The sequence below is a fragment of the Phyllobates terribilis genome, unplaced genomic scaffold (assembly GCF_046119375.1).
Source record: "Phyllobates terribilis strain yellow unplaced genomic scaffold, ASM4611937v1 Scaffold_8__6_contigs__length_399053987, whole genome shotgun sequence".
NCBI classification, from domain to species: Eukaryota; Metazoa; Chordata; class Amphibia; order Anura; family Dendrobatidae; genus Phyllobates; species Phyllobates terribilis.
The window spans coordinates 340,765,892-340,874,038 of NW_027362768.1; the positions used below are offsets into that span (position 1 = coordinate 340,765,892).

Consider the following 108,147-nt stretch of genomic DNA (forward strand, 5'->3'; position numbering starts at 1 on the left):
GCTAGGGTTGGCCAGATACATCACCACCCTGGACCAAATGAAACGGTGCTGGCAAATCCTTCTCTCTTAAAGTGCCAAGGAGAAGACGGCCTTTTCTATACCTGACGATTGCTTCCAGTATACCAGAATGCCGCTCAGGCTGCAAGAAGTCCTAGCTACCTTCCAGAGGGCCATTGACTGGATACTAGCCCCTCACACAAAGTAAGCCGCAGCTTACCTCGACGATATTGTGATTTTCAGCCCAGATTGGGAAGTCATCTACAGAAGGTCCAGGCTGTGCTGGATGCACTGAGGAAGGCGGGGTTTTCTATAAACTCAAAGAAGTGTGCCATGGGGAAAGAGGAGGCAAAATACTTGGGCTACATCGCCGGGAAAGGCAAAATAAAGTCGCAAGTGAATAAGGTGCAGGCAATCTAAAATTGGTCTCCAAGAAACAGGTGCCAAAAAACAGCAGCCATGGGTTCTTCCAAGCAGCTGCCTAGCACTCTGAAAATGAAAATGGTGGAGACCCACAAAGCAGGAGAAGGCTATAAGAAGATAGCAAAGCGTTTTCAAGTTGCCCTTTCCTCAGTTTGAAATGTAATTAAGAAAAGGCAGTTAAAAGAAACAGTGGAGGCCAATATAAGGTCTGGAAGACTAAGCAGAGCTGCTCGTAGGATTGCTAGAGAGGCAAATCAGAACCCCCGTATGACTGCGAGAGACCTAAAGAAAGATTTATAGCAGACTCTAGCGTTGTGATACATTGTTCTACCGTTCAGAGACACCTCCACAAATATGGCCTTCATGGAAGAGTCATCAGAAGAAAACCTCTCCTCCGTCCTCACTATAAAATTCAGGGTCAGAAGTATGCAAAAGAACATCTAAACAAGCCTGATGCATTTTGGAAACAAGTCCTGTGGACCGATGAGGTTAAAATAGAACTATTTGGCCACAATGATCAAAGGTATGTGTGGAGAAAAAAGGGCACAAAATTTCAGGAAAACAGCATCTCGCCAACCATCAAGCATGGGGGTGGATCAGTCATGCTTTGGGGTTGTGTTGCAGCCAATGACACGGGGAACATTTCACGGGTAGAGGGAAGAATGGATCCAATGAAATTTCAACAAATTCTTGATGCAAACATAACACCATCTGTAAAAAAGCTGAAGTTCAAAAGTGGATGGATTCTACAAATAGATAATGATCCTAAACACACATCAAAATCCACAATAGACGACCTCAAAAGGCGCAAGCTGAAGCTTTTACAATGGCCCTCACAGTCCCCTGATCTGCACATCATTGAAAATCTGTGGCTAGAACTCAAAATCACAGGGCATGCAAGACGCCCAGGGATCTCACAGAACTGGAAGAATTCTCCAAGGAGGAATGGATGAAAATCCCTCAAACAAGAATTGAAAAACTCTTGTCTGGCTACAAAAAGCGTTTACAAGGTGTGGTACTTGCAAAAGGGGGTGCTACCTGGTACTAACAATGCAGGGTACGCAAACTTTTGCATTGGCCCATTTTCCTTTTTGTAATTTTTTACATATATATATATATATATATATATATATATATATATACACTGTATATGTAAATGTATATACATTATTACCTTTAGGCCTTTTAGAGATCATTTCATCTTCAACTTACTTAACTGGTCATAATACCAGTAATTTTGACCAGGGGTGCCCAAACTTTTACATGCCACTGTATAACTATATCAGATACATAGAGAGAGCAGGTTGCAATGTTACAGCCTCGCATCACCTTGCCAATGATAACTGACAATTTTACAAGAATCTTCAAAAGAAACTAGGATGAGGCTTCACAAAAATGGCGGCTGAAATTGGAGACGGAAGATCTGCTTAGCTTCACGTACTTATTAACCCTCTATAGGCGGAGTTACAGTGACAGCGCAGGGACAAACATGTACTCACTCTGGGTTACGCTCGGTTGTAGGTTACAGACAGGTGAGGCGGGACTAGTTGTAGCCCAGGGATAGTTTTTTTTCGTCCTCGATGTACAGGTCACCCTGTGTTGATTGCTGTGGGTGACATGTGAGTGCAGTGTGCGCGATGTGTCAGTGTGGAGCGCGGAGCTGACATGGAGCGGAGGGAGTACGGCGCCTCTCTGCTGGTGAGTGCGGCTGCACTGCTGCTGGGGATGGCACAGCGAGGCGTTACCTGCGGTCTACAGTGAGGAGCTGTGATCTTAGCTGTTACAGGACTACAACTCCTAGTGTGCACAGGGTAATGGGAGAGAGGGGGTTGGTGGCCAATATGTGTAACTGGTGCAGTGGGCATTACAAGGCACTGACACAGTGGGCAATATGAGACTGGTACAGTGAGCATTACAAGAGACTGACAGTGGGAAATATAATGAACTGACACAGTGAGCATTACAAGAGACTGGGACTATGGGAAATATAATAAACTGACAGTGAGCAATATAAGACTGGCACAGTGAGCATTACAAGAGACTGAGACAATGGGAAATAGAGACTGGAACAGTGAGCAATATAAGACTGGCACAGTGAGCATTACAAGAGACAGGGACAATGGGAAATAGGAGAGACTGGAACAGTGAGCAATATAAGACTGGATCAGTGAGCATTACAAGAGACTGGGACAATGGGAAATAGAAGAGACTGGAACAGTGAGCAATATAAGAGTGGATCAGTGAGCATTACAAGAGACTGGGACAATGGGAAATAGAAGAGACTGGAACAGTGAACAATATGAGACTGGCACAGTGAGCATTACAAGAGACTGGAACAGTGAACAATATGAGACTGGCACAGTGAGCATTACAAGAGACTGGAACAATGGGAAATATAAGAAACTGGCAAGGTGGGTAATATGAGACTGGCACAGTGACCATTACAACGCCCTTGGACAGTGGATAATATAAGACTGGAGCAGTGAGCGTTACAAGAGACTAGGACAATGAGAAATTTAAGACACTGACAGTGGGCAATGTAAAGCTGGGCAATATGAGACTGGCACAGTGAGCATTACAAGACACTAGGACAATGGGAAATAGAAGAAGCTGCACAGTGGATGTGATGGGCATTAGGTGAGGCTGGCACGGGTGTTGAGGGAGTTTGGTTATACTAGTTGGGGGCAGCAGTGATTGGCGCCGGCTCACCTCCTCCAGTTGTCTCTTCTCTGGGTGTGCTGGGGTTATAGGAGAGAAGGGAGGACATTACTGCTCTAGATGTAGGGACCCTGAGGTGATGTGGCCCCTACAAGCAAAGCTATCCGACATTGGTGCAGTGTGACCACTTGGTCCTGTGCCCAGAACTCACAGCCATCTGCTTTGTCCTCCAGGCCGGGGGGACGGCGGGGATGTGCGTGGACCTCATCTTATTCCCCCTTGACACTGTTAAAACTCGACTGCAGAGCCCTCAGGGCTTCTCCAAAGCTGGTGGATTCCGTGGTATCTACGCTGGCGTCCCCTCCACGGCGGTGGGATCGTTCCCTAATGGTGAGTCTCAGGGTTAGTCATAGTGATCATCAGGCATAGGTCTGTGCCAGACAGTGACGCTCCCCATCATAGAGGGCACTCATCGTAGGAGGACACTGGGGGAATTGTGATCTTTTCTTGACTGTTCCCATTATATTTATGGAAGAGGACATCATTTTTGCTCTTTTGCTTTTTTTCCTCCCCTTCTTTAGTCCTAACTTTTTTTTTCCATTGACCTATCCATACGGAGGGTTTTTTTTTTTTTTTTTTAAATCTTTTTGTATACATTTTTTAAAAAAAAGGGATCGCGAACCCCCCCCTCACCCTCTCCCCCATCATAAAATGTTAATCACATATTTCAATTTTATTTTTTTTATTCCTGGTGTTTTAACTTCTGGGTTAAATAATTTTATATTTTGATGGATCGGGCTCTTACTGACTTTTTTTTATACCAAAAAACAAACAAACAGCGCCATTCTTGCCCAGTGGCTGAGTCAAGTATTGCAGCTTTTGGTAAATGGGGCCATTTAAATTATGTTCACATGTTGCATTTTTGCTGCTCTTTTTTTCCGCAGGCAAAACCTGCTCCTTTCGCAGAAAAGAAGCAGAGTCAAAAATGCAGATTTTGGTGCTTTTTTTCAACATCCCAAAGTTCAGCTTTGCTTCCACCATAGAAGCATGAACACAGGTCACCAATGCAAGAGTGTTTAAAAAAATAAAATAAAAAAATAAATGTAACAGGGGGGAGGTGGGACCAAGACATTGGCAGAGCATTAAGTTTGTAAGACACTGTTTACTTTCACACTTAAGTCAGCCATTGAGTTGCTCAGGCATTGTTCAATTTCACACCTTGGTCAGCCATTGTTTAATGTGTACACATCACTAATTTAATTAAACTGTACTAATCCTAACTGCCATCTCATGTGAGGAGACCAAGATATAATGGTTTAAACTTCGGAAAATCAAAAAAATAAATGGGTTTTACATACTGCTTTTTTTTTTTTTCACCAAAAACCCTGCAAAACCTGATGCCTGAATTATTTTGCAGCGTTTTTGCTTTTTACTGCATTCTTACTTTTACTTTTGTGTTTAGCTGCTGCTTTTTTTGTGACGTATGAATCTGTGAAATCCGTGCTGCACTCCGGCTCATCTCCGTATCGCTCGCCTTTAGTTCACATGGCTGCCGCCTCCGTCGGAGAAATGGTAAGACGTGATTTTTGTTTTCCCTTAGATTTTTGATAGATAGACCTAAATAATAATAACATACAAATAAAAATAATTAAATTAATAAGAATTTAATTTATGGTAATGATGATAAAACTGTATAATAATGAAATATAAATATGTATAGTAATATATAAATAAAATAATAGTAATAAATAAAAAATTATATATTGATTTAATAATAATGTAATATTAGTAATAGTGCAATATTATTAAAATTGTTTTTGTATTTATATATTTGTATTTATATTTTAAGTCTTAAAATAATATCAATTTAATAATATTATATTATTTTTTTTTAATTTATCATAATAAAATGTAAATAATAATTCAATACTAAATTCAATATTAAAATATAATAACAATAATTAATCATTAATATAGCAATAGAGAATAATTACTATAGCTGAATCCCTAAAAGGGGTTTTCCACTTTTCAAAAAAAAGTGGTGCCTAATGGTCGAAGACATGTTAAATCACAAACGCGGATGGTACTCGCCCTCACTGGGGTCGGCTCCAGCTCTCCACCTCTGCTTCGATCTCTGTGTATTAGCTTCAACAGTAATGTCACGACACCGCTGCAGGCAATCACTGCCTGAAATAGCGGAGTGCTGCTCTCCATGGCTTTCTAAATGAATGGAGTGGGGGACGAGCAAGCGCACCGCTGCAGTGCGACGTTCATTACGTGAGATATTGTCTTCCAGGGTTGTTACCTATAGGTGGCACTAGGGAGACATATTATTTTTTTCTTTCAGAGAATTAATTTGCATATTTTTTTCCCATGGAGCATTGCATGTGAGACTTCATACATTAATTGGGTTGGTTAATCGTTACCACCCGAACTAAGAAAAACAAACAAACAAGACTTGGGTGGAGTAATTTCTTTAAAATGCATGCCGCCGGTGCTTGTACGTAGCAAGTAGCAGCAGGTTATTCTGCTGCAGGGCAGAACAAGGCAGGTCACAAGATACACATTGAGAAATAATCTAGACACGCAATAATTTAATAATATTATATAACAAAAAAGCAGATTTGTTTACAAAGTCATAGTGCTCTTCTGGGTTAGAGGGATGGAAGAGTTAATTCGGCTTGTCCTGGTCCCAGGTTACAGGGGATCTCTCTTTTGGGGAAATGTTATATGGGTCCCATGGTAATTAGCGGATTACAAAGTATTTCCTTGCTGAGCCCTCCTGTGATTGACTGTTCAGTTACCCCACAGCCCCCCCAGAGGCTAATTTAAGTATTGCATAGTGTCCATTCACATTAATAGGTTGTTTGTGCAATGCAGAACACAACAGGTCCTCCAGAGCATGAGGCGCTCTTTGTAGCCACTTCTCATTTGACCAAGAGTTGAGGACCCTGAGCAGAGGACTACCCTTCCTCTGTTATCCAAGGATTCCCTGATTTTTTTTTTTTTTAAACTGTTTTGCTTTTTTATTGCCACTATTCTTGGTAGGGTAGTTAGAAGGGTTAATTATTGCTTCCCTGGTAGGGCAATATCGTGGAGACAGGTTTTTTGGTTACAAATCAACAAAATGCCTAGTTGAGCTCGGGGAAACATTTTGGTACCGGGAAAGGAAGTATCTGTCATTTGTCAGCCATTGCCTCTTCTCTCTGTCACCCAGAGTGTCCTCCCTCAGACCCAGGGGCAGTCAGTCTCAGTAAGAGATGCCTAACCTGATCCCACATCCCCCTATCCTTCTCACTGGGCAAAGACCTGCTTGATTGTAGGAGAGTGGCGGGGCTTCATTTTTGTAGTAGGAGAGTGGCGGGGCTTCATTTTTGTAGTAGGAGAGTGGCGGGGCTTCATTTTTGTAGTAGGAGAGTGGCGGGGCTTCATTTTTGTAGTAGGAGAGTGGCGGGGCTTCATTTTTGTAGTAGGAGAGTGGCGGGGCTTCATTTTTGTAGTAGGAGAGTGGCGGGGCTTCATCTCTGCCAATGGAACGGTGGCCGGGTCGTTACCATTGTACAGGAGATGGTGGTGGGTGTTTATCGTGGAAGTAGGCATGGGTATTTAATCACTGTACAGGAAGTGTGGGGGGGTGGGTCTTTACCTCTACAAAAAGTTGGGGCTGAGTTTGAAAGACAGGAGAGCAGGAGTAGAGAGGCAAACTGCCATTAGAGAGGTGGGCTTTCAGTTTGGGCAAGGCAATTTGTTGGCGTGATGCATCCTGGGAAGTGAGTGAAATAACGTTCCTGCACCTACAGTGGTGGCCAAAAGTATTGGCACCCCTGCAATTCTGTCAGATAATACTCAGTTTCTTCCTGAAAATGATTGCAATCACAAATTCTTTGGTATTATTATCTTCATTTAATTTGTCTTCAATGAAAAAACACAAAAAGAATTGTCCTAAAGCCAAATTGGATACAATTCCACACCAAACCTAAAAAAGGGGGTGGACAAAAGTATTGGGACTGTTTGAAAAATCATGTGATGCTTCTCTAATTCGTGTAATTAACAGCACCTGTAACTTACCTGTGGCACCTAACAGGTGTTGGCAATAACTAAATCACACTTGCAGCCAGTTAACATGGATTAAAGTTGACTCAACCTCTGTCCTGTGTCCTTGTGTGTACCACATTGAGCATGGAGAAAAGAAAGAAGACCAAAGAACTGTCTGAGGACTTGAGAAACCAAATTGTGAGGAAGCATGAGCAATCTCAAGGCTACAAGTCCATCTCCAAAGACCTGAATGTTCCTGTGTCTTCCGTGCGCAGTGTCATCAAGAAGTTTAAAGCTCATGGCACTGTGGCTAACCTCCCTAGATGTGGACGGAAAAGAAAAATTGACAAGAGATTTCAACGCAAGATTGTGCGGATGGTGGATAAAGAACCTCGACTAACATCCAAACAAGTTCAAGCTGCCCTGCAGTCCAAGGGTACAACAGTGTCAACCCGTACTATCCGTCGGCGTCTGAATGAAAAGGGACTGTATGGTAGGATACCCAGGAAGACCCCACTTCTTACCCCGAGACATAAAAAAACCAGGCTGGAGTTTGCCAAAACTTACCTGAGAAAGCCTAAAACGTTTTGGAAGAATGTTCTCTGGTCAGATGAGACAAAAGTAGAGCTTTTTGGGAAAAAGCATCAACATAGTTTACAGGAAAAAAAAAGAGGCATTCAAAGAAAAGAACACGGTCCCTACAGTCAAACATGGCGGAGGTTCCCTGATGTTTGGGGTTGCTTTGCTGCCTCTGGCACTGGACTGCTTGACCGTGTGCATGGCATTATGAAGTCTGAAGACTACCAACAAATTTTGCAGCATAATGTAGGGCCCAGTGTGAGAAAGCTGGGTCTCCCTCAGAGGTCATGGGTCTTCCAGCAGGACAATGACCCAAAACACACTTCCAAAAGCACTATAAAATGGTTTGAGAGAAAGCACTGGAGACTTCTAAGGTGGCCAGCAATGAGTCCAGACCTGAGTCCCATAGAACACCTGTGGAGAGATCTCAAAATGGCAGTTTGGAGAAGGCACCCTTCAAATATCAGGGACCTGGAGCAGTTTGCCAAAAAAGAATGGTCTACAATTCCAGCAGAGCATTGTAAGAAACTCATTGATGGTTATCGGAAGCGATTGTTCGCAGTTATTTTGGCTAAAGGTTGTGCAACCAAGTATTAGGCTGAGGGTGCCAATACTTTTGTCTGGCCCATTTCTGGAGTTTTGTGTGAAATGATCAATGATTTGATTTTTGCTTCATTCTCTTTTGTGTTTTTTTTTCCTTGCAAGCAAATTAAATGAAGAGAATAATACCAAAGAATTTGTGATTGCAATCATTTTCAGGAAGAAACAGAGTATTATCTGACAATTGCAGGGGTGCCAATACTTTTGGCCACCACTGTATAGTGCTGGCAAAATGCTGATGAAGAGGAACTGCCCACTGAATAGAAGTATTTGACAAGTTGTAAAACATGAGAATCGAGACAGCTCATGGATATATTAGACTTGGATTTATCACCAATAACCATTTCACCTTGTTGTTGGCTTTTCCCACATGTTTTCTGTGCAAAGTCAGATACACTTTAAGCAATAACGTACCTGCGGTATCCTTGTGTTTTTTTTGTATTAATACAGACCCATTCTACCGATACCTGATTATCTTGTTACATTTCAGGTTATCCCATCATCTCTGTGTGTGATATCTGAATACATAAATGCGCTTTGTGATGTGATTTCCATGTACATTCGAGAGCTCGCGCGGGAAATCGAAATTATTCCACTAAACAGCTTGTTGAATCCAGTAAATAAAGATGTCATAGATATGACGCACGGAATTGGAGAGTGAAATTGCCGTGGAGCGGTTGTGTCTCGGAGCGCAGGCATCGCTGGCGGGAGGGATATGCCGCTTGTCTCCCTGTTATACAGGAGAGCAGTTGTCCCGTCTGGAAGGAACATCAATACATTCATATTATAGGAAAATAAGATTCTCCGTCTGTTCCTGCCGCACTCGGGAGACAGTCAGAATGTATTTACACCCTGTATTCCTGCTAATCCCGAGGATTGTAATTTTCTTGAAGAATTTACTTTATATCGTCTCTTTGTATTATTGGTTTATGAAAGGACAAGACTGAAAGTGAAGCCCCGTACTATAATTAATATCTCCGGTTCCTCCATGATGACCTTCAGCATGTTTTCAGCACCAGTATGTAATTACCACTGTGTTTTCTGATCCATAACAGTAGGACCCCATCATTAATGTCCACATGTCCTAATAGGGTTTATGAAGAGGTGCTTGTTAGACTTTAATTGTGTCCCATATATTAAATCCTAATATTGAGAAGGTTTCCTTAGTGCCACCCTACAAGACCTCTGTAGGTGTCCTGGCATCATAGCAGCAGACTGTATGTTACTCGGTGCGGCCTCCATAGATTGGACTTGTTTTTCCACCGCGTCCAACAGATGATCGACCGGATTGAGCTCTTGGGAATTTCGAGGCCAAATCATAACCTGAATCCTTTGTCATGTTCTTCAAACCATTTCTGGCCAGTTTTTGCCTCACTGCAGAATTGTTTTGAAGCCCCTATACTGGACACATCAGAACTGATCCATGGAGCAATGGAAGAAGATGGCCCAGTGCAAACAAGGGTCAGTATGAGCACTTTGACTGGTGTGCCACAATGGGTCGTAGCCTGGTGTGCCACAATGGGTCGTAGCCTGGTGTGCCACAACTGGTTTGTCATAGTCTACTGTAACTGTTTCAGCAATTTCTGCTACAGTCTTTTCATGGATTAGACCAGTCGGGTGAGACCTGACCTTTTGGCTTCCTTCGATCACTTTTGGTGGAGACAATCACTCCATACTACTATTCACCCTCAAGACCTACCTTTTTGGAGATGCTGATGCTATTGTCTACTGTCACTTGTAGAGTTGCCAAAAAAATATTTCTGCTGCCCTGGTATGGTCCTCCATGGCAGCTGGACCACTGTAGTCTTCATCCAGCATCCCAAGAGTCACTTGGACTTTCTTGGCCCTACAATTTAATGATGGCTCAAGAAGTGCCCAAAGCACCATGCCAAGGATGCTGGACACAGAAGCGAAGACTTCCCTTGTGAGGATGCCACGGAGGACCGGACTGGACTTGGGATCAAGATAGCACAAATCTTTTTGCTGAACTCTAGTCACTTTGTCAAAGTCGCTCAGTTTTTCACGACACCATGGTCACCAATGCTAAACTGGCTGTATCAACAACACTTAGGTTTAGGCTGAGTGTTCATAGACCTCTATTATAATCTACGGGAATAAATCAGAACTCTCGTATATATTTCACAGGTTAAAATAAAGTGCTGAAGTCACCTCCTCCTCCTCCTCCTCTTCCTCCCCTTTTTAAACCTGATTAAAACCCTTAATGATGAATCAATAGAAGTTTAATTACTCAGTCCTGTCTCACGCCTGCAGCTGTAGATACAGAAGAGGCAATGTGATAGGATTTTGATATGAAAGTACAAGGTAGGCAATCACTCTCTGGCGGTGGAGGATCTCAAAGTCCCAGCCTCAATTATGCTCCAGCAGCATTATTTCTTCACCGCCAGGAGAAAATAAATAACTTCAGAAATAATAAAAAAAAAGAGGAAAAAAAAAAGGCAAAATGCATTCTTGGCTAAGTGCCGCAGACCATATCTGTCCCAGCACGGGAGACGTGGAGGCATGAAATTGCTCTTTTCAAAGAAGACCCTTATGTGAGCGCAGATGTGATTGATGCATATTGCGGCGCGCGTCGTGTCTCACCATCTCTCTCGTATAGTCTGTAACATATCCCACTCAATTTGAAGTTACGCAGTCCTCTCCCAAAAAGTGACGATCGTAAATTCTATTTTTATTTACTTGGTGGTAACATTCGGAGGTTAATGTAGGTGGATGGGAAAGCAGAGAGCCATGCCTTTGCTCCTATCTTGGCCATATATGTCTATCTGTACGGTCCTCTGCACGGAGCAGTGGGCCCCGCCTGGTCCCCCTCTGCACGGAGCAGTGGGCCCCGCCTGGTCCCCCTCTGCACGGAGCAGTGGGCCCCGCCTGGTCCCCCTCTGCACGGAGCAGTGGGCCCCGCCTGGTCCCCCTCTGCACGGAGCAGTGGGCCGGGTGGTGCCGGCGTTGCGGGCCAAATATAATCACCTGGTGGGCTAGAGTTTTATATGTGTGCTATGGCGGAAAGAAGATAAGAGCGTACCTCAAGAAAAAAGAAAAAAAAAAAGAAAGTCTCTGGTAAGATGTTACACTCCCCTTTGTGATGGGCATGTAAAAATGAAAAGCAATTTCTAAGTAACAAAAAGTTGTATAACCCAGTCTATCAAAATAAAGTCTGACAGATTATTGACGAACTGCAGCTGATCAGTAACAGCTGATTGGCTGCAGCGGTCACGTGATGCAATGGTGCCTTTAGTTATTTTCTACGGGACCCTGAGTTGATTAAGCATGGCTTGTCAAGTGATGAGCAACACCCTTAACAGTGGATGTCACCTTTTAAAAATAAATAAATTGTTGAATTAAATATATTGGATATGTTTGCCAATATAGCTTTTCACTCCATATCACTGGTCTCCAGCAAGCCTCCGACTGTCAGGGCATGCTGAGAGTTGTAGTTCTGATCCCTGATTTGCATTGTTAGAAGGTACATTTACAGGAGTCACTACTGTTCTGGAGAGATAACGGGGTGATGCGGGTGTACTACATTATTTATAGCTGGTGAGATGCTTTCCTCTGCAGAAATTGATCTGTAAAGCCATAGATTAGTATCTGGTACGTAACTGCTCCGTCTTGTAATTTACACACACAGATCAATAGCATTTTGTTTTAAAAGAGCAACAGGTCGGCGGCGCAGGCTGACGCTAATGATGAGGGCCATCACTATATGTAAGGCATTGTCACACAGTTTTTTTACATGGATTTTTCCGTGCAAAAAAAAAAAACAAAAAACAAACAACTTGCACAGTGGTGCTGTTTATTTTTTTGGATGAGGTTTTTTTTGGCTATTTTCATATTGAGTGGCCACATTTTTATACATGTATTTTTTTTTTTTTTTTTGCATTTCACATCTTTTTCTATGCTGAAAAAGAACACGTGGGATAAAAAAAAAACCCCAATCAACATGTGCACTATAGGTGTCTTTATCCATTGTAATCAAAAGGAGTTTACTCAGAGTATTTGAATTCAGTTTTTCATGTATATTTTGGTGTGGGCTGAGCTCGCATCGCTGTGCCGCGCTCGCATGGCCCGGCCCGGCCGCGCTCGCATGGCCCGGCCCGGCCGCGCTCGCATGGCCCGGCCCGGCCGCGCTCGCATGGCCCGGCCCGGCCGCGCTCGCATGGCCCGGCCCGGCCGCGCTCGCATGGCCCGGCCCGGCCGCGCTCGCATGGACATCGCAATCAATGGAGGGAGTGTTTTCGCAGGTTTACTTGTCATCTAACAATAATCTCCTACTAATAAAACTGTAAGTTCAATAAAAACTAAACTAATCAGCCCAGTAAGTGGTGACACATCACTGGAATCAGGGTCTCTGCCCCAGCATTAAGCTGCTCTCAGATTAGCAAAACCAAAGACATGAGCTGGCGCACATGTTGGTATAAGTTCAGTGTGTGGGTACACAATCACACTGCCATAATCAAACAGAACCTTGGGAAAAAAAACAAGCTGAGCACATACCCTGCAGTACGTAAATAATAATAGTACATGTAAATAACATGGGGTCGTGGTAGGATGGCTTTTATGTTGTTTTTTTTATCAAAATAGCATCAGTTAAGTACCCCATGTTACTTACATGTAATATTACTATTTACTTACTGCAGGACTGTAGTGCCGGCGTCCCTGCCCTCTGCTAGGCAGGGACGCTGTTCCCCTCACCGCTCTGCTCCGTGCCCGGCGTCCCTCTCCCGCTCTGCTGGCAGCGCGCGCTCCTTCCCGGCCACTGTGCTTAGGGCGCGCGCGCCCTCCCTCCCTCTTAAAGGGGCCGCGCGCGCCGTCCTAAGGAGTCCCCGGCCAATGGCCGGAGGACTTTACCATATATAAGGCACCTCCTCCAAAATGGAGGTGCCCGAGCAATGTTGTTGCACCGTTCTACTCTGCTTCAGCCCTCAGGTCCCGTTGCCAGTTACCTGCCAGATTCCTGCCAGCTTGCTGTCCTAATCCTGCCTGATTTCCTGTTACCTGCCTGCCTGCCTGAGGTCCGACGGTCTGCCTTACAACTCCGGTCAGTCTGTCTAAGGACCAACTTGCCCGCTCACCTGGGAGCGCACATCAGCTACCTGCCTGCTTGCCTGAGGTCCGACGGTCTGCCTTACAACTCCGGTCAGTCTGTCTATGGACCAGCTTGCCCGCTCACCTGGGAGCGCTTCTCCGCTACCTGCCTGCTTGCCTGCCCGGGGGTTCCGCTGTGACGTGCTGGGACCACCAGCTATTCCAGAGACTCTTGCCCGCTCACCTGGGAGCGCTTCTCCGCTACCTGCCTGCTTGCCTACCTGGAGGCTCCGCCGTCACGTGCTGTGACCACCTGCTATTCCAGAGACTCTCGCTTGCTCACCTGGGAGCACACATCCTCCATCTGCCTTGCTAGCCTACCTGGAGGTTCAGCCATCACAGGTCGTACCTACCCTTTACCTAGAGACTGCCCCGGTCACTTGCCGTGACCTCCAGCCCGTTCTTCCAGAGACTGCCCCGGTCACTTGCCGTGACCTCCAGCCCGTTCTTCCAGAGACTGCCCTGATCACTTGCCGTGACCTCCTGCCCGTACACCCAGAGACTGTCCCGGTCACCTGCTGTGACTGCCTGCCTGGTCGCCACCCGCTCCCTTACAAGGACCGCTCCCTTGTATAGTAGCCCAGAGGTTCCGCCTCCCAGACCCGTTACAAGGACATTTGCTCATTTTGTTTTTATCCTAGTTTATGCTTTCAGATTAGGTAACAAAAGTCTAGCGGCAGATTTCCTTTAAAATGGGGCTCTATCAGGTTCCTGTAGTGTTTTGTAGCCATCTGATGCTGCCACTGCTCGTGCTTTTCTGGTGTATTCTGTCCCTTTTTTTATCGTTTGCTGGAATGGCTTAGGTCATCCTATCTGTACCCCTAATTTACATCATAGATGGCTCTGCTGGGTGCAGTTCTCTGCACAGTAGGAGCTTGTTGATGAGGACTGAAACATTCTACTGATGCTTGTATTACTTTGTGAAGTGAATGTGGTCCATCAGTCCCCTTAAAGTGGCTTGATAACCAGGCTTAACAATATGTTTACCTTGTTGTCTTTAGTTTGTAGTGGGGTCTGACTAGTGCTCACCCTGTCCCCTCCCTATCTAGGGCCAAGCTCTAGGGACATTCAGGGTTTAGGTTCCTGCTCGGCGATAGGTGCAGAACCTATATAGGGACGATGGGGTAGGCAGGGTGATATTAGATCTGCCAAGGGATCTCCACTCCCCCTTTCCCTAGTTGTTGTGCTCCCTTCCCCCTCTTCCTGTCGTTGAACACTTATTCCTTCCCTCACCTTGCGTGACATTGACAGCTTCTTACAGTTCCCTTCTCCCTGTTGCTGAGATTTCATGCTGCTCAGTACAAGCTGCAGCTGTCAGTCAGGCTGGGTGGATCAAGCTCTCTCTTGGGACTTGAACAAAAGGTGGTGGTTTTAGTTTTTGTTCCCCCTTTTTATCCAACTTTGCGCACTATTGGCCCGATCTATCAACTTCTGCTTCTGGCTATAGGGGATCAAAATGCCCCCGTTGCCACATTTTACTTATTAGGTGTCTTCTAGTGCCAGGTTCTTTAACCCCACAATACGGCAGCGGCCACTATTTATTAGTGACGGGTTTACTTTAAGACTTTTTAGTTACTTTTTTTTTTTTAATCCAGGAGGTTCAGTGAGAGATGCAGGAAAGTGGAGTTAATCCTTACGGCTTGTAAATAAAGATGAATGGAGACAGATATCCGCTCATCCTGCCAACAAATTCATCATACGATTAAAGCTTGAAATCGGCAAATTAGAAGCTGTCAGCCATCAACTTCCCACACAAGACCACGCGCCAGACGCGGACACGGAAAATGCAGCAGCTCTTTTGAGTGAAAAACATTTATGAATTTTTTTTTGGGGTTCCAGTGCAAAAGTTTTTAGTGTGAGCAAGTCATGGGCAGACTGGAGAACTGACTCCACCCAGAACATACATAGAGATCGTTAGCATTTCAGCTTAAGTTTCACGCAGTGTGTCTGCAAATTCCATAATTTAAAGGGTCTGTCAGCCCAAACTGACAGTATAAGCTATGTGGTGCACCCTGGGTGTGACCAAGAGTCTCAGCGCACTGTTCCACCCACTCGTTTTGCATGCCTCACCTTCCTTACTGGTGATTGACAGCTCTGGGTTCCTGCAGACAGTGCTCACTCCAGGCAAGTCAGTGTTGTCAGTCACCAGTGAGGGAGGCGAGGCATACAAAACGAGTGGGCGGAGCAGTGCATTAAACTTCTTGGCCACACCAAGGGTGCACAGAGCAGCCTAATTGTCATGTTTGATTTAAACTTCAGTTTTTGCAGAACAGAGGCAGCTATTGGATCACGAAAGGGGATTTTTTTTATAGGGAGTAGATCCCCCCCCCCCTCCCCTACAAGGCTTTGTGCTTAGTAAGGTGTCAGCATATACAATATATGCTAGGGGATAAAGCCTATGCATAATAATAATAAGCATCCGTTTAGGGCAAAAAGCTGGATTTGTAAAGCGGTATTAGACACTAGCACTAGATGGCAGTGTTCAATCATAAATGGTTGCTAAATATTTTTTCCAGATTAGGATCTTCTTTACGATTATGTGCTTTTAGACCTAATGTGATTCGCAGAACAATACCTTAGAGGGTTGGTCTCACGATTAACATAATATATTTAATATCTTATTATTATTATTATTATTGTAAGCTGATTCCGTAGTTTTGAAAAAACCTCAACATTTTTTTCCAGACCACTCTACCCCTTAAATTGTGATATCTCCGGGTTTAAGACCAGCCATATAATATGACCTTGCCCCTACATGACCTTCCAAATCCTGACGATTGCACAGAGCTCATAACCTTTATCCTGCTCTGATCCACTGTGCATTGCAAAAGTGGTCTCCTGCCCTTAAAGAGGTGCTCCGGGAATAGAGAGAAAAAAAATGAATAGCTTTAGAAGTAATTTCCTAAAAACATTTAATTAACAAATCACATATTTTATTTAGGGAGGTAATCACTGTAGTACTTTAAAATGGTCACTGTCTTCTTATTTGACACATAACCTGCCCTGGAATAGTAATAGGACAGGAATCTGTTAGCATGTGCATAAGGTAGCTCTACCCCCTCCCTTCATGTGCAGGAATATGTACCCCCTGGGGATAACCTTATGTAATACTGAGAAACCAGGGAGCTGAGGTAAGAAGAGGCTGCTCACACTGCTGTCCACCCTATTTCTTCTGAATGCTTAGTGGCTGCTCATATAACCTATACCACATACTGCCAAGTTATCTTCAGGTCACCACAATTAATGTTTACCTCACAGGCCCCTTCACTATTACAATTCTATGGCACAATCATTTGAATGGAACCGAGAATGCCAGACGAAAAACTTAAAGGGGCCGTGGTACTGTAGTGTCCCCTTCGTTCTGAGGATCATTGGAGGTTCCCCAGGTTGGACCTCTAGTGATCATTAAGTGATGGCATATTCTAGCAGTATGCAATCTCCTACAAAAATGGAAGTAACTCTTTAGAGCATACATGTCAAATTCTGGCCTGTGGGCCAAACTGGCCCGCAGGGTCATTTTATTTGGACCGCGACACAAGAACCATCACCCCTATGTGGGGCCCACTATACTGTATGTTGGACTATGTGGGGCCCACTATACTGTATGTTGGACTATGTGGGGCCCACTATACTGTATGTTGGACTATGTGGGGCCCACTATACTGTATGTTGGACTATGTGGGGCCCACTATACTGTATGTTGGACTATGTGGGGCCCACTATACTGTATGTTGGACTATGTGGGGCCCACTATACTGTATGTTGGACTATGTGGGGCCCACTATACTGTATGGAGGACTATGTGGGGCCCAGTATTGTGTATACTGATTGGCCCGTGACTTTGTTCAAGTTTTCTGTGTGTTTTCTGTGTGTTTTGAGTTTGATATTCCTGGTTTAGGGGATAAAGGAAAGCTTTAAAAAAGGATTTTTAGATAATAAAGTAAAAAAAAAAATAGTATGACAAGGAAGAGTTACAACTTCTGTATCGGGCTGGAGACCAGAAGAACCTTTTTTAGGACCCTCTATTTGCTTTCCTGAGTGCCTCAACAGAGTTAAGGGAGGACGGGAATATATCTGATTTGATTGAATGGTTCCAATCAATATATTCTTTTCTGGCTTGGGAAATGAGCAAAAAGCTTTGTATTACCCTGGTCCGATGTCCAATTTGGGCCTCCATGGCAGCAGTAACAAGGGCAGTTTTCACCTCTGTACCGGTAATCCTCTATATGGGTGTCTCTGCCACTTAGTAGGCCCCCACAATGTCACATCGCAACACGTGATGATGTTGCGTGGTCCTAGTAAGTTCCAGAGGGAACCCAAGGTGCCAGGCGTAGGATTGCTGGCATGGAGGATTCCGAACTGGACGGCGGAGGTTAGGTGTAGAGCGGATTTTTCTTTTTTTTGTTCATCCTTAGATATAGCCAGATAATGTGAATATATTCCGGCACACAAGATTCACTTCAGGCCACGGTGAGCCAGCCTTTCCTTTCTATACCGGCAGCCTTTGAATATGTAAGATTAGAGACAAACCCGTTCCAAGATGCTTTATTGTTCAACGTTTCATTCATTTTGATGTCTAAATGTCAGACGTCAAGACACCAACGCTTCCAGGAAAATGGATGGATGTGACAAGTGACCCCTAAGATGACGTCGGCCCCGTGTTAAGAGTTCAGACCAGGGCATCTGCTTCTCCAAAAAAAAAAAATGTCTTTCCTTGTAGTTCTGACTCCAATACGCGGAGGACAAGGGGGGTAAGAAGGATGAAAGATAATCTAAAATAAAATGGTCTAAGCTTTGGAATACTGAGAAAAGCATTACTGCGTAAGCCCCCCCATCACCGAGCAAGATTGCAACACCACAGAAGTCAGGAAGCCATGCTGGGCACCCGCAACTCCTCCTGTCGGATAGATTGTTTTTTATCTGCAAACCCTTTTAAGGTTTCCCTTCTGCCTGTATGTGTTTAAGGAAACCAAAAGCAAATGTGAAGACGTGGAGTGTTACGGAGCATGAAGTTCTATGAATATTTATGCTGAACTTCACAAGTTGACAAATTCCTATTTTCTTGACATAATGGGGTCATCTGCTGGTTGTGACCCCGGACACACAGAGCTGTGTATAAACTTCCTTTTTTTTTTGTTTTTTTGTTTTTTTTCTTAAAATATCTCTGGATTGACGGCAGTGGTCTCATGAATATGGCTTTGAAGTGCTGATTTTATACAGTTTGCTATTTCGACACACTTTCGAATAGCAGACACTTGGGACAATAAATACCATAAACCCTGTCAGAGGAAACTCAATATAATATTTCTTCTATTAGAATGAAATGTACCAATCCATTTTGCCCAATTGTCATGTCGTACTCTATTGGGGTTGCCCCATGAATTTGGGACTACCCCTGTCTACTTGTCCTATTAGGGCATATGTTGTCTTCATCTCTTGTTCCTTGTCACTCAAGGTGAGGAAAGGAACAAGTGTTCAACAACGGGAAGAGGGGAAAGGGAACCTAACAACTAGGGAAAGGGGAAGTGGAGACCCCTAGGCAGATCTAATATCACCCTGATTACTCTATTGTCCCTATATAGGTTCTGCACCTATCGCTGAGCAGGAAACCTAATCCCTGAATGTCCCTAGAGCTATGCCCTAGGTAGGGAGGGGACGGGGTGAACACTAGTCAGGCCCCACTGAAACTAAAGACAACAAGGTAAACAAAAAAAAGTGGATACACTTAGCTTGAGAAGACTCCAGAGAGATAACGCCAACTGTCGTCCAAGGGAAGTTCAAGAAGAAACTAGCAGACTACTAGTACTCCAGGCATGGACAGAGGAGCATAGAACTATCACCGGCGACTCTCTGGAGACACTGAGAGTTTTTAACTACCAAGCAAGGGTGTGTCAGTTAGCAGCAGAAGGTGAAGGTCGCTGCTGGGTCCTAAAGGAGGAAGGGTATCAGTACACTATAGAGATGAGAGGATCAAGAAGGCGTCTGCAGTGCCAAGCACAGTGACCTTCCACAGCCGATACAGAATGACTGTCTATCACACTTGATATACCCTTGACAATCCTTCACTTTATGTACCGGAATAAACTGTTCCTCCTACGTACCCATTGTGTTATTTGGACAGCCATTCAGTTGAATGGCAGACGTGTCATACTGCATTTCACCTGTAGTGGCCGCTACAGAGAAAACTTATACCCGGATGGGGTTCCTCTTGAGTAATTAGAACTGATCGCCGTGGATTGTCCAGGTTTAGGGTCTATTAACACTTTCATTACTTCTTTTCCAGAACATTGTTGTTCATCAAAGGCCAGAATAACGTAGCCCGGAGCGCTATTTTGTCGAATATAAGGAAGCATAATCCTTGTGAAAAACTGTACTCTGCAGGTTATAGAGCAGGAGATTCTGAGCAGATTAATATACATATTGGTGGGAAAACATTCGGTATACAGTTATATGAAAAAGTTTGGGCACCCCTATTAATCTTAAGCTTAATGTTTTATAAAAATTGGTGTTTTTGCAACAGCTATTTCAGTTTGATATATGTAATAACTGTTGGACAAAGTAATGTTTCTGCCTTGAAATGAGGTTTATTGTACTAACAGAAAATGTGCAATCTGCATTCAAACAAAATTTGACAGGTGCATAAGTATGGGCACCTCACCAGAAAAGTGACATTAATATTTAGTAGATCGTCCTTTTGCAAAAATAACAGCCTCTAGTCGCTTCCTATAGCTTTTAATGATTTCCTGGATCCTGGATGAAGGTATTTTTGACCATTCCTCTTTACAAAACAATTCCAGTTCAGTTAAGTTTGATGGTCGCCGAGCATGGACAGCCCTCTTCAAATGATCCCACAGATGTTCAATGATATTCAGGTCTGGGGACTGGGATGGCCATTCCAGAACATTGTAATTGTTCCTCTGCATGAATGCCTGAGTAGATTTGGAGCGGTGTTTTGGATCATTGTCTTGCTGAAAGATCCATCCCCTGCGTAACTTCAACTTTGTCACTGATTCTTGAACATTATTGTCAAGAATCTGCTGATACTGAGTGGAATCCATGAGTCCCTCAACTTTAACAAGATTCCCGGTGCCGGCATTGGCCACACAGCCCCAAAGCATGATGGAACCTCCACCAAATTTTACTGTGGGTAGCAAGTGTTTTTCTTGGAATGCTGTGTTTTCTTGCCGCCATGCATAACGCCTTTTTGTATGACCAAACAACTCAATCTTGGTTTCATCAGTCCACAGGACCTTCTTCCAAAAATTAATTGGCTTCTCCAAATGTGCTTTTGCATACCTCAGCCGACTTTGTTTGTGGCGTGCTTGCAGAAACGGCTTCTTTCGCATCACTCTCCCATACAGCTTCTCCTTGTGCAAAGTGCGTTGTATAGTTGACCGATGCACAGTGACACCATCTGCAGCAAGTTGATGCTGCAGCTCTCTGGAGGTGGTCTGAGGATTGTCCTTGACTGATCTCACCATTCTTCTTCTCTGCCTTTCTGATGTTTTTCTTGGCCTGCCACTTCTGGCCTTAACAACAACTGTCCCTGTGTTCTTCCATTTCCTTACTATGTTCCTCACAGTGGAAACTGACAGGTTAAATCTCTGAGACAGCTTTTTGTATCCTTCCCCTGAACAACTATGTTGAATAATCTTTGTTTTCAGATCATTTGATAGTTGTTTTGAGGAGCCCATGATGCCACTCTTCAGAGGAGATTCAAACAGGAGAACAACTTGCAAGTGGCCACTTTAAGTAGCTTTTCTCATGATTGCATACACCTGGCTATGAAGTTCAAAGCTCAATGAGGTTACAAAACCAAAAAAAGTGCTTTAGTAAGTCAGTAAAAAAGTAGGTAGGAGTATTTTAAAGCAAGAAAATAAGGGTGCCCATACTTATGCACCTGTCAAATTTTGTTTGAATGCAGATTGCACATTTTCTGTTAGTACAATAAACCTCATTTCAAGGCAGAAACATTACTGTGTCCAACAGTTATTACAGATATCAAACTGAAATAGCTGTTGCAAAAACACCAATTTTTATAAAACATTAAGCTTAAGATTAATAGGGGTACCAAAACTTTTTCATATAACTGTAACTTTAAAGCATTATTCTCTGCTTAGAAGTCCAGTGGGTGGTTCTACTCGGTGATTGACCGATGTAGGACCGCCCACTAGACTCCCAAATAAAATAAAATACAAATATTAGTTCTGCTAAATGTTTCTGCACAAAAATACATGGCTAATTTTTCTCCAAAATACTTTGCCAGCAAATTCTGAAAACCGTAAAAGCAGCAGGGGGGCGTGGCTTCGCGTCTCTTGGCTTCCTGCCATCATAGCTCAGGCAGGAAGCTCCCAGGAAAGCGCGCACTTTCACTTTTAGCGCGGGCTCCGTTAGTATGCACGGGGGGCGTGGCTTCGCGTCGCTTGGCTTCCTACCATCATAGCTGTCAGGAAGCTCCCAGTAAAGCATGCGCTGAGCTGTCCCCGCCCCAACTGTTTCTCTCCACTTCCGGGTCCTGCTAGCTATCGGCCATTACCTCGTGCACCTCCTGCTCTCTGCTCCCCGCTCCCCGCTCACACACAGACTCAGGAGGAGCAGTCACCGCGGCCAGCTGGTGAGTCTCTTCTGCTTTTTAAGGCAGAAGATCCCCTTTTCTCACTTTTACAGCGCAGAGCACCTTAGCTGACCTGTTAGGCAGACAAGGTGGGCTTTATCCGGCGCTAGCGCTTCTCTGCTGAGAGACACTCTGGGACGCGCTCCTCTGTCCTCTTAAGGCAGAGGGGTTTTGCGTGGTCTGCAGCATTAACCCCTTCTGAACGGGGTCTGGCCTCATCAGGGCAGTTAACCCTTGCTGGTGGTGCACGCTTCTGGTTCAGAGGGTGCATCTCCCCAGTCTGTTAGGTTAACTTTTGCTCTGCAGTGCTGGGGTAGCTTTTCTCCCTCTAAGGAAGAGCTTTAACCCTTCAGTGCTTGGAAAAAAAATTTCTGTGGGAACAGGTGATAGCGAAATCGCACATCCTCGGTTACCGTACCCATTGTAAGACGCTCGCAAATGACGTGGGGGGGAATGTCTGATCAGGGACCAGGGGGCGCGGACCTCTCTCCCGACCCGTTTCAGGATCGGTCACGCGTATCCGATACGCCCAGGTCTTCGGCGTCAGGTTCGACTCTGGTCGGTGGTCTCAGTGATGTTAAAGTGGAGGCGCTCACTCGCTCCATTGACAGTCTTTCTGACCTCTTGGGTCATTGGGTATCAGCTAAGTCCCAACCGACGTCACAAGGCAAGAAGCGCCACAGGCCTGTGGTGGCGCTGTCTCCTCCGCGCAGCACATCGGAGGCTTCGGAATCACTGACAAGCTCTGCTGGTGAGATCTCTGATTCTGATGGAGGATCGGCAGGGTCGCTCTGCTTTGCTTTCGGGCCTCGTGGATGCTCTTATTGGAGCCATGCAGGAAGCGTTACAGCTGTCTGAAGAGGTGACGAGGCCTGGCAAGTCGGCCCGGCTGTATCAGGAGTCGCGTCGGGCTCGTTCGACACTGCCGGCGCATGATGAACTTAACGAGGCGGTGGAGAAAGAACGCCTGTGTCCGGATAAACGCTTTCAGGGGTTGCGGTTCTTTGATGCCCTGTATCCCTGCTCCACGGAGACGATCGCTAATTGGGTCCCCTCTCCTGTAGCGGACGTGCCATTGTCTCAGCTGAGCAAATCCTCTTTGCTTCCTGTTAAAGGGAAGGCCAGTCTACAGGATCCACTGGACAGAAGAACGGAGTTAGCGGCGAAGTCCATCTACGAGGCCGCGGGTCATGGATTCCGAGCGGCCTTGGGGGCCATGTGGGCTGGTGAGGCTTCTCTGAGGTGGTTGGATCAGCTGCGGACGGCGTGGCAAGATGCGACTCCGCTGTCTGAGGTGGAAAGGCTTTTCCAGCTGTTGGAAGAGGCGGCCCGATATGGCAGGGATGCAGTGCTAGATACTACTTCCGTTCTGTCCAGGGCTCAATCCTCGGCCGTCACAGTCAGGAGAGCACTGTGGCTTAAACAGTGGACTGGAGACGCAGTATCCAAACAAGGTTTGCTTAGTCTTGCGTACAAGGGCGGTCAGCTTTTTGGTCAGGACCTCACGGAGCTGATTGAAAAGGCAAAGGCCAAGGATGCGGCTTTGCCGCAGCGGAAGGCAGCGGCTTCTACGTCTGGTAGGTCAAGTGCCGGTAGTGGTCGTCGGTCCTTTCGGCCCAGGGGATGATTCGGTCAGCCCTCTTGGAGATCGGGTCGTCCCTCGTCTTCCGGTAAGAAGACCACCCAGAAATCCCGTACTCCCTGGAAACGGCACTTCCGTCAGGACAAACGGGAGGTTCACAAAAAGCCCGCTAAGGCGGACTGACGCCAGGATTGCACTCGAGGGCTCTCGGGTGGGAGGTCGTCTGCTACAATTCGGGTCGGTTTGGGCGTCCCACGTATCGGACACCTGGGTGACGCGGGTTATGTCGGCAGGCTATTTCATAGAGTTCCTTTCTCGACCCCCGGACAGGTTTCGTCAGTCTCGCATCCCGTCCGAGCCCAAGCTGGCTGCCGCACTGCTGCGGGAGGTCGACTCTCTTCTGCAGCAGGGGGTGGTGTTTCCGGTTCCGCCGGAGGACCGGGGAAGGGGGTTTTACTCCAACCTTTTTGTGGTCCCCAAAAAGGAGGACAAGTTTCGCCCCATTCTGGACCTCAAAGAATTGAATTTTCATGTCCGGACCCGGAAATTCCGTATGGAGTCTCTTCGTGGCGGCCCTTTCGCAGTACGATTTTTTGGTGTCGATCGACATCCGCGATGCCTATTTACATGTCCCTATCGGCAGGGCTCACCAGCGCTTCCTGCGTTTCGCCATAGGTCAGGCCTGTTACCAGTTTGTGGCCCTACCATTCGGGTTGGCCTCGGCGCCCAGGGTTTTTACAAAGATTCTGGCGCCGCTCATGGCGCTCCTTCGAAGGCAAGGAGTTATGATTCTCCCCTACCTGGACGACCTGTTAATTGTGTCTCCCACAGCGGAGGAGGCGGTGACAGCTCGCGAACTCTCCCTTCAGCACCTGGAGGACTTCGGGTGGCTGGTCAATTGGAAGAAGTCGTCATTGGAGCCGTCGCAGTCAATCCTGTTCTTGGGGATGCATTTTGACACGGTACGGGCAGTGGTCTCCCTGCCTCCGGACAAACAAGCGAACCTTCGTCACCATGTCTAGGCTATGAGGTCGGCAATGGCGATGTCCCTTCGGAAGTGTATGCGTCTTCTGGGTCTGATGGTGGCGGCAATGGAAGCCGTACCGTTTGCACAATTTCATTCCCGGGGTCTCCAAGATCCTATTCTGACCCGTTGGGATCGATCGCCGGCTTCGCTGGATCGCTGTGTCGTTATCTCCCGCAGGGTGCGAGAGTCTCTTGGATGGTGGTTACGTCCGGAGGTTTTATCCCTGGGGAAATCCTTCCTCCTCCCACGGTGGTCGGTCATTACCACCGATGCCAGCCTGACTGGCTGGGGGGGGGGGTTTGGAACGATCTCTGGGTTTAGGGGGTCTGGTCGTCAGAGGAGTCGTCTCTGCCGATCAACATCCTGGAGTTGAGAGCGATATTTCTCTGCCTCCGACATTGGACGGTCCCCTTGAGCGGTCTGCCGGTCCGGATTCAGACGGACAATGCGACAGCGTATATCAACCATCAGGGCGGGACGAGGAGTTCCAGACTCATGATGGAGGTCTCTCGGATCCTGGTATGGGCCGAGTCCAGGGTTCCAGCCATCTCCGCGATTCACATCCCAGGAGTGCTGAATATCACGGCGGACTTCCTCAGTCGCGAGCAGGTGGATCCCGGAGAATGGAGTCTTCATCCTGAAGTTTTTGCACTGCTGTGCTCCCGTTGGGGGACTCCCCAGGTGGACTTGATGGCATCCAGGCTGAACGCCAGGATTCCGACTTTCATGTCCAGGTACAGGGACCCGGAGACTGTGGCGGTAGATGCTCTAGTGGCCCCGTGGGACCAGTTCGAGCTGATCTACGTCTTTCCGCCTGTATCCTTACTTCCTCTGGTGATCCGGCGGCTCAAACTCGAATGAATTCCGGCGATTTTGGTGGCGCTGGATTGGCCGCGGAGGGCGTGGTATTCAACGCTGCGGTCTCTTCTGGCGGCGCCTCCGTTTCCACTGCCTCTTCGTCTGGACCTGTTAACCCAAGGACCCATTCGTCATCCGGACCTGAAGTCGCTTTGTTTGACGGCGTGGCACTTGAGACCGAGATCTTGACCCATCGTGGGTTTTCGGCTGAGGTCATTGCCACCTTGCGGGCGGCAAGAGGTCCAGCTACGACTAGGATTTATCACAGAACTTGGGAGGCCTTCTATTCATGGTGTTCTGGATCGTCAAGGAACCCGAGGGTTTTTTCCATTCCCAACCTCTTGGCTTTTCTGCAATACGATTTGGCCAAGGGTCTGGCGGTTGGTACCTTGCGGGGTCAGGTATCTGCACTATCCATGCTTTTTCGGAAGGCTATTGCCTCGCGCAGGGATGTGCGTTCGTTTTTTCGCGGGGTTGCACGTCAGTTTCCGCCTCGGAGGGCGTTTGTGGCTCCTTGGCAGCTCAACCTAGTCTTGGAGGCTCTTCAGCATGGGCCGTTTGAGCCTATGGATTCAGCTACGCCTTACTTGCTTTCTTGGAAGGTGGCCTTCCTGGTGGCGGTCACCTCTTTGAGAAGGGTTTCTGAGTTGGCGGCACTGTCTTGCTCGCCCCCTTTTGTTGAGTTCCACCCGGATCGCGTGGTGCTTCGTACCCGTGGCGTTTCTGCCTAAAGTGGTGTCGCGTTTCCACGTCAATCAGGACATCGTGTTGCCCTCCCTCTGTCCGAATCCGAAAGGTCCAAAGGAGCGAGCCTTGCACTCGTTGGATTTAGTGCGGGTTTTGTTTGAAGTTCTATCTTACAATCACGCAAGAGTTTCGGAAGTCGGACTCTCTTTTTGTGATTCCTGCTGGTCGTCGGCGTGGTCAGCGGGCTTCCAAGGACACTATAGCTCGGTGGATATGTTCGGCTATCCTGGAGGCGTACCTGCTTAAGGGCGAGCCTTGTCCGGTTAAGGACAACGAGAGCTGTTGGTTCGTCGTGGGCTTTTCATCAGGGGGCCTCGGCAGCGCAGCACTTTTACTAAATTTTATAAAGTGGACGTGAGTGCTTCCGCCGATCCGGCCTTGGGACGCAGGTTCCTGCAGGCGGCGGTGGTTTAGGTTATCTCTTTATCTAGTTTTGGCGCTTGTTGCGCGCTTGCCTTAAGTTGTTGGGGTGTTGGCGATTCTGCCACTGTTTCCCACCCTTGAGTTCTGGACTGCTTTGGGACGTCCCACTAGTAATGGATCTGTGTCTCCCTTCCTTCCCTTCTGCTGCTGAAAGACGGATTTTGGTAAGATCTTACCTGTAAAATCCTTTTCAGCGAAGGAAGGAAGGGAGACACGGCACCCTCCCATGGCAGAAGTGTATTATTGTTTTCCAGATGCGGCGCGACTCCTCTCTGATGGCGGTCATCTGGGCGGGGGTTGGCGCGCTAGGGCTCTGTTCCAGCATTGCCAGCTCATGGCAGTTGTCAGGTCCAGTGAGTAGTGCCTGGGACTGTGTGTGTTTTCTGTTATATGCATAACCTGTTCTCTCGCATTTCTGAATTTTCGGAAGGGGTTGTGTTGTTCCGCTGGTGTTGTCTGCTCTTCCTTAGCTTGTGTACGGACTGGAGAATCATGGGAGTAGGAGGAGCCTAAGCTGGAGGGGCCGGTCGTCACTTTTTCTAATCTGAGGTGAACTATCCTGTGGGGCTCCGCCTACCCACTAGTAATGGATCTGTGTCTCCCTTCCTTCCTTCGCTGAAAAGGATTTTACAGGTAAGGTCTTACCAAAATCCATCTTTTTGTTGCCTAAAATACAAAGGAGATGTGTCATCTGTAACTTTAGGCCTTTTAGAGATCGTTTCATCTTCAACTTGCTTAACTGTTCACAACAACAGTAATTTTGACCAGGGTTGCCCAAACTTTTACATGCCACGGTATTTACAAGAGCTATCCAACAATATCATCTATAAAGTTGGAAAGAACCCTTTAAAGGGGAGAGGCGTCTGAAAAAATGATGGTATATCATAAGTTAGTGGAGGTCCAATTGTTGGAAACACCAGTCCTGAGATTAAAGAACTGTAAAGCCAGCAGGGAACGTGAATGATGAAGTTTATCATTCATGAAATAACGCGATCAGTGAAAGTTGATTTAGTCCACAAAATGTCTGTCCTTAGATTTTGTTGGAAGGAGCTCAAGTCCTTTTCTGTGACAAGGGTAAAGAAAATATGTTTTGACTGGGACGTGATTTTTGTTGATCCACCCTGCACGGGACATGGGATTTGTCTTCATTCCGCGCGTTTGTTGAGCAGGAAATGATTAATCAGCGGTTTTCCTACCTCGTAGCCGGTCATGCAGGCCATACCAGATAACTCAACGTAGATGTTCTGCCAGAACCGATCACTGCTGCACGTCTGAGAGTCGCGACCTGTGATTCCGGGTCTAGACGTTTGTTATTGTGATAGATCCCGAGTCCTGATGTTCTAAAACTAGTCATCACCTCTTATAAGCATCTATCGTGAGCATCTAAAGGAGTTTTCTTGCTGTAATCTGTCATTTTCTACTTTTATTATAGTTATTGAACATAATTAGATTTTTTTTAAAACTACAGAAACTTTTGACTTAAACATTTTTTTTTCTTATGTAAATGGTTTCCTTATTTAATGCAATTGGACTAAGTTTCAATCAGCAATCTTCATTCATTTTCCGACCGCCCCCCCCCCCGATATGCATTTTGTGGACTGATGTAAGTTTCAAACTTTTCTGTTTTGGGAGTGTCGCTCTCAGTAATATAGGTTGGATATGAGCTTTGTTTGTATTCGGGGTTCTGTTTCACTCTTCAGCATCAAAATGGTCGAAACAATTTAAGGAAGACTATTTATAAAGTTGTCCTATATATTTAGGAAGGAAAATAAAGGAAATGTAGATTTTTTTTTTTTTTTATAATTTAAGTAGTGGAAATTACAGTTTGAGCAAATTATGGTCATTTTTTTTGTTTCTCGTAAATCTATCCAATTTTTCAAATATGTTTCCTGGATGATTTTGTCTCTGTTTGCTTGTATCCAATAGTAATCTTCTAGTTTGCTACTTCTGAGTACAAAAATCAGACCTGATCCGGCGTTGGACACACAGGTGCATGAATCGCAGAATAAGACAGACCTTTTGACCGGAGGGTAGAGGGTGCAGCAGCCCCAAACGATAGGCATGTGCTGGTGATAATTCATAGTTAGCTGCAATCATGTGCAAAAGGGTCACCTGATGAGATGGGTTATCTAAGCCGTAGATAGGGGTGAGAACAGGGACAAAAGGCGGTAGCACAGCAGGCAGAAAATGCAGGACAGCACAAACAAAGAAAAAAACACCGAGCCAGCAGTGTGGATTTATACAGGGCTGTGGATATGTAGTCAGTTCAGCACTTGCAGCAAACAAATAGCACACAACTCTGCCTGTAGCCATCAGCAGTCAGAGACGTAGGCAATCTGCAAATAAATGGCCAACTGCAGACAGAAGTGATGAACAGACAAACAAAATGCTCGTTTTAAGACAAGACTACACCGTTTCACCTGGTGCTTTAGTGTGAACAACACCATTATAGCAGAGACCATTTTGTTATGCCTATAGCAGACAAATGATTAACTGCAGATCAGCAACGATGAACAGGTAGCTGAATACTTGCTTGCAGAGATGATTAGACTGTTGCAACAGCATTATAGTGTGAACAGCACCAGTATAGCAGAGAAGAGTTTGTGCTTACAGCAGACTAATAGTGACTACAGCTCTGAGCCAGGAAGGAAATGCAGATGGGTGATAAACAAGCAGAACTTTTCTGAAGAGATAATTAATCAACTGAAAGAAATAGAGGGGGAGGCGGACTCCAAGAGTACACATGGAACTGAATGCTCAGACATCATATAGCTGTTTGAGTTGGCCTTTAAAAGGCCTTGAGTGATGATGTCAAAGATGGCATGGTCTTGCACAAAAGGAAAATGACCTTAGTGGGAGGAACTAGGCCTTACCCTGATATCTCTATACTGTAACTAGCTGTGCACCTGTGTGTCCAGCTCATGACCAGGAATGATGTTGAGACTGTTGAGTAACTGTGTGCCTCTTATGGTGCCATTTGTCGGCCCCTTATGGTGCCATATGTTGGAGCCTTCTATTAAAGGTATATGTCGGAAAATTCCGAGCCTTATATTCATCCACGTTGATACAGAATTTAGTTGACGTTCCCACTTATCTATGCGTTCAGTATTACTGATCTCTTCCATGTTCTGTCTCCAGGTGGCTTGTCTTATCCGGGTGCCTTCAGAGGTCATTAAGCAAAGAGCACAGGTATCTCCGTCTTCGACCACATATCAGATGCTTGCCGGAACCCTCCGCCAAGAGGTAAGAGCTCGAAAGTCCCGAGCGGTGATCCCTGTGAAAGTATCACCATGTGTCGTATAACTTCATAGAAAACAGTGTCATCTCCTTATATGAACTCGTGGAAATCCAAATACTGTCAAAATATTTGAGACAACACAGAAAAAGTTCTGATCGGAGGTAAAATATTATTCGAGCGTCTCTGGATGAACTCACAAGGACCCTGCGATCACTTTGAAGTCTCCAAAAAAGACATTTATTTTGCATCGGACCTTAAAAAGGCCTCGTACCATTTATACCATATGTCAGGATGACTAATGGAGTGGCGTGCAACCTGTAGCTTACCAGTTGTGTTACTCCCAGTATGTGGCTTTCAGGGCATGCTGGGAGTTGTAGTTTCCTACCTACGGGAGAGCTAGAGTTTGCCGACCCAATATGATGTCTTTTCTGAAGTTGGAGAAGAGCAGACAAAATAACAATTTTAAAACCTCATTACGATCCAAAAAAGATCAAAAATATGACTATACAGCTGGCATTCATGAATTTTCTTAAAGGGGAACCCGAGACATTGAAGATAAGTTCCCATCTGTGGTCACCATGATATAGAGCCGGAGGAGCTGAGCAGATTAATATATAGTTTTATGGGAACATTTCCATATATCTTGCAGTTATTTCAAATTAATTCCTAGGCTGTCAATCACTAATAAGACCGCCCATTGGACTCTTAAGCCCAGAATAATCAGGAATTTTAAATAAATACTTTATCATAATACACAAAATATATTTTTTTTCATGAAACAATATATCATTCTTCTCGGCTCCTCCCGCTCTATAACATTTAGGTCGGACATCACTTTCAAGATGACGGGGTCCCTTTTAAAAAAGACGTTTTAGAAAATATTCCCGGAAGGCCGTATTGCGGTCATTTGATTATACCAGCGTTATCTGGGAATTTTTGCAAAGAAATATATTTTTTCTTGCTTTGATGCCGACTCCAACTGGTTCCATTGGTATTACAGGGAATCCGAGGCCTATACCGAGGTTATAAGAGCACAGTCCTGAGAGAGGTAAGACCCCCGACTATTTCATTATATGCTTACTCTAAAGGCAAAGTAGTAATAAAGGAGAAAATACCATAAAATTCTGACAGTAAAGTAATATTTTAAGTTGTTTTTTTTTTCATATTCAGCTGATGACTTTCTGTATGGCAACTGACACTTCCAATCAACACAATGTTCATACCGGCCAACAATCCTGGTTTTGCAGAGACAATCCCATTAATTGGGCTGAAAGGGGGTGTGACTTTGCAAAACCACTCCCATAAATGGGTGATTTTTGTGTTCGAAGATGTTTGATTTCTCGGAAAGTCATTAAACTAAATGGTCTTATACTTTTTGAATTTTGCATTGAAAATTTTGGTAAATTTGAGCGCGTTTTGAAAAGGTAAATCAAAAATGGGTTTATATTTATACCTTGGGGTTTTACGGGGCTTAGTCAGGGAGTTGTATGAATGTTGCAGCAGATTTTAGGAACATTTATTTCTTGGCATGGGGGGGGAGGGGACAAAGAGCAAACCTTTCCCCATATCTCAGCTCCTAGTGTGAACTGGGGTTAATTCTAATAAAACGTTTTAGAATAACTTTCCCTGGATTTTTTTCAAGTTCCTCCTCCAATTACCGCTGCTCCACTGATTCTGGACCAGTTTTTCTTTTTCTTCTGTGCCCCTCCTTTCCAAAGTTATACCGCTTGGTAATAATACTTCACATTTGTTCTTCCACAGCGTTTTCAGCCATGTAAAATCCTGTCTTATTAAATTGTCCTTCTGCCAAAAGACTTATAAAGTGTCCAATTGCTAAGTCTCCCAGCAATCCGCTATCATTGTGGTTAGTTAAACTAGTTTCCAAGTGCCCAGTTTCCCTGCAGCACACCCGCAGGAGGAAGAAGGTATTGCACAATTCCTATTGACAGCAACGGTTCCTTCAAGGATGCTATTTTTGTAGGCCTCGCTCTGATTTGGGTTATAGGTGGGGGTATGAAGAATGGGTTTTCTAAACTTGTGAACCTCTTTTTTTTTTTTTTTTTTAAGACACTACTTCTGTAGTTACAGTATCACTTGCATCACAAAGAGATCCATTCTTCTGAAATATAAGCTCCGTCTTGTACTTATTTTACGCTCCACTAAACACATGTAATTTCTTCAGATTTCATCAAGATGCAGATAGAATACAAAGCCCCAACAAGCCCCCGCGATTTATCCGAGGGCGCACGAATAAATGAATACATTTCCATTCTCGGCAAAACTGATTTTTGCATAAGGAACAAATGGGCGAGACCCACAACTCCAGCCCAACTCCGCCGTCCTCGTAAAATCCATTCCGACATACGTTAGCGCAGTAATTAATTTTCCCGGCAGATAGAAAGGATCGGTAGGTGACCTTTCGAATGTGTTTGCGCGGCTCAAAATGGCAGCACTTTTGTAAGGGATTTTATTGGGGTCTTTTGCGTGTATCCATAAAAGAACCTTCAAACCAGAGTCCACATGAAATATTTGTTAATTTCCAGAAAGCCATCAGTGGAGTGAGAACAATTATTACGGTGAAACGGGCCCTTTTTAAATGTTTTTATTTTTATTTATTTTTATTTTTTTCCATCTTTGAAATAAATAATGTGTAATTTGCTTGTTTAGGAGGTAGCATGCACCTTATAATGGAGTCCACTTTATTGTGGAGATTACTTCTTTTTTTTTGCCAAGCTGAAAAATTTAGATCCAAAATTCTTCGCATTATTAATTATATTATATAATATAAATCAACATTATAGTGGTTTAGAAAAAAAATAAAAACAGTGCATCTCATTAAAGGCCATGTGTTATCAGAAAATGACTTATCGGGTTGTTTTTTCGTTAAATGCATTTTTAACTGTATTTTTTTTTTCCCCATATCACAATTTTGTTTTTTATTAAATATGAAAATGAGAAAACTTGCAATTTTCACATTGGCCTCTGGGGCTTTTTTATTCTCTAATTTCCTGTTTCAGGAAACAATACATGAACATTAGTGGCAATGAACAGACTCCGATCCTATCTTTTTATTGAGGCCGCTAATGCGCATGTGCAAAGGTCTTTGTGGAGGGGAAAGGGAGAGATCTGACATCATCTATAGTGATTGGTGGATCCTGTATCATAAGTTGTGTATATACAGTACAGACCAAAAGTTTGGACACACCTTCTCATTTAAAGATTTTTCTGTATTTTCATGACTATGAAAATTGTACATTCACACTGAAGGCATAAAAACTATGAATTAACACATGTGGAATTATATACTTAACAAAAAAGTATGAAACAAATGAAAATATGTCTTATATTCTTGGTTCTTCAAAGTAGCCACCTTTTGCTTTGATGACTGCTTTGCACACTCTTGGCATTCTCTTGATGAGCTTCAAGAGGTAGTCACCGGAAATGGTTTTCACTTCACAGGTGTGCCCTGTCAGGTTTAATAAGTGGGATTTCTTGCCTTATAAATGTGGTTGGGACCATCAGTTGTGTTGTGCAGAAGTCTGGTGTATACACAGCTGATAGTCCTACTAAATAGACTGTTAGAATTTGTATAATGGCAAGAAAAAAGCAGCTAAGTAAAGAAAAACGAGTGGCCATCATTACTTTAAGAAATGAAGGTCAGTCAGTCCGAAAAATTGGGAAAACTTTAAAAGTGTCCCCAAGTGCAGTTGCAAAAACCATCAAGCGCTTTAAAGAAACTGGCTCACATGAGGACTGCCCCAGGAAAGGAAGACCAAGAATCACCTCTGCTTCTGAGGATAAGTTTATCCGAGTCACCTGCCTCAGAAATCGCAGGTTAACAGCAGCTCAGATTAGAGACCAGGTCAATGCCACACAGAGTTCTAGCAGCAGGCACATCTCTTCAACAACTGTTAAGAGGAGACTTTGTGCAGCAGGCCTTCATGGTAAAATAGCTGCTAGGAAACCACTGCTAAGGACAGGCAACAAGCAGAAGAGACTTGTTTTGGCTAAAGAACACAAGGAATGGACATTAGACCAGTGGAAATCTGTGCTTTGGTCTGATGAGTCCAAATTTGAGATCTTTGGTTCCAACCACCGTGTCTTTGTGCAACGCAGAAAAGGTGAACGGATGGACTCTACATGCCTGGTTCCCACCGTGAAGCATAGAGGAGGAGGTGTGATGGTGTGGGGGTGCTTTGCTGGTGACACTGTTGGGGATTTATTCAAAATTGAAGGCATACTGAACCAGCATGGCTACCACAGCGTCTTGCAGCGGCATGCTATTCCATCCGGCTTGCGTTTAGCTGGACCATCATTTATTTTTCAACAGGACAATGACCCCAAACACACCTCCAGGCTGTGTAAGGGCTATTTGACCAAGAAGGAGAGTGATGGGGTGCTACGCCAGATGACCTGGCCTCCACAGTCACCAGACCTGAACCCAATCGAGATGGTTTAGGGTGAGCTGGACCGCAGAGTGAAGGCAAAAGGGCCAACAAGTGCTAAGCATCTCTGGGAACTCCTTCAAGATTGTTGGAAGACCATTTACGGTGACTACCTCTTGAAGCTCATCAAGAGAATGCCAAGAGTGTGCAAAGCAGTCATCAAAGCTAAAGGTGGCTACTTTGAAGAACCTAGAATATAAGACATATTTTCAGTTGTTTCACACTTTTTTGTTAAGTATATAATTCCACATGTGTCAATTCATAGTTTTGATGCCTTCAGTGTGAATGTACAATTTTCATAGTCATGAAAATACAGAAAAATCTTTAAATGAGAAGGTGTCTCCAAACTTTTGGTCTGTACTGTAATTGTAATCCTTCCTCTGTTGATGAGGAGTCTGCTGAAAGCTCTTCTTGAAAGGACAGGAATTATGAGTTTAAAATGGCCTCTCTGGCCAGTGTGAGAATTACAAGATTACTAAGAAACAGGGTTCTCGGAAAAGACAATTAGTCATGTTCATTAAGCGCCACCTTTTCTGCAGACAGAATCAGTACTCCAATTACACAAACAACGAGTACAGATGTTTCACAATGAAAAAATGAGAGTTTAGTTACTCTTTAAGTTTCAAGAAAACCAAAACTGAACACCAGTATTAAAATTTAAAGTCCAAAGTTCTGTACTGACCTGATTTCATATTCTGTCATATGCAGCTCCCTCTAGTGGTGAGAGCAGGTAGCCAGAATTCCACCATTTTTGTGGTTCTACAATACTTTACATAGAAATTTTGATCTTTTTAGAATGAAAAAAATGGTCAAATATATTTATCCCTCAAATATGTAAATTCACTGTAAAGTGTACTTTAATTTCTAGGCTGTCCTTACCCCATAACACTATAAATATTAGAGATGAGCTGGGTGCTTTGCATAACCCCGGTCCGGTGCTATTTTTCCCTCAATTCCGAGAATGCCATTGTACAATTACGTTTTTGCCTCCAATTGAAAGCCTGCCTCTCTGTATTGGCTGTATGCAGTTTGTACAGGAAGTCAGATACTGTATACAGAGTGACAAAGCCCCAGTTCCCGTAGAGAGGGGGATCAAATACCCGCTCCCCCACTTCCCGTAGGGAGGGAGGAAAAAGACCCGCTCCCCCACTTCCCGGAGAGAGGGGGGAAAAAGACCCGTTCCCCCGCTTCCCGTAGAGAGGGGAAAAAAGACCCGCACCCCCACTTCCCGTAGAGAGGGGGAAAAAAGACCCGCTCCCCCACTTCCCGTAGAGAGGGAGCAAAAAGACCCGCTCCCCCACTTCCCGTAGAGAGGGAGCAAAAAGACCTTCTCCCCCACTTCCTATGTCCTTCTCTGTTTCTCTGCTGCTAGTTATGGATTACCCTTAACAACAGGCAGTGGACGGCAAGGTAGATAGGAGAGCGACTCATTGGCCCGCACATTGGAGGTTTGTTTTTTTTTCCAGACTAAGACAACTTCATTTTTAAATAAAGTGATTTGTAGATAGTCGATTTATCCATTATCTGTCAAATGAGATCATTGTGTGAAAGTTCAGGGAACATTTAATGATTTCCCTTTCTCGGCGCGAGTCTGAATCTACACAAGATCTATTTTATAAGCTTTCACTCTGGAGACGCATAGTTCTGCTTCAGAGCTGTATACCCAAAACATTCATATTTTTAATCAAGTCCGCTTCCATCGTCTCTTCTTTTCTTCTTACTTTATGTGATGGAAACACAATTTGGCTGCACTCTTATGCGTAGACTTTGGCTCAAATTTCCTGTAACTTTTTTTTTTTTCTTCTTTCTTTTGTAATGTACCTCTGTTATTTCTAACTTTTATTAATTGTCTCGTGTTGGAGCGATTTCTTCTGCTGCCTCTATTAAAATGCAACACAACCCACGTAAGTTTCCGAAGAGGGAAAACAATGATCTGCTCAGCGCGCGTTTGTTCGTCTCAATCGGTCGAATAATTGAATCCGATCGGAGAAACATCTGTCAGGACGGCGTCCGTTCTGGGCTTCATGGGAAATAAGCTGTTTGGAATTTTTCCATTAGGCAAATGTAAGTTTTAAGCAGATGTCTTTTAAATGGACACTATTATTAATAGGAAATTTTACACGAGAAGAAACCAAGCTCCTTGTCTAATCGGAGGCTTGATGTAACGGGTGGTTGTAATGCGCCGGGCCGGACTCTACCTTCATGTTTAGGGCAAACAGATAATCTTTCCTCCAGAACAAAGAAGGGAATTAAAATAAAAAAAAAAAAAGATTTTATTAGCTCAGACCTCAAAAAGCCACCTGTCTGTTTTCCCTCAATAAAACATTGTTTTTTTTTTTTATTTCGTAGAACGGATTAAGCCTCTAATGCCAGCTCAGGAAAGCCAAAGCAATTTTCGTACCAAATTTTTTTTTCTAACCCTTAAAGGGGTTCTCCACTTCTGACAATTCCATCAGCTTTTATTGAGCAGGGAGTGTGTAACTTCCCCACAGTGCCCCCGCAGGGGAAATATAGTATTACATCATGTTTATTAAAAGTCGCCCATGTAATGCAATTAAATGCCTGGTACCGGAGTCAAGAAATGCTCTTTGTAGAGGTTCTCTGCACGTCTTACTTGCAGGTTTTTATTTGAGACATGTAACTTTTTGCAAACTTTGCAGTGGGTCACCCTTGCTTGCTGGTTTGTGGGTACGGTGCCCTTTAAACACACGAATAGAAAGATGTCCATTGAGATCTATAGAAGATATTAAATGGGTGAAACGCTGCAATGTTTCCCTGCTGGTTAAGCTTCCTAGACCTGCATAACTTATCGGGTGATCAAGCCCTCTAAATCCCACCCATCGGGTCAGATTTGTAGCCAATCGAATGACAAACTGCCATATGATTGGCTAAAAAAAACAGACTCCTAATTTCATGGGTTCCAGAATGTCTGCCCCCGCTGTAACTGTATCACAGGCACTATACAGCTCACATGTCCATAATACAGAACTGTAGGGACTTTGTTGTCAATGCTGCAAAGATCCTAGAGGGTTGAGTTACAATATAGATGTGACCCCCTTTCTATTCCCAAATAACCTCTTAAAGGGGTTTTCCTCCATTTGGTGAAATGTATTATTTTTACTTTAAATCCATGTATTTGGGGCTAAAAATTATTTTTGCAATTAGGTTCCACTCAAAAATGTTCAGTTTTTTTTGTTTTACAGGTTTTGTTTCGCTTCACATTCAACTTTGATGTGGTCTGTATTCATAAATCAGCAGAAAGGTGCCCAAAAAAGACAGATAAGTTATAAATTCTCCCATCATTTAATCTGAACGAGCTCACTGAAAGATTCAGTTATATCATTCTGCAGCCAGTATAGCAGAGAGGCCATAGAAGGCAAACGGTGCAATATGTGTAATGAAACCCCACCCCAAAAAAATTTTTAGCCCTCAAAAAATGCAGCAAAGGAAAAAAGCAAGCAAACGAAAACTTTCAACCAATTTATTTAAGGACCTTCAGCTCGATCTCGAGCCATAGCGACATGATGCATGCACGATAGGAAGATCAATCTTGTGTAGCCTAGATAGGTCCACCAGGGTCTTCTCCGCCATTATCTTGATTGTATGAAGCCATCAGGTGGTTGGCCTTCCTCTTCGCCTTGTTTCTTGTATTCTTCCAACCATGATGTCCTTCTCCAGTGATTGCCGTCTTCGTATGATGTGTCCACAGTAGACAAGTCGTAGCTTGGTGATCCTTGCTTCTACTGACATGTCTGGCTTGATTTATTCCAAAATTGATTTGCTTGTTCTTCTCGCCATCCATGGTATTGATAACATCCTTCTCCAGCACCACATTTCAAAGGTGTCGATTCTTCTTCGGTCTTGTTTCTTTATCGTTCAAGTTTCACATCCGTATGTTACTTCAGAACAGGCCAAATTATGTATGAGCCGTGGCTTTGTCGCCAGTGAAATGTTCCTCGATTTGAAGACCTTGTCCAGTGACTTCATTGTTGATTTGCCCATAGCTATTCTCCTATTGACTTCTGGTGTCGTCCCTGTATCTTCAGTGATCTTTGATCAGAGTAGGTTGAAGTCCTTTACAACTTCCAGTTCCAATGTGTCCTGGTCATACCTGGCAGTGGTCAATAGCTTTGTGGTCTTTGTATTGAGTAGGAGACCGATGTTGGAGCTTTCCATCTTGACACTCCGCGATACGTCCTTCATTCCGTCTACGCTTGTTGCTCAGTGTTGTATCTTCTGCTTATTTAATATTGTTCAGCAATTTTGATTCTTTCGTCTTTTTCGGCAAGTTCAACCTTCCTGAAAATAGCTTGTGCATATAAATTGAAGAGAAATGGTGACAGGACGCTGCCTTGTCTGACTCCTCGCTCTACTTTGAACCATGCCGTGGCACCATGTTCCGTTCCTACTATTGCTTCTTGGTCGATGTAAAGGTTCCTAATGAGGCTGATCAGATGGTTCGGCACACCCATATCCTTCATGGTATTCCAAAGTTCTGGTGATCAACACAGTTGAAGGCTTTGACGTCATTGATGAAGGAGAAATAGATCTCCTTGTATTCTGTAGTCTCTTCCATTATCCATCTAAAGTTCGCAATCCCAGCTCTTGTTCCTCTGGCTTTTCTGAATCCTGCATGTTCCTCTGGCAGCTCCTTGTCACAGTAAGGCTGTAACCATCTTTGTAGGATCTTCAGTGGTATCTTGCTGACATAAGGTGTGAGCGCTATAGTCTGATAGTTTCCATAGTTGGCAGCATCTCCATTCTTCGGAATAGGAATAAACACCTTTCAATCAAACAGTATAAATAATAAAACAAATGGGCTCAGAAGATGCAGAGCGAAGACTTCTTCAGCCCCTTTTTACGTTTTTATTTTTTATATAAAGAACGCAGCTGATGAAGCATCATGGGAGTGGTGTGGCGCCAACAGGTGGGGGGGGGGGGTTTACATTGTGCAGGGATGACGGCTGTGCTCTGTGTTATCTCTCAGGCTCCCACATCTGCACACAGGCTATATAGTCACATATCTCCATATATGCCGCTCCATAGCGTCCTCCTCCTGTTTTCGGACCCAGGTATTTACATTCTTGCCAGCAGAGCGGGTGCGGATGAGGTTGTGGAGACCAGGAGGACATTGTGGTCTGTGAGATGTCAGATAGCCGCACAGATCAATCCCAAATCCGGCCGAATTACCATTCCCCAATAAAGTCTTATTCTAAAGTCACTGACCCATCATGAAGTTCTGCTGTTCCATAGTTGTTGTTTTTCTTGATCTGGGAAAGCTGGGTGACGACCAGTATGGGCAGACAGGAGCGTAGCAGCTTTTATTCAGGGTAGGCAGCAGAAAATCTGCAGCAGCAAAAAAAAAAGCAAAGTGTGAATTTTACGACAGATTCGTCGTAAAGGTTAAAATCCACTATGAAAATCTGTCATAAAATCTGCACCATGGATCAATTTAGGCTGCAGACTATTTTTATTGCAAAAGTTGGGTACAATTTTTGTAATCCTTATTTATTACTCTGTGGATTTCCACAAGTGCATCTCCGCTATTTCAGGCAGCGATTGCCTGCAGTGGTGTTGTGACGGTACTGTTGAAGCCAATACACAGAAATCAAAGCAGTGGTGGAGAGCTGGAGCCGGCCCCAATGGGGGCGATTACCATCTGCGTTTGTCATTTTACATGTCTTTGACCATTTGGCACCACTTTTTTTTTTTTTTTTGAAAAGTGGAAAACCCCTTTTAGGGATTCTGCTATACTACCGTATTTTTCGGACTAAAATATGCACTTTTTTCCTCCAAAATTTTGGAAAAAAGTGTGGGGGGAGGAGGGGGGGCGTCTTATAGTCCGATATACAGGTGCATCTCTCTAAATTAGAATATCATCAAAAAGTTAATTTATTTCAGTTCAATGCTAGAAGTGAAACTCCTATATTATATAGAGTCATTACAGAGGGATCTATTTCACGTGTTTATTTTATGTTAATGTTGATGATTATGGCTTCCAGTCATTGCTGCAATGAAATCTGCTGCTGTTTTGGCTGCTGCGGATTTGCACTGCAATTGTTTCCGCATACGGCACTTGAAAAATCACATAAAATAGATTTTCTGGAAAGGAAATCTGCTGAGCAATAAATAAGGAATATATATTATATTTTTTTACCAAATGATTCCCGCACCAACATACTTTATCTCTTTTTTTCCTATAATACTGAACTATTATCACTATTTAATAGTGAAAAAAACTAGCACGAGCATATTGTGATTGTGCTGTCATTTTTTTTTTTTCCTCATGTTTGGTATTGGTAAAAATATGGTGCTTTTGAGTTAAAAAAAAAATATATATATATATATATATATATATATATATATATAAAGAAATAAAAAAATGCATTTTCACCTTCTCCATAAGCAATTCAATAAATAACCACAAGAGGGCAGTAGTTGCATGTATATTTTGCACACTTTCAATAATTTTAGTAATCCACTGCAAATTGCCTCTTCAGCTAGAGAGAGGACTTGAACTCTATAGCGCCACCTATTGGAAGCAGCAATCCTACAAGCCAGTGTAAAATCCTGAAACACTCATAGACTAGATGCTTCCATATATAGTTGCATTCAAAATCCCCCCCTCCCTGAATTGCAAATTTGGATTATTAATAAAAATTACAAACTTTCTGCGACGTAAGGAGACGTGTCGGTAGAGGTGTTATTTATTTTTTGAATTAAAACAATTCTTTTATTAGCAGAAATGGGTAATAAAATGAAAATTACACATAAATAATCTAAATTATTTACAACTGATTAAATTTAAACATTTATTATTTCCGATCAATATATTCCTAAACTTTTTTTTCCACGATGATCGAATCTGTTGGTTGCTAATTGTCCAGATAACCTTCAGGAAATCGTCTTTTAAAGCAGATCTGTCGCCAGATTTTGCAAACTCTGGTTAAGTTACTTCTTGGGCCTGTTGAGGCCGGAGTACTTACTGTGAAAAATCAATGTCAGAATGACTCCATATTTAAAATTTAAGGATTTTTAGGATGACCGTTCTAGACTGGTAAACTTTCAAAAAGGATTACCGTGTATATACCATCCTGACATGGAATTTTTTTCAAAGTAAATACACCGGTCTCATCAGGTTTAATGGATCTATATATGATATTGTATGTTTGTATTGTGAAATCTTTTTTTTAAAAAAAAAAAATGTTCTTTACGGGATCTCCTTTTTTTTTTTTTTTTTTTTTATCTGTTCCCAGACCTTTAGAAGCAAAGGGATCAGGCACGCTCCTGACCATATTATATGCAGGGACTCACAATATGACCCCAGTTAAGTGAATAGGACTGTGTTAGTTTCCTGCACAGGGAGATTGACGGTAGCTATGCTGCGCAGGGAGCCAGGATCAGTGCTTGCCTGTGCTACTGCTGCTTCATTCAGAGGCTCCGTGGGGTCTTGTCCGTAAGACCCCCAGTCATCAATCAGTGATGGCATCAATTCTAATATAAAAAATTATCTAATAATATAATAAAACAAACAATAATATAATAAAAATAATTAAAAATATAATATGGTAATATAAAATTAAAGCTGCAATAAAATATAATCTAGTAAAAATATAATATAAAAGATAATGTAAATATAATATACAATAATTGCAAATGTAATAATAATAATCCATAATAAAAACTGATATAAATATAATAAAAAAATCTAGTAAAAATATAATATACAAAAAATAATGTAAAATATAATAACTTACACTAATATAATAAAAATGTAATATAAAATAATAAACTGTAATAATACAATAAAATATAATAGAAAATATACCATCATATAAATGTAAGAATAAAAAATATAATATATTTAAAAATATATAATATAAAAAATATAATAAAAAGCAAATCTTCCCTTATTGATTATTTCATCCATTTGCTTATTCCATTTCAGTGGGGGTTTCCATAACTAGGATATTAATGACCTCTCCTTTAAGATAAGTCGTCAATATCCAAATGCTGGACAACCCCTTTAAGGATTTAAGGGATCAGCTTTAATAATAGGAGTTTATGATTGCTGCAATAATATACCAGCGGAGGTTTCCCAACGAGGAGCCTGAACTTTGAGAGGCTGCAGATAACAGATGTGAACGATTCCCAAAGGAAAACAGTAGAAAGCGGTTATCTCGGGGCGGATCTCCGCACTCCTGTACTGTTAGCTTTAGGCCAAATAACTTTCAATAAAAGACGACTTTATTCATCTCCTTCCATTTTTTTTTCTTTTACTTTTCACAATCCAGCAAAATCTTCCACAATTTAATTATCTGGAGGGCAGTTTCTTAATTAAAGTGTCATCTAGATACGGTTATAGGTGTCTGATGTGTAATTAATCTTTCCTTACACGACTGGGAAATTTTTTCTAAATTCTAGTAGTAAAAAAGTAGAGAAAAAGGGTCTTTTCCATGACCCTCCGGTTCCATCCCGGTAGATCCCTTTGCACCTCTTATCTGATCCCTACGTTACCGCCTGGCGTATGCCGTAAACTTATCCAGGGGCTCCCCAATCACCAGTGAGAGGCCGAAAGAGTGACCTCTCAACTTTTTCATCGGGTGTGGTATGTCCCTATTTTATTTTATTTTTTAACTGTAGTGAAAGAATGTAATGGCTGCAGCCAATCAGCAGCCACTGATTGGCTGCAGTGGTCACGTGACAATCCCCCTCGATCTCCTCCACCCCGCTATTTGTTGGTGACTCAGTGCGGAAGATCAGCGCCAGTCTGGGAAATGAGCCGTTTAGATCTACTGACGGTCACTTTTAAAAGGTTTGTCACATGAAGACTAGTCTTTCTCTAAAAGCAGCTGCCTGATCCATCAGCTGATTGCCGCCAGTCCAGCTCCTGGAACCCCCGACGATCAGGTGATCATACCCTTTCCTTCAGTGGTATATGGTCAACCATGTGTTACACAGATGGGCCAAGTCTGCCTTAGTGTGAGCTACTGTTTGACTCTCCGGGGATACTGATCTGTATGTCCACTATGTGCCGAAATAGGGCGCAAAAGCAACCATTGCCTTTTTAGATGACCCCTTTAAGAATGATGAGCATCATGGAGGAAGTCGGAGATCTCTGAAGGTGGTCAGGTTTCTCCTCACATTAAAAGTTACAAGCTATCCAGATTGCTGGGGATCTAACCACTGAGACCTCCGCCGATTCCCAAAAAAAGGACTCTGAAATGCCCTACAGGAATAGAGAATGAAAATGGGCACCCACTGCTTGATCCTGATGATGTGTTTCAAAACCCCATTCTCCAAATTGATGGTGGTACCAATGGCCAGGCTCCTTCTTAGATGGGTAGTAACTTTTACAGTTGGGAATAACCCTTTTAAAGAGTATCTAAACTTTTGTTTTTATTATTTATCAGCCTTTATTAAAGTTTGTAATATACTCCATTACCTTATTTTGCTTTTGCCTCTCTGACATCATGTTCAAAGTGCTGTTTTAACTGCCTAGTTCGTGCTCTTTTACAAGCTGCTTTGAACTGCAGCTCTAGCAAGAACCTATGCTCCTATTCTATTTACAAACACTCTTCCCAGTCGGAGCATAGGAGAGGCCAGCAGATAGCCTCACACAGGGCGAGTGCTTGTGAAAAAGTATTTGAATATGGATTCATGCAGTTCAAAGCAGCTTGTAAAAGAGCACGAACTAGGCAGATCAAACAGCACTTTGAACATGATGTCTGAGAGCGGCAAAAGCAAAATAAGGTAATGGAGTATATTACAAACTTTAATAAAGGCTGATAAATAATAAAAACAAAGTTTAGATACTCTTTAAAAGGGTTATTCCCAACTGTAAAAGTTACTACCCATCTAAGAAGGAGCCCGACCATTGGTACCACCATCAATTTGGAGAATGGGGTTTTGAACTGCATCTCCAGCAAGAACCCATGCTCATATACTATTTACAAACACTCTCCCTGTCCAAATTTGGAGGGAGGAGCAGAGAGGCTTCAACAAGGAGTTTGTGAAAAAGTGTTTGAATATTGATTCATGCAGTTCAAAGCATTTTGTAAAAGAGCACGAACTAGGTAGATGAAACAGAGCTTTCAGCATGACGTTTAGGAGAAAAGGCAGCAAAAATGTAATATTAAAACATCACATTCTTGCTGCCTTTTCTCCTAAATGTCATGCTAAAAGTGCTGTTTCATCTGCCTAGTTTCTGCTCTTTTACCAGCTGCTTTGAACTGCACAAATCCGTATTCAAGCACCTTTTTCACAAACACTCACCTGTTGAAGCCTCTCTGCTCCTCTCTCCTAGTTTAGACAGGGAGAGTGTTTGTAAATAATGTTTAAGCATGAGTTTTTGCTAGAGCTGCAGTTCAAAGCAGCTTGTAAAAGAGCACCAACTAGGCAGATAAAACAGCACTTTAAACACGATATCTGAAGGAGAAGGCAGCAAAATAAAGTAATGGAGTATAGTACAAAGTTTTATATCTCAGTAAAGGCTGATTATTTATTAAACAAGAACGCTTTATGGAATGAATGATAATTAGATATTTGACAGTCTGTACGGGACTGTACATTACGCATATATCCATTACCATGGCCTATGGGAGTCAAGTATAAAAATGAGACCTATGGAGAAACGGTAATGTTGCCACTGTTGGGAACTGGTTCTCGTACTGTAATAGGAGTATATATTATATAACCTCTTCCAGACCGCGGCTCTGCATTATCTAGTTATCTCTGCCCTGCATTCAGCCAGCCCATTGTCTACAGCAAGGAATCATAGCCGTGAAATCTGGCAGGCACTTTGCATGATAATTAGTTCAATACACTGACCGAATCTGCAAATTAGAAGTTCAAAGAGACCCGTGGACACGTATGAAAGCAGAATCTTGGCATTTCTCACATTCGGCTTGTTTCAGGATCTTTTTTTTTTTTTTTTTCTTTAGTTTTTTTTTTTTTTTCATCTGCAAACAACAAATGGATTGCACACAGCACATCAAACCTTTTATCGTCTCCTCTCTGCATTCAAAGAGTTCATCCACTTCTTGAAGTGATTGAGATTAATCGACTTCTACATTCCGAAGAAGAAGAAATGTGTTTATCTTCTCTGTTGTCATCTACCTTAATGCAGACGTTAACTTTATTTTCAGTCCATTACTTTTTCTAGTTCTTTTTTGTTTCTTTTAAGGAATGTTCTCTCTTTAAAAAACAACTTTTTTTTTTTTTTTTTTCCCTGACATTTCTGGTTGATTGCAGCCACCACTAGAGGGAGCTGCAGAGCTTACTGCATACTTTTTTTCTATTCAATATACCCACAATTAATGGAGAATGCAGAAACAGTGTTTTATCGTTAAAGGGGTAGTCCAGCCTAAATAAGTCCTCTCCTATCCATTGAATGGATGATGACTGCCAGATCGGCGTCTGTCCTGCTGTTGGGACCCCAACCGATCACCAGATTGGCGGAATTGTGTTCTTTTTTTTGACTGCAAGTGACCAGGAGGAGTTAAATGGGGGCGCTCTGCTATCTTCGTCAGTGTCTTAGACTTCAATGGGGCTTCAAGGCTGATCGCTAGAATTGTAGACTTATGGGGGCCCTCGCTGATCTAACAGTTGGCGTCACACATATCTTGTGCAGTGGTGACTTGTTTTGGCTGGAACACCCCTTTTAATTTTAGACTGATGCCATTTTTCAAGATTTTAAAATTGAAGGTTCTCCTTTTTAAAGGGGTTGTGCCCTTTAAAAAAAAAAATTTTTTTGAAATGCCCATTTAAAGCGACCTTCTACTCTGATTTTTGAAAAGTGGCTATACATCTGTCATGTATGGTGGTCACACTTAACTGGTGCCCCCTGTTTGCCTCCTCCCCATGTCACTGCATTAGCGAAGGGAGCAAACGAGGGCATCGGGTGGGGTGACTGTACAAGAGAAATGTATAATCTCTTTAAAGGGTAACCGTTGTTTTTAATTTTTATTTCATAAATCAAAAGTACACCTGAAAATAAGCACGTTTGTAATATATCTTCTTAGAAAAATCTGTTTAGGGTATATATTAGAGTATAAGCAGACCCGAATATAAGCCGAGGCACCGGATTTTACCACAAAAAACTGGGAAAACGTATTGACTCAATTATAAGCCTAGAGTGGGAAATGCAGCAGCTACTGGTAAATTTCCCCAATCCTGGTATGCGTGGCATCCCTCATCCCTAATCCTGGTATGCCTGACACCCCTCATCCCCCAATCCTGGTGTGCGTGGCACCCCTCATCCCTAATCCTGGTATGCCTGACACCCCTCATCCCCCAATCCTGGTGTGCGTGGCACCCCTCACCCCCCAATCCTGGTGTGCGTGGCACCCCTCACCCCCCAATCCTGGTGTGCGTGGCACCCCTCACCCCCCAATCCTGGTGTGCGTGGCACCCCTCACCCCCCAATCCTGGTGTGCGTGGCACCCCTCATCCCCATCCCTATCCTGGTATACATGACCCCCCCCATCACTGCACACATGAAAAAAATATACACTTCTACTCACCTTCCTTCCCTTTGCTTCAGCGCTGCGTCCTGTTCTGCTGCTGCCAGCGGCTGATCTCAGTGTTTGAACCGCGCATGATGTCACTGCCATGCTCCCTCAGACGCTGTGAGCTACGGGGATATTCACTCCTCTCCACGCCAGGACTATGGGAATGGAGAGGAGTGAATATTTAATTTTCTTTAATGGCACATTCTGTCGCAGCCACCGGCTCCTCCTGCGGCTCAGCTCTCCTCTGTGCCCGCTACTAAAGAGAATGAAAATTCACTCTTCTCCATGCCCATGGAAGTGGAGAAGAGTGAATATTAATTCTGTCTAATAGTGGGCACACAGGATTGCTGAGCCGCAGCAGGAAGCCTGCGGCTGCAACTGACAGTGTGCATTCCCCTAGTCCTGACGTGGAGAAGAATGAATATTCATCTTCTTTAGCAGCGGGCACACGTGGTAGCTGCAGGTGCCGGCTACAGCTTGTGCCCGTTCCTCCGCCACTGAAAACCCATCACCACCACCTTCCACAGCCGGAATGTAATTATATACTCGAGTATAAGCCGAGGGGGGCTTTTTCAGCATAAAAATTGTGCTGAAAGTCTGCTTATACACAAGTATATACCGTATTTCTCCTTCTGGATTGACCTTTCATTCAGGGGTAAAATTTGTCTTAAGTGAAGACATATTTTCCCATTGCTGAGATATGAGATGAGTTTGTGCTTTTAAAATTCTATGGAGAGGGGAGGAGCTGGAGGCAGGCACCGACGTTCTGCTGCAAGTTCTCCTGATGCGACCGTTTTCCACAGAACTTTGAGCACCAACTGCCATCTCCGATCTCAATAATGGGAAATCTGTGTTCATTGAAGACCCATTGGTGAGATAGGAAATGACAGTTGGTGCTTTTAAAATTCTGTGTAGGAGGGAGGAGCTAGAGGCAAATACAGACAACTTCTCCTGATGCGACAGTTACAATTATCCATAGAACTTTGAGCACCAACTGCCATCTCCTATCTCTGTAATGGGAAAATCTGTGCTTGCTGAATACAGATTTTATCCGTGAATTGAGAATTTTGAGAACGAATGATCAGTCCAGGAGAAGAAAATCACTGATTTATCTGATTATATATTTTAAAAAGTTGCTTATTTTCATGTATACTATTGATTTATGGGGAAAAAAAATAAAAAAAACAGTTACTCTTTAAGTATGTTTTTACTTAATAGATTAGGAGGCTCCTATTTCAGAATCTTCAATAGTAAGAGCGAAGAGTAAATGCTGACAAACATCCCTTCCTCCAAAGGTCCCTGGACATCTGAGTCACATGAACAGCCATTGATTTAAGAACTGTGTAATTCTTCATTTCTCCTGCGGGGGCACTATAGGGAAATGGAATGCTTGTATTTCTCTTGACCTATTGCAGATCTCTAATTCTTTTTTTTTTTCTTTTTTTTTTTTTTTAAAACCTTTAATAAAAAAAATTCAGAACTTTTTAACACGTACAAATTATGGAAAAATGAGCAATATAAAGGTTTTAATTAAATTCCCAGTGGAAAAATAAATATATTTAAAATTGGCAAATTTTGAATTTGCAAATGGAAGATACCACCAACCAGCTCGGTACCACGTTATTGGTACTATTGGGGTCTCTAATTACAGAAATATGTCTCGGACCCCCAACCCGTAGTCTCGTGATATTTTTTTGTAAATAATCATAGAATTACAAATGATCCAATGCTTTGGGAGCCTCCGTGTATAATAGGAGAGATCACGAGGGGAAATATTTTAGATTTGCCAGAAAGAGACGTTCATGGATCGAGTCCAATCTGATTGCAGCTGCAGTTCTTTATCTGATTCATTATCTGTGTAAGTCTTCACGGCACATTGTGTCCATCCCACGGCACACACCTTTTTATTACTCACAGGGTGTGAAAAACAAGACACAGGACTGTTGTAGGTTATTTATGCAGAGAGCTACTTCCTCCAGGTGCACGAGGTGCCTTCATTCTCAAAACTTTCTCAGGTGATCTCTTTAATGGGACTATGTAATATATCACGGATTGAGCATTTATCATCATGGCGGTTATAACACTGCTCCGTAAAACCGTCCACGTAATTATACATTGTTGTGGAAGACGAACCATTCCCCACCATCAGATTTTACTGCAGAAGTCTGGAGGACTTCGCGAGAGCCTTTGTCTTCAAATGTTGGTCAAACTTTGCATAAATCAAAAGTAAGAAAGTTTTGTAATAGATTATATCAGCGAAATATGCTTCTTTCTCCACTTATCAGCCACTTCTCTGTATGTCTTAAACTCAATGTTGACTCTGAAATACAGCTAAAATCCATCTTGGTCAAATCACGATGGGCTGCCAGATCAGAAAGCAGCTGTAATCTGACTCCTCAGTGAAGTCCATGAAAAGGGGAGGTGGTGAGGAAGGAGAACCTTAGAGATGGGGTTCTACCCAGAGTTGGATATACAGTTACACTGCTCAGTACTGCTGTGTAATGTCCTCTATGCTGCTGCTGCTGCTGCTTGAGTATACGCATCATAGAGACAGGAGAATAGGAATACCTCATGTCTGTGTGTGCTGTGTATGGGAGACATCATAGCAGCTAATCTCCACTGGCTCAGAGACCACTGAAAATTAGGCAGAGAGTCTGCAGAGGTGAAAATGCAGGATACAAGTCATATAATTACCAGAAATAGATTTACTCCGCAAGTCATTCATATCGATTTTACCTCTCTAATGGCAATGCTATGAAGTGGTGGTGACGTACTCTATCCACTAAGGGGGCGTGCTTTCAGTTTTAAAATCTGCACCCAGTTTCTTTGGCATCCATCATCACAAATGATTTATTTAAAAAAAAGAAAAAAAATCATTCATCACCTGAGCCTAGGGTTAGTGTTTGCAGAGTTTGCTAATTTCCTTAAGGGAATCTGTCAGTAAATCACAAAAAAAAAATAAAAAATAAAAATACACCTAAAATGTTTTGTTTATTAGTATCATTAAATATTCAATTGTAACTGACCCTCAAAAAAACAACCAAAAAAACACAAAAAATGGTTAAAAGGCTGTGAAGTATTCTCAGCCCAAAAAGAGATTCTCATAAAGTGAGGAAGGGGCAATGCCCTAAGTTGACCCCTAATCTGTCCCTACCTCACAGCAGAGGTTGGCAAAAGGAGGAAAAAGCCAATTTTCTAAATTATTTTTTTTTTCAACAGTATTTACACAAGAAAATCGCATGACAGAAAACATGATCAGTGATGACAAAAATTCTCCATTAAATGTCACTTGCTTAACCCAGCAGGAAGTACTGCGGCATCTAAAAATCACTAAAGTTGACAAATCCCCGGGCCCAGATGGGATACACCCGCGAGTACTGCAGGAATTAAGTAACGTCATAGATGGACCATTATTTTTAATCTTTAAAGGTTCCATAATAACAGGGTCTGTACCACAGGACTGGTGTATAGCAAATGTGGTGCCAATATTCAAAAAGGGGACAAAAACCGAACTTGGAAATTATAGGCCGGTAAGCTTAACCTCTACTGTGGGTAAAATCCTGCAGGGTTTCCTAAGAGATGCTATACTAGAGTATCTGAATAAGAATAACCTCATGACCCAATATCAACATGGGTTTACGACGGACCCCTCCTGTCAGACTAATCTGATCATCTTTTATGAAGAGGTAAGTTCTGGACTGGACCAAGGAAATGCAGTGGATGTTGTGTATATGGACTTTTCAAAAGCTTTTGATACCGTTCCACACAAAAGGTTGATACGTAAAATGAGAACAATGGGGATATGGGAAAATATATGTATGTGGGTTAAGAACTGGCTCAGTGATAGGAAACAAAGGGTGGTTATTAATGGAACACACTTAGACTGGGTCTCAGTTAACAGTGGGGTACCACAGGGGTCAGTATTGGACCCTCTTCTTTTTAACATATTTATTAATGACCTTGTAGAGGGCATACAGAGTAATATTTCAATTTTTGCAGATGACACTAAACTCTACAGGGTAATCAATACAGAGGAGGACAATTTTATATTACAGGAGGATCTATGTAAACTAGAAGCTTGGGCTGATAAATGGCAAATGAGCTTTAATGGGGATAAATGTAAGGTAATGCACTTGGGAAGAGGAAATAAAATGTATAACTATACGCTTAATTGTAAAACACTGGGCAAAACTGTCACTGGAAAAGACCTGGGTGTATTGGTGGACGACAAGCTCACGTTTGGTGGCCAATGTCAGGCAGCTGCTGCAAAAGCAAATAAAATAATGGGATGCATTAAAAGAGGCATAGATGCTCATGAGGAGAACATAATTTTACCTCTATACAAGTCATTAGTGCGACCACACTTAGAATACTGTGTACAGTTCTGGTCTCTGGTGTATAAGAAAGACATAGCTGAACTAGAGCGGGTACAGAGAAGAGCGACCAAGGTTATTAGAGGACTGGGGGTCTGCAATACCAAGACTGGTTATTACACTTGGGGTTATTTACTGTGGAAAAATGAAGGCTTAGGGGTGATCTTATTACTATGTACAAGTATATGAGGGGACAGTACAAAGACCTTTCTACTGATCTTTTTACTCTGAGGCCTGAGACGGGGACAAGGGGTCATCTTCTACGTCTGGAGGAAAGAAGGTTTAATCATAATCACAGACGCGGATTCTTTACTGTAAGAGCAGTGAGACTATGGAGCTCTCTGCCACATGATGTTGTAATGACTGATTCACTACTAAAATTTAAGAAGGGCATGGATGCCTTTCTTGAAAAGTATAATATTACAGGTTATATATACTATATTCCTTGATAGGGCGTTGATCCAGGGAACTAGTCTGATTGTCTTATGGAGCCAGGAAGGAATTTTTTCCCCCAATGTGGAGCTTAGTGTTTGCCACATGGTTTTTTTTTTTGCCTTCCTCTGCACCGACATGTTAGGCTATGGGTTGAACTAGATGGACTTAGTCTTCCTTCAGCCTTAAAAAATGATGTTACTATGTTACCCTCTTGAACGCAAATGGCGCCCCCGCTCCTCGTCGGCTCACCCTAAAGGACCCTCTAAGTCCCTGATTAGGTGAGAGTGATGGAAGTCAATTATCAGTGTAAGGTGACACAAGAGGGTAATCACCATTCAGTACCCAAGACCAATGGGCCCCCACCACTGTGGTAAATCAAAATTAGGAAATTAATGGGTACTCATTTCCTAACAGTCAGTTATCTTAATGGCCCAGATACTCAAGAGGATATCAATCATTAGACAATCAATAATACTGTATATAGATCTCAATCTGGCTGTAAATACAGAACAAGTATGTGTATTGGTAACAAAAATTATTGCAGGGAATATTCCTGCATCCCTCACCAAACCAGAAAATAGATGTCACTTTATAGCAATATACACAATAGACCAATCTTCAAGTACAATAAGCATAAAAAGATTCACTAGTCAGCCGGAAAATCAAGATATATAGTGTGATGTAGCAGACATCCCTTTAATGGTTCAGTGTGTTTTTGAATGACCATGTACCTTCCCCTTTAACTGACTGGTCACATGACTGTGACATCACACAGGTCCTTATGCACACAGAGGGTGTGGACACATGACTCTGACATCAGTTAAGGTCCTATCTGTGGGTGTGCTGCAAAATATATAAACCCTGTGTGTTCCTGTGTGGGTGTGTTCCCGTGTGTAGGAGTTCCTATGTGTTGGGAGCTCCTGTGTGAGCACCGTGTGCAGAGGTGAAAGGGGTGTGACAGGCTTGTTTCCTGTTACCCGTATGTGCGGACACCGTGTGAGCGGCACGAGGCTGTTCCCTGGGTGTGTGAGTGGGAACACCGCTCGTGTGAGGCCTGGTGGACTCCGGTGGAGGTGAAGCCTGGATCCCTGTGAGAGTGTGGGGGATGCCAGTAAGCCTCGGAGTGCCACACAAGCGTCCTGGAGGGTGAAGCCTGGATCTGAGTATGTGAGAGATGCCAGTGGCCTTGGACAGGTGGAGGGCAGGAGACCACATGTGGTCAAGCCTTAGAGCCACAGTGGTGGAGGACTGAAGCAGCTAAAACCGACTAAAGCTAATACTCTTTGTGTTATGGACATTCACATGGACATTGCTTTATTATTACCTTGCGGAAGGCTGTTATTAGAACCAAGTGGGGCGGTCTGCCACTTGGGCTTGTTTGACATTATGTGTGTGAAATGCGGTTTATGATGAGATAATAAACTGTGGATTGTGAAACACTGCAAAGTAGTTGCTGGTGTGCATTGATTGACGCAGCAAAGCGAGTATCCCCCAGGATAATGACAAGCGCTGCCTTACAATAGTATGGAGGTGTCCTTGGACCCTTCTATTCATATTGACAAGATCAGAAGTGCAAATAGACCAACCCTAAAACTACACCGCTAAGCTCAAATACAGATGCAGGTATGAAATTCTCAGAGATCCATGTCCGGCCCATAGATCCTAACATCTCATTTACATATTAAGAATAACGATGATTTCTCTGGAATAAAACATCGGATCGCAGATATCAAGGTATCATTTTATTCAGCTTCCCATGACCTACATGTCCATATAGATGGCTTAGAAGGGCTGATCCTACTGACAGATTCCTAAGTATCACCATTTCCCAGATGGAAAGTCTAATACTGACCTTGGATCTAACTTTATTTTCTACTTCATCCTGGGTCCTTCTACCTCTGTCTGACAATTTTTGTGTTTTTTAACTTTGGTTTTCTTGATCTACTCATCTTTATTTATTATCGCCTAATTGACATCCTCATCAGCGGCACCGATCAGTGACCATTATGGGGACCGGTGCCCCATAGGATCGCCTCTACGGGGACGAGTAGGGGTGAAAAACAATGGATACTAATATCTTGTCGAGTTCTGTAACACCAATTAGTTGTATCCAAACTTTCAAAAAAGACCTATAACAAACTATTGAATAGCAAATTGCACCAGGGGCTACCATTTTAACATAGTTTTCCTTATAATTTAAAAATCCTTGTTGATCTGGGGTAGTGATTTTTTTTTTTTTCTTTTCTCCGGTTATGATCATTAGTAAATTCAATTTCATCTAAAAGCCCATCCAAAGATTAGGGGCTAAGAAATGGGTAGTTTGGCAGTGTCCAAACACAACTGGTGGAGAGACCAGTTGTACTGTAAAATGGGTCATAATATTTGCTCGATAAGTTGTCAAAAACTTTGACTGCCATGTTTTTTTTTTTTGTGTTTGATTGTTCCAGCCTGCCCTTTTACATTGGTGTGACTCTTTACCCGTATATTTCCCAGCCTTGGAAAAAAATGGCGAAACTTGTACTAAAAATGTAAAGTAAATATCGCTTTGTGGGACTTTTCAAGCTCCGCTGCCTCACAAAAAGTGAAGGAAACCCTTTAAACAAATATCATATGTACAGTGGAAGGGTGACATGTAGCCGGCAGCTCAATCACCGAGACAGCAAAAAAAAATTCATTGAATAGCCTGTATTATTTTATTTTTTTATAATTTCCTTCTCCTTTTAATCATTTGTCCAAAGTGACAAGAAGAACAATCGCGAATAAACGCTAACAAAACCAAACAAGCAAAGCAAAAGCATTTCGGGAGTGACGTATCGGACTGAGAATTCTTTTCAGTCTTTTGGAACAGGATTCATCTCGCACCTGCTTGGGTTTGGCTGAAATTTATGTAAGTTAAGAAAAATAAAGGAGAGAAAAAAGAAGACTATACAGGCCACTTGAGAAAACCAAACCCATTTTTATATCTTGATCAACATAAAAAAAGTTATTGAAATAAAATGATATTTTATTCTGAATAGGGGTGAAAAAAAAATCTGTGAAGTTCTAAAGATGAAATCAACCATGAGATGCGTGAAGATAAAATTCTGCAGTTTGGATTCAATAGGAAAGACCTATTTTGGAATAAATCACTTTAGAGGGGTTGTCTGGTGTAAACAAGGATAGGTGATGACTTATTTATCGGTGGAGGTCCAACTGCTGGGGCCTGCACCGATCTGCTGAACGGGAAACCTTTCCACTTGAAGTGAGCATTCTCCACCGCCTCTTCATTTGTTCCCTATGCAGATGTCGAGTGACGCCCTCGTCTTTTACAGGCAGCCACATAGAGAATGAATGGAGCGGTGATTGAGCATGCTTTCTTCTAGAATTGAGTTTGCACAGTTGGGTCTACGAGGGTACTACATCTCCTTGTAGAGGCCACAATGCTTTCTTCTAGAATTGATTATGCACAGTTGGGTCTATGAGGGTACTATATCTCCTTGTAGAGGCCATCATGCTGTAATTAAGAAAGCTAGCTCTGTTGGAGGTAGCTTACCCTGTCAGTCCCTTTAACAAGTTGTGCCATGTGATTGGATATCCTAGCAGAGTATCTTCTCCTTTTTTAGAGATTTTTCGTTGCAGGGGTTATTTGGCGCATCCAGAGTATGCTCACGTTCCGGAAGTAAGTGGGGCCATTACAACCCCACGTGCCTCCGGAGCTTCGAGCACGATCGGCTGGTTTCAAGCATGTATCCTGTTCTAATGAACAGGACACATGCACTATACTTGATTGCGCACGTGTCTCAGTTAGTGCGTGGGGCGGTCATAACATCATCGGTGTGGCTCTGAAAGGCGTCGGATAATTCCCTTCATAGATCCTACATTGACTTGTTACTTCCGTGATATCAGTGGCCTGGACGAGATGTCAACCCTGGAAGTCAGGTGTTAGCTATCGTCAGAATCGACTCTCCAATGAGTACCACTAAAGAGATTGCTCACTTCCTCTTGTGGTACATTTAGAAAATGTTCCTGGGGAAAAAAAAAATTGCTGTGGTCATTAAATTGGTATCTCATTTTAAAATATCTTGGTAATTATCTTTTTTTTTTCCATAGCCAGTACCAAAACATTTGTATTTTTTTGCCTAACGTTTTTTTGGTTTACTTTTAAGCTAAATAAACACTAATGAAATATGAATCATATTTTCCTTTTTTTTTTTTTATTAGCCAGTTGTGGTCTGTTTCACGGTGCCGATTCACTGAATTGCTGTTGTGTTTGGAAAGTTTGCTTGAGATGAAGTTAATGCGAATTGCAAATGTCAAGTGAAAAAGACCTAATGGAATGCGAGTTGTGCCTATTTCCGACCGGCTTGTTTGTCTTCTGGCCGGTCGAGGTTAAGATTGTTGTTACAGTTGTAGTAATAGTCCGCGAAGAGCTGGTACACCATTTATTTTTCTGTTGAATTTTAACTTTTTTGGAAAGATTGTTCCATCGTTTATTTGTATCAAATAGATTGACTCTTACATTGATTTTTACACTTTTTGCTAATTAGCTAAATTGCTCCATTGACAAGTTAGATCGATTCGACTAATGGGAGAAAATGGTCAGTTTTTCTCCCCCGAGTGGCAGATGCAGATGTCTTTTAAAGGAAAGAGTTGATTTGGAACTGTAAGTTTCTCACCCTGGTGCTCAGACGAAAAATCATAGTTCATAGAATTGGAGATTTTTTTAATGCGGAAATTGACCAGCGATACAGATTTTTCCATGTCAATATATTTTGCTAATTTTTTTCCTTGGATTTGTTGTAGATTTTTCCCTTTTTGAGTTCAAGGGGGAAGTCGAAATCTGCAACCAACCCAACAAATTCAGACAAAATGCAATTTTCTCAAAGTTTATGTACTTGGCTTCCTTGGCGCTTTCATGGTAGCGGCAGTCTGGTGCTCTGATGATCTCTCAACACTTGATTCCCAGGGTTGAAATCTCTTCACATGTGTTCCTTGGACGCCAAGGTACCGAAACCAGGTCACCGGTATCATGGAAGTAACAAATGAGATGAGTTTACAGATTTTATTTTTTTATTTCGGCCAAATTCTACCTGCAAATTTGCACCAAAATCCTCATAATTCAGTGCCGATTTGCTACTACCGAAAATTTCCACAGCCACTCCACTATGTGTGAATGTAGCCTTTTGGATTATTTTATCGTGTATTCTAAATCTTCAGAGTATCTGATTGTCCCGCGCAGGTTTCCACTTGTCTTTATATAAAGGTTGCTTAGAAAGGGTTGACTCATGCTCTTCGCGTAAAACGTGTGAAATTTGGCTGCCATCCGTTTGGCATCTGCTAGAAAGATAAAGGAGACTGGAAATGGTTATTATCTAACAAATGTAGAACGTGTTGACAATAGATGAATGTAGAATTGGCCTAATCAGTTGTACGAGTTATCCAGAAAAATAATTTTTCATAGTTAATTAAGTGCCGGGCAGATTCTTGTTCGGTGACTGGCTTCGGGGGCTTTAGCAAAGCGCTTGGCAGCCAGTTAGACTTTTTTTGTAGTATGTTGTACCATAACCAAGACACACAAGAGGATCGGCAAGTCAGATTATTGTTGGAGCTTCCAATACAAAAGGAGAAACATGTGTTCTGGATTTCAGTTCTGAGGTTCAATAAACTTTGTATCTCAAATATAAAAATTTGAGACCGTGCTACCATAAGAAAGAGAAGGGTGCAGGCTCTGGATTGTTTGTCTGCTTCTGGATAAGGGGTGTCATAGCCAAAAATATTTAAACTGAGACTAGAGCAAAAACTTTTTTTTCCCCCATTCAATCTGCTGCCAGCAAAATCCTCCTCAAAAACCATTCTAGGTTCTTTCCATGGAGCAGTTGTTGGATATATCCGATCAGTCCGTCCTTCTTCTCAGTGATCCCGTGATAGTTACAGAAACTTTTACTGTATTGAAAATCTTTGCTTACTTTCAGCTAAAATTAACATTCTTCCTTACAACCAAAGCCTGAAAACAATTATTGGCCTAAAAGTGTAATCCAGCTGATAAAATTTTTTTGTGAAAAGAGCTGAGAGCAGTTACGAATAATTTAAAAGTGCTTAACCTTGCCGATCTACCTCAGCTCCTATTCTCTTCTCCTCTCCCCCTGTACCTAGAGATCCGTTCCTCAGGCCCCTCCCTGGATCTTGAGATTGATTTCCCGTCTCCTCTAGGATTTTGCGACATTACCTCTTTTCTTGTAACTCAAGATCAAAGTCTTCCTCCTTGGACCTCAAAATCGATTTCTACTACCTCCCTAGACCTTGAGATCAAACTTCCCCCTTCTCACTGGACCTCAACCTCAATCTCTCCTCCCTTTATGTACCTCAAAATCAAACTTCCACTTCTCATTAGACCTCAAGATCAACCTCTCATCTATCCTTGGAAGTCTAGAAGTTGACCTTCAGTCCTTCCCTTGACCGAATGATCGATGTCTCCCCACCTTGGATCTCAAGATTGTTCTTTCTTGTCCTTGGACCTCAAATTTCACCTCCCTCTCCTCCCCTGGACCTTGAGATCAATCTTTCCTCCCTGGATTTTGAGGTTGACCTCTCTTACTTCCCCGGACCTCAAGATTCATCTTCCACCCAACTGTACCTTAAGATCAATTTTCCCCCACTTTGGAACTCGAGATCAATCTCTTCATTGTGACCTCAATGCTGATCTCCTGCACCCTTTACTTTAAAATTTAACTCCCCAAAACTTTAACTTTTTTGTTAGTATTTCTATTTAAAAAGAAAACAAATCTGTAGATCTTTATGAAAAGAAAAATTCTTCTGGGGTGATGACATGATGATTATTTTGACATGGAGGAAATGTTAATGTTGACAATTTTGCATCATAACTGATGAGATTACAAGCATGAAATGTCAAAACAGGTGTCTCTTTACACTTTCCGCTTAGTGATCCGGATTTGTTCACTCAAGTCTGGACTCCCAAATTTAAACAAACTCCTCGCTGAGAGGTGCCGAGATGGCTCTAATTACTCGATAAAACCTGGCTGTCGAAGACCCAGACTAAGCTTCTCTACGTCACCAGGCGCAGGAGTCTCCCGTTAGATAAAATAATTGTTACTCATGGCTGTGTCAGGGAGTAGATATACAATATGTCTGTACACATACATTAAATCATACGGTAAATCAGAAGGACTGCTTACTCTTTTTACCAGCTTCTTCTAGGGTTGATGTTTTCCAGGGCTGGAAAAGTTGCTATCTAAATTCTCAAATGCTTCCTATTCGTAAACTTTTTTTAGGTGTTGGAGCAAAATAAAGTTGTAAAATTCTTATTGCCAATTTTATGTTTAGTTTTTTTTTTCCTTATGAGTTGATTTTTGCAACATAATAATGGTCATATATAGACCGGTGTATGAATTGTTAAGACACCACCCAAAAAGGTTCCTTCAGGTTCCTTTTTGTTTTTGCAAGGTTTTGTTCTTGGAAATCCACCATAAAAATGGGGTATACTCAATTAGAGACAGCATTACTAAAATATTTTACCCTATAAGGCTTGTATCAAGAAAAAAGCCATACAGAGGATCTTATGAACCCATAACCAATCCTTGTTCCTTGTACCCAGCTTTGCCATATGCAAAAGCCCTTTTACTATAACAAGCAATTAAAATGTATCAGATTTAAGGGAAACTTGATGTAGGAGCCAAGATTATACACGTTGGATTACTGTTGGCCAATCGATCATTCACCAACAGCTATCTCTCTCCCGACTCCCCCATACTCAGCCCATGTGCTTTATGATAGGACCATATGATATGACTTCTCCTGAAGAACAAAACAATTGGCCATTAGAAATCCAACTTTCTGGATCCTACTCATCTGTTGGTGGAGAGTCGGGAGCCTACCATATTGTCAGGATGGTCTGATTTTAGTGTAATGCATGTAGGAGCCATAGCGGTGTAGCCTTGTTGAGATTAGCCTATACATACACAAGCATGTACAATCTTAAAAACTTTTTCAATTAAAAAATAAACTATGTCTAGTTTAAATGGTCCTATGTGTACTTTCCCTTAAGTAAAGGACCACCCACTGGTGATCAGATGGTCTAATAACTAAAACCCTTAGCAGTCACCTCTAGAGAAAGTTCTTAAATTGGCTACCATGTTAGATGGTATCTACTTTAATAGGGTTGACTATTACTGAACAGTTTAATCACTTCAGGGTCCCATTTAAAACAAAAACATATAAACTTGCATTAATTCTCATCTGCAAAACATCACGCTAGAGTACCACCACTAGGGATCTCTCTTCTGCCTAACTTATCGTCTACAGCCTGTTAAGTATAATCTATATCGAGCAACAGAGGTGTCAAGAGTGATTACAGGAAGTGTGTGTGTGTGTGTGGTATTTTTCTCTACCAGAAGTGTGGGGCCAGTCTTTGTCTCTGCAGGCGAAGTAAGGGGTCAGTCTTTGTCTCTACAGGAAGTGGGGGAGGTTCTTTGTCTTGGTACAGGATGTAGGGGCCAGTCCTTATCTTTGTACAGGAAGTGGGATCTGGTCTTTGTCTCATTACAGGAAGTGGTGACCGGTCTTTGTCTCTGTACAGGATGTGTGGGCCTCTGTACAGGATGTGTGGGCCTCTGTACAGGATGTGTGGGCCTCTGTACAGGATGTGTGGGCCTCTGTACAGGATGTGTGGGCCGGTCTTTGTCTCTGTACAGGATGTGTGGGCCGGTCTTTGTCTCTGTACAGGATGTGTGGGCCGGTCTTTGTCTCTGTACAGGATGTGTGGGCCGGTCTTTGTTGCTCTACAGTAAGTGTCGGGGGGGGGGGATAATTGTCTCTGCTCCTACTCTCTGTTAACTACATACAGCCGGAACAAAAAAGGTGGGCTTTCAGTTCGGGTCAGGCAATCCATTGCGAAATGCTTGCTGGGAATTGAGCTAAAAGAAGTTCCATCACTTATAGTGCTGGCAGAATATTGATAAAGGGTAAAAGACCACTGAGAGCGAATGGATTGCAGGTTACAGAGTTTGTGTATCAGGACAGTTCCTGGAAGTTTTAGGCCAGTATGTTTCAGAGAAAGCGTGCTTTGAGAAGCCGCCGACCATGCTGTTCTACAGGTTTTGTGTGAAAGGACAGGTATGCTGTTGCACAGATGAAACTCTTTAATTCTTGATAAATGAAATAAACATTTTGATGACAGATTAGCCATGGACACATGGAGCACATATGTCAACTGCAATTCTTTTAGTCCTAAACATCTGTCCCCCACCATTAATCTTAGTGGGGGGAGGATTATCGTTCAGTCTGTTTTTTATAAAGTCCCCAATGTGATCCTTTCTGCTTGTTCCTTCTAATGTTCCTGTTTTCTTTCCTTTCTGTTACCACAAATATCAATATTTACACTTTGCATTTTGTAAAAACACAAAAGTCCGATTGCTCGCCGGGGCACTCTTTTTGCCACTTCCGAAATCTTCGATCTCTTGTTTTTTTCCCAGTGCGATTTTCTGGATGTTTATCTTAAATGAACCATGAAATGAGCAGATGCCAACAATGTGGCTTTAATCACAGGAAAAAAAATGAAGAAAATCAAAGAATGTTAAATGTGGCAGCTTGTAGATTCCAGGATCCAAACATCACTTTGTTTTCAATGTTGAAACTCCAGTGGCTGGATCCTTCTCTACCCCAACATCATCTGTGGGGGAGAATCTGAAGGCCCCCATACACGTTAGCCCGTTGGCCGATTTATTCAATATCAGCGCGTTCGGTCAACTTTGTTTTATGTTATGAGTCCTTTAGTACTCCCTTTGGCTAACTGCATAAAGAGAAAGGCTAATCCCTACATCAAGCAGGGACATTATCGGCCATTCTGATGACCTCTACCCAATATACATTTTTGAAGATTCTGCCCTGAACGACTGATATTATCACCTATTGTGTATTTTGATATTTCAGAGGCAAATAGTCCGTCCACAGAAGTATTTGCTAATATATTTATCCATGAGTCATCCGAGAACAGATCCTCAAGAAAGGGAAAATGGGAATTTTCCATCGTTGGTCTAAAATAAACCTTATGAACCCTCAGCGTTACTTTTGACTTATAAGCAGGTGCGATTCTCCACCTTAGGCGTAAACTTTTAAGATGAAGTTCATTGACCTAAGCTTCTCCTGAACCCCCCCCCTTCCCAAGCTGTCATTGTCTGCAGGTGTTCATTGAAGGCTGTATTGGCGTCTAAGATGCTCGGAATTGAGGGAAGTGAGGAATTGGAGCTCTGCTACAGTGAAACAAAGTACTCTACGTTATGAAAACTCATCCAATTTAAGGTTTATGTCCACAAAAGTTTGTGCCAATGAATACCCTTGTATAATTTTTATACTGGCTGTTTTTTCTGATGAGGTTCTCCATGTTCCTTCATGGATGTTTAACTGGGTATCACCACCCTCAATTGTTATAATATATCAAAACTTTATGTTCGGAGAAGGGCCGACCTCTGGGAGACCGGCAAATCCTGAGAAAGAAGAAGCTACAGTGCTGTTTAGTTCTGTAGCTCCTTCTGAATTTTTCCCTGCCCACCTCCTGTGCAGTAGCACTGCAACACTGCTCAGTTGCAGTTCCCTGTACAGTTGGGTTGCTGCTTATTCTTTAGGTTCCTCTAACATTATATGATCTTGGGATTTTGACCTCCTAACGATAAGTTGGGATTGCCCCTTAAATTTTCTTTTTTTTTCCTCATGTTTCTGTAAAATAAACTTTGTCACAGTGCCGATTTGATCTCAACAAATCAACACTTGGTTCTGAAAAAAAAATACTAGTGAAAAGAGCACCTGGGATGAAATCAGTTCACCTTCTGGGCGTTTGCATTTAATTAATGAGTTGATAATACATGCACACCTTGACAAGATGACAGAACGCATGGATTGCTTTACACCTTTATGTAATTTGGGGTTTCACATTTTTCTTTTTGCTCGTGGGGAACAAGACTCCGTCAGGTGTTAGGATGATTTATAACGTGATCCTGGATGGAGCGGTTTGTCCTGCAGCTTGAAACCTTGTCATTTTGCTAAAGAATGTACATAAGTGAATGTATACAGGAGCTCGGCGGGGGTACGTCAGCAGGGTACAGCTTTGGTTATTGTTCCAAGGTGAATGGAAATGCGACCTAAATAGAAGAAGTGTATCTTGTTACGTAATGCTATTTATTCCAATTTTTACCTATCAAGATGATGGAAAGACACCCAGGTAGAAAGCAGAGTTGGTGTAATCTATCTCAAGCAGCAGGTGGATTGCATGTAAGAATGAAGAGGCAATAGAATATACAGATTTTTATTCAATTTTTCTTTATGTAACCTCCAGTACATGGACACGACCCGGAGGTTTTCGTAATCCATTCTTAACCCCGTCAGCGCCTCGAAGAGAAAAAATAATAAATCTGTGCCAGAAGACAAAACAATGAGGAAAGGTCTAACAAAAACAAAAAGAAAACCCAAAATAATAGAAACAAAACAAATACAAAAAAGTCACATAGAACAAACACAAACTAATAAGTTAAAAATGGAGCAAATGTATAAAACACAAAATAAACTAAAAATGAAACAAAACATAATAAACTAAAATGAAACAAACACACAAAATAAAAATAACTTAAAAGCCTACACCGCAAACAAAATAATAATGAAAAATAAATAAAATTGGAAAAAAAACACACAAAGCAAACACAAAATAATAAAGCACAAAACAAACTAAAAAGGAAACAAAAGACAAAAAAAAATACTAAACTAAAAGTAAAACAAAAAACAAACAGTAGAACACCAACACAAAGTAATAAAAAAAAGTAAAAACAAAAACCCCATAAATGAAAAAAAAAAGAATAAAAGTGAAGAACTACACTTAAAAGGAACACCTAAAAAGATAGACAAAAAAACAAACCCAGTGAATCCACTTTTTTATCACTGTTGAAACAAACCAGGAACAACTTCTATGATGACTCCACATCTGTCCACATATAGTATTGCTCCTCTGTTTACTTCTATGGAGCTGAGCTACAATGTGTGATACGACCTATGAACAGTTGCTGTGCTTTTTCCTGTACAAAGCTGCTAAATTATATTCACCTTCAAACAACAGGTGAATGCACACGAGTGACTGCACTGCGCTTTGTGCAGCAGCATTCATGTCACAGCAAGAGTGCTTTTCTTAGTTGTGGTGATGCACAGACCCTGGCATATTTTCTAATAATGAAGGGCGGTATATCCTCCGTTAATTAAGTGGTTAATGATATCAATGTGTAGTTACCCCAGTTGTCCCGGTTAGTCTGTGGTCGCCACACAATCTCCCTCCATTCTTGGCGCCTCTTCCAATCAATAGGCCTGTTGCAAATTCATACGTGCATCACGCCGAGTCTACTAATTAGAAGAGACGTCGGGGGGGCTGCCAGCAGATAGGAGGAGGTCCGCAGGGGTCCTTTCCAGTAGCCACTAGATCAGGGTCTTGCAAATCCTTTTTTTTTTTTTTTTTTTTTTTTTTTTTAACGCAACTCCTTTCCTAATTTTTCTGTTGAGCCAGGGAGGAGCAGTTGCAAAGTGTTGACTTTTACAGATGACTGCTTTTTATTTTCGGATTTTTTTTAAATTAGTAGTAGGACCTGAACGGTGAGCAAAATTGGAAAATGATCAATCCTGGCACCCGGCCAGCTCTACTAATCTAAGCATGTCTTAATATGCTTCAAATTCCTTTCCCCTTTTCAGGCACTTGTCTTTTCTCCGGGGCCATTTAACAGTAGAGAGTGCGGCAGTGACAAAGTGTTCTCACATCCCCTCCGGCATCTCAAGCTCAGATTGTATAAATTCTTCATGTGGGGTGCTCTGGGTGATGACAGGTGGAATTTAATTCTCCATTTTTACTTTTATTTTTTTCGAGCAGAGTTGAGATGAGCCCGTGGTCTCCTTTATTTTGGAGCATGTTTTCTACCAGGCCTTCTGGTCAAACTAATTAATTTTTGTCTACCAAGTAAAATAAACAAGATGCCCCTTTATCTCGTGCTGAAAGATGATATCGGGCTGGAATTTGCAAGATGCAAAATTCGCTAATACAATAATCCTCGCTAGAAGTCTAGCTAATTTTTGGAGACTCTTCACAACTTCTCCCATGTGACTTTTTTGTTTTGTGTATTCAGCTCCTAGGCAGACCCATGTGTGGTTGTGACTGCTCCAAGGTTAGATAGTGAGTACTTGGTTGATTATTGACCTGTGTAAATGGATCTGATTCCAAATTGTTGAAGTCAGTGGACAGTATTATTTTTTTCCCCATACGAAGAAATATTTTTGTTGCTGCCCAAATAGTTCCAAAAATTCCAGTGTTTTCCATCTTTTCAACATTCTATTCTAAAGGCTTAAAAGGGGTTGTCACAATAAGGTGCCCAAACTTCTTCTCTTTACATGCCAAAGGAGAGCGCGCTGCTCAAAAAAGAATGCTGTTCCTCTCCCCTGCATACGCATGCACATTCACTTTAGCTGAGCATGCATATAATCTCAATGTAAAGGGCATATGATGCTTCCATCCCCTCTGACATCAGAAGGATCAGGTTCTGAAATTCATCAAACCCAATTCCCTCTTTCTCTCAACATCAAGGGAAAAACAGGAGGCCTTCTTACATATAATATAGTGGACCGGTTACACTGAACCTGTGGTCATATGGATATTTTTATGCCAGATTCACCGTCCAATTGCAGACCGCAAAGCACAGACCGGCTGTGGTTTTTGTGACCTGAACTAGACAGCCTCACTTGAGGCTAACACATTTTGGGCCAGGATACCCGTGGCCTTTCGGACACGTGTTGGGCCGGGAGACCCGTGGCCGTTGGGACTGTTAGAACCCTCCTGTTTGTTTTTTCCATCTTGTGTTTTGCGGTCACGTGACCATCTGCCTTTTTATTCCAGCTCCGTATTTTTGGCTGTGCTGGACTTCAGTGTTTGACTGTTTTTGCTAGCATGGTGCTTCTGTGCCTTTCTCTGTTAGTTCGCTTGGTCCTTTGGGACCTCTAGTACCTTTTTGTCAGTTTATCTTTTTTTTTCTGCAACAACTTTCTCTGTTTAGGAGGTGTCCCATTTTTGTTCCAGTCCTCCGTTCTTTTAGGGATGCCTTCCCTTTATTCTATAGGTCTTCGTTCAGACTAGCCTAGGACTAAGGCGGGTCTGTTCGCTAGGAACAGGCAGCCTGCTACATCATAGGGATTCAGCTTAGTCTTACTGTAGGGAAAGGTTTCCCCTTCTTTCCTTAGTTCTTGTTTGCTGATCATAACAGGGATGCGTGTTGGGCTGGGAGACCTGTGGCCGTTGGGACGCGTGTTGGGCCGGGAGACCTGTGGCCGTTGGGACGCGTGTTGGGCCGGGAGACCCGTGGCCGTTGGGACGCGTGTTGGGCCGGGAGACCCGTGGCCGTTGGGACGCGTGTTGGGCCGGGAGACCCGTGGCCGTTGGGACGCGTGTTGGGCCGGGAGACCCGTGGCCGTTGGGACGCGTGTTGGGCCGGGAGACCCGTGGCCGTTGGGACGCGTGTTGGGCCGGGAGACCCGTGGCCGTTGGGACGCGTGTTGGGCCGGGAGACCCGTGGCCGTTGGGACGCGTGTTGGGCCGGGAGACCCGTGGCCGTTGGGACGCGTGTTGGGCCGGGAGACCCGTGGCCGTTGGGACGCGTGTTGGGCCGGGAGACCCGTGGCCGTTGGGACGCGTGTTGGGCTGGGAGACCTGTGGCCGTTCCGTGCAAACAGGAAAATAACACCATTGCAACAAGATTTATTATAATTTTTTTTCCCCCATGGAATCTTCAAAAATAAAACAATTTATATTTTTAAGAATGTCCTGGAGATATAAGATTCCATCTCCTTCAAGCATTAGTTTGGTCCTTTTTGTAGCTCCTTGTGTCTTCACTATTCCTGAGGATATTTTCTCAGATTCATACTAAAATCTGTACTTTTTTTTTTTTTTTTTTACACCATAGCCAAGTGTAACACCGAGATATTACACTGAGCCGATATGTGTAACTTACAAAATGCAGACCCCTGAACACCTTCCAAATAAGATGATGGCTGCCTGGGGGCCTGCTGAGTCACTGGGCTCCGTACAATGCTGGCAATTTGTAGGTATAATCTTGACTTAGGTTTATTCATCTCCTTCAAGGTTTGTGACTCCAATCATTGTTTGTCAGTCACTGTCTTTTCACTTTTGTAAGTTACACAAGTTTTCTCATAAACCTCAATATTATTTTTCTTATTTTTAGTAATACATATAAATATAATTTTGTATTCTGTTCTTCAAAATAATAGAAAAAAATGTAAAAACAATAAAAAAAGATATATATTCATACTGATTTTAAAGGAGTTTTTAGAGATTTTACTTTGATCGATCAAGAATAATAGACCGATGAGTTGATTGGAAGGACTGCAGCTCCTCAAAAATATCACCTCTCCATACAGTGTTTAGTGGCTTTAAACGGTACTGCAACCTCTGTCATTCACTTGTATGGATGAGAGTTTCCATTGCTGTGGCTGTTACAAGATGTACGGTGCTTTGTTGCTTCCGGTGTCGTGCGGCACCTTCAATACTAAGGATCGTTCATCAATAATGAAATCCTGGAGAACCCATTCACGACCATAAAATGTAAATATACTTAATATGGTCGCATTGCATAGGGTGTATGGAGCGGGATCAGTTGTCACATGGTCTTCCAAGGTGTAGCATGGCTCATTGTCATTAAATAATATTGTGGGGTTTTTTTTTGTTTGTTTGGTTTTTTTGTTTGTTTGTTTTTTTTTTTTTTAGATTTATTATTTATATATAAAAAAATTATATTTTTATTTTTTTATTAGATATTCTGCATTTTATGTGATATTTTAAAGGATGTTCAAATATTCCGGTGCATGGCCGGAAATCTAATGTAGGTTATATATGTGTCCTTGAAAGTGACTTAAACAATTTCGCCATTCAACTCCTCGCAGAGCGGTCTCCATCCTTTACAGATTCCTGACCTCCTAGAATGAGTTGGCTATACTGAACTGGGCATTGTTGGCGGCAGAATGTATGTGAATAGTTTCTTTTTCCATTCATGAAAATTTCCAGTTTGAAAAAATAAAAAAATAAAAAATGACAAAACTGAAAAAAAAAAAATTTAATTAAAAAATATTTTTTTCCAGGCAAATTTGTGCTTTTATGGCGTTTTAATGATGTGACCTCTTTATGTGGACGTAGTTTCCGTGTTTCATGGTGCTCGGTGTATACCTAAAAGACATTATCCACCGATAAATGTGAGATTAGCTGCGGCTTGTAGATTTCCTGATTAGTACGTTACTTGCATTTTTTTTCTGATGGCTCATTGTTATCCATTATTATTATTATTTTTTTATTTTTTTTTTTTTTTAACGATGGAACGTCCTAATGGGATTGCCATCTGACACACATCTGTTTCAGCTTAAACAATATCGTCATTCATAGAAAGCTGTGAAACTCATCTGGTATCATACAGGCTAGCGAAGGAAAAGAAAAAAAAATGGGAAAAATAAGAGTGGAGTTGGGGTATATTTACATCCAATTTGGCAAAAATTGAGATAAAGAAATGGCAAAATAACTTGTCTATCATGGGTAAGAAAAAAACAGGATGTCTATAGTCCACGGGACCATAGCCCTGCGAACCACCTCCAACTTATCAATATTCCCGGCACCTCTTCTGATTAGTTGCTCCCGTTTGTCGGAAAAGGTTGGCAGTATTCACGATGAACTCAATAATTATATAAAAGTGTAAACTGCCGTCCTGAAATGTTTCACTGAAACATCATCTTCATCAGGGCCCTTTCTCCCCCTGATGAAGCTGATAGTTTGGGGAACAATGTCAAAAGCGTAGAAAGCTGTTCACTGTTAAGAACTTTAATGAGTTCTTTAGGGAAATGGGGACAAGTACTTTTTCCGCTAACAATAATATAAGTTCATTTTCATGATTGGGCAGAGAATGTGCATGAAATTCCACCTGTCATAAAAATTTAGTTTAGGAAGTGTAAATTCGCGCTGGTGGTAGTGAGCAAAGAGAGGGCACGAGAGTTTTACAAGTACAAGAAGTAATTTATTTTATTGATACAAAACAGGTGATTAGAATAGCTGATTAAAAATAGATAAAAGGGCTAAGACCCAGTGATGTCACTGGGTGGGATATGTAGATAAGTATTAAAATAGATAGGTATACACTAGATAAAAGTACATAAATATTAATAGATAAAAAATGGGTTGCTTCTCAGAATCTTGTGATGGTCGGTCGGAGTTGATGGTTGAAGAGACAGAGGTTCGTGGACCTAGTGGGGCAGATAGGGATATGTTAGATAGGGTATATTAAGAAACGATGGGGGGGGGTAGGTTATCGTCTGTAGTTACCTGTTGATAGGACTTTGTAGTGTGTACGGTGGTTCGTTGGCAGCACGTGGTGGTGCCTGTGGTGGAGAACAGGAAGTGCCTAAGATAGGGCACAAGAGGGTTGGATGAGTGGGGATAGTATTGAGCGGTGAGTGTTTATGGCTGACTAGAATGTCGGTCGGGGATTACCTGCTATTGGTATGACAATCAGCAGGCTGTGGATGTGGTTGTTGGTTGCTCCTCCCAAGTAGCTCTGTAGGGAGGGAGAAAAAAAAGGATATTTGTTGTACACTTATTTGGTGTAATGTAATCAGGTTGGGGTGCAAGACTCAGTCTAGATAGTGACAGACTTAAATTACCTGCTATTGATATGACAATCAGCAGGCTATGTGGACGGTTCTGGTTGCTGTTCCAGAGTAGCTCTAAATGGGGGGAAAAGGAGATAAGAATTGAGGATAGGGTATGGAGCCCAGTCTTTATAGCTTTGGACTTTAGTTACCTGTTAGAGGGTTGTAGCGGGTGTCCAGGCTGTGGGGTGTGCTAGGAGGTAGGGGTCCTTGTCCTCCTTAGGTAGAGATTGGAGGTATGTAGCAGAGGGTGGCTGGCTGCTGGTCCAGAGTGGATCTGTAGGGAGGGAGAGGAGATAGAGGATTAAATGATTAAATCTAGTAGTGTGTTTGCTGATTGTAGCTGTGGTGCACAATCTTAGTGGCAAAAAGGTCTTGAGTTACCTGCTTAGTAAGTCCAGGGGTGTCTCAGGATGGGTGTAGGTAGTAGTCCTGGTCCCCGTCGGGTGGAGGCAGCAGGAGACTTTGGTTCTATTAAAGATGACCAGAGGTGGGGTGCAGCAGAAGGCTCAGGCTGACAAGTGGTGTCTTTCTTGGCTGCTGGCAAATCTGTAGGGAGGGGGAGGAAGTAGGCACATATGACTACTAAGGTATTGCCTGGTTGTGGCTGAGGTATATAGTCTCCGTGACAGGAGGTCTTGATTTACCTGTTTGGTAGGGGCAGGGTGTGTCCAGGGATGTCTGGGGAGAGTGGTGAGTACTTCTTCTTGTCTCTGTGGTGTAGATGCAGCAGGAGGCTGTGGTAGGAGACTTTGGTTTGGTCAGAGGTGGCCAGAGGTAGGGTGCAACAGGAGGCTCAGGCTGACACGTAGTGTCTGGGTATGGTGCACCAGGAGGCTCTGGCTGACTACTTGGTTTTGGGTTACAAGATACAGCGGTATGGGTGGCTGGGGGTGCGGAGCCAGGTGAGGATACTGGTTGCAAGTGCTGTGGGGATAAGGGGAGAGAGGTCGGCTGGGTCTAGTCAGCTGGAAAAGGTCCGCTGGATCCACTAACTTGGACACCCCTGGTTCCCTGTCCACAAATTCGCTGCCACTGGTAGTGACGAGCCTTACAGCGCCTCCTTCACCCAATATCAACTACTGTCATAAAACTTTACTTTTAGTAACATTAGCTAAAAATATGTATTTGTCCCAATTTCTCTAAAAGGCTCATTAATATCCCAAAAAGTGAGCAGCCTTCTACATTTTTGACATGTTTCCCTGAAATGGCTGCTTCATCAGGGGATTAAAGGGGCTACTTTTTTCCCCTGATGAAGCTGATCTATCGGGGAAACATTTTGGGACGAACGTTTACACTTGCTTTTACACATGTGATCAAAATTGTTGGTACCCCTCGTTTAATGAAAGGAAAAACCCACAATGGTCACAGAAATAACTTGAATCTGACAAAAGTAATTAATAATAAATTAAAGATCTATGAAAATGAACAAATGAAAGTCAGTCATTGCTTTTCAACCCTGCTTCCAAAGAATTTAAAAAAAAATTAAACTCATGAAATAGGCCTGGACAGAAATGATGGTACCCCTTAAAATAATGCGACAAAAGGGACATGTTAAATCAAGTTGTGCCCACTAATTAGCATCAAAGGTGTCTACAATCTTGTAATCAGTCAATGGGCCTGTATATAGGGCTACATATACTCACTGTGCTGTTTGGTGACATGTTGTGGACCACACTCAACATGGACCAGAGGAAGCAAAGGAAAGAGTTGTCTCAGGAGATTACAAAGAAAATTATAGACAAGCATGTTAAAGGTAAAGGTTATAAGACCATCTCCAAGCAGCTTGATGTTCATGTGACTACAGTTGCACATATTATTCAGAAATTTAAGATCCATTGGACTGTAGCCAACCTCCCTGGATGTGGCCGCAGGAGGAAAATTGATGACAAATCAAAGAGACGGATAATACGAATGGTAGCAAAAGAGCCCAAGATGACTTCTAAAGAGATTAAAGGTGAACTTCAAGCTCCAGGAACATCAGTGTCAGATAGCACCATCCGTCGTTGTTTGATCCAAAGTGGACTTCATGGGAGACGACCAAGGAGAACACCATTGTTAGGAAAAAAAATCATAAAAAAGCCAGACTGGAATTTGCCAAGCTACATCTTGACAAGCCACAAAGCTTCTGGAGAATGTCCTATGGACAGATGAGACAAAAATTGAAGTTTTTGGCAAGGCACATAAGCTCTATGTTGACAGACAGAAAAATGAAACATATCAAGAAAAGAACACTGGACCTACTGTGAAACATGGAGGAGGCTCTGTTATGCTCTGGGGCTGCTTTGCTGCATCTGGCACAGGGTGTCTTGAATCTGTGCAGGATACAATGAAATCTCAAGACTATCAAGGGATTCTAGAGAGAAATGTGCTGCCCAGTGTCAGAAAGCTTGGTCTCAGAAGCAGGTCATGGGTCTTACAACAGGATAATGACCCAAAACACACAGCTAAAAACACCGAAGAATGGCTAAGAGGAAAACATTGGACTATTCTGAAGTGGCCTTCTATGAGCCCTGACCTAAATCCTATTGAGCATCTTTGGAAAGAGCTGAAACATGCCGTCTGGAAAAGGCCACCTTCAACCACGAGACAACTGGAGCAGTTTGCTCATGAGGAGTGGCCAAAATACCTGTTGAGAGGTGCAGAAGTCTCACTGACAGTTACAGGAATCGTTTGATTGCAGTGATTGCCTCAAAAGGTTGTTCAACAAAATATTAAGTTAAGAAGAACCATCATTTCTGTCCAGGCCGATTTCATGAGGTTAATTTTTTTTAAAAGATTCTGTGGAAGCAGAAAAGCAATGTCTGACTTTCATTTGTTCATTTTTATAGGTTTTTAATTAATTATTACTTTTATCAGATTCAAGTTATTTCTGTGACCATTGTGGGTTTTTCTTTCATTAAACGAGGGCTACCAACAATTTTGACCACGTGTGTGTATACTTGTATGAGCAGTTCATAGCGATTACAGTGGGAATTGCAAACAACCGAGGCAATTATTGATCAGTACCCCACAATATAACGTTTTCTCTACAGAATATATAAATGGGCAGAAGGCTGCTCACTCTTCAGAATTTTTATGAGCACTTTTGAGAAATAACTTTTGGAAAAATGTATTTGTCCCCATTTCTCTAACATGCAAAGAAAAATTCTGAAGAGTGAGCAGCCTTCTGCCCATTTATATATTCTGTAGAGAAAACGCAATACTGCGGTACTGATCAATAATTTCCTCGGTTCTTTGCAGTTCCCACTGTCGTCCCAACATGTTTCCCTGATATATTCGCTTCATCAGGGAAAGAAAGTGGCCTTTTTCACCCCCTGATGAAGTCGCTATTTCAGGAAACTTGTTAAAAAGGTAGAAGGCTGTTCACTTTCCGGAATTTTTATGAGCACTTTAGAGAAATAGGTAAAAAAAAAATATTTTTTTTTGAAAAGTTAATATTTATGATAGGTGGAAGTTGTCAGGCATTCTCAGCCTGATCGGGAAGCTGGAAAACCATAAATCTGAACATTTGCACCCTCTGCCCGCATTTGCGTAAGTTTCATCACTCACAAAAAAAACCATACTGATAGATTAATGTAGGATCTGAATTTTGAGTGCCAATGGGGACAGGGAATAATGTGTGTAATGAAAATCTTTCTAACTGAATGAGGGATTTGTTGCCTCAAGACCACGGCCACGAGGCGTCCAGTGGATGTCCAAGTTCTGCATGTTCCCACCTTTTTATTTAAAGGGGTTCTCCAATGAAAATTAAGTTATCGCTTATCCGAAGGACAGGTGGGAACTTACTATCGGGAGAGGGTCCAACCATTGGACCCGCATCAATCAGCAGAACATAAACATGTTATTCCTGATACAAAATGGACCAGCAGAACGGACCCCTGAGTGCTGCTCCATTCATTTCCTATGGGCCAAACGTAGCACTTGACCGCCCACAGGTGGTAGAGCATGTGCACTGCCACGCCATTTTAACAGTGATAAAGGTTCCCCATTCTGCCAATCAACGTGCGTCCTTGCAGTAAGACCCTGTGAATAGGTGTTACCTTTTTTTTTTTTTTCCCCCGGATAACCCCTGATGAAGCTGAGCACAGCGTTTCGCTATCTTTGGGGGTCTTCAGTGTCATAGACTAGATTATTGCGACAGGTCACACCCATGACTTCCTGCACCACTCAACACTTCCTGGCCGCAGCCACGGAAGAATGGGAGACACACGAATGGGAATTCAGATGTTGGGCCTCCATTGTTGCCCATAGATAATGGATTAATTAGTTTAGGAAAGTGCAGCGAAACATTGCAGTCTTGACCCTCATTTCCAAAAATCTTAACCTCTTGGCTGATTATTCTGTAACATTACAGTCATGAAAATCATTAGTAAATTTGTTTTTTTTTTGTTTTTTTTGCCAGTCCCAAAACATTTTGGAAAAGCGAGTAAAACTGGGAGTAATTCTGAAACATTTTGATATATTTTTTTTTTTTTAATTTAGGAGATTAGAAATAAAGGAGGTTTCTTTTGCAACCGGTCCGAAGGTGTCCAAGGTGGAGCTGAAGCAAGAACAATATTATGACAGGCCGGACGGGGGGGAATCTGTACTGTCTTACATAAACATGGCGGCCTGCCGTGAACAACATTTGGATGAGTTTCTGTGTAAATAGAGCAGATCTGATATCCGGGGAAAGGTAAAAGTTCATCCCACCTCCTGGACCGTAACCTGGGATCAATAAATAATATCCCCTGTTTATTCTATCCTAGAGCCGGCTTTGAGTTTTAGTCTGTTTAGGACTTCAGTCCATTTATCAGCCTACAAATCCTTTATCCCATAAAACGACCCTTTTATTATCAGGCATACTCAGCTATTCAGATGAATATTCTAGTGCAAGTATACCAGCCTCATCAGGTCTCAGAGATCTGTATAATTAGGAATGCAGTTTGTTTCGCCTCCAAATCCTTGTCCCATAAAACACTCCTTTTATTATCAGGCATAGTTAGCTATTTGTGTAGATTCTAGTGCAAATATACCAGCCTCATCAGGTCTAAGAGGTCTGTATAATTTCTACACAGCTGGCACTGTGCCATTTACAGTGCTGTTTGGCACATTCATGCAGTGGAATTGGTCAGGACGCTGGGAGTCAGACCCCACTGATCTGATATTGATTAATAATATCCTTAGAATACTTCAAGTCCCTGGAAGACCCCTTTAAGTGGCTGCCCTGCAGTCATAATCTGCAGTGAGGCACTGAGAGAACACAACAGTTGTTTTTATAGGGCAGTGAATCCAGTTTTGGTCACGTTTTTACCCATGTTACATTTAGAAGAATTTAATTAAATTATTAAAATCCCAGATAATTCCAAAGTTCTAAATGAACTAATTTTCACACCTCTGAAACCTCTGCCCTGTACAAACCATCAATCAGACAAACATCGGTGCGTACCCAGCCTAGGAGACGTTTTTTGTGAACAAATAACACTTTTCAACCCTGGACGACCCCTTCTGGAAGATTTATGGTTTTTGGATTTTTATTTTTTATTCTTGCAAATCCTTTAAATCCTTGGGGGGCTTTTTAGAAAATAAATGAACAGGTGGCTATATTCAAAATTATACTAATGCATTATATGTTAATAAGACCCCCTAATCATGTGGAGTCACAATATGTCGCCCATAGACGTCTGTAAGGAAAATGTGCTACAATCAGGGATTTTTTTCTTTTATTTTTGGTGCATTTTTTGGGGCTTTTTCTTCACCGCGACACCTGCTCCGTGAGGTTTTTCTTTTTTTTTTTTTTTTTTGCCACATATAATTTGCAAATGATTTTTTGGGGGAGTAAACTACTCCCCACCTTCTATTGTGTTACTTAGTGGAGATTGGGATACCCCTTTAAATGCTTCCCAGATTGTTAGCAGCATCTTGGTCCAAGATCCTGTCCTAATATGTAGTAGGTGTAGTAGTAGTAATAATAATAAGAATATTAGCAAATACCTCCAATTTTAGAAATGTAGTATAGTTCTTCTGATTATCTATGTCCCTTACCCCATGTTCAGGGCATTGCAGTGATTTAGGTATCCATGGTTGTGACCACTAACAGCTAGCTAACTGTCACTGTATGAGTGGTCGTTACCATGGATAGCTACATTGCTACTGCAATGCTCTGCACATGGGGTAATAGACATAGCGAATCAGAAGAACTATACTACATTTCTAATTGGAGGTATTTGCTAATATTATTGTTATTACATATTGTGATAGGATCTTGGATTGGGAATACCTCTTCAAGTTCAACGTTTTGCTGCAATTTCACAAAAGTCATGTCCAAAACGTGTAAATTTGGTGCAATATTTCATATGGCAACAGAACCTGTCCTATTGTGTCCCACGATCCCTTTTCAAAATAAACTTTCCTCCTATATTATTTTTTTTTGTTAAAAATGAAACCTTATTTTACAAACATTTTTGGGTGTGTGTTTTTTTCTATTTAGAGAAGTCTATAACAAAAGCCCCTCGGAGCAAAAAAAAAAAAGAGTCACTGACAAAAAAAAGAAAAAAAAGTACCATAGTTAACATCTAGCTGTCAAATAAAATAAAATTAAAAACATAAACACAACCCTAAAAAACAAAAAAAACTTGTTTAAAACCACAATGGAATATTCTGGAAATGTTAAATAAAAGCTTAAAAAAAAAAAAAAGTGTAAATACAAATAAACATGTATTTAAATTTGCTGCCAAACCTGCAGCGATGACATCATTCATTATTCACATGACTGCTGCAGCCAATCATTGATGTTTGCAAGACCAGTGACAGACTCCAGTTGTCATGTCAGCTATAGACATAGCATCTTCAGTGCCTGTACTACTGGCTTATTGGGCGAGGGGATAGCAAATATAACGTTTATTTTAGTGTGGCAACATATTTTATGGCGTCACAAATTTCTGTATGTATGTATGTGTATATATATATATATATATATATATATATATATATATATATATATATATATATAATATAATGTGTGTATGTAATATGTACAGTGCATTGTGAAAGTATTTGGCCCCCTTGAACTTTTCTACCTTTTGCCACATTTTTGGCTTGAAACATAAAGATATAAAATTCTAATTTTTTTGGGAAGAATCTACAACAAGTGGGACACAATCGTGAAGTGGAACAAAATTTATTGGATATTTTAAACTTTTTTAACAAATTAAAAACTGAAAAGTTGGGCGTGCAATATTATTCAGCCACTTTACTTTCAGTGCAGCAAACTCACTCTAGAAGTTCAGTGAGGATCTCTAAATGATCCAGTGTTGTCCTAAATGACTGGTAATGATCAATAGAATCCACCTGTGTGTAATCAAGTCTCCGTATAAATGCACCTGCTCTGTGATAGTCTCAGGGTTCTGTTTCAAGTGCAGAGAGCATCATGAAGACCAAGGAACACACCAGGCAGGTCCGAGATACTGTTGTGGCGAAGTTTAAAGCCGAATTTGGATACAAAAAGATTTCCCAAGTTTTAAACATCTCAAGGAGCACTGTGCAAGCGATCATATTGAAATGGAAGGAGTATCAGACCACTGCACATCTACCAAGACACGGCCGTCCCTCTAAACTTTCATCTCGAACAAGGAGAAGACTGATCAGAGATGCAGCCAAAAGGCCCATGATCACTCTGGATGAACTGCAGAGATCTACAGCTGAGGTGGGAGAGTCTGTCCATAGGACAACAATCAGTCCTACACTGCACAAATCTGGCCTTTATGGAAGAGTGGCAAGAAGAAAGCCATTTCTCAAAGATATCCATAAAAAGTCTTGTTTGAAGTTTGCCACAAGCTACCTGGGAGACACACCAAACATGTAGAATAAGGTGCTCTGGTCAGATGAAACCAAAATCTAACTTTTTGGCCACAATGCAAAACGATATGTTTGGCATAAAAGCAACACAGCTTATCACCCTCAAAACACCATCCCCACTGTCAAACATGGTGGTGGCAGCATCATGGTTTGGGCCTGCTTTTCTTCAGCAGGGACAGGGAAGATTGTTAAAATTGATGGGGAGATGGACGGAGCCAAATACAGGACCATTCTGGAAGAAAATCTATTGGAGTCTGCAAAAGACCTGAGACTGGGACGGAGATTTATCTTCCAACAAGACAATGATCCCAAACATAAAGCAAAATCTACAATGGAATGGTTCAAAAATAAGCGTATCCAGGTGTTAGAATGGCCAAGTCAAAGTCCAGACCTGAATCCAAACGAGAGTCTGTGGAAAGGGCTGAAAACTGCTGTTCACAAACGCTCTCCATCCAACCTCAATGAGCTCGACCTGTTTTGCAAGGTAGAATGGGCAAGAATTTCAGCCTCTCGATGTGCAAAACTGATAGAGACATACCCCAAGCGACTTGCAGCCGTAATCGCAGCAAAAGATGGCGCACAAAGTATTAACTCAAGGGGGCCGAATAATATTGCACGCCCCACTTTTCAGTTTTTAATTTGTTAAAGTTGAAAATATCCAATAAATTTCGTTCCACTTCACGATTGTGTCCCACTTGTTGTTGATTCTTCCCCAAAAAATTAGAATTTTATATCTTTATGTTTGAAGCCAGAAATGTGGCAAAAGGTAGAAAAGTTCAAGGGGGCCAAATACTTTCACAATGCCCTGTATGTGTGTGTGTGTGTGTGTGTGTGTGTGTGTGTGTGTGTGTGTGTGTGTGTGGTGTAGTATGTATGATAGAGATATATACTATATATATATTTATTAATGTGTGTGGCTGTCTCGCCAGGTGTGAGTGCAACACCGAGGGGAAAGGAAGCTTAGACACTAGGGAAAGGGGGAAGAAGTGACCTCCTAATCTGGACTAGCGTCACCCTGTCTCCCCCTAACGTCCCTATACAGCCTCCGCAGTTGTCACCGATCACGTGCCTCGCCCTACTATCCCTGGCGTAAGGCTATAGCTGGGGGGTGGAAGGAGATGAGAACTAGTCAACCTCCGCTAGCACTCTATAGACAAAAGGGAAGACAACACAGGGGAACAACAACTTAGCTTTAGAAGTACTCCAACAGGGCGCACGGCCTCAAGACTCCAGAGAGGACGTGGTGCTACTTCAGCCAAGTTCCGAGTAGAAATGAGTATAACCGGCGACGCCCACCTAGACACACCAGGTATATATACACCCAGACCAAAGGGAGGTAGTTGCTGGGTCCTAAACACAGCCTCCTATCTAGGCAGCTGTCTGCATTGCCAAACGTAGAGATCTCCTGCAAACCACTTCAGGGCAACTGTCTGTCACCTCTGACACACCCGTGACAGTGGCTCCATAAAATGTTAAAACAGTAAAATGTTTACTAATTTATTTTTTACTAATTACTGAAACATTTTTTTTTACTAATTATAATAAAAAATATTTTTCTTAATAGTAATTGGTAAAAAAAAAAGTTATTAATTAGTAAGAAAAATAGTAAAAATAATAAAAAAAAAATAGTAATTATTAGTAAAAAAATAAATAATGATCAGAGATCGAGATCAGAAGTGTTTGCTTCCTGCAGTCGGCACAATTTATTGCATTGCTCGGTTTGACCTCTGCTGCAGGATTGTGAGATGGCATCATGCAGCATTTATCATTCCCAGCGATGACCAACTTCCTGGGAGATTTCTTGGTGTCTGCTCAGCCCATGGCGGTGACATTGATTTCTTCTCACTCTCGGTTCCTGTCTGAACAGATAACCATTCTGTCTTGCCGGGGCATCTGTCAGGTTTCTTTTTTTTTTTTTTCTTCCCTCTTCGAGTCTCACCAAAGCTGCTTCATGTATTAATCATTGCCTGTGACAGGAATTAGCAAATACCTTTCACCACTTGTAATAAGAAGCTCTGGAAAACCAACACAAAATAAATTTTTTGTGTAGTACGAGAGTAAATGGTACAGAAAGGATGATAAAATATGCATTTTATGTCTATGGATGAAGCACGGTGGGGGGTCGTGTGTTACTAGCGACGTCTGTATGACACCTTTGGTGATGCCGCTGAAAATACTGACTTGTAAAATTTAAAGTGAACCTGGCATTTCATGCAAAACCTGTAGAAAATCAAGGTCATGTTACCCTCATTCCCTACAACAAGGTAAAACTTGCACATGCCAGTCTAACATGTCCAGAAACTGAATTGATTCTTATGTTCTGCAATTTCAAATCCACTTATTGTTAGTGACCAGTTGCGTTTTATGAGCATTCAACCAGCACTATAGTTACTGGACCTTCCATTCCTTCATTTATCAATTAACATTGCTCCTGTCATTGTCCAATGGCTTGCCTACCCTGGGCTGAAAATCCGCCTCTGTTATGCCTGTATGCAGTCTGGCTGAGCAGAAGAACAAACCTCCATCGTCACTTACTGTAGAGCTACAAAGACCCGCCCCCACTTACTGTAGAGCTACAAAGACCCACCCCCACTTACTGTAGAGCTACAAAGACCCGCCCCCACTTACTGTAGAGCTGCAAAGACCCGCCCCCACTTACTGTAGAGCTACAAAGACCCACCCCCACTTACTGTAGAGCTACAAAGACCCGCCCCCACTTACTGTAGAGCTGCAAAGACCCGCCCCCACTTACTGTAGAGCTGCAAAGACCCGCCCCCACTTACTGTAGAGCTACAAAGACCCGCCCCCACTTACTGTAGAGCTACAAAGACCCGCCCCCACTTACTGTAGAGCTACAAAGACCCGCCCCCACTTACTGTAGAGCTACAAAGACCCGCCCCCACTTACTGTAGAATCTGTCCCCCCACTTACTGGAATACATTTTCGCAAAAACGTAGCGACTTTTTAAAAAGAAAAATTAGACGAAAACATCTGGAAACCCCAAATCTTGGCCAAAAGAAAAAGGAAAAAAACTCCAAACATCTGATAATGTCCCCTGCATTACTTGGCACCCTTTGAAATTGATTGACCAACCATCTAGAGCACAGTTGCTCTTTGCAGCAGCTTTGTCTCCCTTCTTAATAATTCCCCATTTCTTAAGGGTTGCATTGATGCCTTTCATGGATGTGAAATGGACGGTATGGCGTCCATTACACTGTGGGATCACATCGTGCCTGACAACTGCTGGCACAGCTGCCTCTGTTCCCCCCCATAGCTGGTAGGCACACTAAGTTGTCTACTCACTGTGACGAGGAATGCGTTTTTTTGGATTTCGGAGGATACTTGCTTTATGGATAGTCCAGATGCTGTAATACAAGATGGCTCACTGGAAATGTCATCTATCAGCCAATTATTATGTAGTAGGTGCCAGGTGCGGAACCACAGACAGGAAATGAAGGCTATATTCGGAACATTCCGCTCCTCATGATGTCATGGACACAGACAAAGCCTCTTTATTTCTCCTTATCTGCAATTCTGTTCCCCCTCCGACCGTTCTGAATTGAGTATTCACCATTCCAATTGTTTTACAGCCACTTGTCAGCTGCGTTTAGAAGCATGGCTGAACTCGAGTCCCCGGTGACGCTACTGAAATGTATCCTCACTGAGATGTCTGTGCACTTATTCAGATCGGGTTGTACACTTGCGTTCCCATCTAGATTTATTACTGTACTTAAGTATTGTATTTTCGAGGAAATGTAACGTACTGGATTTGTTATTATGCTACTGTGTTTATGGAGATGGCTTTGTAAAGTAGTCATTGCATTTCACGCATGATCCAACCCCCTGTAGTATGGATCTACCTCCCGTAGAACATCTGATTCTGCACTGCACGTTTTATGCTTCTTGTATATCTGATCCCGTAACTTTTCATACCATTTTAAAGCGGTTGTCTATTTTTGGAAACAACTTTTTTTTTTTTTTTCATTACTTTGTGTAAATTATTTTTTTTTTTTTTACTTAACTTTGCAAAAAATAATCAATAAGTATAAGCCCTAGTGACTTAACTAGAGTTCGATGGGCTCCAGTGCAAAATTTAGATATGTGAGTCCTTGGGACTCACCAAAATTCTTTTCTTACGTGAAACCGTAAGTCACGGCTACTGGTTGGAGACCCATAACATTGTAAGACGGACTGAGTCATATAAATAGGACACGGAGAGGCTGCTTTTTTGTTTATTTAATATGTGGGTCCTTGTAGCATTGTAGAATCTATAAAAACATGCGTATTCTCCCCAATGTATTGTCCCTCCCCCCTATTTTGTCTCTTTCCTGTAGTAATGTTCATGTCCTGGCCCCTTCCTGTAATAATGTCCTCGTCCTGGCACCTTCCTGTAAGAATTTCCCGGTCCTGTCTTTTTTCTGTAATAAAGTCCCATGTCCTGTCACCTGCCTGTAATAATGTCCCCATCCGGTCTCCTTCCTGTCAGAAGTGCCCCCGTCCTGGCTCTCCTTTCTGTCGGAATGGCCCACCCCCTGGCTCTCCTTCCTCTCGGAATGGCCCACGCCCTGGCTCTCCTTCCTCTCGGAATGGCCCACGCCCTGGCGCTGCCTTCCTCTCGGAATGGCCCACGCCCTGGCGCTGCCTTCCTCTCGGAATGGCCCACGCCCTGGCGCTGCCTTCCTCTCGGAATGGCCCACGCCCTGGCGCTCCCTTCCTCTCGGAATGGCCCACGCCCTGGCGCTCCCTTCCTCTCGGAATGGCCCACGCCCTGGCACTCCCTTCCTCTCGGAATGGCCCACGCCCTGGCGCTCCCTTCCTCTCGGAATGGCCCACGCCCTGGCGCTCCCTTCCTCTCGGAATGGCCCACGCCCTGGCGCTCCCTTCCTCTCGGAATGGCCCACGCCCTGGCGCTCCCTTCCTCTCGGAATGGCCCACGCCCTGGCGCTCCCTTCCTCTCGGAATGGCCCACGCCCTGGCGCTCCCTTCCTCTCGGAATGGCCCACGCCCTGGCGCTCCCTTCCTCTCGGAATGGCCCACGCCCTGGCGCTCCCTTCCTCTCGGAATGGCCCACGCCCTGGCGCTCCCTTCCTCTCGGAATGGCCCACGCCCTGGCGCTCCCTTCCTCTCGGAATGGCCCACGCCCTGGCGCTCCCTTCCTCTCGGAATGGCCCACGCCCTGGCGCTCCCTTCCTCTCGGAATGGCCCACGCCCTGGCGCTCCCTTCCTCTCGGAATGGCCCACGCCCTGGCGCTCCCTTCCTCTCGGAATGGCCCACGCCCTGGCGCTCCCTTCCTCTCGGAATGGCCCACGCCCTGGCGCTCCCTTCCTCTCGAATGTCTGAGCCGGCCTCATTGGTCTGGGAGAATGGCATCAGAGGTATGCACCATTAAAAATAAAATGTCTTCCTGGAAAGGAATATGCAGACCCGGGAGAGGGGAAAAAGGGAATATGTCTCTCTTATTGGCCCTCCTTTAGATTAAGTCATGGCCCCCGAAGTGTCAATAGTCATAGGGCTACATGCTAACAATTTATCCCTTTGAGAAAAGAGACCTGATGTCATCCTTTTGGAACATTGAAAAAATATCACTAGTGGGTTTTCTTAGGAAAACTTTGAGGTTGCAACATGAAAGTGCTGCAACTTCTGGGTATTAAAAGGTCACTATGATGTCATACTTTATGGCGCTTAATATTATATGACCGTACGCCATTTTGTACGGCATTAACAAATTTTACTGCACAAGGCACCGCCCCCAAGGAGCACGTTTATTAATCTAGTGTACGCAGAATGTCTACGAGGGGGAGTGGGCTTATGTCAAATTATATTGTGTGTGTGTGTGTGTATGTATATGTATTAATAAATATATATATATATATATATATATATATATATATATATATATATATATATATATATATATATATATATATATATATATATATATATATAAAATGTTAGTTAGTTATTTTTTCACAATGCCAAATAAGACTTTCACTTTTTTTTTTAATGTTCAGCTACATTAAATTTTTGCTTAGTGTTACTTGCTGGGAAGATCTGGGTGTTAAGCGCACCGAGACCGTGCATCTGCAAAATACATTTGCAGGGGGTCGACCAGAAAATCTAGGCTGGAGCCAGCAGACAGGCTGACTCTGGTTGCATTAGGTTGTACGTGTAAAACAGCCATGGTGGAACGCTATCCGTGCTCACACTGAGTGCATGGAAATAGACACCCTCCAGCACTATGAGCGTCGAGACTAGATAGAAGACCTGATGTTGTCTTGTACTCGCTGTGTAGCGATATAACAGGACGTGGAATATTAATGGCCTCCTGACTTTACAAAGCTGTTTTCCACACGTTTTCTCCTTTTATAAGTCCAACAAGTTTTAATGTGTTTTCTTTAATACGTATTAAGGACCACCCAAGGCTATGATGCTGGTTCACCGGCTGAGACCGCCAAGTGAAAATCTCTGTAAAGTATTAATTAGTTTTTCAGCGTAGTGTGTCTATGCAATACTATACTGTGTAACATAGCCAGCAGTTTGTTTTTTTAGCCATTTGTAGGCTATTCTTGGGACTTTATGGCTATGTGATTGCTTCACCGATTTTCCGATCAACAAATATGGACACCAGATTGGAGAATAATGGCCTTGACTTTTAGATGACTCTTGGCTAAATGTCAGAATTCAATAGAATTAGGCAGGTAAAACCCAACCACTTTCCCTTTCATTCAGACATTGATGGTCTCTTGCTAATTTTTCACTATTTACCTTAAAGGGGTTGTCAGCAAAATTTGCAATGTTTCTTTATTTCCATGTGTTATTCTTAACCGTACAATTTTTTTTTTTTTTAGATCCCGTTTTCTCTTGTTCAGTTTCCACTTTGGGAGTTTTTGAAAGTAAGTAACAAAGTAATTGTACAGAATGGTAAACTATTCACAGCAGCTATGTAAATCCATATTCTCATTGTATAGAGTGAATGTGCCAGACTAGATGCTGCACGCTTGATGTATTCATGGAATGTCATATTACCATATAATATTCGCATGAGTTTGTTGGCAATCATTCTGTAGGTTTTGTTTTTTTTGCATATTTAGCTACTTTTATATATGGAGCGCCTACCTATTCTGCAGCAATGTATAGAGAAATGTTCCCTAACTGGCTTGTTGTCGGACACTCATGTAATTTATAACGAGAACCAGGTCCACAAATAATAATAATAATAATAGTTTATTTTTATAGCGCCAACATATTCCGCAGCACTTTACAAATTTTAGGGGGGACTTATACAGACAATACAGAATAAGCATATCTCATATCGAAAGGAGTGAGGGCCCTGCTCGCGAGCTTACAGTCTATGAGGAAGTGGGGGAGACACAAAAGGTAAAAAGTACATATATTGTATAATGCAGCCATGATATACTGAATAGGATAAATAATAATACATGGACTGGTCGCCAGCCAGTATGTGTGCAGTCCTGACAGAGGCTTTTATGTGCATGGTTGGTTTGAACCCGAAGTTGAAGAAGATTTTAATATGGGGGAAAGCTGGGATGGACAGAGTGTGTTTAGGTGATACGCCAGTCTAAAGAAATGTGTTTTTAGGGTTCGCTTGAAACTGTGGGTATTGGGAATTAATCGAACTGTCCTGGGTAGTGCATTCCAGAGAATTGGCGCAGCACACGAGAAATCTTGGAGACGGGAGTGGGAAGTTCGGATTATGGAGGATTTTAGTTTCAAGTCATTTGCAGAACGGAGGGCACGTGTAGGGTGGTAGACTGAGACAAGGGAGGAGATGTAGGGGGGTACTGAAGCATGGAGCGCTTTGTGGGTAAGCATGATAAGTTTAAAACGAACTCTATATTGGATGGGCAACCAATGCAATGACTGGCACAGGGAAGAGGCATCTGAGTAGCGGTTGGCAAGGAATATGATCCTGGCTGCTGCGTTCAGGACGGATTGGAGAGGGGAGAGTTTAGTAAGAGGGAGACCGATTAGTAGAGCGTTGCAATAGTCAAGACGAGAATGAATAAGAGCGACAGTAAGAGTTTTTGCCGAGTCAAAGGTGAGAAAAGTCCTGATTCTTGAGATGTTTTTGAGATGTAGATGACATGAACGAGCGAGTGATTTGATGTGAGGAGTGAAAGAAAGATCTGAGTCAAAAATGACCCCAAGACAGCGGGCTTGTAGCTGGGGAGTAATGGTTGAGCCACAAACGGAGATGGCAATATCGGGCACAGGTAGATTAATGGAGGGAGGAAAGACGAGTAGTTCAGTTTTTGACAGATTCAGTTTTAGGTAGAGGGAGGACATAATGTTAGACACAGCAGAAAGACAATCACTGGTCTTTTGTAGTAATGCAGGGGTGATGTCCGGAGCAGAGGTGTATAATTGGGTGTCATCAGCATAGAGATGGTACTGAAAACCGAATCTACTGATTGTTTGTCCAATAGGAGCGGTGTATAAGGAGAAAAGAAGGGGGCCTAGGACTGATCCTTGAGGAACCCCGACAGTAAGAGGAAGTAGGGAGGAGGAGGAGCCGGCAAAAGACACAGAGAAGGAGCGGTCAGAGAGATAAGAGGAGAACCAGGAGAGAACCGTGTCCTTGAGGCCAATAGTGCGGAGCATAGTGAGGAGGAGCTGATGATCCACAGTGTCGAATGCTGCAGAGAGATCCAGGAGAATCAGCAGGGAGTAGTGACCATTAGATTTAGCTGTTAGTAGATCATTAGAGACTTTAGTGAGGGCAGTTTCAGTAGAATGTAAAGAGCGGAAACCAGATTGTAAAGGGTCAAGAAGAGAGTTGTCTGAGAGATAGCGGATTAGACGGGAGTGGACCAGGCGTTCCAGGAGTTTAGAGATAAAGGGAAGATTGGAAACAGGTCTGTAGTTGGCCGTGCAGTTCTGGTCGAGGGATGGTTTTTTAAGTAATGGATGTATGCTGGCGTGTTTAAAAGAAGAGGGAAAGATACCAGATGAGAGGGAAAGGTTGAAAATTTTAGTTAGGTGAGAGGTGACAGCTGGAGCAAGGGACTGAAGGAGATGTGAGGGAATAGGGTCGCTGGTGCAGGTGGTAGGGCGAGAAGATGCAAGGAGCCTGATCACTTCATCTTCCGTGACTGGTTCGAAGTCAGAAAATGAGCAAGATACAATGTGGCGGGGGGGAGCATGCATAACATTTGGGGATTGGGAGAAAATTTCCTGTCGGATATGGTCAATTTTTTTCTTTGAAATAGTTAGCCAGATCGTCAGCGCTGAGGTCGGTGGTCGGGGCCTGTGCTGTTTGATTGAGGAGAGAATGAAATGTGTCAAAGAGTCGTTTAGGATTATTGGAAAGTGAGATGATGAGGTTGTTAAAGTAGGTTTGTTTGGAGAGATCAAGGGCAGAGTTATATGTTTTCAGCATAAATTTATAGTGGAGGAAATCTTCAGGCAGATTTGATTTTCTCCACAGCCGTTCAGCGCACCTGGAGTACCTCTGGAGAAGACGTGTTTGAGGCGTGTGCCAGGGTTGTCGCCGTCTATGCCGAATTGTTCTTTGTGTAGAAGGTGCGGCTTCATCCAGGGCGCATAGCATTATTTTGTTATAATGCTTCAATGCAGAGTCGGGACATGAGAGGGAGGAGATTGGGGCCAATGATGATTGCAACCTTTTTATAAATTTCAGGGTGTTAATGGCGCGTAAATTTCTATAAGTGTGGACGGTGGGAGTGTCTTGAGTAGAGTCACAGTTCTTGACAGAGAATGAAAGAAGATTATGGTCAGAGAGTGGAAGGGGAGAGTTAGTAAGGTCATGTACTGAGCAAAGCCGGGAGAAGATCAGGTCCAATGTGTTCCCGTCCTCATGTGTAGGAGAATTAGCAAGCTGTGAAAGGCCGAAGGAGGAGGTTAATGATAAAAGATGCGTGGCAGATGGGGAAAGAGGATCGCCAATTGGGATGTTAAAATCTCTCATGATTATCGTGGGGATGTCGCAGGATAGAAAATTTGTAAGCCAGGCAGCAAAGTGATCCAGGAATTGACGGGGGGGACCTGGGGGGCGATAGACAACCGCCACTCGCAGGGAGAAGGGCCGGTAGAGTCTGACGGTGTGGGCCTCAAAGGACGGGAAGATAAGGGAGGGTACAGGGGGGATAACCTGAAAAGTACATTTTGTTGAAAGAAGCAGACCAACACCTCCACCTGATCTGTTGTCAGGTCTCGGAGTATGAGAAAAGTGTAGGCCACCATAGGAGAGAGCTGCAGCGGCGGTGGTGTCCGACTGCTGGATCCAGGTTTCAGTGAGAGCCAGAAGGTTGAGGGAATTAGAGAGGAAAAAGTCATGGATGTAAGAGAGTTTATTACAAGCTGAGCGTGCATTCCAAAGGGCACAGTTGAATGAGACAGAAGATATGCAGGGAATATTAATGAGATTAGCAGGGTTTCTGAATGTAACAGGGAAAGAGTTAGTGTTATTATTACTGGAGGGTCCTGGATTAGGAGAAATATCACCTGCGACTAATAGAAGGAAGATACAGAGAGTGAGCAGATGATTGAGTGATTTGTGAGAGCGTTTCCTGCGTTGTATGGTGGGAATGAATGGATCTGCGTGGTATAACATTGTGAAGAGAGCATGACAACTGTACATAGGAGAAGAGAGGAGTGAGGGATTAATATGGATGAAGTGTGCCGCATTTGTGGGAGAACGGCGAATGTGGATGATTGTAGCAACCAGAAAATAAATGGCACAGATACAAATGGTGAATACTGTTTGCCAAAAAGATGACCTGGAAGCAAGTTTGTTGGTTTGTCTTGCATGTCTTACCTGTCTCCTGCCCTGTCCAACTGCCATTTTCTAACTGCCAGGGCACTTTGCTAAATTATGGCACTTCGATAAAGTATGCATAAATGCCCCCGCATAAATGCTGCCCCTTAACTAAGTCTCAATATATAGGGACGTATCTGCTTAGATCTGCACAGATTTAACTCATTAACAATCAATCACTAGCTTAAAAGACAACAGGAGACCATAAAGTGCAGGGAAAAAAAAAAAAAAAAACAGACTAGCAAACTCGGCATGGATCATAAACTCTTAAAGTAAGTGTGATGACCTTTAAGTATCATGGAATAAAAAAGGTAGAGGAGTGAAAAAATATATACCGGAAATTGATAGGCTGCAGAGCATTGCATGGAGATACAAGGCAGTTTTCAGGACAGATCACACAAGCAGTGAAAAATATATACCAGAAATTGATAGGCTGCAGAGCATTGCATGGAGATACAAGGCAGTTTTCAGGACAGATCACACAAGCAGTGAAAAATATATACCACAAAGAAAGTCTAGCCTCATACTGGAAGAACGGGGTCTCCAAAGAAAGCCTAGTCTCGTACAGGCAAAATGGGGCCCTCAAAGAAAGCCTAGCCTCATGCAGGGAGAACGGGGTCCCCAAAGAAAGCCTAGCCTCATACAGGGAGAATGGGGACCCCAAAGAAAGCTTAGCCTCATACAGGGAGAATGGGGACCCCAAAGAAAGCGTAGCCTCATACGGGGAGAACAGTGACCGCAAAGAAAGCCCTAGTCTCATACATGAAGAAAGGGGACCCCAAAGAAAGCCCTAGTCTCATACAGAGAGATTGAGGTCCCCAAAGAAAGCCCTAGCCTCATACAGGGAGAAAGGGGACCCCAAAGAAAGCCCTAGCCTCATACAGAGAGATTGAGGTCCCCAAAGAAAGCCCTAGCCTCATACAGGGAGAAAGGGGACCCCAAAGAAAGCCCTAGCCTCATACAGGGATAAACGGAACCTCAAAGAAAGCCTAGCCTCATACAGGGAGAATGAGGTCCCGAAAGAAAGCGCAGACAGCTACAGGGAGAACGGGGTTCCCAAAGAAAACCTAGCCTCCGTACCAGAGAAACGCAGTCCTAAGAGAAGGCCTAGCCTCCGTATAGAGAGAACAAGGTCCCAAAAGATAGTCTAGCATCACACAAGGAGAACATACAAAATTAGACCTGTTGCCCCTGGACGGATTCAGACACTGGTTCCAGTGGGTCAGTCCCCTAGTGGTTGTAATGACTGACCCATAGTGTAAAAAAAAAAAATATATATATATATGCCGCTGTCACTACTCTCCCCTGGAGAACATAGGAGTGCGCTGCCGAGCGTTCCTGTGTATGGGGGAGTGGTGCGAGATATCAAGCAGTCGGATCAGCTTCGACTGACCACTTTATAATGTGAATACTATGATCTTACATAGAGAATGGTACTGGTATATACTATCTCTAGTAAATAAACAGAATTTAGAATTTGGGACTCCCAAGAAATGTCATTACCCCGGGCTGGCGTCAGACCCACCTACAGATCAGCTCAGGTCAGTGAATGACGGCCGTGAAGCCGAGCTGAATCTGTAAACACATTTGGGGAGAGGTTTAGCTTTTCCCTGGTGACAATGTAGTAATTGGCATCTCCTCTTCTCAACTTCTGGGAATTCTGGGAAATGCTTCCTCAGTTGGCCGGGGTCAAGATGTGAATACCCACTGGGTATAGCATTGACTGTAAACGCTCGTCATTCATATGTTGCTTCCCTGAAGTCACTGTCATCAGCGCTCAAAAACGCATGGTAGAAGGGCAGCAATGTTCCCCAATGGAAATCCGCATGTGCTGTGCCCATGATGCGGATTTTTCCGCAGCGTTAACGCTGCGGTCAAAAATCCGCAGCATGTCAATTAATTTTGCGGAAACGCGGCGATTTCGCCGCCATTGACTTGCATTAGAACGCGCCAATTCCGCAAGACAGCATTTGTACTTGCGTAATTGGTGCGTTCTAATGTGCGGATGGTACCCGGGTGTGGAGGAGAGGAGAGTCTCATCCACACCCAGGTACCATTGAAAAAGCTGTAAAAAGAAGAATAAAAAAATAAATGTATTCTTACCATCTGTCGGCCCGCGCAGCGCTCCCGCTTGGTTCCCGGCACTTGCAGTGAGTTGTAGGACCTGCGGTGACGTCAGAGTCATGTGACGGGTCACGTGACGCTGACGTCGGCAGGTCTTTCAATTCAAAGTTGCCGGCAGCCGGGAGAACGGAGTGAGCAGGACAGCTTGGGCCATCGGAGGTAAGTATATACACTCTCTCGGTTCACACTGTATAAATCCATGCTGTTTGCATGGATTTATATAGTGTGACCTAGTTATCAAGCACTTTCCAGGTGATGCTAACATCGCCTGGAAAGCGCTTGTCAATCTGCATGCGGAAACGCATGTGAATCTGCATGTGGATCCGCATGTATTCTGCAGGAAAAACGCATGCACAATCTGCATGCGTTTTTTCTGCCAGGGAGATGCAGAAATGATGCAGAAATTTTCTGCTTCATTTCTGCATCGTGTGCACATACCCTTAGGCTGTGTGCCCACGTAGCGTTTTTCAAGCATATATGCTGCGGAATTTCCGCAGCGTAAACGCTTGAAAAACGCATGTAGATCCGCACCCCATGGTCCCCAATGGCATTCCGCAATGTCAATGCCCATGCTGCGGATTTTTCCGCAGCGTATATGCTGCAGTCAAAAATCCGCAGCATGTTCATTAATTTTGCAGAAGCGCAGCGGAATCAATGTGCGGATGGTACCCAAGTCTGGAGGAGAGGAGACTCTCATCCAGACCTGGGTACCAAAGAACCTGTAAAAAAAAGAAAAAATAAAGTTTATACTTATCTTATGATGTTTTCCCTCCGTCGCGCTGTTGTCTGAAGGACCTGCCACGTCATTGAGTCATGTGACCCACCACATGACTCAATGACGTCACCGCAGGTCCTGCACACAACAGCGTGAGCCGCTCAAGACTCCGGACGGGGCAGAGAATGCATCGGAAGGTGAGTATAAAGTTTATTTTTTTATTTTTTACCATTCTGAACAAGTTGTCAAGCACTTTTCCAAGTGATGCTTGGAGAAGTGCTTGATAACCCGCATGCAGAAATGCATGCAAAGACGCCTCACAAACGCTTCTACCTGGCGGGAAAACCGCATGTAATATCCGCATGCGATTTTCCCGCCAGGGAGAAGCGTAAAAAATATGCTTCAGGTCCGCAACGTGGGCACATAGCCATATTTTTTGAATTTTTGCTCTGAAATTTGCAGATCAAGTTGGACATTTGAATACTTTATTGTTCTTTTAGTCAATGTTTTCTCTTAAAAAAAGGATTGAAATTATATTTAAATTTTATTGGATTATTTTTATTTTTTTATTTTTTTTTTGTTTTCCATTTTTATTTTCTAACAGTGATTTTAACTTTATTTTTAAAATCTTAGACCCATCACGCGTAAAACTCTTTGGAATATTCCAAAGTTTTTGTGCAATTCTTAACTTTTTTTTTTTGCCTTTTTTTTCAGCCAGTTTTGCCAACTTTTTGAAAAACTCAGCCAGCCCCCTTCACAGATATGTAGACAGAGAAGGGGGCTGGCTTGGCTAGTGAAAGAAGCACTCAGCCAGCCCCCTTCACAGATATGTAGACAGAGAAGGGTGAAATAAGCTGTCCGCCAGCTCTGGTTGAGACAGTCCGCATATGCTGTTGCTGTCCTATGCCGATGCGGCTGGTCTACCAGGACTATATTAGTTAGTCATCTTTCCTACTAGTTAAAAGGTAAAGAAAACCTGAGTGGTTGCCCTGTGCAGTCAGTGTGAAGGGTTAATGTTGGCAGTTGCACACCGAAAACTTCCCATGCTGCTCACGTGGAGGAAGCACAGAATCGCGCAGGCAGCAGAATAGGATCCACTCCCCTCCGTCAGGCGCACAATGGGAATGTCACCGGTTTGTGCTGTCACAGTCACTTTGTCAGGACCATTAGTTCTTCCGCTAAATAGAGTTTCCCCAGAAACACAAGCTGTTACCAGAACCATTCGTAAGTGCTCTATGGGGACAATCTTATCAAAGGCTTCCTCCGTGCTTCCCATTCAGTCCAAGGAAAAAAAATCTCCAGCACATTCTGAAAAAAGCCGCAAACCTATAGAAAAAGAGCGCCGTCCTCCAGCACCGTATGTCCTATTAACGCGCGTATGTCCAGTGAATCTTATATATTTAGTATCATTTATATTATCCATTTTTCTGCACACGGGAGAGACTTGGAAGCTATTTCTGGAGTAGACCTACAATGGGTTAATGGATGGTGATTAAAAGGATATTCCCGTCCATAGGAGAGGTCATAAATCTGTGATAGATGGATGGCTGCCTTTACGGGGTTTTCAGTTTGAAGGAATACAAACATTCTATTTGTCTCCATGGTTACAGACTACAAACAAACAACTGTGTAGTCTGATCCTGCAGGAAGACTCCCAACTGTACCCTACATCATATTTTTTTTGTACTTTGCTACCATGGAGACACATGGGTCTGCGTTGAAGCTGTATACGCTAAACAATAGAAGGCTTTTAAGGAAGAATAGTAGGAAATGAGCTTATTTTTTCATTGTAAATGCATATTAACAATTTAAAAAAAATTGTTTGTGAAGGTGTACCTTCCCTTTAAGCATTTAATGAATACTTTCCGATAGGTTCTCCAAGGGGTGAGTTTACATCTGTAAATAGCAGTGACACGGTACAGTGATATCCACAGAGTAAAAAATTAAACATTAGCACAAGTTTCACCCCGGGGCGTTGTCAGGAACCCTGATATTTATAAGTCTTTGTTAACTGTCAGAAAAGGATTAGCTTGTGCAAATTTCCAATTGTGTCTCTTTAGTGTTAGGTGATGTCAGGATTTATTGTAGTTCACATGTAAAAATGTGTTTGCACCTTGATATTTCTTCAGAGTTTATGAAATATTGGTTTATTCAGCCATTACTATTGGTCAATATTGATTAATATATTATCGCCATAAATCCAGATCGTGTGGTCCTTGGAAAGATGGGGGCCCAAGTGCTGGTGGGGCCTAATTTTTTTTTTTTTTTTGTTACTAGATGTTGAGAACCTCTTTTCAAAGAAACTGCCTATTAAGTAGATAAAAGAACAGGGATTTGGTCCAAGGGTCATGGTAAAGGGAAGGGGGGTGATGCCTAGAGAACAAGCACCACACATTTCTGTTGCGGGTGGCAAAACTGGACACCAGAATTAAGTCTCTCCTCTAGTCTTTGTATACTCCTGACTGATATATCTTCTTTATACCTTAAAATATATATAAAAAAATCATAGTAAAAAGTAAGCAAAAACAGAAAATAATCAAAGGGCTAAAATAGGGTGTGACTATGAAAAGTCAAAGAGGTTGTCTCACCTAACTGTAGCAACTAATTGCAGCATGGGTGATCGATGGGGTCTGACCGCTGGGACCCCCACTGATCCCGAAAAATGGGGGTCCTGAGTAACTAAGGTAGTAGTGCGCATGCTTATCCACTGTGTATTGGTTGAGCATGCCCACTACTGCTCCCATAGAGCAGTGATATTTCCGGTGGTGCATTACTTGTCCATTTCTTGGTGCCGTACTGTCATAATTCTTTAAAAATATAATTAATCGAATGCCCGCGAGGCTATTTATTGTATAGGCTTCTAATGCAAAAATCCTGGGTGAAAAAAATGTGAAAAATTTAGCAAGAATGAAATTGTTTACTGTAACGTAATTTTCTGATATGTATCTAATAAACTCTTTTATTACGTCACTCTTTATATTACTGGTTGGTTGGGTGTAATCCATAAGTGCTGCCCCCTGCTGGCCTGAGAATTGTAGTTCCACCACATCTGGAGAGTCGAGGCTTTCCCAAGGTTGACCTCTAATGCTTTGCTCGACCCTCCACGTCCATTCCCATCTTTGAAATCGACCCATTCGCAGATGATCTGAAACATTCAGTAACATTCCTATACACTTTTTTTTGTTTTTTTGTTATGCATTTTTATTTCTCTTCTGTTTTTTTTTGTTTTTTTTAATTCCAGGATCTCTGGTCATGGAAGCAGAGCCGTCCAGTCGATTCTTGGCAGTCTGCAGTCTGTGGAGCTTTTGCAGGTGCAAAGGATTATATGTGAAACTTAGGAAAAGAGGGGGAAAAACACATTAGCGAGGAGGGCGAAATAAAAAGCGTCTTAGGTTCGGGCGTGCAGCATTCTTTTGTGAAGCCGGTTTGTTTAGGACGCACTCTCTTTAAGTTGTTTAGCGTCCGGAGGTCACTGTAAAGAATAGGTGAGGGAAGAAAAAAAAAAAAAAGTTGTATTAAGATGAAAGACGACCAATTTGTTTTTCGACAAATTTGCTTTGGTTAAAATCGAGAAGGTGTCAGTCACCCCCCCCCCCTTCCCCTTGTAATCCTGGTGAGTGCGCGCAGACCGAGCAGCTGTCTGCCCCGAGCTGCTCTTCAGGGCTTTCTCTGACTCCTGCAGAAAGGCAATGATTCACCGCCCGTGTGACAGCTCTGACAGCAGCGCAGATTAAATAGTGTCAGGAGAGGAGGAAAAATTTTGCTGCAAGCGCCTACAGGCTAAAAAAAAAAAAAAAATGGAGGACCAAACATCTGGGCGGTGGAGAAGCTGCTAACATGACATCAGCAAAAAGAATAATGTATGGTATCACTTTAAGGATGGAGACGAGGACGCTTTTGCATTTTTGATCTTGGAGAAATTTGTCAAGACGGAAGGAAAATCTACCAGTAATACAGAAATCCCTAAATGGGCAAAATTTTAAAAAAATTAAATATAAATTTTGATAAATCCAATCAGAAATTAGGCTGAAAATGTATCTTTTTTTTCACTTTCGATTTATTGTAGCCCCTCTAAAGTGGGGGTGGGTCCGGGTTTGGAACCTCCCCCGAAGAGCATAGCTCCTACATAGACCTAAAGGACCTGATTCATCATTTGCAATTTTTGCCTAGTATTATTCAGTGACCTTTCTTTGCACTAAATTGATCAAAATGGCTCACGTGATTCATGCATTTTGCGCAAAAAAAAACACATTTATTTATTTATTTTTGTCTTTTAACCTGTTTTGCGACTGTTTAGCGCAGAAAAAGTTGCATGTCCCAAAGTCACAAAATTTGCGCCCAAATATTCCAGCTGCACATAAAATCACTCCAGGAGGTGGGCGGACTGGAGTATATTTGCGACAGATTATGGGACTTGTTGAAAAGTTCCAAGTGAGTGATGAATCGGGTGAAAAAAATCAGGAAACCCCAAAACTGACTTAAAAACAAACACACACATTAATAATAGGCACAAATTGAAAAATGAATATAACACAAAACTCCAAAGGCTTCAATGAAATAATGACTTGGGCTCATTGACTTCCTATTCAGCCTGCGCATGCTGTGTTTTCAATGATCGGTGGGGGTCTTAAACATTTTTAAGAGACTACAATATATAAGAAAAAGATGGCGGCTTTCTTCCCAAAACTTCACCATAGCTGTTTAGAGGATTATTTCAAGCATTGCAGCTTAGCCTCATTCACTTTTATAAAGCTGTAATACCTGACGCAGCCTGTGGACAAGGTTGGCGCTGTTTCGGGAAGAAATTAGCCATTTTTTTTCTAATTGTACAGTTCCTTTTCATTTACACAAAACCAGAAAACCCCTTTAATCACTGTACAATGAAAAGTTCTGCAACTTTTCTGGAGCTATTAGTTTGCGGTCAGTGAATGAGAGCACCACTTCTTCACATTCTTTTACAAACTTTATGTTGCCGAAAAGGAGCAGAATACTGGCCCCCGAGAACTGGCCCTTCGCGGTCAGGAGCTGAACGAGCCGTCGTATGTTTGATGTAGTTTATATATAAACATCACATTTTAAGACGTCTTGGCAGAGGTTGTGGGAACTAGACCGTAAGATCAATCCCCAACAAGGTCTTATTTGTTGTCTTTTTTTTTTTTTACTACTCAGGTGGTTTTGCAGCTGCGGTTACGACCCCCCTTGACGTAGCGAAGACCCGTATAATGCTGGCAAAGGTAAAGACCGTAACAGCTTAACTGTGTTCAGCCAATACAAGATACATAATATATTCTGGACTCTACATTAGTTTCTGCACTTTGTGACTGCAGATTGCTGAATCCTCACTGTGCTATATGCACACTGTCAGGATTCTCCTCTGTTCCCAGCTCAAGCTGTCGTCACAGAACTGCAAGTATGAGATTTGCGTACTTGAGCCGACCACCAACTTAACTTGCTTCTCTCAATGTTTTATTGAGAAGATAGTTAGCGAGTGACTGCAAGTATGAAGATCTCAAGCTGGCAACAGAACAGAATCCTAACATTGTGCATATTTCAAAGACAAGTTTTAGGAATAGGCTAAAATGATTTTTAAAGGGTTATTCCCAAGTTTGAAATTTATCCCCTATTAATAGAATTTCTGGGGGTCTAGTTGCACCAAGAGTCGGGGTCTCTGCAGTGCCCAATCTGAACACTCATTACTCCATTCATCGGCAATACGACTGCCGGATGAAGCCAAGTACCGCGCTCTGTTTTTTCCATCAGTCACATAGACGATAAATGGAGCCAAGGGGACAATCACTCTGCTGAGTCCCTTTCTCAGGACTGCTCAGCGGTGGAACCCATAGTTCTCCCCTTTCCTTTGAGAATTTTAGGGATTTTCCAGGGACCAAAACCGTATCATAAGTGATTTTTATACTAGTTTGTACTAGGTCAGGTGCCTTAGATCGTCACCCCTTGCTTCCATTTTTTGTGTTCGACACTGGAAAACATTACTTTTGTTGGCCTGTGACCGAAGCAATGGGGGAAAGGGGCTGGCTGACTGCTTATTTAAATGCCCAATCCAACCCCCTTAACTGATATGTAGACAAACAAGTGGGCTGGTTTAGTAATTGAAATAGGCAATCACTGCTCTGGTCACGTGTCGAACTGTTCTCTGTTGCACACCGGCCTGGCCAGCCGGGACCATGGGCTGAAGCCGCAGTTAGAAGATATTAGTACATTTCCGCATCTTATGATTTACATGGAATTTATGAATACTTTTAACCCTGGAAAACCCCTTTAGGAAGGTATTCACATTGTATTTTGGCCCTTCCGTTGAGTGTTCCAACTGGATTCCGACAGAGCCGTAGGGTGCAACGAGAAAAATGGAGGTCAAAAGGACTCTTGTTTTTTTTTGTTTTTTTTCTGGCAGTGCCCGTCTACTATGTGCCCATTTGAAAAGCCAGACGTCACTGGGGGGAAAAAAAGTAAAATTTTCCCCCGATGATGAGCGCTCACTTATAGGCTGGAGCTTCATGTCCCTGGATGTGTATAGTAGATGGAGGAGGGCTACTGCTGCTCTCAGGTGCCTTACGTCTATGAGCCAATCTTAAAGTTTTATGAAATAGTCTAGAATTGTTCTTATTTCTCACAGATTTGATTGCAGTTTGAGACAGTATAGCCTGATAGAAAAGGGAAACACGGGAAGATTTTACTGTTTTTCTTTTATCTTTACTAGTGATGAGCGAGTATGCTGTGTTAACCCTTACAGCGAGCTTGCTCGGGTGCTTGTCGAGTATCTTCAGCGGTGCTCGGTGTTATGCTTTAGTCACTCCATGCGCATGATTTGCAACTGTTTGACAATTTTAATACATCTGAGGAATGCATAAGAAACAAGCATTCCTCACATGTATTAAAGCTGTCAAACAGTCGCAAATCATGAGCACTGCGTGACTAAAACACAACACCGAGCACCGCTGAAGATACTCGGCGAGCACCCGAGCATGCTCGTAAATCTCGATTAACGAGCATGCTCGCTCATCACTAATCTTTACGATGAATTTGCACAGATCTCTCCTTTCATTCACTATATTTGCAATAATGTTGGAAACTTATAAGGAAATCAAGTTTTAATTCAAATGTCAAGAAAAAAAAAATATTCCAATTCTGAATGTGACCAGGTTAAATTCTCATTTTTTCCCTCCTGCAGGCAGGATCGAGTACTGCAGACGGAAACGTTCTGCTGGCGCTCAGTGACGTTTGGAGAACGCACGGCCTCACTGGGTATCTATTGAAGATTACTGTCCACACTGAATTCGGAGTTATATATAATTAGTTTTTTTTTTCCGAACCTTTTTATTCGGCTGAATGTGTATGGATGGATGAGACGCCAGTATGTGGTTACTACTACAGAACCTCTCGAAAACTTCAGTTTCCTGAAACTTTCTTGCTAAGACTTTTTCCTTGCTTGTCATCACTCGCTTTGTGGACATCGGTCATCCCGCCACCAATGTGCCTAGCAGCCATGAGATGCAGGGAAGCAATTAGTTGTTCCACCATTTATAACTGGTGGTGACCTTGTAGTTTATTGACAGTTCTGGAACATTAAAGGGGGGTGTCCCAAGCTTTGACTCCCCTGTATAATTCCCTAGTAGGAGTGGGACATCTCAGACCTGGACTAAGATCAGTCCTGAGCTTGGTGACCGCATTTCCAGGATGACTACTTGTGGAGGGGAATGTTGCTGCAGTAACTCTTCCTGTATTCGACAGGACATTCCAAGCCTTTGGGGGCGCAATGGCATTCAAGGCCTCCCCAACTATTGTTTTGCATTGCACCAATCCAAAAAATCCCAAAAGAGAGCAATCGTTCCCATCCAGAATGAGTTTACTCTCAGCAATTGTTCAACCAGCTGGAGAAGCGAGTTCCCCGAAATGGGAGTACAAACCATCGAGGGGACAATCCCAGGCCTTTGGTGGAGCAATGGCATACAAGGCAAAACTGTTATTTTCCATTGCCGTGATCCAAAAAAAGACTCCCCAAAATCGCGAAAGAGCAATCGTTCCCATTCAGAATGACCATGAGTGTTCACGAACAGCAATTTTCCAACCGGCTGGAGAAGAGAGCTCCCCAGAATGGAGTCCGGTCTATCTACAAATCATCGACTGGCCATCCCAGGTCTTTGGTAGAGCAATGGCATACAAAACATCCCCCCCCAACTATTGTAGTCCATTGCACCAATCCAAGAAAAGACTCCCCAAAATCCCGAAAGAGCAATCACTCCTATCCAGAATGACCATAAGAGTTCACGCTCCCCAGAATGGAGTCCGGTCTATCTACAAACCATCGACAGCACATTCCAGGCTTTTGGTGGCGCGATGGCATATAAGACCCCCCCCCCCCCCCAACTATTGTTCTGGATTGTACTGATCCAAGAAAAGACTCCCCAAAATCCCGAAAGAGTAATCACTCCCATCCAGAATGAGTTAACTCAAAGCAATTTTCCAACCGGCTGGAGAAGCGAGAGACCGGACTCCGTTCCGGGGCAATCTACAAACCAGATGTATTGGCCTATAAACATCCATCGGATTATAGCGCGATCAGAGCGGGGATTATAGGCGGGTGTCATGCGGCCCCCAGCCATCGGGTGTGAACACAGAGATCGGGTAAACTCTGACCTACCAGAAAGGATAACGCGTAGAACATTTAGAGAGAAACGAAATTAGGCAATTATGTGATTTCAGCCGTCTAGCCAGCTGTACTCCGGCCGGACAATTATGCTATTTTCCTTATGGATTCCATATGGCAAAATCTGCAAAAATAGATCTGATTTCACTTAGTTCCTCTTCACTTTGATCCGCAAAAAATCCTCGAAGCAGAGAGTGGTAAACGATGGGATTTAACCATTTGTTTTTCTTAGCTCGCATTAACTTTGTCACCAGGACAAGCGCAGGGTTTCGCCTTTCAATTACATATGTCCTTTAAGTATGTCAAGCCAATTACTTTTGAAGACTCGCAAAACCATTACGGACAAGGGTTGTATGTTGGCCTTCCCCGGAGAAGTGCACATGTGCTGGGCCTCGGCCATTGAAGGTTTAATAACTGAAAGCCTCTTTCCTTCAAATCCAGACCAGGTTTTCTGAGATGGCTTTCAAATTTGTGTAATCCCAGTTTCTTTGAGAAGAATGCACCTCCTAGAAGTCAATTTTTTTTACCACCATTTTTGATGGTCATCTCATAGAAATGCTTAAATCAATGATCATCCAACCATATTCTAGAGTCTCAGCATTATGCCTCACCTGGGTAGGTGAATTCCCTAAGCTGTAGGTGTGGAGGAGCAGCACAGATCAGAGGTGTTGATGCAGCGAGGGAGAACAGAATTGGATAAGCTGGGATGGCACATGGAACAGCAGAGCTGGAGCGGCGTGGAAGAGTAGAGCTGGATATGGTGGGCAGCACATGGAAAAGGGGAGCTAGATATGGATGATGGTATGTTGACCAGCAAAGTGAAGTATGCTTGATAACACCTTGAGCATGGAAAGGCACAGAAGGCACCTTGGAACAGCAGAGCCGAGTATGCGAACAGGCACCTTTTGCAACTGCAGAGTCTAATGGGTTTGTTAAGCGGTTTTGGTTAGAAGACACTGGATGCAAATGTATAGCAGTGTGAGACGTCACCGTTCAGAATGGCAGCAGGACTGCTGGGGTCAGTGATTGGCCTCCTCCATGTTGACATGCTGAAGAAGTCAACTGATCGTGGCAGCCAGTCACCGGTCCCAACAGTCCTGCTGGCACTTTGTACGGTGACTATTTCCTGCTCGTGTAAAGGCAGACTATGGAGCGGCCTGCGCTGGATTCCGGAAGGTGCCGGGAGGAGCGTATAGCTTGGTTTACTGTTTTTTAACATACTAAGCCACTGGAAAACTTTGATTTTACCGGACATTCCTTTAAAAAATACAAAAATCAAGAACCAGGATTCCTCACCCTGACGTATACTTGTCCAGTATCCTACCCGGGTTTCCACATTCAGAGCTTGTTACCACAAAATATTAATAACTCGCCACGGCACCTCATTATTATTATTAATAATAATAATAAATATACACATTTTTATTGCTATTATTATTATAATTGGTGATTGATGCAAGAACTAAATAATTGTCTGAGTGTAACAGCGCATACAACTAATTCCTGCTTACAAGCGAGGCCTGGTTCTACTTTACAAAATGTAATGCAGTTCTTGTGGAGTTTTCAAATGGTGAAAAGATTCATTCTAAAAAAAAAGAAAGAAAGAAGACCCAGTAATTGAAACCAGAGGGGGGAATAAGAAGTGACAGATTCCTTAGCAAACCGCTCCAAGGCGAAGAAAATGGAAGTGATGAACGTTACACCAAATCCATCACTTTCTGTGACGTTGTTATTTTAGTGAAGCCTGCAGCAACAAAAAGAACAGATGCAACCGTAATATATGAGAATTTGCAGAATCCAGTGAATATGGAACTTGTACTAAGCGGGGGCGTAAACAGAGGAGGTGGGGCTATAATATTAGGGTAGGGCTCCCTGCGCTGGTACTAGTTAATGCCATTGGTCTCCTTTCTATAAAGTTCTGCACCCCTGTAGGGGCAGAGCAGTGATGGCATTCAGATTTTTTATTTTTTTTTTGTACTTCAACATGGGAGGGGGTGGGGAATAAACGCAACTGAGACTCAGAGCCACGCAGTGATCCTCCACGGTGTGCTAATGCAGATGCCCCTATACTTGTCAACCACCGATAAGCTTTGCCTTATGTAGTATCAGCATTGCCCGCCATTCAGTGGGAGAGGAGGGCACCAACACAGACCCCATAGCGGTACCTTCCTGAAAACTATAGATTATAGGATGGGACCCATATAAAGATCAACTTGGTAATAATCCCACAGTAAAAAGGGTTTCTTTTGATATGCCAGCACTAACTGAGCAAAGTAAAAAATACATCTTTTCATTACTTTATGTAAAAATTATCACTTAATTGTTAAATCCACTGCGGTGCCCTTAACCCCTCACTCTGTCCTGTACGTATGATTTTCCCATATGTTCAGGGGACTCTTCTGCAATTTTTACTGAATCTGATTTTCCATTTTCAGGTTATTTGCCGGCATTGTGCCAAGAATTACTGCAATCAGTCTCGGAGGTTTTATCTTCCTCGGAGCTTATGACAAAGCTCGCAGATTACTTATGTGAACTGGTCCGAAAGGAAGTGAGAACCGGCTTCCATAAAAATCAAACTTTCTCAATGACGTCCAAGACATGACAAATAGTGGAAATGACAAATGCACAGGAAAGCCGTTCTCTGGCCGATACTCGTGCACCCCTCTCTCGTGACTATTCCAGGTATATCAATGGGATCCTTGTATGACCAACAAGCTGGGAAGTCTGATCTCTAACAAATGCTGGACATTGCCAAAAATCACCGGTAAATTCACAATACTGTGGCCCCTAAGTCCAAACCCTGCCACAAACTTTCGCAGATATAACTTGAAATTGTTTTCAGTTAGCAACAGGAGAATTGATCAGTCAGCAAGCTACTGATGTGAGTGACCTGCTTGTTGATGGTTTCCATACAGCTGCAAATATTTTTATTTTTTACCAGGTTAGTGTAAACTTTTTTTTACAGTCCATTGCTGTACATGTATGACTCAACATCAGCGTTTGTAACGATTTTACTAATATTTGATTGATCACTACGATTATTGCCTTCTCACTAGTGAAGCAGAACCCAACTGAGGAGGCCGAGCACTTAGGATTCTGCTTTCAAGAAAATGATTGTTACATAAGGAAGAAAAAAAAGTTATAACTTTTGTAAGATTTAATAAAAGTCTTTATTTACAGTAAAGTCGGGGTAGTATTTTTAACAACTCTAATTCTATGGGCAACGCCTCCACTTTTCGGCTTTATCACCTCTCATAAATGAGACTCAGAAGCCAAAAATACCTTTGTCCCCATGCCATAGTACAGTGATGTCCTGTTTGGGCAGCCCCTTTATACATAGCAGGTGCATGTCGATATTCAGCAGAATTTGGGAACATTTCTGGCTCTGTAGCTCCACAGGTAAAACATGACACAATCCCTTTTATAGAAGGATCACAATGATTGTCTATTCTGGCTAATAGAGAGGAAGGGGGTCCATCCAGCATCCACTTGTCCTAATAGACATCATAGATAGAGAGTGTCCTAGAAAAGCCCTTCCTCCAGTTGAATCTGTTGCAAAATTTCAATAGCATACACTATTAAATAAATCAATTAGACCTGATGAAGCTGGTATGCTTACTTTGAAAATCTATGTCTGAATAAATTTATAATCCTGGTATTAAGATGAGTATTTTATGAGTCCAAGTGCTTGGAGTCTCTGCCTAGTCTGACTGACAGCTGCAGCTTGTACTGAGCAGTGAGAGATCTCAGCAGGGAGGAGGGACACTGAGGAGCTGTCAATCAAGCTAGATGGGTTGGATGTTCAGTGTCAGGAAGGAGGGACACGGTGGGTGATAGCCTGATTGGAGATGCAACAGGGAGAAGGGACACTAAAGAGCTAAGTGATTAAGTGACTGTAAATTTTCATAAAGGATACAGCCATTTTGACATGGATTTTAAAAGTAAGTTTATTAGTCTCCACCCGCCTAAAAGATCCAACTAATAATGTAAACAACTTGTATTGTAAAGTCTGGTGCCAGGTCTGCCTTATTTGCTTCAGACTTTATGGGTTTTTAAGATGAAAACCACATGGCTGCTCCCCCAACACACACAGAAACCTCACCGGTTCTGTCTGGTAACAAGATTTAGCTCCATTGAAGTGAATAGGGCTGGGCTGCAATACCACACACGACCTGAGGACAAGCGTGGCGCTGAATCTGATTTTGGACTCTCACTCCTTGTGGTGTTTTTGCATTTTCACGGGCTCCAATTTAGTTCAGTTCCCCAGGATTCCTCCAGACACGATGAGTCCTCTGAGTCTGGGTGACAGCGCATCGTATCGTTGTAACAGTAAACTAGATGTGGGGTGGACCTCAGATTCCAGGGGGGCTGTAGTCTAAGTGCTGCTCAATATGTGGATTATTTATGGCCATAAATTTACTGTCCAGTTTCCTTTCCTGTTAAATCTATTTATTCTCAACAAGCTCCCCCTATTTTTATTCAAAAAAAGAAACAGCACCATCCCTGGCTACAGGTTGTATATGGTACTGCAGCTCAGCCCCATTTACTTCAGTAAAGCTTAACTGCAATACTAGACACAAGCCATGTGCAGGGGCAATGCTGGTTTTTGTAAACCTGCAGTTTTTTAAGCACATGCTGAGGAGTTTGTTAGGGGTGGACAGTTTAAAGAGGAAAGTCAAAGGGCTAATACTGCCCATTCTAAAACCCTAAAGTTTGATCAGATTTTGTTGTAAGGTCATGAGTGCAGACTTCAAGGGACGCTGACCCCGCCATGATGCACTGGGCGCCTGTACTAGGCTTGAACAGTCAGTCATTTATATACACCTTCATACCTGCTTGTTTTCCATCTATCTCTGGCTGTATGAAGCCAGAACTGTCAATTAAAGAAGAGTGGGTGGAGATAGCAGGAAAACTAGTATGTGGGAAAGTGTTAGCTAAAGGTCATGATGCACCGAGCGGCAGTGCTTGGTTTGAACAGTCATTTGTGTTGACAGAGAATATACACTAAGGGTGTGGGTTTGCTGCTGCGGCATTAGATCTGTCTCTTCTTTGATTGTAGCAAAGCTATACGTCTATGGTTTTAGCAGAGATGTGTAGAAGACACTTAGGGCTCTTGCACACGTTAGTGTGTCTGGTACGTGTGGTGACCGTTTCCACACGTACTGGAGACACTTGACACAGCAGACCCATTCAAATGAATGGGTCTGTGCACATGTCAGCATGTTTCCACAGACAGCGTGTGGAGCACACTGAGACCCAGACATGTGTTTTTTTTACGTGCTGCACGGTCCGCAAAGTGTCCCACACTGAACACACACAGATGACATCCGTGTGTCATCAGTGTGACTCGTACCGGCGCCTGGGAATCAGCATAGTTAGCGCTGTTCCCAAGCGCTGCCCTCATCATTGTCCCCTGCTTGTGCTGCAATCAGCACGAGCAAGGGACAATGTTGGGAGTAGTAGTGTCTGCTCCCACTGTGTCCATGTGTAAAAAAAAAAAAAAATCCTTATACTCACCTGTCTGGAGATGTTCCCCGCTGTAATCCTCTGCCCGCTGACGCCGAGGAGAATGAGCTGCGCTGAGCTCAGTGAGCGGTGTCCTGTCACTCAGTGAGCTCAGTGCAGCGGCTCATTCTCCCCGGCTACTCTGCATGAGTGGTCAGAGGATTACAGCGGGGGACATCTCTGGACAGGTGATAAGGATTTTATTATTGTTACAAATGGACACTGCGGGCGCAGACTACTACTTGCAACATTGTCCCTTGCTCGTGCTGATCACAGCGCAAGCAGGGGACAATGATGAAGGCAGCGTTCAGCACCCGGTGCTTGGGAACAGCGCTAACTGTACACAGATTCCCAGGTGTCGGTGCGTGTGTTCCTGCACACTGTTGCCACACATGGACACTGATATCTCCGCTACGGGTTTTTCCAGTACCGGAAAAATCAAGACGTGTGAAACCGGCCTTTTAGTAAGAGCAGGTGTGCATACTTTTGCTGAAGAGTTGTAGTAGAGCTGTCTGTGTCCTTTAGTTTTAGCAGGGTATTGCCTGATCTGAAGTCCCAGCTCCAAAACCTCAGATACAGCAGACCCCAAAGCAGCTGAATCTGACATCTCTGACCAACTTCTTCTACAGTCTGACCTTGTAGATTATTATTATTACTTTTTTTACAAGTTCAACTCTGCTGCCTTTGTACAAATCAGGGAGTGTCTCTTATTTCCCATTACCTCCCACAACCTAGTGACAAAAAAAGCACAGACACTAGTTTCTCTAAGTTTTTTTAATTTTTCCCACTTGTATCTCTCAACAACAAAAACAACTCTGCCGCGCGAACACAACGGTTTAGTAGACACGTCAATGTCGTCTGTTAGAAACTTTGCCGTATACATTGTACCACATCTTCTATAAATAAATAACTTTACATAAAAGGTAATACTTCCGTTTCACATTGCCTCGCAGAAGCAGCATTTCCTCGGGTTCGTGGAAGTAACATAAAAAAAACATTAAAGGGTTAAATGCAGCAAATATCCTTTTAGCTTAAAAAAAGAGTCAATTTAAGTAAAGGTTTTACTACAGCGACCTAGTACCGAGCGATACGTAATGTTAGCGGATATGGTCCTATGGTTATTGAGCTTGTATAGTACTCAGGATAGACAACGAGGTCACATGACCACTGCAAAAATGGCAATTAGCGGCTGGATCTGTGATCGCACCAGCTGGACTCGTAATGTTATATACTTTAAGGACTTTCCAAACTTTAATAAATCAGGAGACTTCAATGCATGAAAAAAAAAAATAAACACTAAAATTATAAATAATCTTATGTTAAAAATTTCTTGCCGTTTTGTGTATGCAGCTCCTATGCAGGCAGAAAAGGAGACTATTGTAAAGTCAGTGAGTCCAGGATAGGACCACACTAAATTCAGCATGGGAGCTGCGTACAAGAGGTGATCAAAAAGTATTTGCCTGACCTCCCTCCGGTTTATTGATGCAGTCGGACTTCACGGCTTCCGGATCACCATGACATCATCTCGTGACATCACAGGGCATAGGAAAGGACAAAGGCGTGAAGTCCGGCTGCAACACAGAACTGGACCAGAAGAATACTTTTCTCATCTCCATTACATAAACAAAAAACTACTGTTTTGGGTATTTTTTTTACGTTTTTTTGTAGCACTCCCTTTAATGGCTCGCTCCTACCACCAAAACCCCTGATTGTGTTTGGACCAATGTTATTCTTTAAGGGCGCACAAAAAAAAAAATAAAAAATCACAGCATATCAGAGCTTAATCAAATATTCGGATCACCCGCGGCCTTACACGCTGTAAAATCCAATAAATACACTGGAAAACAAAGACAACCGGTGCGTATGTCGGAGATTTTTCCTCTCTGCAGGAGAAGGGGGCACAAGACAAGTAAAGATGAGATGAAGTCAATCCATTCATTTTATGACGGAACAATCTGCACCTTCCTTATTAGTGGTAGTTGATTTATTATACTCGTCTTAGGTGCACTTGCCCTTTAAATATCCCCTCCCCCCTTTCCTTCACTATATAGGACAAAACAGTTGAGTACTGCAATAGTCTTTTTCCGGAGATTGAGGCACAGGCGTCACCAATATGAAGATAATTTACATTTCTGTGTTTCTCTGAAAATAAGGCAGGGTCTTATATTATTGTTTGCTCCGAAAGACGGGATAGGGTTTTTTGGTTTTTTTAAATGAACAATCCACATTTATACTGAAAAAAAACAAAAAAATATTCAAATATAAATCATGTAATCTCACACTGAACATGCCAGCCGGTCTTCTCTAGTTCCTCTAAACTCCTGCAGTTAAGGGACCTTTGGTGACAGGGTCACATGACAGTGATGTCACCAAAGGTCCTTAAGCTATCAAAATAGAAATGTGTGGGGAAAAGGCCCAGTTTGCCTCCCCCATACGCTGGTTCTGACTAACTAGGATTCATTTTTGAAGTAGGGCTTAAATTTCAAGCATACTCCAAAAATCATGATAGAGCTTTTTTTTCAGGGTAGGTCTTATTTTCGGAGAAACACTGTAAGGTGCTTGTAATGGCGACTGAATCCGCTGATATCAACCATCCAATGTGTATGGGGTCGCCGGCCATGATCGTTAAGAGAAATGTTGATCAGGCATGTCCGATTTTGGACTGATAACGGCATTGTTCTCCCGGAGATAAGGCGCCAGATGTATCAGTCGAAGGCTCTCTCATAGTGAATGAACGAGGGCCCAGCCGAACGAGGGCCCAGCCGAACGAGGGCCCAGCCGAACGAGGGCCGGTAAGCCGCCATACACAAGATGCTTGGTTGTTCTGGCGAAACTCATCACATTTATCTAATGTATATGGAACTTTGCTGCTTCTGATATATCGATGACGTCCCAGCACTCGGCCACTAACATTATAATCAGCGGAGGACGATATGACCTCCGAAAAGAAGAGTTAAGTAGCTTATGAATCAGGCAGACCTCTGGGGTAGGACCCCTAAGGTTCTGTCATTGGAGGGATTCTAGTACTTGGAGAGAAATGATAACAGGTAAGACGGACCAGGATCCATAATATTAGGTAATGCTCTTCTATAGATCATCGACGTCAGTCATTTTTTTGGGGGGGGATGTAACAGTTTCCGTGTCT

General features: G+C 42.9%; 1 protein-coding gene and 1 long non-coding RNA gene across 2 annotated transcripts; one reads left to right on the top strand and one right to left on the bottom strand.

Annotated features, from left to right (window-relative positions):
- The first annotated feature begins 1,969 nt into the window (after positions 1 to 1,969).
- SLC25A26 (solute carrier family 25 member 26) lies at positions 1,970 to 102,989 on the top strand. Its single transcript, XM_073644701.1, has 10 exons — positions 1,970 to 2,118; positions 3,312 to 3,468; positions 4,541 to 4,650; positions 29,785 to 29,889; positions 30,885 to 30,932; positions 84,047 to 84,091; positions 94,077 to 94,146; positions 96,005 to 96,069; positions 98,022 to 98,095; positions 101,933 to 102,989. Exons 1-10 carry the CDS (start codon positions 2,086 to 2,088, stop codon positions 102,027 to 102,029), a joined length of 804 nt encoding a protein of 267 aa, XP_073500802.1. The 5' UTR covers positions 1,970 to 2,085; the 3' UTR covers positions 102,030 to 102,989.
- On the bottom strand, positions 68,755 to 70,589 carry LOC141156554 (uncharacterized). The gene is made up of 7 exons (XR_012247662.1): positions 70,006 to 70,589; positions 69,743 to 69,907; positions 69,511 to 69,635; positions 69,371 to 69,433; positions 69,201 to 69,264; positions 69,033 to 69,111; positions 68,755 to 68,953 (listed from the first exon to the last, which is right to left on the bottom strand). It is a non-coding gene; the product is annotated as an uncharacterized lncRNA (long non-coding RNA).
- Positions 102,990 to 108,147: the final 5,158 nt, after the last annotated feature.

Coding starts and splice junctions, on each gene's coding strand:
- SLC25A26 (XM_073644701.1), top strand. CDS start 2,086: ATGGAGCGGAGGGAGTACGGCGCCTCTCTGCTG. Junction 4,651..29,784: donor CCGCCTCCGTCGGAGAAATG/GTAAGACGTGAT, acceptor TTCTGTCTCCAG/GTGGCTTGTCTTATCCGGGT. Junction 94,147..96,004: donor AGTCTGTGGAGCTTTTGCAG/GTGCAAAGGATT, acceptor TTTACTACTCAG/GTGGTTTTGCAGCTGCGGTT.